Raw genomic sequence first — 144179 nt, forward strand, 5'->3', positions numbered from 1 at the left:
TACCCAGAGTGGTTTGTGTAGTCACGGACTGTTTTACTGATACACAATATACCTGTACCCAGGGTGGTTTGTGTAGTCACGGACTGTTTTACTGATACACAATATACCTGTACCCAGGGTGGTTTGTGTAGTCACGGACTGTTTTACTGATACACAATATACCTGGACCCAGAGTGGTTTGTGTAGTCACGGACACATTATTATAAGAGCTTTTGAAAGCTACATCAGTCATCGGGAAAATGCTGGAATCCATTGTTAAGGAAGTGGTATCAAGTCACTTAGAAAATCATAACATGATTAGGCAGAGTCAACATGGTTTTATGAAAAGGAAATAGAGTTTGACAAATTTATTAGAGTTTTTTGAGAATGTAACTAGCAGGGTAGATAGAAGGGAACCAGTGGATGTAGTATATTTGGATTTCCAAAAGGCTTTCGATAAGGTGCCACATAAAAGGTTATTACACGAGATTAGGGCTCATGGGGTTGGGGGTAATATAGTAGCATAGATAGAGGATTGGTTAATGGACTGAAAACAGAGAGCAGGGATAAACAGATCTTTTTCAGGTTGGCAGGCTGTATCTAGTGGGGTGCCGCGTGGATCAGTGTTGTGGCCTCAGCTATTTACAATCTATATTAATCACCTGGATGAAGGGACCGAGTGTAATGTATCCAAGTTTGCTGATGATACAAAGCTAGGTGGGACAGTAAGCTGTGAGGAGCCTTTGGACCTTCTGACAATCACCTTAATCCTGTGTCCTCTGGTTCTCGAGCCTTCCGCCAATGGGAACAGTTTCTCTCTCTCTACTCTGTCCAGAGCACCTCACGATTTTGAACACCTCCATCAAATCTCCTCTCAACCTTCTCTGCTCTAAGGAGAACAACCCCAGCTTCTCCAGTCTCTCCACATAACATAGAAGATAGGAGCAGGAGTAGGCCATTCGGTCCCTCGAGCCTGCTCCGCCATTCAATGAGATAACTGAAGTCCCTCATCCCTGGTACCATTCTGGTCAATCTCCCCTTAACCTTCTCTGCTCTAAGGAGAACAATTCCAGCTTCTCCAGTCTCTCCACATAACTGAAGTCCCTCATCCCTGGTACCATTCTGGTAAATCTTTTCTGCAGCCTCTCTAAGGCCTTCACATCCTTCCTAAAGAGCGGTGCCCAGAATTGGACACAATAAGAAAGAAAGATAGACTTGCATTTATAAGAACATAAGAAATAGGAGCAGGAGTCGGCCATTCGAACCTCCTCCGCCATTCAATGAGATCATGGCTGATCTTCTGCCTCAACTCCATTCACCGGCCCTATCGCCATATCCCTTGATGCCCTTACTAGTCAGAAATCTATCGATTTCTGTTTTGAATATACCCAATGACTGAGCCTCCACAGCCCTCTGGGGTAGAGAATTCCAAAGAGTCACCACCCTCTGAGTGAAGAAATTTCTCCTCACCTCAGTCCTGAATGGCCGACCCTTTATCCTGAGGCTGTGGCCCCTGGTTCTAGACTCCCCAGCCAGGGGAAACATTCTTTGAGCATCCACCCTATCAAGCCCTGTAATAATTGTGTATGCTTCAATGAGATCCCCTCTCAGTCTTCTGAATTCAAGAGAATACAGGTCTAGCTTACTCAAATATAATAGCAAAATACTGCCTATGCTGGAAATCTGAAATAACAACAGAAAATGCTGGAAATACTCAGCAGGCCATGCAGCATCCATGGAGAGAGAAACAGAGTTAACGTTTCAGGTCTGGGACCCTTCATCAGAACTGGAAAAAGCTGGAGATGTAACTTTGCAGCCTGCCGGACTCAACATTGAGTTCAACAATTTCAGATAATAATCCCTGCCCCCATTTTTCATGCAGTATGATTTTTGCCAATCCCATTTGCAACATTTTATCTTTCCTGCCTCTTACAAAAGTACAGGATGTTCTTTCTATTCCTTCCTCCCCTCAAATGCCCCCCCCTCCCCCCGTGTCTCTGCACCTGCTTAATATCTGTTACATCTCCAGCTTTTTCCAGTTCTGATGAAGGGTCCCAGACCTGAAACGTTAACTCTGTTTCTCTCTCCACGGATGCTGCCTGGCCTGCTGAGTATTTCCAGCATTTTCTGTTGTTATTTCTAATTTAGTCAATCTCTTCTCATATAACAGTCCCGCCATCCCAGGAATCAATCTCGTGAACCTTCATTGCACTCCCTCTATGGCAAGTATATCCTTCCTTAGGTAAGGAGACCATAATTGTACACAGTACTCCAGGTGTGGTCTCACCAAGGCCCTATATAATTGGAGCCAGTGTTGGTGGTACCTCTCCAGTGATTTGAGTTGCACTGGAGAGGTACCACCAACGCTGCCTCCACAAGATCCTGCAAATTCATTGGCAGGATAGACGCACCAACATCAGCGTTCTCGCTCAGGCCAACATCCCCAGCATCGAAGCTTTGACAACGCTCAATCAGCTCCGATGGATGGGTCACATCGTCCGCATGCCCAATACGAGACTCCCGAAACAAGCGCTCTACTCGGAGCTCCGGCATGGCAAGAGAGCCCCAGGTGGGCAGAGGAAATGCTTCGAGGACACCCTCAAAGCCTCCTTGAAAAAGTGTAACATCCCCACTGACACCTGGAAATCCCTGGCCCAAGACCGCACAAAGTGGAGGAGAAGCATCCGAGAAGGTGCCGAACACCTCGAGTCTCCGGGAGCAAGCGGAAGCCAAGCGCAGGCAGCGCAAGGAGCGCACGTCAACCCAAGCACCCCACCCACCCGCCCCTTCAACCACCATCTGCCCCACCTGTGACAGAGACTGTAGGTCCCGCATTGGACTCATCAGTCACCTGCGAACTCATTTTTAATGTGGAAGGAAGTCATCCGCGGTTCCGAGGGACTGCCTAAGAAGAAAGAAGATATAATTGGAATAAGACTTCTTTACTACTGTACTCAAATCCTCGTCATGAAGGCCAGCATACCATTTGCCTTCTTACCCGCCTTTCACGACCACCGGACGTCCCAAAGCACTTTACAGCCAATGAAGTACTTTTGAAGTGTAATCACTGTTGTAATGTGGGAAACGCGGCAGCCAAATTGCGCACAGCAAGCTCCCACAAACAGCAATGTGATAATGACCAGATAATCTGTTTTTTCGTCATGTTGATTGAGGGATAAATATTGGGCTCAAAACACCGGGGATAACTTCTTCAAAATAGCACCACGGGAACTTTTACGTCCACCTGAGGGGGCAGACGGGGGCCTCGGTTTAACGTCTCGTCCGTAGGACGGCACCTCCGACACTGCAGCGCTCCTTCATTACTGCCCCTCTGACAATACGGCGCTCCCGCAGCATTGCTTCCCCCGACAGTGCGGCGCTCCCTTGGTACTGCCCCCCCGACATTGCGGCGCTCCCTCGGTACTGTCCCTCTGACAGTGCGGCACTCCCTCAGTACTGCCCCTCCAACATTGCAGCGCTCCCTCACTACTGCCCCTCTGACAGTGCGGCACTCCCTCAGCACTGCCCCTCCGACAGTGCGGCCCTCCCTCAGCACTGCCCCTCTGACAGTGCGGCGCTCCCTCAGCACTGCCCCTCCGACAGTGTGGCGCTCCCTCAGTACTGCCCCTCCAACAGTGCGGCGCTCCCTCAGTACTGCCCCTCCGACAGTGCGGTGCTCCCTCAGTACTGCCCCTCCGACGGTGCAGCGCTGGCTCAGTACTGTCCCTCCGACAGTGCGGCGCTCCCTCAGCACTGCCCCTCCGACAGTGCGGTGCTCCCTCAGTACTGCTCCTCCAACAGTGTGGCGCTCCCTTAGTACTGACCCTCTGACAGTGCGGCACTCCCTCAGTATTGCCCCTCCGACAGTGCGGCGCTCCCTCAGTACTGCCCCTCCGACAGTGCGGCGCTCTCTCCGTACTGCCCCTTCGACCGTGCAGCACTCCCTCAGCACTGCCCCTCCAACAGTGCGGCGCTCCCTCAGTATTGCCCCTCCGACAGTGCGGCGCTCCCTCAGCACTGCACTGGAGTGTCAGCCTTGCTTTATGTGCTCAAGTCCCTGGCGCGGGATTTGAACCCACGTCCCTGAAGGGGACTTCAACCCACAACCTTCTGACTCTGCTATCCACTGAGCCACAGCTGACTCCAGTCTTTTACACAGTTTCAATATAACTTCCTTGCTTTTGCACTCTACGCATCTCCAAAAGCAAGGGAGTTCTGATGAATTGTCAAACAGTTTTTTTGCAGAGTGACCAAGGCTGTCTGTCGGAAACAATTTTGCATTTCAAAGAAGCTTGTATTGTAAAGCTTGGATTTATAAATAGGGCATAGTGCGCAGAGCAAAGAGGCATTGATAAACTTGTAATAACAGAAAATGATAGAAACACTCAGGTAACATTTAATCTAATATAAGCTAATAGAATGTTATTGTTTATTGCGAGGGTAATTGAATACAAAAGTAGTGAGGTTATGCTTCAGTTATACAGGGCATTGGTGAGACCACATCTGGAGCACTGTGTACAGTATTGGTCTCCTTATTTAAGGAAGGATGTAAATGTGTTGGAAGCAGTTCAGAGAAGGTTTACTGGACTAATACCAGGAATGGGCGGGTTGTCTTATGAGGAAAGGTTGGACAGGCTAGGCTTGTATCCGCTGGAGTTTAGAAGAGTAAGAGGTGACTTGATTGAAACATATAAGATCCTGAGGGGTCTGGACAGGGTGGATGTGGCGAGGATGTTTCCTCTTGTGGGAGAATCTAGAACTAGGGGTCACGGTTTAAAAATAAGGGGTCGCCCATTTAAGACAGAGATGAGGAGAAATTTTTTCTCACAGAGGGTCGTGAGTCTTTGGAACTCTCTTCCTCAGAGGCCGGTGGAAGCAGAGTCTTTGAATATTTTTAAGGCAGAGGTAGATAGATTCTTGGTAAGCAAGGGGGTGAAAGGTTATCGGGGGTAGGCGGGAATGTGGAGTAATCAGATCAGCCATGATCTTATTGAATGGTGGAGCAGGCTCGAGGGGCCGAGTGGCCGACTCCTGCTGCTAATTCGTATGTGACCTATGCCCATTAACTCCCAGATCCCTCTGTCCCTGCACACTCTTTAAAACTGTGCCATTAAGTGTATATTACCTCTCCCTGTCCCTTCTGCCAAAATGCATCACCACACACTTCGATTGGGTCGATTGGGCTTATGCTCGCTGGAGTTTAGAAGAATGAGAGGGGATCTCATTGAAACTTATAAAATTCTAACAGGACTGGACAGACTAGATGCAGGAAGGATGTTCCCGATGGTCAGGAAGTCCAGAACCAGGGGTCACAGTCTAAGGATAAGGGGTAAGACATTTAGGACAGAGATGAGGAGGAATTTCTTCACCCAGAGAGTGGTGAACCTGTGGCATTCTCGACCACAAAAGGCAGTTGAGGCCAATTCATTAAATATATTCAAGAAAGAGTTGGATATATTTCTTAAGGCTAAAGGGATATGGGGAGAAGGCTGGGACAGGGTACTGAGTTTGGATGATCAGCCATCATCTCATTAAATGGCAGAGCAGGCTCGAGGGGCCGAATGTCCTACTCCTGCTCCTATCTTCTATGTTTCTATGTAAAAGATTTTAAGCAGGGGCAGGGGCAGGGAAAGGGGAGGAGGGGAGGAAAGAACAAAAGGGAGGGTCTGTGATAGGGTGGACGGCAGGAGAGATTAAATGACAAAAAGGGACGATGGTGCAAGGCGAAAGGCGATGGTAATGGGACAGGTAAAGGAACAAGATATGGTCGTGGAGGAGATGTAAATGGGAATGGCAGAATCATCAACAGTTGCCGTCTGCAACAATAGGTGACTAATCCAGTAACATCACCACTATGTTACTGTACCCCGTTAAAGGTGTGGGAGGTTCCCTTCTCTGAAGGATGCTGGCGACGACAATTGGGTTTCCGTAATAGTCGGGAAGATAAAATGCAACATAGAAATATAGACGATAGGAGCAGGAGTAGGCCATTCGGCCCCTCGAGCCTGCTCCGCAATTGAATGCGATCATGGCTGATCATCCAAATTCAGTACCCAGTCCCTGCCTTCTCTCCATATCCCTTTAGCCTTAAGAAATATATCCAACTCCTTCTTGAATATATTTAATGAAGCTTGTATTGTGAAGCTTGTGCCCCTTTGCCAGGCCCGTTGCCTGCAGCCCCTCTCCCAGATTCCAGCCCCAGCTCTGTGCTGCCTGCGGCCCCTCTCCCAGATTCCAGCCCCAGCTCTGTGCTGACTGCGGCCCCTCTCCCAGATTCCAGCCCCAGCTCTGTGCTGCCTGCGGCCCCTCTCCCAGATTCCAGCCCCAGCTCTGTGCTGCCTGCGGCCCCTCTCCCAGATTCCAGCCCCAGCTCTGTGCTGCCTGAGCTGCTCTCACCTGGGCACAGCGCGTCACAATCGGCCCCAGCGCACCTGAGCTGGAGAGAAGGTCCCGCCCCCTTGCCGTGCCGCTATTGGTGTGAGGACCAGGCCGCCCAGTTCAGTCCTCCCAGCTCAGCCCTCTTCCTATTGGTCAGCGCTCCCGTCAGTCAGAATCATATTGCTCCGGCTCACTCCGCCCCCCCCGCGCCGCTCAATCCGCTCCGTTCGGCATCCGCGGAGGTCCCGCCCACCCGACTCTCAGGTTTGGTTTTTCTCATCTTTTACTTTATAATCTCGCTCTCCGCTCCCCCCCTCACCTCGATTTAAATCGATTCCCCAACACTTTACTTTACCCCGGCCGCTGATTCCGCCTCTTCCCTGGGCCCGGCCTTCCGTCTGCTCCACGAAGGTCCCGCGCATTATAAGAACATAAGAACATAAGAAATAGGAGCAGGAGTAGGCCAATCGGCCCCTCGAGCCTGCTCCGCCATTCAATAAGAACATGGCTGATCTGATCCTAACCGCCAATCCACTATCACAGAACCATCTCCTGAATCTAACAGAATTAGACACACGAAACAGGAGCAGGATCAGGCTACACGGCCCCTGGGCCCGCTCCGCTACCCACAGGGCCATGACCGATCCGAACCTAGACTCATGTCCAAATTCCTGCCCGCTCCCCGTAACCCTTAATTCCCTTTACTTCTAGGAAACTGTCTATTTCTGTTTTAAATTTATGTAATGATGTCGCTTCTACAGCTTTTTGGGGCAGCATATTCCATGGACCTACCACCCTCTGAGTGAAGTAGTTCCTCCTCATCTCAGTTTTGAAAGAGCAGCCCCTTATTCTAAGACTATGCCCCCTAGTTCTAGTTTCACCCATCATCGGGAACATCCTCCCCACATCCACCCGATCCAACCCCTTCACAATCTTATATGTTTCAATAAGATCGCCTCTCATTCTTCTGAACTCCAATGAGTAGAGTCCCAATCTACTCAGCCTCTCCTCATATGTCCATCCCCTCATCCCCGGGATTAACCGAGTGAACCTTCTTTGTACTGACTCGAGAGCAAGTATGTCCTTTCTTAAGTATGGACACCAAAACTGTATGCAGTATTCCAGGTGCGGTCTCACCAATACCTTGTACAACTGAAGCAATACCTCCCTATTTTTATATTCTATCCCCCTAGCAATGAAAGCCAACATTCCATTGGCCTTCTTAATCACTTGCTGCACCTGCATACTAATCTTTTGAGTTTCGTGCACCAGGACCCCCAGATCCCTTTGTACTTCAGTACTTTCCAGTTTCATGCCATTAAGATAATAACTTGCTCTACGATTTTTCCTGCCAAAGTGCATAACCTCACACTTTCCAGTATTGTGTTCCATCTGCCAAATCTCTGCCCACTTACTTAGCCTGTCTATGTCCCCTTGCAGGTTTTTTATGTCTTCATCACTCACTACTTTCCCTCCCATCTTAGTATCATCTGCAAACTTGGATATGTTACACTCGGTCCCCTCCTCCAAATCGTTAATATAGATTGTAAAGAGTTGGGGACCCAGCACGGACCCCTGCGGAACACCACTAGTTACTGATTGCCAGTCTGAGAATGAACCATTTATCCCAACTCTCTGCCTTCTGTTAGATAACCAATCCTCTATCCATGCCAGAATATTACCCCCAATCCCGTGATTTTTTATCTTAAGCAATAATCTTCTGTGTGGCACCTTGTCAAATGCCTTTTGGAAGTCTAAATACACTACATCCACTGGTTCCCCTTTATCCACCCTATGTGTTACTTCCTCAAAGAACTCCAGCAAATTTGTCAAACATGACTTCCCCGTCATAAAACCATGCTGACTGTGTCCTATTAAATTATGATTATCCAAATGTCCTGTTACTGTCTCCTTAATAATGGACTCCAAAATTTTACCTACCACAGATGTTAGGCTAACCGGTCTATAGTTTCCAGCCTTCTGTCTACTGCCCTTTTTAAATAAGGGTGTTACATTAGCAGTTTTCCAGTCTGCCGGGACCTTTGCCGAGTCCAGGGAGTTTTGGAAAATTATTACCAATGCATCCACAATCCCTACCGCCACTTCCCTCAAGACCCTAGGATGTAAGCCATCAGGTCCAGGTGATTTATCCGCCTTGAGTCCCATTATTTTACCGAGTACCACTTCCTCAGTGATTTTGATTGTCTTTAGCTCCTCCCCCCCTTTAGCCCCCTGTTTGTCCAGTGTTGGGATATTCTTCGTGTCTTCTAATGTAAAGACTGATACAAAATATTCATTCAGTGTTTTTGCCATCTCCATATTTCCCACCATTAATTTCCCAGTCTCATCCTCTAAGGGACCAACATTTACTTTAGCCACCCTTTTTCTTTTGATATAACTATAAAAACTCTTACTATCTGTTTTTATATTTTTTGCGAATTTACTTTCATAATCTATCTTCCCTTTCTTAATCAATCTTTTTGTTCTTTTTTGCTGTCTTTTAAAGTTTTCCCAATCCTCTATCCTCCCACTAGATTTGGCTACCTTATATGCCCTTGTTTTTAGTCTAATACTATCCTTAATTTCTTTACTTAGCCACGGATGGCTGTCTTTTCTTTTACACCCTTTTCTTCTCAGTGGAAAATATTTTTTTTGGATGTTGTAAAATAACTCCTTAAATGTACACCACTGATCATGTATCGTCTTACCCTTTAATCTATTTTCCCAATCCACTCTACTCAATTCCGCTCTCATACCTTCATAGTCTCCTTTATACAAGCTTAGCACGCTTGTTTGAGATCCAACCTTCTCACCCTCTAATTGAATATGGAATTCAACCATGTTATGGTCACTCATTCCAAGGGGATCCTTTACTAGGATATTTTTAATTAATCCTGTCTCGTTACACAGGACCAGATCTAAGGTTGCTTGCTCCCTGGTCGGCTCAGTTACATACTACTCAAGAAACCCATCCCTAATACACTCAATGAACTCATCCTCAAGGCAGCCCTGCCCAATTTGATTTGTCCAATTAATATGATAGTTAAAATCCCCCATAATTATAGATGTTCCCTTATTACAAGCCTCAACTATTTCCTGATTGATACTCCGTCCAACAGAGTTGCCACTGTTTGGAGGCCTATAGACTACGCCCACTAGTGTTTTTTCCCCCTTATTATTCCTTACCTCTACCCAAACTGTTTCATTATCCTGATCTTTTGACCCAATATCATTTCTCTGTATTACAGTGATTCCTTCCTTTATTAACACCGCCACCCCACCTCCCCTTCCTTCCTGCCTGTCCTTCCTGATCGTTAAATAACCTGGTATGTTTAATTCCCAGGCATTGTCACCCTGCAGCCATGTTTCTGTAATGGTGAGTGGCCCGAATGAGCATGCGCGGCCCCGCCTCTCTACTTTTAAAGGGACACCCACCCTCTCTACATTTAAAGGGACACCCACCCCCTCCATATTTAAAGGGGCACCCACCCCCTCCACATTTAAAGGGACACCCACCCCCTCTATATTTAAAGGGACACCCACCACCTCCATATTTAAAGGTACTCCCTCCCCCCTCCACATTTATAAGAACATAAGATAAGTAGGAGCAGGAGTAGGCCATATGGTCCCTCGGGCCTGCTCTGCCATTCAATAGGATCATGGCTGATCCGAACCTAGACTCACGTCCACTTCCCTGCCTGCTCCCCGTAACCCCTAATTCCCTTATCTGCTAGTTTCTATAGTTATATAAAAAGAAAAAGGGTGGCTAAAGTAAATGTTGGTCCCTTAGAGGATGAGACCGGCAAATTAATGGTGGGAAACATGGAGATAGCAAAAAGACTGAACAAATATTTTGTTTCAGTCTTTACGGTAGAGGACACTAAGAATATCCCAACACTGGACAAACAGGGGGCTCTAGGGGGGGAGAAGCTAAATACGATTAAAATCACTAAGGAAGTGGTACTCGGTAAAATAATGGGACTCAAGGCGGATAAATCACCTGGATCTGATGGCTTACATCCTAGGGTCTTGAGGGAAGTGGCAGTAGGGATTGTGGGTGCATTGGTAATAATTTTCCAAAACTCCCTGGACTCAGCAAAGGTCCCGGCAGATTGGAAAACTGCTAATGTAACACCCTTATTTAAAAAGGGTAGTAGGCAGAAGGCTGGAAACTATAGACCGTTTAGCCTAACATCAGTGGCTGGTAAAATGTTAGAGTCCATTATTAAGGAGACAGTAACAGGACATTTGGATAAACATAATTTAATAGGACAAACTCAGCATGGTTTCATGAAGGGGAAGTCATGTTTGACAAATTTGCTTGAGTTCTTTGAGGAAGTAACATACAGGGTGGATATAGGGAAACCAGTGGACGTAATGTATTTAGACTTCCAAAAGGCATTTGACAAGGTGCCACACAAAAGATTATTGCTCAAGATAAAAAATCACGGGATTGGGGGTAATATTCTGGCATGGGTGGAGGATTGGTTATCTAACAGAAAGCAGAGAGTTGGGATAAATGGTTCATTCTCAGACTGGCAAACAGTAACTAGTGGTGTTCCGCAGGGGTCAGTGCTGGGACCCCAACTCTTTACAATCTATATTAACGATTTGGAGGAAGGGACCGAGTGCAACATATCCAAGTTTGTCGACGATACAAAGATGGGAGGGAAAGTAGTGAGTGAGGAGGACATAAAAAACCTGCAAAGGGAAATAGACAGGCTAAGTAAATGGGCAGAGATTTGGCAGATGGAATACAATACTGGAAAGTGAGGTTATGCACTTTGGCAGGAAAAATCATAGAGCAAGTTATTATCTTAATGGCAAGAAACTGGAAAATACTGCAGTACAAAGGGATCTGGGGGTCCTGGTGTGCGAAACTCAAAAAGTTAGTATGCAGGTGCAGCAGGTGATCAAGAAGGTGAATGGAATGTTGGCTTTTATTGCTAGGGGGATAGAATATAAAAACAGGGAGGTATTGCTGCAGTTATGCAAGGTATTGGTGAGACCGCACCTGGAATACTGCATACAGTTTTGGTGTCCATACTTAAGAAAAGCCATACTTGCTCTCGAGGCAGTACAAAGAAGGTTCACTCAGTTAATCCTGGGGATGAGGGGGTGGACATATGAGGAGAGGTTGAGTAGATTGGGACTCTACTCATTGGAGTTCAGAAGAATGAGAGGCGATCTTATTGAAATATATAAAATTGTGAAGGGGCTTGATCGGGTGGATGCGGTGAGGATGTTCCCAATGATGGGTGAAACTAGAAGTAGGGGGCATAATCTTAGAATAAGGGGCTGCTCATTCAAAACTGAGATGAGGAGAAACTTCTTCACTCAGAGGGTAGTAGGTCTGTGGAATTTGCTGCCCCAGAAAGCTGTGGAAGCTACATCATTAAATAAATTTAAAACAGAAATAGACAGTTTCCTAGAAGTAAAGGGAATTAGGGGTTACGGGGAGCGGGCAGGAAATTGGACATGAGTTCGGATTGGTCATGGCCCTGTGGTTGGCGGAGTGGGCCCAGGGGCCGTGTAGCCTGGTCCTGCTCCTACTTCTTGTGTTCTAATTCTGTGTTAGATTTCAGGAGATGGTTCTATTCACAGGGATTAGTGGAGACCTCGGGAACAGGCTGCCAGCTAGGAGTCCTTCAAGAGTAAATTGGGCCTGTTCCTGGCTGCGGTGGAGATCACCTTTTACAGAAGGTAAGTACTGCAGGAAATACAGGGACAGAGTGATCTCCTGGACGAGTTTCGATCGCCGAGATGGGTCGGAGAGGAATTTCCCAGATTTTTTTCACCCAAATTGGCCATTGGGTTTTTTAGCTGGTTTTTCGCCTCTCCCAGGAGATCACATGGTTCGGGTGGGATGGAGAGTGGAAGTAGATTTCAGGTTAGGATCAGATCAGCCATGATCTTATTGAATGGCGGAGCAGGCTCGAGGGGCCGATTGGCCTACTCCTGCTCCTATTTCTTATGTTCTGATGTAAACTGTCTATCTCCGTTTTAAATTTATTTAATGTTGCAGCTTCCACAGCTCGCTGGGGTAGCAAATTCCATAGATTTACCACCCCCTGAGTGAAGAAGTTTCTCCTCATCTCAGTTTTGAAACGGCAGCCCCTTATTCTAAGATTATGCCCCCTAGTTCTAGTCTCACCCATCAGTGGAAACATCCTCACCGCATCCACCCGATCAATCCCTCTCACAATCTTATATGTTTTGAGAAGATCGCCTCTCATTCTTCTGAACTCCAATGAGTAGAGGCCCAACCTACTCAACGTTTCCTCATACGTCAACCCCCTCATCTCTGGAATCAACCGAGTGAACCTTCTCTGAACCACCTCGAGAGAAAGTATATCTATTCTTAAATATGGAAACCAAAACTGCACGCAGTATTCCAGGTGTGGCCTCACCAATACCCTGTATAACTGCAGCAAGACTTCCCTGTTTTTATACTCCATTTAAAGGGACACCCACCCCCTCCACATTTAAAGGGATACCCACCCCCTCCACATTTAAAGGGACACCCACCGCCTCAACATTTAAATGGACTACCTCCCCCGCTCTCATGTCCTCTACTGTGGAGGAGGAATTCCTGGAGTGTTTACGGGATGGTTAGACTGGGTATTATGTAACGAGAAAGGATTAATTAGCAATCTTGTTGTACGAGGCCCCTTGGGTCGGAGTGATCATAATATGATCGAATTCTTCATTAAGGTGGAGAATGAAGTTGTTGACTCAGAGACTAGGGTCCTAAATTTAAATAAAGGAAACTACGATGGTCTGAGGAGCGAGTTGGGTAGGATTGATTGGGGAATGTCACTCAAAGGGTTGATGCTGGATAGGCAATGGCAAACATTCAAAGACCGCATGGATGAACTACAGAATTTGTTCATCCCAGTTTGGCATAAAAATAAAACAAAAAAGGTGACTCAACCGTGGCTAACAAGGGAAATTAGGGATAGCATAAGATCCAAGGAGAGGACATGTAAATTGGCCAGAAAAGCAGTAAACCTGAGGATTGGGAGCAGTTTAGGATTCAACAAAGGACGACAAAGGGATTAATTAAGAAAGGGAAAATAGAATATGAAAGTAAGCTTGCAGGGAACATAAAAACTGACTGTAAAAGCTTTTATAGATATGTGAAGAGAAAAAGATTGCTGAAGTCAAGCGTAGGTCCCTTGCAGTCAGAATCAGGGGAATTTATAATGGGGAACAAAGAAATGGCAGAATAATTAAATACATATTTTGGTTCTGTCTTCACAAAGGAGGACACAAATAACCTCCCAGAGATGTCGGGGAACATAGGGGCTGATGAAAGGGAGGAACTGAAAGAAATCAGTATTTGTAGGGAAATGGTGTTAGGGAAATTGATGGGATTGAAGGCCGATAAATCCCCAGGGCCTGATAATCTACATCCTAGGGTACTTAAGGAAGTGGCCCTAGAAATAGTAGATGCATTGCTAATCATCTTCCAACATTCGATGGAATCTGGAACAGTACCCATGGATTGGAGGGTAGCTAATGTTACCCGACAATTCAAAAAAGGTGGTAGAGAGAAAACGGGGAATGACATCGGTAGTGGGGAAAATGCTAGAGTCCATTATAAATGATGTAATAGCAGAGCACTTGGAAAACAGTAACAGGATCGGACAAAGTCAACATGGATTTACAAAAGGTAAATCGTGCTTGACTAATCTACTGGAATTTTTTGAGGATGTAACTAGTAAAATAGATAAGGGAGAACCACTGGATGTGGTGTATTTGGACTTTCAGAAGGCTTTCGATAAGGTCCCACATAAGAGATTAGTGTGTAAAGTTAAGGCACATGGGATTGGGGGCAAGGTATTGACTTGGATAGAGAACTGGTTGGCAGATAGAAAGCAAAGAGTTGGAATAAACGGCTCTTTTTCCGAGTGGCAGGCAGTGACTAGTGGGGTACCGCAGGGATCGGTCCTTGGACCCCAGCTATTCACAATATATATTAATGATCTAGACAAGGGAACTAGATGTAATATCTCCAAATTTGCAGACGACACAAAGCTGGGTGGGCATGTGTGCTGTGAGGAGGATGCTGAGAAACTACAGGATGATTTGGACAGGTTGGGTGATTGGGCAGAAGCATGGCAGATGCAATATAACGTGGATAAATGTGAGGTTATCCACTTTGGTGGCAAAAACAGGAAAGCAGATTATTATCTGAATGGCAATAGATTGGGAGAAGGGGAAGTGCAACGTGACCTGGGTGTCCTTGTGCACCAGTCGCTGAAGGTAAGCATGCAGGTGCAGCAGACGGTTAAGGCGGCAAATGGTATGTTGGCCTTCGTAGCGAGATGGTTTGAGTACAGGAACAAGGGTGTCTTGCTGCAGTTGTACACGGCCTTGGTGAGACCACATCTTGAGTATTGTGTGCAGTTTTGGTCGCCTTATCTGAGGAAGGATATTCTTGCCATGGAAGGAGTTCAGCGAAGATGCACCAGGCTGATACCTGGGATGGCAGGAATGACGTATGAGGAGAGATTGGGATGATTGGGCTTGTACTCGCTGGAGTTTAGAAGAATGAGAGGGGATCTCATTGAAACTTATAAAATTCTGGCAAGACTGGACAGACTGGATGCAGGGAGGATGTTCCCGATGGTTGGGGAGTCCAGAACTAGGGGTCACAGTCAAAGGATAAGGGGTAGGCCTTTTAGGACAGAAATGAGGAGGAATTTCTTCACCCAGAGAGTGGTGAACCTATGGAATTCTCTACCACAGAAGGCAGTAGAGGCCAATACATTAAATATATTCAAGAAGGAGTTGGATATATTTCTTAAGGCTAAAGGGATCAAGGGATATGGGGAGAAGGCAGGGACCGGGTACTGAACTTGGATGATCAGCCATGATCGCATTGAATGGCAGAGCAGGCTCAAGGGGCTGAATGGCCTACTCCTGCTCCTATCTTCTATGTTTCTAAGTTTCTATGTAATTTTACATTAAGTTTGAGAGTGATGTAGTCCAATCCGAAACTAAGGCCTTCAATCTAAACAGAGGAAACTACAAGGGTATGAGGGACAAGTTGGCCATGGTAGATTGGGAGACTACGCTAAAAGGTATGAAGGTGGACATACAATGGCTAACATCCAAGGAAACAATGCATAATTTGCAACAAACATATATTCCTCTAGGGCATAAAAACTCAAAAGGAAAAGTGATCCAACCATGGCTAAAAGAAATTAAAGTGAGTATTAAGTCAAAGCAGGAAGCTTATAAAGTTGCCAGAAAAAGCAGTCAGCCTGAGGATTGGGATCTTTTTAGAAATCAGCAAAGGGGGACCAAGAAATTGATAAAAGGGAAAATGGATTATGAGCACAAACTAGCGAAAATATAAAAACGGATTGTAAAAGCTTCTATAGGTATGTGAAAAGGAAAAGACTGGCGAAGGTAAATGTAGGTCCTTTACAGTCAGAGACGGGAGAATTTATAATGGGGAATGAGGAAATGGCAGAGAAATTAAATAAATACTTTGTTTCTGTCTTCATGGAGGAAGACACAAAAAACCTCCCAGAAATACGAGAAAACCAAGGGTGTGGCGAGAATGAGGAACTTAAAGAAATTATTATTTGTAATAAAACAGTCCTAGCAAAATTAATGGGACTAAAAGTCGATAAATCCCAAGGACCGGATGACCTACATCCTAGGGTTTTGAAAGAGGTGGCCATTGGGATAGTGGATGCATTGGTTGTCATCTTCCAAAATTCTATAGCTTCTGGAACGGTTCCTGCAGATTGGAGGATAGTAAATGTAACCCCGCTATTTAGGAAAGGAGGGAGCGGGGGAACTACAGACCTGTTAGCCTCACATCAGTAGTTGGGAAAATGCTGGAATCTATTGTAAAGGATGCAATAACTGGGCACTTAGAAACTAATAGTAAGATTGGGCAGAGTCAACCTGGATTTATGAAAGGGAAACCCTGTTTGACAACCCATTGGAGTTCTTTGAGGATGCAACTAGTGGAATAGACAAAGGGGAACCAGCAGATGTGGTATATCTGGATTTTCTGAAGGCCTTCGATAAGGTCCCACACAAGAGGTTGGTGAACAAAATTAGGGCACATGGAATTGGGGGTAATATACCAGCATGGATTGAGAACTGGTTAACAGACAGAAAACAAAGAGTAGGGATAAACAGATCTTTTTCAGGATGCCAGGCTGTGACTAGTGGGGTACCACAAGGATCGGTACTTGGGCCCCAGCTATTCACAATCTATATCAATGATTTGGTTGAGGGGACTAAATGTAACATTTCCAAATTTGCTGATGATACAAAGCTAGGTGGCAGTTTCAGTTGTGAAGAGGATGTGAAGAGGCTTCAAGGGGATCTCGACAGGCTCAGTGAGTGGGCAAGAACATGGCAGATGGAATATAATGTGGATAAATGTGAAGTTATCCACTTTGGTAGAAAAAACAGAAAGGCAGAATATTTCCTAAATGGTGAAAGATTGAGGAATGCAGATGCTCGAAGGGACCTGGGTGTCCTCATACATGAGTCACTGAAAGTGAATGTGCAGGTGCAGCAAGCCATTAGGAAGGCAAATGGTATGCTGGCCTTCATTACAAGAGGATTTGAGTACAGGAGTAAAGAAGTCTTACTCCAATTATATAGGGCTTTGGTGAGACCACACCTGGAGTACTGTGTACAATTTTGGTCTCCTTACCTAAGGAAGGATATACTTGCCATAGAGGGTGTGCAACGAAGGTTCACGAGATTGATTCCTGGGATAGCGGGACTGTCGCATGAGAAGAGATTGAGTAAACTAGGCCTGTATTCTCTTGAATTCAGAAGAATGAGAGGTGATCTCATTGAAGCATACAAAATTATTACAGGGCTTGATAGGGTGGATGCTGGGAGAATGTTTCCCTTGGCTGGGGAGTGTAGAACCAGGGGCCACAGCCTGAGGGTAAAGGGTCGGCCATTCAGGACTGAAATGAGAAGAAATTTCTTCACAGAGGGCGGTGAATCTTTGGAATTCTCTACCCCAGAGGGCTGTGGAGGCTCAGTCATTGGGTATATTCAAAACAGAAGTTGATAGATTTCTGACTAGTAAGGGCATCAAGGGATATGGCAATAGGGCCGGTGAATGGAGTTGAGGCAGAAGATCAGCCATGATCTCATTGAATGGCGGAGCAGGCTCGAAGGGTGTGGTAAACCACTTTTATCGTTACACTATAGTTATCACTGTTGTATTGTTATCACCGTTATCACTGTTGTATCACGATACGAGGTCGCCTCTTGTCGCGCTGTTATACCTGGGCTGACCACCTCCGACTCCGCCCATGGGTCCACCTACCTGCCCAGGTATAAAGGTAGTCGAATGGCTGGTATTCCTCCTTGTTGGACCCGATCACCCACGAGGGTGGGCTCTGTTATTTAGTCAATAAAAACCTTTAGTTACGTTCCTAACTCGTCGCTTTTTATTGGACGAATTGATAGGTATATCAAAGGGCCGAGTGGCCGACTCCTGCTCCTGTTTCTTATGTTCTTAAACCTTTATAAATCACTGGCTAGGCACCAGCTGGAGTATTGTGTCCAATTCTGGGAACCACACTTTAGGAAGGATGTCAAGGCCTTGGAGAGGGTGCAGAGGAGGTTTACCAGGATGGTTCCAGGGATGAGGGACTTCAGTTATGTGGAAAAACTGAAGAAGCTGGGATTGTTATCCTTAGAGCAGAAGGTTAAGGAGAGATTTAATAGAGGCGTTCAAAATCATGAATGGTTTTGATAGAGTAAATAAGGAGAAACTGTTTCCAGCGGCAGGAGGGTCGGTAACCAGAGGACACAGATTGAAGATAATCGGTATAAGAACCAGAAGTGACATGAGGAAACATTTTTTTACACAGCAAGTTGTTGTGATCTGGAATGCACTGCCTGAAAGGGCGGTGGAAGCAGATTCAATAGTAACTTTCAAAAGAGAATTGGATCGATACTTTAAGGGGAAAAATTTGCAGGGATATGAGGGGAGTGGGATTAATTGGAGAGCTCTTTCAAAGACTCCAAGGGTTAAGTTATGAGGAGAGATTACACAAACTGGGGTTGTATTCCCTAGAATTTAGAAGGTTAAGGGGCGATCTGATGGAAGTTTTCAAGATATTGAGGGGAAATAGAGAGGGGCGATAGAGAGAAACTATTTCCGCTGGTTGGGGATTCTAGGACTGGGGGCAGAGTCTAAAAATTAGAGCCAGACCTTTCAGGAGTGAAATTAGGAAACATTTCTACACACAAAGGGTGGTAGAAGTTTCGAACTCTCTTCCGCAAACGGCAATTGATGCGAGATCAATTGTTAATTTTAAATCGGAGACTGATAGATTTTTGTTAAACAAAGATATTAAGGGATATGGGCCAAAGGCGGGTGTATGGAGTGAGGCTGCAGACCAGCCATGATCTCATTGAATGGCAGAACAGGCTCGAGGGACTGAATGGCCTCATACATAAGAACATAAGAAATAGGAGCAGGAGTAGGCCAATCGGCCACTCGAGCCTCCTCCGCCATTCAATAAGATCATGGCTGATCTGATCCTAACCGCCAATCCACTATCACAGGAATATCTCCTGAATCTAACAGAATTAGACACACGAAACAGGAGCAGGATCAGGCTACATGGCCGCTGGGCCCGCTCCGCTACCCACAGGGCCATGACCGATCCGACCTAGACTCATGTCCAAATTCCTGCCCGCTCCCCGTAACCCTTAATTTCCTTTTCTTCTAGGAAACTGTCTATTTCTGTTTTAAATTTATGTAATGATGTAGCTTCGACAGCTTTTTGGGGCAGCATATTCCATGGACCTACCACCCTCTGAGTGAAGTAGTTCCTCCTCATCTCAGTTTTGAAAGAGCAGCTCCTTTCTAAGACTATGCCCCCTAGTTCTAGTTTCACCCATCATCGGGAACATCCTCCCCGCATCCACCCGATCCAACCCCTTCACAATCTTATATGTTTCAATAAGATCGCCTCTCATTCTTCTGAACTCCAATGAGTAGAGTCACAATCTACTCAACCTCTCCTCATATGTCCATCCCCTCATCCCCAGGATTAACCAAGTGAACCTTCTTTGTACTGACTCGAGAGCAAGTATGTCTTTTCTTAAGTATGGACACCAAAACTGTATGCAGTATTCCAGGTGTGGTCTCACCAATACCTTGTACAACTGAAGCAATACCTCCCTATTTTTATATTCTATCCCCCTAGCAATGAAAGCCAACATTCCATTGGCCTTCATAATCACTTGCTGCACCTGCATACTAACCTTTTGAGTTTCGTGCACCAGGACCCCCAGATCCCTTTGTACTTCAGTACTTTCCAGTTTCTTGCCATTAAGATAATAACTTGCTCTACGACTTTTCCTGCCAAAGTGCATAACCTCACACTTTCCAGTATTGTATTCCATCTGCCAAATCTCTGCCCACTTACTTAGCCTGTCTATGTCCCTTTGCAGGTTTTTTATGTCCTCCTCACTCACTACTTTCCCTCCCATCTTAGTATCATCTGCAAACTTTGATATGTTACACTCGGTCCCCTCCTCCAAATCATTAATATAGATTGTAAAGAGTTGGGGACCCAGCACTGACCCGTGTGGAACACCACTAGTTACTGATTGCCAACCCGAGAATGAACCATTTATCCCAACTCTCTGTTTTCTGTTAGGTAGCCAACCTTCCACCCATGCCAGTATATTACCCCCAATCCCATGATTTTTTATCTTGTGCAGTGATCTTTTGTGTGGCACCTTGTAAAATGCCTTTTGGAAGTCCAAATACACCACATCCACTGGTTCCCCTTTATCCACCCTGTTTGTTACATCCTCAAAGAATTCGAGCAAATTTGTCAAACATGACTTCCCCTTTATCAAACCATGCTGACTCTGTCCGATTAAATTATACTTATCCAAATGTCCTGTTACTGCTTCCTTAAGAATGGACTCCAACATTTTACCAACCACAGATGTTAGGCTAACTGGTCAATAGTTTCCAGCCTTTTGTCTACCTCCCTTTTTAAATAAGGGCACTACATTAGCAGTTTTCCAATCTGCTGGGACCTTTCCTGAATCCAGGGAGTTTTGGAAAATTACCACCAATGCATCCGCAATCCCCACCGCTACCTCTCTCAAGACCCTAGGATGTAAGCCATCAGGTCCAGGGGATTTATTCGCCTTAAGTCCCATTATCTTACCGAGTAGCATCTCCTTAATGACTTTAATCATGTTTAGCTCCTCCCCCCCCCCATAGCCCCCTGTTTGTCCAGTGTTGGGATATTTTTAGTGTCCTCTACTGTAAAGACTGATACAAAATATTAGTTCAGCGTTTTTGCCATCTCCATGTTCCCCACTACTAATTTCCTGGTCTCGTCCTCTAAGGGACCAACGTTCACTTTAGCCACCCTTTTTCTTTTTATATAACTGTAGAAACTCTTGCTATCTGTTTTTATATTTTTTGCTAGTTTACTTTCATAATCTATCTTCCCTTTCTTAATTAATCGTTTAGTTAATCTTTGCTGGCTTTTAAATGCTTCCCAATCTTCTATCCTCCCACTAGATTTGGCTACTTTACATGCCCTTGTTTTCAGTTGGATACTATCCTTTATTACTTTACTTAGCCACGGATGGCTGTCTTTTCTTTTACGCCCCTTTTTCCTCACTGGAATATATTTTTCTTGAAAGTTGTGAAATATCTCCTTGAATGTACACCAGTGCTCATGTGCCGTCTTACACCTTAATCTATTTTCCCAGTCCACTTTAGTCAACTCTGCTCTCATACCTTCATAGTCTCCTTTATTTAAGCTTAGTACGCTGGTTTGAGATCAAACTCTCTCACCCTCCAACTGAATTTGGAATTCAACCATGTTATGGTCACTCATTGCAAGGGGATCCTTTACTAGGACATTTTTTATTAATCCTGTCTCATTACACAGGACCAGATCTAAGATTGCCTGCCCCCTGGTTGGTTCTGTAACATGCTACTCAAGGAACCCGTCCCTAATGCACTCTATGAACTCTTCCTCAAGGCTGCCCTGCCCAAATTGATTTGTCCAGTCAATATGAAAGTTAAAATCTCTAATGATTATAGCTGTTCCCTTATTACAAGCCCCAACTATTTCCTGATTTATACTCCGACCAATAGAGTTGCAACTGTTAGGAGGCCTATAGACTACGCCCACTAGTGACTTTTTCCCCTTATTATTCCTTATTTACACAAACCGTTTCACTATCCTGATCCTTTGACCCAATATCATTTCTCACTATTGCTGTGATGCCATCCTTTATGAACACAGCCACCCCACCTCCTTTTCTTTCCTGTCTGTCCTTCCTAATAGTCAAATACCCCTGGATGTTTAATTCCCAGTCATGGTCACCCTGCAGCCATGTCTCCGTAATGGCCACCAGATCATACGCATGTGTAGTTATTTGTACCGTCAACTCGTCTATTTTGTTACGAATGCTGCGTGCATTCAGATAAAGAACTTTTAAATATGCTTTGTGACAATTTATTCCTGCTTTTACCCCCTTTACTACTTTACCTTTATCTTTATATATTCTGTCCCTTCCTGACATGCTCTGATTTTTAATTCCCCCACTGCTACCTTGCTCTATTGCCTTCTCCGCTGACATTTTTATTTTTCGCTCTCTTGAAACCTCCCCCCCCCACTAATTAGTTTAAAGCCCTCTCTACAGCCCTAGTTATTCGATTCACCAGGATTTTAGTCCCAGCACTGGACAAGTGAACTCCATCCCAACGGAACAGCTCTATCCTGTCCCAGTACTGGTGCCAGTGCCCCAAGAAGCAAAACCCATTTCTCCCACACCAGTCTTTGAGCCACGCATTTAACTCTCTGATTTTATTTACCCTAGCCAAATTTGCTCGTGAGGGCAGGTACAGCGCGGGTTAGATACAGAGTAAAGCTGCCTCTACACTGTCCCATCAAACACTCCCAGGGCAGGTACAGCACGGGTTAGATACAGAGTAAAGCTCCCTCTACACTGTCCCATCCAGCACGCCCAGGGCAGGTATAGCACAGGTTAGATACAGAGTACAGCTTCCTCTACACTGTCCCATCAAACACTCCCAGGGCAGGTACAGCACGGGTTAGATACAGAGTAAAGCTTCCTGTACACTGTCCCATCAAACACTCCCATGACAGGTACAGCACGGGTTAGATACAGAGTAAATCTCCCTCTACACTGTCCCATCAAACACTCCCAGGGCAGGTACAGCACGGGTTAGATACAGAGTAATGCTCCCTCTACAGTGTCCCATCAAACGCTCCCAGGGCAGGTACAGCACAGGTTAGATACAGAGTAAAGCTCCCTCTACACTGTCCATCAAACACTCCCAGGGCAGGTACAGCATGGGTTAGTTACAAAGTAAAGCTTCCTGTACGCTGTCCCATCAAACACTCCCAGGGCAGGTACAGCACGGGTTAGGCACAGAGTACATCTCCCTCTACACTGTCCCGTCAAACACTCCCAGGGCAGGTACAGCACGGGTTCGATACAGAGTAAAGCTCCCTCTGCACTGTCCCATCCAGCACTCCCAGGGCAGGTACAGCACGGGTTAGATACAGAGTAAAGCTCCCTCTACAGTGTCCCATCAAATGCTCCAAGGGCAGGTACAGCATGGGTTAGATACAGAGTAAAGCTCCCTCTACAGTGTCCATCAAACACTCCCAGGGCAGGTACAGCACGGGTTAGATACAGAGTAAAGCTTCCTCTTCACTGTCCCATCAAACACTCCCAGGGCAGGTACAACATGGGTCAGATACAGAGTAAAGCTCCCTCTACACTGTCCCATCAAACACTCCCAGGGCAGGTACAGCACGGGTTAGATACAGAGTAAATCTCCCTCTACACTGTCCCATCAAACACTCCCAGGGCAGGTACAGCACAGGTTAGATACAGAGTAAAGCTCCCTCTACACTGTCCAAACAAACACTCCCAGGGCAGGTACAGCATGGTGTTAGATACAGAGTAATGCTCCCTCTACACTGTCCCATCAAACACTCCCAGGGCAGGTACAGCACGGGTTAGATACAGAGTAAAGCTCCCTCTACACTGTCCAAACAAACACTCCCAGGGCAGGTACAGCATGGGGTTAGATACAGAGTAAAGCTCCCTCTACACTGTCCCATCAAACACTCCCAGGGCAGGTACAGCACGGGCTAGAGACAGAGTAAAGCTCCCTCTACACTGTCCCATCAAACACTCCCAGGGCAGGTACAGCACGTGTTAGAATCAGAGTAAAGCTGCACCTGCACTGCCCCATCAAACACTCCCAGGGCAGGTACAGCACGGGTTCGTTAGCGAGTAAAGCTCCCTCTACACTGTCCCATCAAACACTCCCAGGGTAGGTACAGCACGGGTTAGATACAGAGTAAAGCTCCCTCTACACTGTCCCTTCAAACACTCCCAGGGCAGGTACAGCATGGGTTAGATACAGAGTAAAGCTCCCTCTACACTGTCCCATCAAACACTCCCAGGGCAGGTACAGCACGGGTTAGATACAGAGTAAATCTCCCTCTACACTGTCCCATCAAACACTCCCAGGGCAGGTACAGCACGGGTTAGATACAGAGTAAAGCTCCCTCTACACTGTCCAAACAAACACTCCCAGGGCAGGTACAGCATGGGGTTAGATACAGAGTAAAGCTCCCTCTACACTGTCCCATCAAACACTCCCAGGGCAGGTACAGCACGGGTTAGATGCAGAGTAAAGCTCCCTCTACAGTGTCCCATCAAATGCTCCAAGGGCAGGTACAGCATGGGTTAGATACAGAGTAAAGCTCCCTCTACAGTGTCCATCAAACACTCCCAGGGCAGGTACAGCATGGGTTAGATACAGAGTAGAGCTTCCTCTTCACTGTCCCATCAAAAACTCCCAGGGCAGGTACAGCATGGGTCAGATACAGAGTAAAGCTCCCTCTACACTGTCCCATCAAACAGTCCCAGGGCAGGTACAGCACGGGTTAGATACAGAGTAAATCTCCCTCTACACTGTCCCATCAAACACTCCCAGAGCAGGTACAGCACGGGTTAGATACAGAGTAAAGCTCCCTCTACACTGTCCAAACAAACACTCCCAGGGCAGGTACAGCATGGGGTTAGACACAGAGTAAAGCTCCGTCTACACTGTCCCATCAAACACTCCCAGGGCAGGTACAGCACGGGTTAGATACAGAGTAAATCTCCCTCTGCACTGTCCCATCAAACACTCCCAGGGCAGGTACAGCACGGGTTAGATGCAGAGTAAAGCTCCCTCTACACTGTCCAAACAAACACTCCCAGGGCGGGTACAGCACGTGTTAGGATCAGAGTAAAGCTGCATCTGCACTGCCCCATCAAACACTCCCAGGGCAGGTACAGCACGGGTTAGATAGCGAGTGAAGCTCCCTCTACACTGTCCAAACAAACACTCCCAGGGCAGGTACAGCATGGGGTTAGATACAGAGTAATGCTCCCTCTACACTGTCCCATCAAACACTCACAGGGCAGGTACAGCACGGGTTAGATACAGAGTAAAGCTCCCTCTACACTGTCCTAACAAACACTCCCAGGGCAGGTACAGCATGGGGTTAGATACAGAGTAAAGCTCCCTCTACACTGCCCCATCAAACACACCCAGGGCAGGTACAGCACAGGTTAGATAGCGAGTGAAGCTCCCTCTACACTGTCCCTTCAAACACTCCCAGGGCAGGTACAGCACGGGTTAGATACAGAGTAAAGCTCCCTCTACACTGTCCCATCAAACACTCCCAGGGCAGGTACAGCACGGGTTAGATACAGAGTAATGCTCCCTCTGCACTGTCCCATCAAACACTCCCAGGGCAGGTACAGCACAGGTTAGAGACAGAGTAAACCTCCCTCCACACTGTCCCATCAAACACTCCCAGGGCAGGTACAGCACGGGGTTAGATACAGAGTAAAGCTCCCCCTACTCTGTCCCATCAAACACTCCCAGGGTAGGTACAGCACGTGTTAGAATCAGACTATAGCTCCATCTACACTGCCCCATCAAACACTCCCAGGGCAGGTACAGCACGGGTTAGATAGCGAATAAAGCTCCCTCTACACTGTCCCTTCAAACACTCCCAGGGCAGGTACAGCACGGCTTAGATACAGAGTAATGCTTCCTGTACACTGTCCCATCAAACACTCCCAGGGCAGGTACAGCATGTGTTAGAATTAGAGTAAAGCTGCATCTGCACTGCCCCATCAAACACTCCCAGGGCAGGTACAGCACGGGTTAGATAGCGAGTGAAGCTCCCTCTACACTGTCCAAACAAACACTCCCAGGGCAGGTGCAGCACAGGTTAGATACAGAGTAAAGCTCCCTCTACACTGTCCCATCAAACACTCCCAGGGCAGGTACAGCATGGGGTTAGATACAGAGTAAAACTCCCTCTACACTGTCCCATCAAACACTCCCAGGGCAGGTACAGCACGGGCTAGATACAGAGTAAAGCTCCCTCTACACTGTCCCATCAAACACTCCCAGGGCAGGTACAGCACGTGTTAGAATCAGAGTAAAGCTGCATCTACACTGCCCCATCAAACACACCCAGGGCAGGTACAGCACGGGTTAGATAGCGAGTGAAGCTCCCTCTACACTGTCCCTTCAAACACTCCCAGGGCAGGTACAGAACGGGTTAGATACAGAGTAAAGCTCCCTCTACACTGTCCCATCAAACACTCCCAGGGCAGGTACAGCACGGGTTAGATACAGAGTAATGCTCCCTCTGCACTATCCCATCAAACACTCCCAGGGCAGGTACAGCACAGGTTAGAGACAGAGTAAACCTCCCTCCACACTGTCCCATCAAACACTCCCAGGGCAGGTACAGCACGGGGTTAGATACAGAGTAAAGCTCCCCCAACTCTGTCCCATCAAACGCTCCCAGGGTAGGTACAGCACGTGTTAGAATCAGACTAAAGCTCCATCTACACTGCCCCATCAAACACTCCCAGGGCAGGTACAGCACGGGTTAGATAGCGAATAAAGCTCCCTCTACACTGTCCCTTCAAACACTCCCAGGGCAGGTACAGCACGGGTTAGATACAGAGTAATGCTTCCTGTACACTGTCCCATCAAACACTCCCAGGGCAGGTACAGCACAAGTTAGATACAGAGTAAACCTCCCTCTGCACTGTCCCATCAAACACTCCCAGGGCAGGTGCAGCACGTGTTAGAATCAGAGTAAAGCTCCATCTACACTGCCCCATCAAACACTCCCAGGGTAGGTACAGCATGGGTTAGATAGCGAGTAAAGCTCCCTCTGCACTGTCCCTTCAAACACTCTGTAGTGTATGTGCCTTTCAGAGCCCCATGTGCACTGTAATGCCGGTAATGGCCACTCGGCTATATAAGCCTGAGTATTCTGTTGTATCCCTTAGTTCCCCTCCAGACTTTGTTTAATAAACACCTATCAAACCAACTCCTGTCTTCAGTGTCTCTATCAACACACAGACACAACACACTCCCAGGGCAGGTACAGCACGGGTTAGATACAGAGTAAAGCTTCCTGCACACTGTCCCAGCAAACACTCCCAGGGCAGGAACAGCACGGCTTAGATACAGAGTAAATCTCCCTCTACACTGTCCCATCAAACACTCACAGGGCAGGTACAGCACGGGTTAGATACAGAGTAAAGCTCCCTCTACACTGTCCCATCAAACACTCCCAGGGCAGGTACTGCACAGGTTAGATACAGAGTAAAGCTCCCTCTACACTGTCCCATCAAACACTCCCAGGGCAGGTACAGCACGGGTTAGATACAGAGTAAATCTCCCTCTACACTATCCCATCAAACAGTCCCAGGGCAGGTACAGCACGGGTTAGATACAGAGTAAAGCTCCCTCTGCACTGTCCCATCAAACACTCCCAGGGCAGGTACAGCACAGGTTAGATACAGAGTAAAGCTCCCTGTACACTTTCCCATCAAACACTCCCAGGGCAGGTACAGCATGGGTTTAGATACAGAGTAAAGCTCCCTCTACACTGTCTCATCAAACGCTCGCAGGGCAGGTACAGCACGGGTTAGATACAGAGTAAAGCTCCCTCTACACTGTCCCATCAAACACTCCCAGGGCAGGTACAGCACGGGTTAGATACAAAGTAAAGCTCCCTCTACACTGTCCCATCAAACACTCCCAAGGCAGGTACAGCACGAGTTAGACACAGAGTAAAGTTCCCCCTACACTGTCCCATCAAACACTCCCAGGGTAGGTACAGCACGGGTTAGATACAGAGTGTCAGCCGTGGCTCAGGCGGCAGCACTCTCTCCTCTGAGTCAGAAGGTTGTGGGTTGAAGTCCCACTCCAGAGACTGGAGTCTGAAACTCAGTGCTGAGGGAGTAAAGCCCAGTGCAGAGTAAAGCACTGCTCCACTAACAGGCCTGAGCCCCAAACCCAGAAGAGCGCCCTCTGCTGCATTCCACTTGTCTCAGCAGCGGGAGAAGCAGGTGGCGGAAGTCCCGCCCCTCGGACACCCCGATTGGTTGGATGACCCGCCGCCACGTCAGTCCTCCAAGCTCCGCCCGCTCTCTCCCTATTGGTTGGAGCTCCCGTCAGTCACCGCCGTGGAGTTGATGACGTGCCCCAGTCCGGCTCCCTGCAGAAGACAAGGGGCTGCGGCCGCTCAATCCGCTCTGCTCGGTGCCGGGAGGGCGCTGGGACGGTGCGGTTTGTATTTTGTTTTTATTTATCTCCAAGCCCGCGCTTCTCTCCGCTATATATAAAAAACCCTGATAAAACTCAATTTCCACCGGTGATCCGGACTCTCGCGGTTGCCCAGGCCGACCCACAATGTGAGGCCCTGCGCAGGCGCGGTCGCGGCTCATCCTCGGGAGCGGGGCCCGGCGGCGCATGCGGAGTAGGGAGAGGGGGCGGGGCCTGTTCAGCACCCGCGCTCACCTTGGAGCGGCGCGTGTGGAGTAGGGGGAAGGGGTGCGGCCTGTACAGAGCCCGCGCTCACCTCGGAGCGGCGCATGCGGAGTAGGGGGAGGGGGCGGGGCTGTTCAGAGCCCATGCTCCCCTTGAAGCGGCGCATGTGGAGTAGGGGGAGGGGGCGGGGCCTGTTCAGAGCCCGCGCTCACCTTGAAGCGGCGCGTGCGGAGTAGGGGGTGGGGGCAGGGCCTGTTCAGGGCCCGCGCTCACCTTGGAGCGGCGCGTGCGGAGTAGGGGGAGGGGGCGGGGCCTGTTCACAGCCCGAGCTCACTTTTGAGCGGCGCGAGCGCAGTAGGGGGAAGGGGCGGGGCCTGTTCAGAGCCCGCGCTCACCTTGAAGCGGCGCGTGCGGAGTAGGGGGTGGGGGCAGGGCCTGGTCAGAGCCTGCGCTCACCTTGGAGCGGCGCATGCGGAGTACGGGGAGGGGCGGAGCCTGTTCAGAGCCCGCGCTCCCCTTGGAGCGGCGCTTGCGGAGCAGGGGGAGGGGGCGGGGCCTGTTCAGAGCCTGCGCTCACCTTGGAGCGGCGCATGCAGAGTAGGGGAGGGGGCGGGGCCTGTTCAGAGCCCGCGCTCACCTTGGAGCGGCGCATGAGGAGTTGGGGGCGGGGCCTGTTCAGAGCCCGAGCTCACCTCGGAGCGGGGCATGCGGATTAGGGCGAGGGGGCTTGGCCTGTTCAGAGCCCATGCTCACCTTGGAGCGGTGCATGCGGAGTAGTGGGAGGGGGCGGGGCCTATTCAGAGCCTGCGCTCACCTTGGAGCAGCGCATGCGGAGTTGGGGCGGGGCCTGTTCAGAGCCCGCGCTCACCTTGCAGCGGCGCATGCGGAGTTGGGGGCGGGGCCTGTTCAGAGCCCGCGCTCACCTCGGAGCGGTGCATGTGGATTAGGGGGAGGGGGCTTGGCCTGTTCAGAGCCCACGCTCACCTTGGAGCGGTGCATGCGGAGTAGTGGGATGGGGCGGGGCCTGTTCAGAGCCAGCGCTCGCCTTGTAGCGGCACGTGTGGAGTAGTGAGAGGGGGCGGGGCCTATTCAGAGCCAGCGCTCACCTTGCAGCGGCGCATGCGGAGTTGGGGGCGGGGCCTGTTCAGAGCCCGCGCTCACCTCGGAGCGGTGCATGCGGAGTAGTGGGATGGGGCGGGGCCTGTTCAGAGCCAGCGCTCGCCTCGGAGCGGCACGTGTGGAGTAGTGGGAGGGGGCGGGGCCTGTTCAGAGCTCACCTCCAACAATGAGAACAACAACAACTTGTATTTCTATAGCGCCTTTAATGTAGGAAAACCTCCCAAGGCGCTGCACGGGAGTATTGTAAGACATTGAAAAATGTGACCCCGAGCCACAGAAGGAGAAATTCGGGCAGATGGCCAAAAGCTTGGTCACAGAGGTGGGTTTTGATCAGCCATGATCTCATTGAATGGCGGAGCAGGCTCGAGGGGCCGAATGGCCGACTCCTGCTCCTGTTTTCTATGAAAGAAAGGCGGAGAGGTTCAGAGAGGGAATTCCAGAGCTTAGGGCCGAGGCAACAGAAGACACGGCCACTGATGGTGCAGCGATTATAATCAGGGATGCTCAAGAGGGCAAAATTGGAGGAACGCAGATGTCTCGGGGTGGGGGGGGAGGAGGTTGTTTTCTTTGGAACCGAGGAGGCTGAGGGGAGACCTCATTGGGGTGTATAAAAGTATGAGGGGCCGAGATAGGAAGGACTTATTTCCCTCGGCAGAGGGGTCCACAACCAGGGGGCATAGATTTAAAGTAATTGGTCGGAGCTTTAGAGGGGAGTTGAGGAGAAATGTTTTCACCCAGAGGGTGGTGGGGGCCTGGAACTCACTGCCTGACAGGGAGCCAATGTAGGTCAGCGAGCACAGGGGTGATGGGTGAACGGGACCCGGCGTTGAGTTACGACATGGGTAGTTTTGGATGACCTCAAGTTTACGTGGGGTGGAACGTGGGAAGCCTGCCAGGAGTGCATTGGAATAGTCGAGTCTAGAGGTAACAAAGGCCCGGGTGAGGGTTTCAGCAGTGGATGAGCTGAGGCAAGGGTGGAGACAGGCGATGTTACCGAGGTGGAAATAGGCGGTCTTTGTTATGCTGCGGATATGTGTTCGGAAGCTCATTTCAGGGTCAAATATGACACCAAGGTTGCGAACAGTGTGGTTCAGCCTCAGACAGATGTTAGGGGGAGGGATGGAGTCAGTGGCTAGGGAACAGAGTTTGTGGCAGGGACTGAAAACAATTGCTTTAGTCGTCCTAATATTTAATTGGAGAAAATTTCTGCTCACCCAGAACCGGATTAGAGATCGTGGAGGGGTCGAGAGAAGTGATGGTGAGGTCGACCTGGGTGTCGTCAGCGTACATGTGGAAACTGACGCTGTGTTTTCAGATGATGTCGCCAAGGGGCAGCATTTAGATGAGAAATAGGAGGGGCCCAGGGATAGATCCTTGGGGGACACCAGAGGTAACGATGCGGGAGCGGGAAGAGAAGCCGTTGCAGGTGATTCTGTGGCTACGATTAGATAGATAAGAATGGAACCAGGCGAGTGCAGTCCCACCCAGCTGGACGACGGTGGAGAGGCGTTGGGAGAAGGATGGAGTGGTCAACCATGTCAAAGGCTGCAGACAAGTCAGGAAGGATGAGGAGGGATAGTTTACCTTTGTCACAGTCACAAAGGATGTCATTTGATGAGACTTGATTTGACTTCAGGGCCAAGTCAATAAGATGGATTGGGCTGTTTCTGGCCCGCTGGTTATTGTGGGCACGGCTGGACACCAGTGGGACCGGCACTACCCTGTTTGTTCTTTGAGGCAAAATAAGCCAAAAAAGTTCCTGCTGCCCCCTTACCCTTTCTACATTCCTTTTACAGGGTTATAGAAGTGGAGCATTTACAGACAGGAAGCTCAAACCAAACATCACCTCAAGATCTGAGAGTTACGCGATTCCTCAGGACCTGATTCAATCGCTCCTCCAATCTGCTGGCACCCCCGTGAGTTCACACTGGGGAGAGAACTTTTAAATGTTCTGAAAGAGCTTCAAAATCTACAAATAACTGAATCAACACCAGTGGCCACACACTGGGGGAAATCCGGGCCCCGTGTCTGGGAAGGGGTTCACTCAGCCATCCGCTCCAATGATACACCAGCAAATTCACACTAGAGAGAGACCTTTAACCCGCTCCATGTGTGGGAAGGGATTAATTGCACCATCCGTGCTGCTGAGACACCAGCTTGTCCACGCCGATGAGAGACCGTTGACCTTCTCCGTGTTTTTGAAGTGATTCTCTCATTCTGCCACCCTCCTGAGACACCAGCTTGTTCACATTAAATGTTCTGACTGTGGGAAGAGATTTAAAACCTCTGGGGATCTGAAGGTACACCAGCGAGTTCACACTGGGGAGAGACCATTTACATGTTCTGTCTGTGGGAAGAGCTTTAAAAGGTCCGGGGAGCTGAAGGTACACCAGCAAGTTCACACTGGGGAGAGGCGGTTCACCTGCTCCGTGTGTGGGAAGGGATTCACTCAGTCATCCCACCTGCTGACACACCAGCGAGTTCACACTGGGGAGAGGCCATTCACCTGCTCTGTGTGTGGGAAGGGATTCACTCAGTCATCCACCCTGTTGACACACCAGCGATATCACACTGATGAGAGACCATTTAAATGTTCTGACTGTGCGAAGAGCTTTAAAACCTCTGGGGATCTGAAGGTACACCAGCGAATTCACACTGATGAAAGACCATTTACATGTTCTGTCTGTGGGAAGAGCTTTAAAAGGTCCAAGGAGCTGAAGAGACACCAGCAATTTCACACTGGGGAGAAGCCGTTCACCTGCTCCGTGTGTGGGAAGGGATTCACCCAGTCCTCGACTCTGCTCGAACACCAACGAGTTCACAGTGATGAGAGACCATTTAAATGTTCTGACTGTGGGAAGCGCTTTAAAACCTCTGGGGATCTGAAGCAACACCAGCGAGTTCACTCCGATCAGAGACCGTTTACATGTTCTGACTGCGGGAAGAGCTTTAAAAGCTCCAGGAATCTGAAGGTACACCAGCGAGTTCACACTGGGGAGAAGTTGTTCACCTGCTCCGTGTGTGAGAAGGGATTCGCTCAGTTCTCCAACCTGCTGAGACACCAGCGAGTTCACACCGTTATAGTCATAGAGTCATAACGGCACAGAAGGAGGCCATTCGGCCCATCGAGTCCGTGCCAGCTCTCTGTAGAGCAATCCAGTCATTCCCATTCCCCCGCTCTATCCCCGTAGCCCTGCGAGTTTATTTCCCTCAAGTATCTATCCAGTCTCCCCTTGAAAACATTGAGTGTCTCCGCTTCCACCACTTCCGTCGGCAGCGAGTTCCAGGTCCTTGCCACTCGCTGCGTAAAAAAGTTTTTCCTCATGTCCCCCCTTTATCTCTTGCCCAAAACCTTAAATCTGTGTCCCCTAGTCCTTGTACCATCAACTAGTGGAAACAGCCTTTCCCCATCTAGCCTATTCAAACCCGTCATAATCTTGTACACCTCTATCAAATCACCCCTCAACCGCCTTTGCTCTAAGGAAAACAAATCCAGCTTCTTCAACCTGTCCTTGTAGCTAAGATCCCCCATCCCCAGACCATTCTGGTAAATCTCCTCTGCACCCTCTCAATGGCCTTCACATCCTTCCTAAAGTGTGGTGACAAGAACTGGACGCAAGACTCCAGTTGTGGCCTAACCAGCGCTTTATAAAGGTTCAGCATAACTTCTGAGGTGCGAGTTGGGTAGGATTGATTGGGGAATGTCACTCAAAGGGTTGACGGTGGATAGGCAATGGCAAACATTCAAAGACCGCATGGATGTTCTACAGAATTTGTTCATCCCAGTTTGGCATAAAAATAAAACAAAAAAGGTGACTCAACCGTGGCTAACAAGGGAAATTAGGGATAGCATAAGATCAAAGGAGAGGACATATAAATTGGCCAGAAAAAGCAGTAAACCCGAGGATTGGGAGCAGTTTAGGATTCAACAAAGGAGGACAAAGGGATTAATTAAGGGGAAAATTGAATATGAGAATTACGCTTGCAGGGAACATAAAAACTGACTGTAAAAGCTTTTCACAGATATGTGAAGAGAAAAAGATTGCTGAAGTCAAGCGTAGGTCCCTTGCAGTCAGAATCAGGGGAATTTAGAACATAAGAACATAAGAAGTAGGAGCAGGAGTAGGCCATACGGCCCCTCGGGCCTGCTCCGCCATTCAATAGGATCATGGCTGATCCGAACCTAGACTCACGTCCACTTCCCTGCCCACTCCCCATAACCCCTAATTCCCTTATCAGCTAGGAAACTGTCTATCTCCATTTTAAATTTATTTAATGTCGCAGCTTCCACAGCTCTCTGAGGTAGCAAATTCCATAGATTTACTACCCTCTGAGTGAAGAAGTTTCTCCTCAGCTCAGTTTTGAAACGGCAGCCCCTTATTCTAAGATTATGCCCCCTAGTTCTAGTCTCACCCATCAGTGGAAACATCCTCCCCGCATCCACCCGATCAAGCCCCCTCACAATCTTATATGTTTCGATAAGATCGCCTCTCATTCTTCTGAATTCCAATGAGTCGAGGCCCAACCTACTCAACCTTTCCTCATAAGTCAACCCCCTCATCTCCGGAATCAACCGAGTGAACCTTCTCTGAACTGCCTCAAGAGCAAGTATATCTTTTCTTAAATATGGAAACCAAAACTGTATGCAGTATTCCAGGTGTGACCTCACCAGTACCCTGTATAACTGAAGCAAGACTTCCCTGCTTTTATACTCCATCCCCCTTGCAATAAAAGCCAAGATTCCATTGGCCTTCCTGATCACCTGCTGTACCTGCATACTAACCTTCTGTGTTTCATGCACCAGGACCCCCAGATCCCTTTTGTTAGATCAAGGTAATTTCAGTGGACCACACTGATCTGAGGTCAACACACTAAAATAAAAGTTTGCGAGTCCGGTGGTAAGTTTTAAATAGTCGATTTATTGCATCACTTGATTTACACTGTTTGACTTCCTTCATCCGACTAACATCATATTCAAAATGGCTGTTTTTTATACAGCAGCAGATGTACCCGCCCCCTTTATTACAATTGGCTCAGCAGCATGCATGCAGAGCTATGGTTGGTTCAACTACATCACACTGATTGGATCTCTGTTATATCATTCCTTTGTTCTCTAGTTAAGCAGAATCATCACTTTCAGTTTTAAGCTAAGATCAGCACTTTCACAGTTTAAGCTAAATCAGCATTTTCATTGTTCTCAGTTTTTAAGTTAGCCGATGTGACGTTACCAGCTGTGATTGGATCTGATACATCACACCATCCTTTGGCACGCGGTCAACTTAAGCATAATCAGATTTCTTTAAATCATTAGTTTAATCATATTAAAACCTATTATTAAAATGTATTCCCTAACAAGTACCCATGGATTGGAGGGTAGCTAATGTTACCCCACTATTCAAAAAAGGTGGTAGAGAAAAAGCAGGGAATTATAGACCGGTAAGCCTGACAATCGGTAGTGGGGAAAATGCTAGAGTCCATTATAAAAGATGTAATATCAGAGCACTTGGAAAGCAGTGACAGGATCGGACAAAGTCAACATGGATTTACAAAAAGTAAATCATGCTTGACTAATCTACTGGAATTTTTTGAGGATGTAACTGGTAAAATAGATAAGGGACAACCAGTGGATGTGGTGTATTTGGACTTTCAGAAGGCTTTCGATAAGGTCCTGCATAAGAGATTAGCGTGCAAAATTAAGGCACATGGGATTGGGGGCAAGGTATTGACTTGGATAGAGAACTGGTTGGCGGACAGAAAGCAAAGAGTTGGATTAAACGGGTCGTTTTCCGAGTGGCAGGCAGTGACTAGTGGGGTACCACAAGGATCGGTCCTAGGACCCCAGCTGTTCACAATATATATTAATGATCTGGACGAGGGAATTGGATGTAATATCTCCAAATTTGCAGATGACACAAAGCTGTGTGGGAGGGTATGCTGTGAGGAGGATGTCGTGAAACTCCAGTACGATTTGGACAGGTTGGGTGATTGGGCAGAAACATGGCAAATGCACTATAATGTGGATAAATGCGAGGTTATCCACTTGGTGGCAAAAACAGGAAGGCAGATTATTTTTTCAATGGCAATAGATTGGGAGAAAGGGAAGTGCAAAGAGACCTGGGTGTTCTTGTGCACCAGTCGCTGAAGGTAAGCATGCAGGTGCAGCAGGCGGTTAAGAAGGCAAATGGTATGTTGGCCTTCGTAGCAAGAGGGTTTGAGTACAGGAACAAGGAAGTCTTGCTGCAGTTGTACAGGGCCTTGGTGAGACCGCACCTTGAGTATTGCGTGCAGTTTTGGTCGCCTTATCCGAGGAAGGACATTCTTGCCACGGAAGGAGTGCAGCGAAGATTCACCAGGCTGATACCTGGGATGGCAGGAATGACGTATGAGGAGAGATTGTGTCAATTGGGCTTATACACACTGGAGTTTAGAAGACTGAGAGGGGATCTCATCGAAACCTATAAAATTCTGTCAGGCCTGGACAGGCGATGCAGGAAGGATGTTTCTGATGGCCGGGGAGTCCAGAACCAGGGGTCATAGTCTACGGATAAGGGGTAAGCCATTTAGGACTGAAATGAGGAGGAATTTCTTCACCCAGAGAGTGGTGAACCTGTGGAATTCTCTGCCACAGAGGGCGGTGGAGGCCAATTCATTAAATATATTCAAGAAATAATTGGATATATTTCTTGAGGCTAAAGGGATCAAGGGATATGGGGAGAAGGCAGGGACAGGGTACTGAATTTGGATGATCAGCAATGATCTCATTGAATGGTGGAGCAGGCTCGAAGGGCCAAATGGCCTACTCCTGCTCCTATCTTCTATGTTTCTAAGGGTAAGGGGTAAGCCATTTAGGACAGATATGAGGAGGAATTTCTTCACCCAGAGAGTGGTGAACCTGTAGAATTCTCTACCACAGAAGGCAGTTGAGGCCAATTCATTAAATATATTCAAGAAGGAGTTGGATATATTGCTTAAGGCTAAAGGAATCAAGGGATATGGGGAGAAGGCAGGGACAGGGTACTGAATTTGGATGATCAGCCATGATCCCATTGAATGGTGGAGCAGGCTCGAAGGGCTGAATGGCCTACTCCTATCTTCTATGTTTCTATGTTAACCCTTGAAGTCCAGGTATCATTCTGGTAAACCTACGCTGCACTCCCTCCAAGGCCAATATATCCTTCCTAAGGTGTGATGCCCAGAACTGCTCACAGTGCTCCAGGTGTGGTCTAACCAGGGTTTTGTACAGCTGCAGGGTTTTGGCCTCAGCTGGAGTCTTGTGTACAGTTCTGGGCACCACACTTGAGGAAGGATGTCAAGGCCTTGGAGAGGGTGCAGAGGAGGTTGACCAGGATGGTACCAGGGATGAGGGACTTCAGTTATGTGGAGAGACTGGAGAAGCTGGGATTGTTCCCCTTAGAGCAGAGAAGGTTAAGAGGAGACCTAATGGAGGTGTTCAAAATGATGAGGGGTTTTGATCGAGCAATTAGGGAGAAACTGTTCACTCTGGCAAGTGGGTCGATAACCAAAGCTCACAGATTTAAAATAGTTGCTAAAAGAACTAGAGGGGAAATGAGGAGAATTGTTTTCACACAGGGTTGTTCAGATCTGGAACGCACCATCTGAAAGGATGCTGGAATCAGGTTCCACAGGAACTTTCAAACGGTAATTGGACATGTACTTGAGGAGGATGAGTTTTCAGAGTTCTGAGGATAAAGCTGGGGTTTGGGACTAAATTGGACAGCTCTTTCAAAGACACAGCAGGCAAAGACATGATGGGCCGAATCACCTCCTTCTGTGCTGTGTGTGAAGTCGCTGGTGTTCCTTAAGGATGTTAGAGCTTTTAAAGCTCTTCCCACAGTCAGAACATTTAAGGGGCCTCTCGTCAGTGTGAACAAGCTGGTGTGTCAGCAGGTTGGATGACTGAGTGAATCGCTTCCCACACACGGAGCAAGTGAACGGTCTCTCCCCAGTGTGAACAAGCTGGTGTGTCAGCAGGTTGGATGACTGAGTGAATCGCTTCCCACACACAGAGCAGGTGAACGGTCTCTCCCCAGTGTGAACTCGCTGATGTATCAGCAGGTGGGATGACTGAGTGAATCCCTTCCCACACACGGAGCAGGTGAACGGCCTCTCCCCAGTGTGTAGGTGTTGATGTTGCTTGAGCTCCCCGGAGCTTTTAAATCTCTTCCCACACTTAGAACATTGAAAGGGCCTCTCGTCAGTGTGAACTCGCTGATGTACCAGCAGGTCCCCAGAGCTTTTAAAGCTCTTCCCACAGTCAGTACATTGAAAGGGCCTCTCGTCAGTGTGAACTCGCTGATGTACCAGCAGGTGGGATGACTGAATGAATCCCTTCCCACACACAGAGCAGGTGAACGGCCTCTCCCCAGTGTGTAGGAGCCAGTGTCCCTTCAGCTCCTGGGGGCTTTTAAAGCTCTTCCCACAGTCAGAACATTTAAAGGGTCTCTCGTCAGTGTGAACAAGTTGGTGTTGCTTTAGTTCCCTGGGGCTTTTAAAGCTCTTCCCACAGTCAGAACATTGAAATGGTCTCTCATCAGTGTGGACAAGCTGGTGTGCCTTCAGATACTGAATGCTTTTAAAGCTCTTCCCACAGTCAGAACATTGAAATGGTCTCTCATCAGTGTGGAGAAGTTGGTGTTGCTTTAGTTCCCTGGGGCTTTTAAAGCTCTTCCCACAGTCAGAACATTGAAATGGTCTCTCATCAGTGTGAACAAGCTGGTGTCCCTTCAGATACTGAGCGCTTTTAAAGCTCTTCCCACAGTCAGGACACTGAAATGGTCTCTCCCCAGTGTGAACAAGCTGGTGTTGCACCAGATGTCCGGGGCTTTTAAAGCTCTTCCCACAGTCAGAACATTGAAATGGTCTCTCCCCAGTGTGAACTCCCTGGTGTGTTTGCAGGTGGGATGAACAAACAAATCCCTTTCCACACATGGACCAGGTGAACGGACTGTCCCTGGTGTGACTGCGCCGTTGAACTTCCAATACAGACGGGGAACTGAATCCCTTTCCGCCGTCCCCACCTTTACCCGGTTTCTCCCCGGTGTGACGGTGCACGTGTCTCACCAGGTCAGGTGATCGGCTGAATCCGTGTCCACACACTGAACACGTGTGCGGTTTGTCTGCGTTGCGATCCCTGCTCTCTCCTTCCATGTGCAAAGGCCGATGATATTCAGGTCCTGATGAATCCAGCGACTCTGTCAGATCTTGACATGATGTTTGGTCTGAGCTTCCCGCCTGTAACTGCTCCACTTCTATAACCCTGTAAATTGAGATCAGAAAAGGATCAGAGGCAAACTGTTGTTTAATTTTCCCCTTTCCGAACCTAGGGGCAGTGAAGCTGATTTTCAGGCCCCAGCTGCTGCACAGGTTGGTTGAAAAGATCAGCAGTAATGGCGGCTGTAATACCCACAAGCCCCCGCACTCCAGAAAGCACTCTGTTGACTCTGAGTCCCACGCATATGCTCATGGCCCCCGCGCTCTCCCTCCTGCTCTACAATCGCCCGTCCCGATCGGTCCGCAACACGCATGCTCAGCACACAAAACCCCGCGGTTGGAACATCGGGCGTGCATGCGGAGCCGCAACATCTGGTACGCGTGAGCGGCTCAGGTGGGGGCGAGTCGGTGTTCCGCCTCAGCCGCCAGGGAGGTGCGCATGCGCAGGACGACCCAACATTCTTCCAGTCAGCAATCACTCCCTCATTTCTTTAATAAAAACAGAAAATGCTGGAAATACTCAGCAGGCCAGGCAGCATCTGTGGAGAGAGAAACAGAGTTAACGTTTCAGGTCAATGACCATTCGTCAGAACTGCTTGTTCTTTAGTGTCAGCCAGTGGCTCAGTGGGTAGCACTCTCGCCTCTGAGTCAGAAAGTTGTGGGTTCATAGTCCCACTCCAGAGACTTGAGCACAAAAATCCAGCTGACACTCCAGTGCAGTGCTGAGGGAGTGCGGCACTGTCGGAGGTCCCGTCTTTCGGATGAGATGTTAAATTGAGGCCCTGTTTGCTCTCTCAGGTGGATGTAAAAGATCCCATGGCATTATTTCAGGAAAGAAAGACTTGCATTTATATAGTGCCACCAGATATCCTAAAGTGCTTTACAGCCAATGAAGTACTACAATGAAGTAGTCACTGTTGTAATGTGGGAAAGAGCAGGGGAATTATCCCCAGTGTCCTAGCCAATGTTTATCCCTCAATCAACATAAAAAAAATGATAGATTATCTGGTCATTATCACATTGCTGTTTGTGGGAGCTTGCTGTGCGCTAATTGACTGCGGCATTTCCTACATTACAACAGTGACTACACTTCAAAAGTACTTCAGTGGCTGTAAAGTACTTTGGGACGTCCGGTGGTGGTGAAAGGCGCTATAGAAATGCAAATCTTTCTTCCTTCTCTGGTCTCACCAGCGACCTCTTACAGCGGTTGATTGACAGCCGAGAGTCCGCGCATGCGCACACGGAACGGCGGTTTGGGCCGAGTCCGGCACAGCGACCCCTCCCGGTCACCAAGGGCAACAACGGCGCATGCCCAGAGGAGCTCAACCCCCCTCCCCACTCGGAGCTGCGCCTGCGCACTCGGATCCTGTCGGACGGAGTCGGCGCGGGGCCATTCCGGGGAAATGCCTTGGTGTCGGTTCCAGAGTCGCGATCGGTGACGCGAAGTGAGTTTTCTCCGCTCCGATTGGGTGGAGAATCGCGCGGGGTGGATCGGGAGAGAAATAGAAAAACCTCAAAGTCCGCGAGGCCCCGGACCGAGCGGCGGCAGTTGGATGGTGCACGTGATCTCCTCGGGGACACGTCACCCGGTCCCGCGGCCTGATCGACGGGATCTTCCGACCAATAGTGAGCGAGTGGGGCGGGACTGGAGGAGCGAGACGGCGGCGGGTCCTCCAACCAATCGGGGAGCCCGAGGGGCGAGACTAGCGGCACCCAGTGGGCGGGCCTGGAGGAGCGAGCCGGCGGCGGGTCCTCCAACCAATCGGGGCGGGGCTTGCGGCACCCAGTGGGCGGGGCTGGAAGAGCGAGCCGGCGGCGGGTCCTCCAACCAATCGGGGAGCCCGAGGGGCGGGACTAGCCCCGGCTGATTGTCTGATCCGCAGGGCAGCGAGTTTCTCCAGTCCCTTATAACAACAGAAAATGCTGGAAAAACTCAGCAGGTCAGGCAACATCCGTGGAGAGAAATTTGAGTTGACGTTTCGGGTTTGACCCTTCTTCAAAACTGGAGAGAAAAGGAACTAGATCGAAGGCAGGGCTGCGATCGGACAAAAGAATAAAAGAACCAAAAGAAGTAAAAGAGATTAGAAGCTAGACGAGATGGTAATATGCTGGGATTAGGTGTAAATTGTACTGGCAGGGCAAAAGATAGCTGCCAGGTGTGAGAGAGAAACAAAAGGAAAGCGGGGGGGGAGGAAAGGAGTGGAAAAATATAAGTGAAAATGAAATAGGGGCCGAGGTTATGATCTGAAATTGTTGAACTCGATATTGAGACCGGAAGGCTGCAGAGTGCCTAATCGGAAGATGAGGTGCTGTTCCTCGAGTTTACGTTGAGCTTCCGTGGAACAGTACAAGAGGCCAAGGACGGTGAGGTCCGAGTGGGAATGGAGCGGTGAATTGAAATGACAGGCGACCGGAAGCTCGGGGTCACCCTTACGGACTGAACGGAGGTGTTCCGCAAAGCGGTCACCCAATCTGCGTTTGGTCTCCCCAATGTCCCTTGTTCAGGGCCCGGGGCCAGGGGAGGCTGTGGGCTTTTATTCCCCGCATTGGACACAAGGCTCTTTGTCTGAGGCATAGGGTGACGTCGCACTGAAACTTTCCGCCCTCCTTTACAAAGATGGCTGCCGTTAACCTGGGCCTGTAAGGGGAAGAAATCCCCGCAACTGCAAACTCGGGATCTTCAGGTTATTATTCGGGGCTTGCCTCCTGCATGAGTTGTTTATGAAGCCTCCCCACCCACCCACCTACCGGTCCATTACTCCCGCCGTCGCGATTTTTACCCGCTGCACCATCGCCCTCCCGGCTTCAGCCCCTCTCCATCCCCAGTAACGCACTGCGCATGTTCAATATACCGGCTCCTCCCGCGCCTGCGCGCTGGGCGCTTGTAGTCTGTGTGCGGCACGTGGTCCACCGTGGGGAGTGCTGGGTAAAAGACCAGATTAGTGAATGGAACATGATTTACTGTGATCAGATTGAGGACTGAACCATGTTCATTCTAGTAGTCATGGTTTGTTTCTGCTGATCTTAATAACTCCTGTATCTACGCTGGAGATTAATATTCTGTTTAAATAGTGACTAAATAAAGCTCGAGGAACAGCACCTCATCTTTCAATTAGGCACTTTACAGCCTTCTGGACTCAACATTGAGTTCAACAATTTCAGACTTTAACCCGTACTCCCATTTTTCATGCTGTATGATTTTGCCATTCCCATTTGCAACATTTTCCAAGACTCGGTTTCACAGCCACATCTCTTTCCTCAGCAACTGTCTCCAGTTCCAACTTATTCCACGTGGATTCCAACTGAACTTCCACCCTTCGTGTTTCAGATCCACCCAGGATAACTTTCCTGCCTCTTACCTTAGTAATATCTGTTACATCTCCAGCTTTTTCCAGTTCTGATGAAGGGTCCCAGACCTGAAATGTTAACTCTGTTTCTCTCTCCATGGATGCTGCCTGGCCTGCTGAGTATTTCCAGCATTTTCTCTTGTTATTTCAGTGAATAAATAAGCTTTGTTTCAAACACACAGTGTGTCAAATATTTGATTTCTCCATGATAAGATTGATGTCCTGTTCCAGACTGTTTAATTTTTGGGCCTTTTCTTACACTAGATTATTTCCGTTCTCATCTCGTTTGCCTTCTACCACATCAAACCCCAAGCTTGCTCCGTTTGAATACACGACTTGTGGGTGTCATAGACTGAACTGTAGTGTCTCACTTACACTCAACTGCCATCAACTGGTCCAGGCAGCGGGCGGTCGAGGGGGTCGTTCGGCCCGACTGCCTGCCTCTCTTCCGGTGGCCCTGGAGATGGAGCACATGGTGTCCGCCGGCAGGCTCGAGGCCTTCCGCGACCGGTGGGCGCTGCGGGGACTGGAGTGCATCATCACCCCGGCCAACGAAATTTTAATTTAAGTTGTTAAGTTTCATTTAATGGTTTTTTAAGTTACAGTTTATTTGTTTATGGTCCCTACAAAAGAGTAAACTCATCTACACACCGCAGGGACTGGAGTGCTTATCACCACAGGTAATGAAATGTTAATTTAATTATTAAGTTTCCTTTAATGTTTCAAGTTAAGCTACAGTTTATTTGTTAACACAAAAGAGCACACTCAGCTGCAATTCCTTTGAACCATAGCTTTATAGAACTATCTTGCATAAGTTTTGAAATCTATTATCTGTATCATTTAACCCTTTGTGGATTCGTTTTAGTAAAACTCCTCCACACAGACTGCACGTGATAACCTTTGAAAGGTTCTGATCTTTGTAGTAGTAATTTCTGAGCTTGATGGTCCAGTTGATTTAATCTCTTGTTACTAACATACCTTGCACTATTTCTTTCATCGAGATAATTATTTCAAATACTTCCATTATCAGGTCTTTAGCTCCTCCATTGATCCCTGTCAATGATCCTTTGTTAGGGGCTGGGGTTAGGGTGTAGGCTTAGGGGTTAGTGGTTGTGGTTAGTGGTTATTGGTTAGGATTGGGGTTCGTGGTTGGGGCTAGTGGTTATTGGTTAGGATTGGGGTTAGTGGTTATTGGTTAGGATTGGGGTTAGTGGTTGGGGCCAGTGGTTATTGGTTAGGATTGGGGTTAGTGTTGGGGTTAGTGGATATTGGTTACGATTGGGGTTAGTGGTTGGGGCCAGTGGTTATCGGTTAGGATTGGGGTTAGTGTTGGGGTTAGTGGATATTGGTTACGATTGGGGTTAGTGGTAAGGGTTAGTGGTTATTGGTTAGGATTGGGGTTAGTGGTTATTTGTTAGGAATGGGGTTAGTGGTTGGGGTTAGTTGTTATTGGTTAGGATTAGGGTTAGTGGTTGGGGTTAGTTGTTATTGGTTAGGATTGGGGTTAGTGGTTGGGGCCAGTGGTTATTGGTTAGGATTGGGGTTAGTGGTTGGGGTTAGTGGTTATTGGTTAGGATTGGGGTTAGTGGTTGGGGCCAGTGGTTATTGGTTAGGATTAGGGTTAGTGGTTGGGGCCAGTGGTTATTGGTTAGGATTGGGGTTAGTGGTTGGGGCCTGTGGTTAATGGTTAGGATTGGGGTTAGTGGTTGGGGGGTAGTGGTTATTGGTTAGGATTGGGGCCAGTGGTTATTGGTTAGGATTGTGGTTAGTGGTTGGGGTCAGTGGTTATTGGTTAGGATTGGGGTTAGTGCTTGGGGCCAATGGTTATTGGTTAGGATTGTGGTTAGTGGTTGGGGTTAGTGGTTATTGGTTAGGATTCGGGTTAGTGGTTGGGGCTACTGGTTATTGGTTAGGATTGGGGTTAGTGGTTGGGGCCAGTGGTTATTGGTTAGGATTGGGGTTAGTGGTTGGGGTTAGTGGTTATTGGTTAGGATTGGGGTTAGTGGTTGGGGTTAGTGGTTATTGGTTAGGATTGGGGCTACTGGTTGGGGTTAGTGGTTATTGGTTACGATTGGGGTTAGTGGTTGGGGCTAGTGGTTATTGGTTAGGATTGGGGTCAGTGGTTGGGGTTAGTGGTTATTGGTTAGGATTTGGGTTAGTGGTTGGGGTTAGTGGTTATTGGTTAGGATTTGGGTTAGTGGTTGGGGCTAGTGGTTATTGGTTAGGATTGGGGTCAGTGGTTGGGGCCAGTGGTTATTGGTTAGGATTGTGGTTAGTGGTTGGGGTTAGTGGTTATTGGTTAGGATTGGGGTTTGTGGTTGGGGCTAGTGGTTATTGGTTACGATTGGGGTTGGGGCCAGTGGTAATTGGTTAGGATTGGGGTTAGTGGTTGGGGTTAGTGGTTATTGGTTAGGATTGGGGTTAGTGGTTGGGGTTAGTGGTTATTGGTTAGGATTGGGGCTACTGGTTGGGGTTAGTGGTTATTGGTTACGATTGGGGTTAGTGGTTGGGGCTAGTGGTTATTGGTTAGGATTGGGGTCAGTGGTTGGGGTTAGTGGTTATTGGTTAGGATTTGGGTTAGTGGTTGGGGTTAGTGGTTATTGGTTAGGATTTGGGTTAGTGGTTGGGGCTAGTGGTTATTGGTTAGGATTGGGGTCAGTGGTTGGGGCCAGTGGTTATTGGTTAGGATTGTGGTTAGTGGTTGGGGTTAGTGGTTATTGGTTAGGATTGGGGTTTGTGGTTGGGGCTAGTGGTTATTGGTTACGATTGGGGTTGGGGCCAGTGGTTATTGGTTAGGATTGGGGTTAGTGGTTGGGGCCAGTGGTTATTGGTTAGGATTGTGGTTAGTGGTTGGGGTTAGTGGTTATTGGTTAGGATTGGGGTTTGTGGTTGGGGCTAGTGGTTATTGGTTACGATTTGGGTTAGTGGTTGGGGCCAGTGGTTATTGGTTAGAATTGGGGTTAGTGGTTGGGGCCAGTGGTTATTGGTTAGGATTGGGGTTAGTGGTTGGGGCATTGGTTATTGGTTAGGATTGGGGTTAGTGGTTGGGGTCAGTCGTTATTGGTTAGGATTGGGATTAGTGGTTGGGGCCAGTGGTTATTGGTTAGGATTGGGGTTAGTGGTTGGGGTCAGTGGCTATTGGTTAGGATTGGGGTTAGTGCTTGGGGCCAGTGGTTATTGGTTATTGGTTAGGATTGGGGTTGGTGGTTGGGGCCAGTGGTTATTGGTTAGGATTGCGGTTAGTGGTTGGGGCTAGTGGTTATTGGTTAGGATTGGGGTTAGTGGGTATTGGTTAGGATTGGGGTTAGTGTTTATTGGTTAGGATTGTGGGTAGTGGTTGGGGCCAGTGGTTATTGGTTAGGATTGGGGTTAGTGGTTGGGGCTAGTGGTTATTGGTTAGGATTGGGGTTAGTGGTTGGGGCCAGTGGTTATTGGTTAGGATTGGGGTTAGTGGTTGGGGTTAGTGGTTATTGGTTAGGATTGGGGTTAGTGGTTGGGGTCAGTGGTTATTGGTTAGGATTGGGGTTAGTGGTTGGGGCCAGTGGCTATTGGTTAGGATTGGGGTTAGTGGTTGGGGTTAGTGGTTATTGGTTTGGATTGGGGTTAGTGGTTGGGGCCAGTGGTTATTGGTTAGGATTGGGGTTAGTGGTTGGGGTTAGTGGTTATTGGTTAGGATTGGGGTTAGTGGTTGGGGTTAGTGGTTAGTGGTTATTGGTTACGATTGGGGTTAGTGGTTGGGGCCAGTGGTTATTGGTTAGGATTGGGGTCAGTGGTTGGGGTTAGTGGTTATTGGTTAGGATTTGGGTTAGTGGTTGGGGCCAGTGGTTAGTGGTTGGGATTGTGGTTAGTGGTTGGGGTTAGTGGTTATTGGTTAGGATTGGGGTTTGTGGTTGGGGCTAGTGGTTATTGGTTACGATTGGGGTTGGGGCCAGTGGTTATTGGTTAGGATTGGGGTTAGTGGTTGGGGCCAGTGGTTATTGGTTAGGATTGTGGTTAGTGGTTGGGGTTAGTGGTTATTGGTTAGGATTGGGGTTTGTGGTTGGGGCTAGTGGTTATTGGTTACGATTGGGGTTAGTGGTTGGGGCCAGTGGTTATTGGTTAGAATTGGGGTTAGTGGTTGGGGCCAGTGGTTATTGGTTAGGATTGTGGTTAGTGGTTGGGGGGTAGTGATTATTGGCTAGAATTGGGGACAGTGGTTATTGGTTAGGATTGGGGTTAGTGGTTGGGGCATTGGTTATTGGTTAGGATTGGGGTTAGTGGTTGGGGTCAGTCGTTATTGGTTAGGCTTGGGATTGGTGGTTGGGGCCAGTGGTTATTGGTTAGGATTGGGGTTAGTGGTTGGGGTCAGTGGTTATTGGTTAGGATTGGGGTTAGTGCTTGGGGCCAGTGGTTATTGGTTATTGGTTAGGATTGGGGTTGGTGGTTGGGGCCAGTGGTTATTGGTTAGGATTGCGGTTAGTGGTTGGGGCTCGTGGTTATTGGTTAGGATTGGGGTTAGTGGGTATTGGTTAGGATTGCGGTTAGTGTTTATTGGTTAGGATTGTGGGTAGTGGTTGGGGCCAGTGGTTATTGGTTAGGATTGGGGTTAGTGGTTGGGGCTAGTGGTTATTGGTTAGGATTGGGGTTAGTGGTTGGGGCCAGTGGTTATTGGTTAGGATTGGGGTTAGTGGTTGGGGTTAGTGGTTATTGGTTAGGATTGGGGTTAGCGGTTGGGGCCAGTGGTTATTGGTTAGGATTGGGGTTAGTGGTTGGGGCCAGTGGCTATTGGTTAGGATTGGGGTTAGTGGTTGGGGTTAGTGGTTATTGGTTTGGATTGGGGTTAGTGGTTGGGGCCAGTGGTTATGGGTTAGGATTGGGGTTAGTGGTTATTGGTTAGGATTGGGGTTAGTGGTTGGTGTTAGTGATTATTGGTTGGGACTGGGGTTAGTGGTTGGGGTTAGTGGTTATTGGTTAGGATTGGGGTTAGTGGTTGGGGTTAGTGGTTATTGGTTAGGATTGGGGTTAGTGGTTGGGGTTAGTGGTTATTGGTTACAATTGGGGTTAGTGGTTGGGGCCAGTGGTTATTGGTTAGGATTGTGGTTACTGGTTGGGGTTCGTGGTTATTGGTTAGGATTGTGGTTAGTGGTTGTGGCCTGTGGTTATTGGTTAGGATTGGGGCTAGTGGTTGGGGCCAGTGGTTTTTGATTAGGATTGGGGTCAGTGGTTGGAGTTAGTGGTTATTGGTTAGGTTTGGGGTTAGTGGTTATTGGTTAGGATTGGGGTTAGTGGTTGCTGGTTAGGATTGGGGTTAGTGGTTGGGGTTAGTGGTTATTGGTTAGGATTGGGGTTAGTGGCTGGGCCAGTGGTTATTGGTTAGGATTGGGGTTAGTGGTTGGGGTTACTGATTATTGCTTAGGATTGGGGTTAGTGGTTGTGGCTAGTGGTTATTGGTTACGATTGGGGTTGGGGCCAGTGGTTATTGGTTAGGATTGGGGTTAGTGGTTGGGGCCAGTGGTTATTGGTTAGGATTGTGGTTAGTGGTTGGGGTTAGTGGTTATTGGTTAGGATTGGGGTTTGTGGTTGGGGCTAGTGGTTATTGGTTAGGATTGGGGTTGGGGCCAGTGGTTATTGGTTAGGATTGGGGTTAGTGGTTGGGGCCAGTGGTTATTGGTTAGGATTGTGGTTAGTGGTTGGGGTTAGTGGTTATTGGTTAGGATTGGGGTTTGTGGTTGGGGCTAGTGGTTATTGGTTACGATTGGGGTTGGGGCCAGTGGTTATTGGTTAGGATTGGGGTTAGTGGTTGGGGCCAGTGGTTATTGGTTAGAATTGGGGTTAGTGGTTGGGGCCAGTGGTTATTGGTTAGGATTGGGGTTAGTGGTTGGGGCATTGGTTATTGGTTAGGATTGGGGTTAGTGGTTGGGGTCAGTCGTTATTGGTTAGGATTGGGATTAGTGGTTGGGGCCAGTGGTTATTGGTTAGGATTGGGGTTAGTGGTTGGGGTCAGTGGCTATTGGTTAGGATTGGGGTTAGTGCTTGGGGCCAGTGGTTATTGGTTATTGGTTAGGATTGGGGTTGGTGGTTGGGGCCAGTGGTTATTGGTTAGGATTGCGGTTAGTGGTTGGGGCTAGTGGTTATTGGTTAGGATTGGGGTTAGTGGGTATTGGTTAGGATTGGGGTTAGTGTTTATTGGTTAGGATTGTGGGTAGTGGTTGGGGCCAGTGGTTATTGGTTAGGATTGGGGTTAGTGGTTGGGGCTAGTGGTTATTGGTTAGGATTGGGGTTAGTGGTTGGGGCCAGTGGTTATTGGTTAGGATTGGGGTTAGTGGTTGGGGTTAGTGGTTATTGGTTAGGATTGGGGTTAGTGGTTGGGGCCAGTGGTTATTGGTTAGGATTGGGGTTAGTGGTTGGGGCCAGTGGCTATTGGTTAGGATTGGGGTTAGTGGTTGGGGTTAGTGGTTATTGGTTTGGATTGGGGTTAGTGGTTGGGGTTAGTGGTTATTGGTTAGGATTGGGGTTAGTGGTTGGGGCCAGTGGTTATTGGTTAGGATTGGGGTTAGTGGTTGGGGTTAGTGGTTATTGGTTAGGATTGGGGTTAGTGGTTGGGGTTAGTGGTTATTGGTTAGGATTGGGGTTAGTGGTTGGGGTTAGTGGTTAGTGGTTATTGGTTACGATTGGGGTTAGTGGTTGGGGCCAGTGGTTATTGGTTAGGATTGGGGTCAGTGGTTGGGGTTAGTGGTTATTGGTTAGGATTTGGGTTAGTGGTTGGGGCCAGTGGTTAGTGGTTGGGATTGTGGTTAGTGGTTGGGGTTAGTGGTTATTGGTTAGGATTGGGGTTTGTGGTTGGGGCTAGTGGTTATTGGTTACGATTGGGGTTGGGGCCAGTGGTTATTGGTTAGGATTGGGGTTAGTGGTTGGGGCCAGTGGTTATTGGTTAGGATTGTGGTTAGTGGTTGGGGTTAGTGGTTATTGGTTAGGATTGGGGTTTGTGGTTGGGGCTAGTGGTTATTGGTTACGATTGGGGTTAGTGGTTGGGGCCAGTGGTTATTGGTTAGAATTGGGGTTAGTGGTTGGGGCCAGTGGTTATTGGTTAGGATTGTGGTTAGTGGTTGGGGGGTAGTGATTATTGGCTAGAATTGGGGACAGTGGTTATTGGTTAGGATTGGGATTAGTGGTTGGGGTCAGTCGTTATTGGTTAGGCTTGGGATTAGTGGTTGGGGCCAGTGGTTATTGGTTAGGATTGGGGTTAGTGGTTGGGGTCAGTGGTTATTGGTTAGGATTGGGGTTAGTGCTTGGGGCCAGTGGTTATTGGTTATTGGTTAGGATTGGGGTTGGTGGTTGGGGCCAGTGGTTATTGGTTAGGATTGCGGTTAGTGGTTGGGGCTCGTGGTTATTGGTTAGGATTGGGGTTAGTGGGTATTGGTTAGGATTGGGGTTAGTGTTTATTGGTTAGGATTGTGGGTAGTGGTTGGGGCCAGTGGTTATTGGTTAGGATTGGGGTTAGTGGTTGGGGCTAGTGGTTTTTGGTTAGGATTGGGGTTAGTGGTTGGGGCCAGTGGTTATTGGTTAGGATTGGGGTTAGTGGTTGGGGTTAGTGGTTATTGGTTAGGATTGGGGTTAGCGGTTGGGGCCAGTGGTTATTGGTTAGGATTGGGGTTAGTGGTTGGGGCCAGTGGCTATTGGTTAGGATTGGGGTTAGTGGTTGGGGTTAGTGGTTATTGGTTTGGATTGGGGTTAGTGGTTGGGCCCAGTGGTTATGGGTTAGGATTGGGGTTAGTGGTTATTGGTTAGGATTGGGGTTAGTGGTTGGTGTTAGTGATTATTGGTTGGGACTGGGGTTAGTGGTTGGGGTTAGTGGTTATTGGTTAGGATTGGGGTTAGTGGTTGGGGTTAGTGGTTATTGGTTAGGATTGGGGTTAGTGGTTGGGGTTAGTGGTTATTGGTTACGATTGGGGTTAGTGGTTGGGGCCAGTGGTTATTGGTTAGGATTGTGGTTACTGGTTGGGGTTCGTGGTTATTGGTTAGGATTGTGGTTAGTGGTTGTGGCCTGTGGTTATTGGTTAGGATTGGGGCTAGTGGTTGGGGCCAGTGGTTTTTGATTAGGATTGGGGTCAGTGGTTGGAGTTAGTGGTTATTGGTTAGGTTTGGGGTTAGTGGTTATTGGTTAGGATTGGGGTTAGTGGTTGCTGGTTAGGATTGGGGTTAGTGGTTGGGGTTAGTGGTTATTGGTTAGGATTGGGGTTAGTGGCTGGGCCAGTGGTTATTGGTTAGGATTGGGGTTAGTGGTTGGGGTTACTGATTATTGCTTAGGATTGGGGTTAGTGGTTGTGGCCAGTGGTTATTGGTTAGGATTGAGGTTAGTGGTTGCTGGTTAGGATTGGGGTTAGTGGTTGGTGTTAGTGGTTATTGGTTAGGATTGGGGTTAGTGGTTATTGGTTAGGATTGGGGTTAGTGGTTTGGCTTAGTGGACATAGGTTAGGATTGGGGTTAGTAGTTGGGGGTTAGTGGTTATTGGTTAGGGTTGGGGATAGTGGTTGTGGCCAGTGGTTATTGGTTAGGATTGGAGTTAGTGGTTGGGGCCAGTGGTTATTGGTTAGGATTGGGGCTAGTGGTTGTGGTTAGTGGCTATTGGTTAGGATTAGGGTTAGTGGTTGGGGCCTGTCGCTATTGGTTAGGATTGGGGTTAGTGGTTGGGGCCAGTGGTTATTGGTTAGGATTGGGGTTAGTGGTTGGGGCTAGTGGTTATTGGTTAGGATTGGGGTTAGTGGTTACTGGTTAGGATTGGGGTTAATGGTCATTGGTTAGGATTGGGGTTAGTTGTTATTGGTTAGGATTGGTGTTAGTGGTTGGGGCCAGTGGTTATTGGTTAGGATTGGGTTTAGTGGTTACTGGTTAGTGGTTGGGGCCAGTGGTTATTGGTTAGGATTGGGGTCAGTGGTTGGGGTTAGTGGCTATTGGTTAGGATTGCGGTTAGTGGTTGGGGCCAGTGGTTATTGGTTAGGATTGGGGTTAGTGGTTACATAAGAACATAAGAACATAAGAAATAGGAGCAGGAGTAGGCCAATCAGCCCCTCGAGTCTGCTCCGCCATTCAATAAGATCAAGGCTGATCTGATCCTAACCGCCAATCCACTATCACAGAACCATCTCCTGAATCTCCACGAAATAGGAGCAGGATCAGGCTACACGGCCCCTGGGCCCTCTCTGCTACCCACAGGGCCATGACCGATCCGAACCTAGACTCATGTCCAAATTTCTGCCCGCTCCCCATAACCCTTAATTCCCTTTAGTTCTAGGAAACTGTCTATTTCTGTTTTAAATTTATGTAATGATGTAGCTTCTACAGCTTTTCGGGGCAGCATATCTCATGGACCTACCACCCTCTGAGTGAAGTAGTTCCTCCTCATCTCAGTTTTGAAAGAGCAGCCCCTTATTCTAAGACTATGCCCCCTAGTTCTAGTTTCACCCATCATCGGGAACATCCTCCCCACATCCACCCAATCCAACCCCTTCACAATCTTATATGTTTCAATAAGATCGCCTCTCATTCTTCTGAACTCCAATGAGTAGAGTCCCAATCTACTCAACCTCTCCTCATATGTCCATCTCCTCATCCCCGGGATTAACCGAGTGAACCTTCTTTGTACTGGCTCGAGAGCAAGTATGTCCTTTCTTAAGTATGGACACCAAAACTGGACGCAGTATTCCAGGTGTGGTCTCACCAATACCTTGTACAACTGGAGCAATACCTCCCTATTTTTATATTCTATCCCCCTAGCAATGAAAGCCAACATTCCATTGGCCTTCTTAATCACTTGCTGCACCTGCATACTAACCTTTTGAATTTCGTGCACCAGGACCTCCAGATCCCTTTGTACTTCAGTACTTTCCAGTTTCTTGCCATTAAGATAATAACTTGCTCTATGATTTTTCCTGCCAAAGTGCATAACCTCACACTTTCCAGTATTGTATTCCATCTGCCAAATCTCTGCCCACTTACTTAGCCTGTCTATGTCCCCTTGCAGGTTTTTTATGTCCTTCTCACTCACTACTTTCCCTCCCATCTTAGTATCATCTGCAAACTTTGATATGTTACACTCGGTCCCCTCCTCCAAATCGTTAATATTGATTGTAAAGAGTTGGGGACCCAGCACTGACCCCTGCGGAACACCACTAGTTACTGATTGCCAGTCTGAGAATGAACCATTTATCCCAACTCTCTGCCTTCTGTTAGATAGCCAATCCTCTATCCATGCCAGAATATTACCCCCAATCCCGTGACTTTTTATCTTAAGCAATAATCTTTTGTGTGGCACCTTGTCAAATGCCTTTTGGAAGTCTAAATACACTACGTCCACTGGTTCCCCTTTATCCACCCTATATGTTACTTCCTCAAAGAACTCCAGCAAATTTGTCAAACATGACTGCCCCTTCATAAAACCATGCTGACTTTGTCCTATTAAATTATGATTATCCAAATGTCCTGTTACTGTCTCCTTAATAATGGACTCCAAAATTTTACCTACCACAGATGTTAGGCTAACCGGTCTATAGTTTCCAGCCTTCTGTCTACTGCCCTTTTTAAATAAGGGTGTTACATAAGCAGTTTTCCAGTCTGCCGGGACATTTGCCGAGTCCAGGGAGTTTTGGAAAATTATTACCAATGCATCCACAATCCCTACCGCCACTTCCCTCAAGACCCTAGGATGTAAGCCATGAGGTCCAGGTGATTTATCCGCCTTGAGTCCCATTATTTTACCGAGTACCACTTCCTTAGTGATTTTGATCGTGTTTAGCTCCTCCTCCCCTTTAGCCCCCTGTTTGTCCAATGTTGGGATATTCTTAGTGTCTTCTACTGTAATGACTGATATAAAATATTCATTCAGTGTTTTTGCCATCACCATATTTCCCAGCATTAATTTCCCGGTCTCATCCTCTAAGGGACCAACATTTACTTTAGCCACCCTTTTTCTTTTTATATAAATATAAAAACTCTTACTATCTGTTTTTATATTTTATGCTAATTTACTTTCATTGGCTAGGATTGGGGTTAGTGGTTGGGGCCAGTGGTTATTGGTTAGGATTGGGGTTAGTGGTTGGGGCCAGTGGTTAGCGGTTAGGATTGGGGTTAATGTTGGGGTTAGTGGGTATTGGTTACGATTGGGGTTAGTGGTTGGGGTTTGTGGTTATTGGTTAGGATTGGGGTTAGTGGTTGGGGCCAGTGGTTATTGGTTAGGATTGGGGTTTGTGGTTATTGGTTAGGATTGGGGTTAGTGGTTATTGGTTAGGATTGGGGTTAGTGGTTGGGGCCCGTGGTTATTGGTTAGGATTGGGGTTAGTGGTTGGGGCAAGTGGTTATTGGTTAGGATTGGGGTTAGTGGTTGGGGTTAGTGGTTATTGGTTAGGATTGGGTTACTGGTTGGTGTTAGTGGTTATTGGTTAGGATTGGGGTTAGTGGTTGGGGTTAGTGGTTATTGGTTAGGATTGGGGCTAGTGGTTGTGGCAGTGGTTATTGGTTCGGATTGGGGTTAGTGGTTGGGATTGGGGTTAGTGGTTGGGGTTAGTGGTTATTGGTTAGGATTGGGGTTAGTGGTTGGGGTTAGTGGTTATTGATTACGATTGGGGTTAGTGGTTGGGGCCAGTGGTTATTGGTTAGGATTGGGGTTAGTGGTTGGGGTTAGTGGTTATTGATTACGATTGGGGTTAGTGGTTGAGGCCAGTGGTTATTGATTAGGATTGGGGTAAGTGGTTATTGGTTAGGATTGGTGTTAGTGGCTGGGGCCAGTGGTTATTGGTTAGGATTGGGGTTAGTGGTTATTGGGTAATGGTTGGGGCCAGTGGTTATTGGTTAGGATTGGGGTCAGTGGTTGGGGTTAGTGGTTATTGGTTAGGATTGCAGTTAGTGGTTGGGGCCAGTGGTTATTGGTTAGGATTGGGGTTAGTGGTTACATAAGAACATAAGAACATAAGAAATAGGAGCAGGAGTAGGCCAATCAGCCCCTCGAGCCTGCTCCGCCATTCAATAAGATCATGGCTGATCTGATCCTAACCGCAAATCCACTATCACAGAACCATCTCCTGAATCTCCACGAAATAGGAGCAGGATCAGGCTACACGGCCCCTGGGCCCTCTCCGCTACCCACAGGGCCATGACCGATCCGAACCTAGACTCATGTCCAAATTCCTGCCCACACCCCATAACCCTTAATTCCCTTTACTTCTAGGAAACTGTCTATTTCTGTTTTAAATTTATGTAATGATGTAGCTTCTACAGCTTTTTGGGGCAGCATATTCCATGGACCTACCACCCTCTGAGTGAAGTAGTTCCTCCTCATCTCAGTTTTGAAAGAGCAGCCCCTTATTCTAAGACTATGCCCCCTAGTTCTAGTTTCACCCATCATCGGGAACATCCTCCCCACATCCACCCGATCCAACCCCTTCACAATCTTATATGTTTCAATAAGATCGCCTCTCATTCTTCTGAACTCCAATGAGTAGAGTCCCAACCTACTCAACCTCTCCTCATATGTCCATCCCCTCATCCCCGGGATTAACCGAGTGAACCTTCTTTGTACTGACTCGAGAGGAAGTATGTCCTTTCTTAAGTATGGACACCAAAGCTGGACGCAGTATTCCAGGTGCGGTCTCACCAATACCTTGTACAACTGAAGCAATACCTCCCTATTTTTATATTCTATCCCCCTAGCAATGAAAGCTAACATTCCATTGGCCTTCTTAATCACTTGCTGCACCTGCATACTAACCTTTTGAATTTCGTGCACTAGGACCTCCAGATCCCTTTGTACTTCAGTACTTTCCAGTTTCTTGCCATTAAGATAATAACTTGCTCTATGATTTTTCCTGCCAAAGTGCATAACCTCACACTTTCCAGTATTGTATTCCATCTGCCAAATCTCTGCCCACTTACTTAGCCTGTCTATGTCCCCTTGCAGGTTTTTTATGTCCTCCTCACTCACGACTTTCCCTCCCATCTTAGTATCATCTGCAAACTTTGATATGTTACACTCGGCCCCCTCCTCCAAATCGTTAATATTGATTGTAAAGAGTTGGGGACCCAGCACTGACCCCTGCGGAACACCACTAGTTACTGATTGCCAGTCTGAGAATGAACCATTTATCCCAACTCTCTGCCTTCTGTTAGATAGCCAATCCTCTATCCATGCCAGAATATTACCCCCAATCCCGTGATTTTTTATCTTAAGCAATAATCTTTTGTGTGGCACCTTGTCAAATGCCTTTTGGAAGTCTAAATACACTATGTCCACTGGGTCCCCTTTATCCACCCTATATGTTACTTCCTCAAAGAACTCCAGCAAATTTGTCAAACATGACTTCCCCTTCATAAAACCATGCTGACTTTGTCCTATTAAATTATGATTATCCAAATGTCCTGTTACTGTCTCCTTAATAATGGACTCCAAAATTTTACCTACCACAGATGTTAGGCTAACCGGTCTATAGTTTACAGGCTTCTGTCTACTGCCCTTTTTAAATAAGGGTGTTACATTAGCAGTTTTCCAGTCTGCCGGGACCTTTGCCGAGTCCAGGGAGTTTTGGAAAATTATTACCAATGCATCCACAATCCCTACCGCCACTTCCCTCAAGACCCTAGGATGTAAGCCATCAGGTCCAGGTGATTTATCCGCCTTGAGTCCCATTATTTTACCGAGTACCATATCCTTAGTGATATTGATCATGTTTAGCTCCTCCTCCCCTTTAGCCCCCTGTTTGTCCAGTGTTGGGATATTCTTAGTGTCTTCTACTGTAAAGACTGATATAAAATATTCATTCAGTGTTTTTGCCATCACCATATTTCCCACCATTAATTTCCCGGTCTCATCCTCTAAGGGACCAACATTTACTTTAGCCACACTTTTTCTTTTTATATAACTATAAAAACTCTTACTATCTGTTTTTATATTTTTTGCTAATTTACTTTCATTGGTTAGGATTGGGGTTAGTGGTTGGGGCCAGTGGTTATTGGTTGTGGTTGGGGGCAGTGGTTATCAGTTAGGATTGGGGTTGGTGTTGGGGTCAGTGGATATTGGTTACGATTGGGGTTAGTGGTTGGGGTTTGTGGTTATTGGTTAGGATTGGGGTTAGTGGTTGGAGCCAGTGGTTATTGGTTAGGATTGGGGTTAGTGGTTGGGGCTAGTGGTTATTGGTTAGGATTGGGGTTAGTGGTTGGGGCCAGTGGTTATTGGTTAGGATTGGGGTTAGTGTTTATTGGATAAGATTGGGGTTAGTGGTTGGGGTTACTGGTTATTGGTTAGGATTGGGGTTAGTGGTTGGGGCCAGTGGTTATTGGTTAGGATTGGGGTTAGTGGTTGGGGTTAGTGGTTATTGGTTAGGATTGGGGTTAGTGGTTGGGGCCAGTGGTTATTGGTTAGGATTGGGGTTAGTGGTTATTGGTTAGGATTGGGGTTAGTGGTTGGGGCCAGTGGTTATTGGTTAGGATTGGGGTTAGTGGTTGGGGCTAGTGGTTATTGGTTAGGATTGGGGTTAGTGGTTGGGGCCAGTGGTTATTGGTTAGGATTGGGGTTAGTTTTTATTGGTTAAGATTGGAGTTAGTGGTTGGGGTTACTGGTTATTGGTTAGGATTGGGGTTAGTGGTTGGGGCCAGTGGTTATTGGTTAGGATTGGGGTTAGTGGTTGGGGTTAGTGGTTATTGGTTAGGATTGGGGTTAGTGGTTGGGGCCAGTGGTTATTGGTTAGGATTGGGGTTAGTGTTTATTGGTTAAGATTGGAGTTAGTGTTTGGGGTTACTGGTTATTGGTTAGGATTGGGGTTAGTGGTTGGGGTTTGTGGTTATTGGTTAGGATTGGGGTTAGTGGTTGGGGCCAGTGGTTATTGGTTAGGATTGGGGTTAGTGGTTATTGGTTAGGATTGGGGTTAGTGGTTATTGTTTAGGATTGTGGTTAGTGGTTGGGGCCAGTGGTTATTGGTTAGGATTGGGGTTAGTGGTTGGGGTTAGTGGTTATTGGTTAGGATTGGGGTTAGTGGTTGGGGCCAGTGGTTATTGATTAGGATTGGGGTTAGTGGCTGGGGCTAGTGGTTATTGGTTAGGATTGGGGTTAGTGGTTGGGGCCAGTGGTTATTGGTTAGGATTGGGGTTAGTGTTTATTGGTTAAGATTGGGGTTAGTGGTTGGGGTTACTGGTTATTGGTTAGGATTGGGGTTAGTGGTTGGGGCCAGTGGTTATTGGTTAGGATTGGGGTTAGTGGTTGTGGTTAGTGGTTATTGGTTAGGATTGGGGTTAATGGTTGGGGCCAGTGGTTATTGGTTAGGATTGGGGTTAGTGGTTATTGGTTAGGATTGGGGTTAGTGGTTGGGGCCAGTGGTTATTGGTTAGGATTGGGGTTAGTGGTTGGGGCTAGTGGTTATTGGTTAGGATTGGGGTTAGTGGTTGGGGCCAGTGGTTATCGGTTAGGATTGGGGTTAGTGTTTATTGGTTAAGATTGGAGTTAGTGGTTGGGGTTACTGGTTATTGGTTAGGATTGGGGTTAGTGGTTGGGGCCAGTGGTTATTAGTTAGGATTGGGGTTAGTGGTTGGGGTTAGTGGTTGGGGTTAGTGGTTATTGGTTAGGATTGGGGTTAGTGGTTGGGGCCAGTGGTTATTGGTTAGGATTGGGGTTAGTGGTTATTGGTTAGGATTGGGGGTAGTGGCTGGGGCCAGTGGTTATTGGTTAGGATTGGGGTTAGTGGTTGAGGGTAGTGGTTATTGGTTAGGATTGGGGTTAGTGGTTGGGGCCAGTGGTTATTGTTTAGGATTGGGGTTAGTGGTTGGGGCCAGTGGTTATTGGTTAGGATTGGGGTTAGTGGTTGAGGGTAGTGGTTATTGGTTAGGATTGGGGTTAGTGGTTGGGGCCAGTCGTTATGGGATAGGATTGGAGTTAGTGGTTGGGGTCAATGGTTATTGGTTAGGATTGGGGTTAGTGGTTGTGGTTAGTGGTTAGGATTAGGGTTAGTGGTTGGGGCCTGTCGTTATTGGTTAGGATTGGGGTTAGTAGTTGGGGCCAGTGGTTATTGGTTAGGATTGGGGTTAGTGGTTGGAGCCAGTGGTTATTGGTTAGGATTGGGGTTAGTGGTTGGGGCCAGTGGTTATTGGTTAGGATTGGGGTTAGTGGTTATTGGTTAGGATTGGGGTTAGTGGTTGGGGCCAGTGGTTATTGGTTAGATTTGGGGTTAGTGGTTGGGGTTAGTGATTATTGGTTAGGATTGGGGTTAGTGGTTGGGGCCAGTGGTTTTTGGTTAGGATTGGGGTTAGTGGTTGCTGGTTTGGATTGGGTTTCGTGGTTATTGGTTAGGATTGGGGATACTGGTTGGGGCCAGTGCTTATTGGTTAGGATTGGTGTTAGTGGATGGGGCCAGTGGTTATTGGTTGGGATTGGTGTTCGTGGTTGGGGTTAGTGCTTATTGGTTAGGATTAGTGGTTGGGGCCAGTCATTATTGGTTAGGATTGGGGTTAGTGGTTGGGGCCAGTGGTTATTGGTTAGGATTGGGGTTAGTGGTTACTGGTTAGGATTGGGGTTAGTGGTTATTGGTTAGGATTGGGGTTAGTGGTTGGGGCCTGTGGTTATTGGTTAGGATTGGGGTTAGTGGTTGGGGCCAGTGGTTATTGGTTAGGATTGGGGTTAGTGGTTGGTGTTAGTGGTTATTGCTTAGGATTGGGGTTAGTGGTTGGGGTTAGTGGTTATTGGTTAGGATTGGGGCTCGTGGTTGTCGCAGTGGTTATTGGATAGGATTGGGGTTAGTGGTTGGGGTTAGTGGTTATTGGTTAGGATTGGGGTTAGTGGTTGGGGTTAGTGGTTATTGGTTAGGATTGGGGTTAGTGGTTGGGGTTAGTGGTTATTGGTTACGATTGGGGTTTGTGTTTATTGGTTAAGATTGGGGTTAGTGGTTGGGGCCAGTGGTTATTGGTTAGGATTGGGGTCAGTGGTTGGGGTTAGTGGTTATTGGTTAGGATTTGGGTTAGTGGTTGGGGCCAGTGGTTATTGGTTAGGATTGGGGTTAGTGGTTGGGGCTAGTGGTTATTGGTTAGGATTGGGGTTCGTGGTTGGGGCCAGTGGTTATTGGTTAGGATTGGGGTTTGTGTTTATTGGTTAAGATTGGGGTTAGTGGTTGGGGTTACTGGCTATTGGTTAGGATTGGGGTTAGTGGTTGTTGGTTAGGATTGGGGTTAGTGGTTGGGGTTAGTGGTTATTGGTTAGGATTGGGGTTAGTGGTTGGGGCCAGTGGTTATTGTTTAGGATTGGGGTTAATGGTTATTGGTTAGGATTGGGGTTAGTGTTTATTGGTTAGGATTGGGGTTAGTGGTTGGGGCCAGTGGTTATTGGTTAGGATTGGGGTTAGTGGTTGAGGGTTGTGGTTATTGGTTAGGATAGGTGTTAGTGGTTGGGGCCAGTGGTTATTGGTTAGGATTGGGGTTAGTGGTTGGGGCCAGTGGTTATTGGTTAGGGTTGGGGTTAATGGTTGGGGCCAGTGGTTATTGGTTAGGGTTGGGGTTAGTGGTTATTGATTAGGATTGGGGTTAGTGGTTGGGGCCAGTGGTTATTGGTTAGGTTTGGGGTTAGTGGTTGGTGTTAGTGATTATTGGTTAGGATTGGGGTTAGTGGTTGGGGCCAGTGGTTATTGGTTAGGATTGGGGTAAGTGGTTGCTGGTTAGGATTGGGGTTCGTGGTTGGGTTTTGTGGTTATTGGTTAGGATTGGGGTTAATGGTTGGGGCCAGTGGTTATTGGTTGGGATTTGGGTTAGTGGTTGGGGTTATTTGTTATTGGTTAGTGGTTGGGGCCAGTGGTTATTGGTTAGGATTGGGGTTAGTGGTTAGGGCCAGTGGTTATTGGTTAGGAGTGGGGTTAGTGGTTGGGGCCAGTGGTTATTGGTTAGGATTGCAGTTGGTGGTTGGGGTTAGTGGTTACTGGTTAGGATTGGGGTTAGTGGTTGGGGTTAGCGGTTATTGGTTAGGTTTGGGGTTAGTGGTTGGGGCCCGTGGTTTTTGGTTAGGATTGGGGTTAGTGGTTGGGGCCAGTGGTTATTGGTTAGTGTTGGGGTTAGTGGTTGGTGTTAGTGGTTATTGGTTAGGATTGGGGTTAGTGGTTTGGGTTAGTGGTTATTGGTTAGGATTGGGGCTAGTGCTTGGGGCAGTGGTTATTGGTTAGGATTGGGGTTAATGGTTATTGGTTACGATTGGGGTTAGTGGTTGGGGCCAGTGGCTATTGGGTAGGATTGTGGTTACTGGTTGGGGTTAGTGGTTATTGGTTAGGATTGAGGTTAGTGGTTATTGGTTAGGATTGGGGCTAGTGGTTATTGATTAGGATTGGGGTAAGTGGTTATTGGTTAGGATTGGGGTTAGTGGTTGGGGCCAGTGGTTATTGGTTAGGATTGGGGTCAGTGGTTGGAGTTAGTGGTTATTGGTTAGGATTGGGGTTAGTGGTTGGGGCCTGTGGTTATTGGTTAGGATTGGGGATAGTGGTCGGGGCCAGTGCTTATTGGTTAGGATTGGGGTTAGTGGTTGCTGGTTAGGATTGGGGTTAGTGGTTGGGGTTAGTGGTTATTGGTTAGGATTGGGATTAGTGGTTGGGGCCAGTGGTTATTGGTTAGGATTGGGGTTAGTGGTTGGGGTTAGTGATTATTGGTTAGGATTGGGATTAGTGGTTGGGGCCAGTGGTTATTGGTTAGGATTGGGGTTAGTGGTTGCTGGTTAGGATCTGGGCTAGTGGTTGGGGTTACTGGTTATTGGTTAGGATTGGGGTTAGTTGTTGGGGTTAGTGGTTATTGGTTAGGATTGGGGATAGTGGTTGGGGCCAGTGCTTATTGGTTAGGATTGGAGTTAGTGGTTATTGGTTAGGATTGGGGTTAGTGGTTATTGGTTAGGATTGGGTTTAGTGGTTGGGGCCAGTGGTTATTGGTTAGGATTGGGGTTCGTGGTTGGGGTTTGTGGTTATTGGTTAGGATTACTGGTTGGGGCCAGTCATTATTGGTTAGGATTGGGGTTAGTGGTTGGGGCCAATGGTTATTGGTTAGGATTGGGGTTAGTGGTTGGGGCCAGGGGTTATTGATTAGGATTGGGGTTAGTGGTTACTGGTTAGGATTGGGGTTAGTGGTTGGGGTTTGTGGTTATTGGTTAGGATTGGGGTTAGTGGTTGGGGCCCATGGTTATTGGTTAGGATTGGAGTTAGTGGTTGGTGTTCGTGGTTATTGCTTAGGATTGGGGTTAGTGGTTGGGGTTAGTGATTATTGGTTCGGATTGCGGTTAGTGGTTGGAGTTAGTGGTTATTGGTTAGGATCGGGTTTAGTGGTTGGGGTTAGTGGTTATTGGTTACGATTGGGGTTCGTGGTTGGGGCCAGTGGTTATTGGTTAGGTGTGGGGTTAGTGGTTATTGGTTAGGATTGGGGTTAGTGGTTGGAGTTAGTGGTTATTGGTTAGGATTGGGTTTAGTGGTTGGGGTTAGTGGTTATTGGTTAGGATTGGGGCTAGTGTTTGTGGCAGTGGTTATTGGTTAGGATTGGGGTTAGTGGTTGGGGTTAGTGGTTATTGGTTAGGATTGGGGTTAGTGGTTGGAGTTAGTGGTTATTGGTTAGGATTGGGTTTAGTGGTTGGGGTTAGTGGTTATTGGTTACGATTGGGGTTAGAGGTTGGGGCCAGTGGTTATTGGTTAGGATTGGGGTCAGTGGTTGGGGTTATTGGTTATTGGTTAGGATTGGGGTTAGTGGTTGGGGCCAGTGGTTATTGGTTCGGATTGTGGCTAGTGGTTATAGGTTAAGATTGGGGTTAGTGGTTGGGGCCAGTGGTTATTGGTTAGGATTGGGGTTAGTGGTTGGGGCTAGTGGTTATTGGCTAGGATTGGGTTTCGTGGTTGGGGCCAGTGGTTATTGGTTAGGATTGGGGTTAGTGGTTGGGGCTAGTGGTTATTGGTTAGGATTGGAGTTAGTGGTTGGGGCCAGTGGTTATTGGTTAGGATTGGGGTTAGTGTTTATTGGTTAAGATTGGGGTTAGTGGTTGGGGTTACTGGTTATTGGTTAGGATTGGGGTTAGTGGTTGGGGCCAGTGGCTTTTGGTTAGGATTGGGGTTTGTGGTTGGTGTTAGTGGTTATTGCTTAGGATTGGGGCTAGTGGTTGTGGCAGTGGTTATTGGTTAGGATTGGGGTTCGTGGTTATTGGTTAGGATTGGGGTTAGTGGTTATTGGTTAGGATTGGGTTTAGTGGTTGGGGTTAGTGGTTATTGGTTACGATTGGGGTTAGTGGTTGGGGCCAGTGGTTATTGGTTAGGAGTGGGGTTAGTGGTTATTGGTTAGGATTGGGGTTAGTGGTTGGGGCCAGTGGTTATTGGTTAGGATTGGGGTTAGTGGTTGGGGCTAGTGGTTATAGGTTAAGATTGGGGTTAGTGGTTGTGGCCAGTGGTTATTGATTACGATTGGGGTTAGTGGTTGGGGCCAGTGGTTATTGTTTAGGATTGGGGTTAGTGGTTGGGGCTAGTGGTTATTGGTTAGCGTTGGGGTTAGTGGTTGGGGCCAGTTGTTATTGGTTAGGATTGGGGTTAGTGATTGGGGCCAGTGGTTAATGGTTAGGATTCGGGTTACTGGTTGGGGTTAGTGGTTATTGGTTAGGATTGGGTTTTGTGGTTATTGGTTAGGATTGGGGTTAGTGGTTGGGGCCAGTGGTTATTGGTTAGGATTGGGGTTAGTGGTTGGGGTTAGTGGTTATTGGTTAGGATTGGGTTTAGTGGTTGGGGTTAGTGGTTATTGTTTAGGATTGGGGTTAGTGGTTGGGGCCAGTGGTTATTGGTTAGGATTGAGGTTAGTGGTTATTGGTTAGGATTGGGTTAGTGGTTGGGGCCAGTGGTTATTGGTTAGGATTGGGGTTAGTGGTTGGGGCCAGTGGTTATTGGTTAGGATTGGGGTTAGTGGTTATTGGTTAGGATTGGGGTTAGTGGTTGGGGTTAGTGGTTACTGGTTAGGATTGGGTTTAGTGGTTGGGGCCAGTGGTTATTGATTAGGATTGGGGTCAGTGGTTGGAGTTAGTGGTTATTGGTTAGGATTGGGGTTAGTGGTTATTGGTTAGGATTGGGGTTAGTGGTTGGGGCCAGTGGTTATTGGTTAGGATTGGTGTTAGTGATTGGGGCCAGTGGTTATTGGTTAGGATTGGGGTTAGTGGTTGGGTTAGTGGTTATTGGTTAGGATTCGGGTTAGTGGTTGGGGCAGTGGTTATTGGTTAGGATTGCGGTTAGTGGTTGGGCTTCGTGGTTATTGGTTAGGATTGGGGTTGGTGCTTGGGACCAGTGGTTATTGGTTAGGATTGGGTTTAGTGGTTATTGGTTAGGATTGGTGTTAGTGGTTACATAAGAGCATAAGAAATAGGAGCAGGAGTAGGCCAATCGGCCCCTCGAGCCTGCTCCGCCATTCAATAAGATCATGGCTGAACTGATCCTAACCGCCAATCCACTATCACAGAACCATATTCTGAATCTCCACGAAATAGGAGCAGGATCAGGCTACACCGCCCCTGGGCCCTCTCCGCTACCCACAGGGCCATGACTGATCCGAACCTAGACTCATGTCCAAATTCTTGCCCGCTCCCCATAACCCTTAATTCCCTTTACTTCTAGGAAACTGTCTATTTCTGTCTTAAATTTATGTAATGATGTAGCTTCTACAGCTTTTTGGGGCAGCATATTCCATGGACCTACCACCCTCTGAGTGAAGTAGTTCCTCCTCATCTCAGTTTTGAAAGAGCAGCCCCTTATTCTAAGACTATGCCCCCTAGTTCTAGTTTCACCCATCATCGGGAACATCCTCCCCACATCCACCCGATCCAACCCCTTCACAATCTTATATGTTTCAATAAGATCGCCTCTCATTCTTCTGAACTCCAATGAGTAGAGTCCCAATCTACTCAACCTCTCCTCATATGTCCATCCCCTCATCCCCGGGATTAACCGAGTGAACCTTCTTTGTACTGACTCGAGAGCAAGTATGTCCTTTGTTAAGTATGGACACCAAAACTGGACGCAATATTCCAGGTGCGGTCTCACCAATACCTTGTACAACTGAAGCAATACCTCCCTATTTTTATATTCTATCCCCCTAGCAATGAAAGCCAACATTCCATTGGCCTTCTTAATCACTTGCTGCACCTGCATACTAACCTTTTGAATTTCGTGCTCCAGGACCTCCAGATCCCTTTGTACTTCAGTACTTTCCAGTTTCTTGCCATTAAGATAATAACTTGCTCTACGATTTTTCCTGCCAAAGTGCATAACCTCACACTTTCCAGTATTGTATTCCATCTGCCAAATCTCTGCCCACTTACTTAGCCTGTCTATGTCCCCTTGCAGGTTTTTTATGTCCTCCTCACTCACTACTTTCCCTCCCATCTTAGTATCATCTGCAAACTTTGATATGTTACACTCGGTCCCCTCCTCCAAATTGTTAATATTGATTGTAAAGAGTTGGGGACCCAGCACTGACCCCTGCGGAACACCACTAGTTACTGATTGCCAGTCTGAGAATGAACCATTTATCCCAACTCTCTGCCTTCTGTTAGATAGCCAATCCTCTATCCATGCCAGAATATTACCCCCAATCCCGTGATTTTTTATCTTAAGCAGTAATCTTTTGTGTGGCACCTTGTCAAATGCCTTTTGGAAGTCTAAATACACTACGTCCACTGGTTCCCCTTTATCCACCCTATATGTTACTTCCTCAAAGAACTCCAGCAAATTTGTCAAACATGACTTCCCCTTCATAAAGCCATGCTGACTTTGTCCTATTAAATTATGATTATCCAAATGTCCGGTTACTGTCTCCTTAATAAGGGACTCCAAAATTTTACCTACCACAGATGTTAGGCTAACTGGTCTATAGTTTCCAGCCTTCTGTCTATTGCCCTTTTTAAATAAGGGTGTTACATTAGCAGTTTTCCAGTCTGCCGGGACCTTTGCCGAGTCCAGGGAGTTTTGGAAAATTATTACCAATGCATCCACAATCCCTACCGCCACTTCCCTCAAGACCCTAGGATGTAAGCCATCAGGTCCAGGTGATTTATCCGCCTTGAGTCCCATTATTTTACCGAGCACCGTTTCCTTAGTGATTTTGATCGTGTTTAGCTCCTCCTCCCCTTTAGCCCCCTGTTTGCCCAGTGTTGGGATATTCTTAGTGTCTTCTACTGTAAAGACTGATATAAAATATTCATTCAGTGTTTTTGCCATCACCATATTTCCCACCATTAATTTCCCGGTCTCATCCTCTAAGGGACCAACATTTACTTTCGCCACCCTTCCTCTTTTTATATAACTATAAAAACTCTTACTATCTGTTTTTATATTTTTTGCTAATTTACTTTCATTGGTTAGGATTGGGGTTAGTGGTTGGGGCCAGTGGTTATTGGTTAGGATTGGGGTTAGTGGTTGAGGGTAGTGGTTATTGGTTAGGATTGGGGTTAGTGTTTGGGGCCAGTGGTTATTGGTTAGGATTGGGGTTAGTGGTTGGGGCCAGTGGTTATCGGTTAGGATTGGGGTTAGTGTTGGGGTTAGTGGATATTGGTTACGATTGGGGTTAGTGGTTGGGGTTAGTGGTTATTGGTTAGGATTGGGGTTAGTGGTTGGGGCCAGTGGTTATTGGTTAGGATTGGGGTTAGTGGTTGGGGCCAGTGGTTATTGGTTAGGATTGGGGTTAGTGGTTGGGGTTAGTGGTTATTGGTTAGGATTGGGATTACTGGTTGGGGCCAGTGGTTATTGGTTATGATTGTGGTTAGTGGTCGGGGCCAGTGGTTATTGGTTAGGATTGGGGTCAGTGGTTGGGGCAAGTGGTTATTGGTTAGGATTAGGGTTAGTGATTGGGGTTAATGGTTATTGGTTAGGATTGGGGTTAGTGGTTGGGGCCAGTGGTTATTGGTTAGGATTGGGGTTTGTGGTTGGGGTTAGTGGTTATTGGTTAGGATTGGGGTTAGTGGTTTGGGTTAGTGTTTATTGGTTAGGATTGGGGTTAGTGGTTGGGGCTAGTGGTTATTGGTTAGGTTTGGGGTTAGTGGTTGGGGCCAGTGGTTATTGGTTAGGATTGGGGTTAGTGGTTGGGGCCAGTGGTTATTGTTTAGGATTGGGGTTAGTGGTTGGGGGGTAGTGATTATTGGTTATGATTGGGGCCGGTGGTTATTGGTTATGATTGGGGTTAGTGATTGGGGCCATCGGTTATTGGTTAGGATTGGGGTTATTGGTTGGGGCCAGTGGTTATTGGATAGGATTGGGGTTGTGGTTGGGGTTAGTGGTTATTGGTTAGGATTGGGGCCAGTGGTTATTGGTTAGGGTTGGGGTTACTGCTTGGGTCCAGTGGTTATTGGTTAGGATTGGGGTTAGTGGTTGGGGCCAGTGGTTATTGTTTAGGATTTGGGTTAGTGGTTGGGGCCAGTAGTTATTGGTTAGGATTGGGGTTACTGGTTGGTGTTAGTGGTTTCTGGTTAGGATTGGGGTTAGTGGTTATTGGTTAGGATTGTGGTTAGTGGTTGGGGCCAGTGGTTATTGGTTAGGATTGGGGTTAGTGGTTGGGGCCAGTGGTTATTGGTTAGGATTGGGGTTAGTGGTTGGGGCCAGTGGTTTTTGTTTAGGGTTGGGGTTAGTGGTTATTAGTTAGGATTGGGGTTAGTGGTTGGGGCCAGTGGTTATTGGTTAGGATTGGGGTTAGTGGTTATTGGTTCGGATTGGGGTTAGTGGTTATTGGTTAGGATTGGGGTTAGTGGTTGGGGCCAGTGGTTATTGGTTAGGATTGGGGTTAGTGGTTGAGGGTAGTGGTTATTGGTTTGGATTGTGGTTAGTGGTTGGGGCCAGTGGTTATTGGTTAAGATTGGGGTTAGTGTTTGGGGACAGTGGTTATTGGTTAGGATTGGGGTTAGAGGTTGGGGCCAGTGGTTATTGGCTAGGATTGGGGTTAGTGGTTATTGGTTAGGATTGAGGTTAGTGGTTGGGGTTAGTGGTTATTGGTTAGGATTGGGGTTAGTGGTTATTGGTTAGGATTTGGGTTCGTGGTTGGTGTTAAGTCTGTGTGTTCTAGTTATTGTTAATAAGAATCACTGCACACAGACCACAAGAATAAATTCAACAGGTCTTTACTAGTCGAAGGTCAGGCTGAACTGCCCAATAAATCATTACACAGCACTTATATACCAGTGTGGTCACCACCGGTATTACAGTATACAGCAACCAAGATAAAGTAGTGCATCACTTAAAATAGTTCTCTTAAAGGTGGAACGGTTACATACACCACAATCCTCCCTTTTTAGCTTAACAGTATATATTCCCCATTTAACATAACTTAATAACATATATACACAACTTCATGTGAAAACAGTTCACAGATTCAGTCTCTGAGGAGGCCTCCTGATCCGAGATGGATAACGCCTTTCAGGGGTCTCTGGTTCTCGTTGCTGGGGTGACTCATCTAGTTGATCCCCTATGGATAGGACATCATCATCAGGTATATTCACTTCTGAGGTAGATGCTTCAGGTTCACTAACTTCCTCCACGGTTGTCTCTGTCGTAACCATGGGCTCGACCCTTGTTCTCGATCCCACCAGTTGGTCAGCATGACGTCGCATTACGTTTTCACCAACATCTACCGTGTACATCAGGGGTCCTTGTCTGGCCTGAATTGTTCCAGATTGCCATTTCTCGTTTTTATAGTCCCTGGCTAACACCGGTTGTCCTATTTCAAAACTCTGAGTGGGCTTGTTATTGATATGCTGGAACTGTTTGTTTTCGACTTCCCTCCGCATATTTGGTTTTAACAAGTCCATCCTGGACCGCAACCTCCTGTTATAGAACATCATGGCAGGACTTTGGTTTGTTGTTGCATGGGTGGCGTTTCGATATGCCAGTAGGAAATTGTCCACCTTGTGTTGCAGTGGAATCTGATCTTCGCTCATGGCCTTTATTGCCTTTTTGAACATCTGTACAAACCTCTCGGCCAGCCCATTCGTAGCTGGATGATATGGGGCAGAGGTATAATGTTTCACCCCATTCTTCTTCAGGAATTTCTGGAATTCCTTTGACACGAACTGTGGTCCGTTGTCTGAACATATTTGCTCTGGCAATCCATCAATCCATTTCTTGCAAATATCGTTCTTAGCACCGCGATCGTCTTCTCCGAGGTAGTGGTAGTCATTTTAATCACTTCTGGCCATTTAGAATGTGCGTCCACCGCAATTAAAAACATGGAGTCCATGAATGGACCAGCAAAGTCAATATGTACACGTTGCCATGGGGTTGAAGGCCATTCCCATGGATGCAGCGGTGCAATTGGAGGTGCATTTTGGACTTTTTGGCACCCTGAGCAGCTTTTCGTCAGATCCTCTATCTGTTGGTCGATACCCGGCCACCACACATAAGCCCTAGCAAGGCTTTTCATCTTGACTCCCCCCAGATGACCTTCATGTAGTTCTTTTAGAACTCTCTCTCTTAACTTAGGAGGGATAATAACCCTTGTTCCATACATCAATGTTCCCTGACAGATGGACAGCTGTTCTCGTCTTGCTGAGAATGCCGGTAACAGTGGATCACCATGGGCTGGCCATCCCTTTACTGTCAATTCGTAGACCCGGGACAGTGTCGGGTCATTCCTAGTCTCCCTTTCAATATTTGCATTGGTGACAGGTAAACATTCGATGATGGTCGAGTGAAATAACTCCACCGGGTCAACCGTCAGTGCCTCCTCCTCAGTAGGTAGTGGCAGGCGCGACAGCCCATCAGCATTACCATGCTGCTTTGTACCTTTGAATTCTATCTGATATTGATGTGCCCCTAGGAAAAGGGACCATCTCTGGAGCCTCTGTGCTGTCATCACCGAAACACCCTTCTTAGGGTTAAAAATGGATACCAACGGCTGGTGGTCTGTCAGCAGTGTAAACTTCTGGCCCTGCAGGTAATGATTAAACTTCTTTACTCCCCACACAAGGCTGAGAGCCTCCCTATCTGAGCATAGTTGCGCTCAGCGGAGGTCAATGATCTGGATGCAAATGTGACTGGCCTTTCCAAGCCATTTGGCAACTTGTGTGAGAGTACTGCTCCAATACCATAAGGAGAAGCATCACAAGCTAAACGAATAGGTAGCGTTGGGTTGAAGTGAGCCAACACTTCCTCTGAGGTGATCAATGCTTTGCTTTTGCGAAAGGCCTTCTTACAGTCCTCGCTCCACTTCCATGGTACTTCCTTCTGCAAAAGAGCGTTCAGCGGGTGCAGCACCGTGGATAGATTTGGCAGAAACTTATGGTAATAGTTAATCAACCCGAGGAGTGACCTCAACTGGGATACATTTTCTGGAGCGGGAGCCTTCACAACAGCTTCGATCTTGTCAGGTGACTTGTGCAGCCCCTCCTGGTCAATGACATGACCACAGTACGAGATCCGTTTCTGAAAGAACTCACATTTCTGGCGATTAACTCGAAGTCCATATTCCTTCAATCTGGTGAGCACCAGTTTCAAATTTGCAAGGTGTTCCTCATCGTCATCTCCTGTAATCAGGATATCATCCAAGTAACATTGAGTGCTTGGAATTCCCTGTAATACCTGCTCCATGGCCCTCTGCCAAATTGCTGGAGCCGAAGCCACTCCAAAAACCAGTCTATTATATCGATACAAGCCTCTGTGCGTGTTGATTGTGAGATACTGGCGCGACTCTTCCTCAACTTCCATCTGTAAGTACGCTTGCGCCAGGTCTATCTTGGTGAAGTGTTTCCCGCCAGACAATGAAGCAAAGATATCCTCAATCCGCGGAAGCGGATATTGCACCGTGTGAAGCACCGGATTAACCGTGATCTTGAAGTCTCCACAGATGCGGACCTTCCCCGGTTCCCCGGCTTGTTACTCGATGAACGCTTCATGATGGGAACAATGGGCGTGGCCCACTCACTCCAGTCCACCTTAGACAGTACTCCTGAACATTCTAGCCCTTCCAGCTCAGCTTCCACAGCAGGTCGTATCGCATAAGGTACCGGTCTGGCTTTGAAAAATTTTGGGTTTGCATGTTCTGCAATCTTGATTTTTGCTGTAATTCCTCTCAGTGTTCCCAGTCCCTGTTGGAACACCTCTTTAGCATCATCCAATATTCTGGACAATCGTTCAGGTTTGTCTTCTTTTTTTCCGGAATCTACCGTTATTGCTTTTAGGGAGTGCCAGTCCATATTTTTTTTCCTGATCCACTCCCGTCCCAGAAGTGGTGGACCTTCCTCAGGTAGTACATATAAGTCCATTCCTTGGTGTTCTTTGCCCTTGTGTACCACCTTGACTTTTATCTTTCCGATGGGGTATACTCTTTGCCCCGTGTATGTCTGCAATACTATCTCCATATCCCGTAGGGGAATATGTGTGAATAACCTTTTGTAATCTTGCTTATTCATGACCGTCAATGCCGATCCGGTGTCCAATTCCATCTTCCCTTGGACTCCTGCTATCTGAAGTGTGACCCAGATAGTTTGTAGGTCAGCTTCCTTACTCACATTGTGAATTCTCAGACTACCCAGTTCCTTGCTGTTGGAGTCTGAATCCGAATTCTGTTCATCCGAACTCTTCTCAGCCACCTTATGTACCTTTCTGCACTTTTCCTGCGGTGACTTTTTGTTGCTGGTCTTCTTTCCTTACCGGCATACTTTAGCTATGTGACCAAGCTTGCCACATTGTCTACATTCCTGATTTTTAAACCAGCATTGGTTCTGATCATGTGTTGTCTTTCCACAACGATAACATTTCGCTGTACCCAAAGCCATTTGATCTACGCTGAGTACCGCTGCCTTCAGCTGCATTTCCGCAGTGCCTCTCGCTGCGGCTTCGTTCGATGCTGCAATAGTGACAGCCTTATCAAGTGTAAGATCATTCTCTTCAAGCAGCCACTTTTGTGTTCCTTCTTTCGACAATCCACAAACGAATTTGTCTCTCAGTGCCTCTGTCAGTCTTTCCCCAAACTGACAGTATTTTGCTAGCTTACGCAGTTCAATTAAATACTCCGCATTGCTTTCCTGTTTCAGTTGCGTTCTCGCATAAAATTTAAATCGTTCCGCTAACATCAGCGGTGTGGGGTTCAAATGATTTCTCAGGACAGCAACAATATTAGCGAAAGCGTGATCCGCCGGTTTAGCTGGTGATAGAAGATGCTTCAATAGCCCGTATGTCTTCGCACCCATTGAGTTTAGTAAGGTTAGTGCTTTATCTTCATCTGATATTTTATTTGCCTTACAATAAATCTCTATGCGTTCTACATACGTGGCCCAATCTTCAACATCGGCATCGAAATCATTGATGTTACCACGCTTAGGCATCCTTGCAATCTTCTTGAGAAACAAAAAGAAATTTTTTTTTTTTTTTTTTTTTTTTCAAAATGGCGGTTTCCTGCGCTTGTCTTCTTCCCCCGCCTATGAAAATGGTGGCTTCCTGCGTTTGCCTTTCTCCCCCGCTGGCTGTAATGGCGATTGCCGTATTGCTGCATTCGCCCTCCCCAGCGGTTCTCAAATCGTGCCTCCCAGCCCCTCTTGCAGTCCGGTCCTTTCCACCGGCTGCGGCTGAGTTCTCCGCGTTTTTTTTTTAATTTTAATTTTTTCTCTCGCGGCCGCGGTAGCATCCCGGCCTTTTTCCCTGGTCGCGGTCGAGCTCTCTCTCGACGCTGTTGCGTCTCCCAGCCCGCTTGCAGCCCGGTCTTTTACACTGGCTGCGTTTGCATTCACCGCGGCTCCCGTGCCTTACGCTGCCCCAGTCTCAGCGCCTCTGGCCCCGACTTCTGTCCGGCTCTTTTCCCCGGCCGTGGTCGAGTTCTCCGCCCTTATATCCTCCGTTTTTCCCTCCCCTACTTCACAGCCAACGTGGCCGACTTGCTGCTCGTCGCTGATCAGCTTACCCACCACCGTGGTAGAAGGGATGATCACTGCCTGTTGCTGATGGAAGGCTTCGTGTCAGGATTCTTCCTTGCTCTTCAGACCCGAGTCTTTTCTCAGCAGGATGATGAGGGCGGATGCCTTTTCTCGACGCCCGTTAAACTGCCTTGGATATATCTCTGCCGCAGGGTAAGATCGTCTTCATCGCCACTGTTAAGTCTGTGTGTTCCAGTTATTGTTAATAAGAATCACTGCACACAGACCACAAGAATAAATTCAACAGGTCTTTACTAGTCGAAGGTCAGGCTGAACTGCCCAATAAATCATTACACAGCACTTATATACCGGTGTGGTCACCACCGGTATTACAGTATACAGCAGCCAAGACAAAGTAGTGCATCACTTAAAATAGTTCTCTTAAAGGTGGAACGGGGCTAGTGGTTATTGGTTAGGATTGGGGTTAGTGGTTGGGGTTAGGATTGGGGTTAGTGGTTGGGGCCAGTGGTTATTGGTTAGGATTGGGGTTAGTGGTTCGGGTTAGTGGTTATTGGTTAGGATTGGGGTTAGTGGTTGGGGTTAGTGGTTATTGGTTAGAATTGGGGTTAGTGGTTGGGGCGAGTGGTTATTGGTTAGGATTGGGGTTAGTGGTTGGGGCCAGTGGTTATTGGTTAGGATTGGGGTTAGTGGTTGGGGCCAGTGATTATTGGTTAGGATTGGGGTTAGTGGTTGGGGCCTGTGGTTATTGGTTAGGATTGGGGTTAGTGGTTGGGGTTAGTGGTTATTGGTTAGGATTGGGGTTATTGGTTAGGATTGGGGTTAGTGGTTGGGGTTAGTGGTTATTGGTTAGGATTGGGGTTAGTGGTTATTGGTTAGGATTGGGGTTAGTGGTTGAGGCTAGTGGTTATTGGTTAGGATTGGGGTTAGTGGTTGGGGTTAGTGGTTATTGGTTAGGATTGGGATTAGTGGTTGGGGCCAGTGGTTATTGGTTAGGATTGGGGTGAGTGGTTATTGGTTAGGATTGGGGTTAGTGGTTGGGGTTAGTGGTTATTGGTTAGGATTGGGGTTAGTGGTTGGGGCGAGTGGTTATTGGTTAGGATTGGGGTTAGTGGTTGGGGCTAGTGGTTATTGGTTAAGATTGGGGTTAGTGGTTGGGGTTAGTGGTTATTGGTTGGGATTGGGGTTAGTTGTTCGGGTTTGTGGCTATTGGTTATGATTGGGGTTAGTGGTTGGGGTTAGTGGTTATTGGTTAGGATTGGGGTTAGTGGTTGGGGGTAGTCAATTGGAAGTTAGACTTAGGCGTTAGTGATTAGGGTTCGAAACCACTATTAACAACACAGGTGTCACTGGACGCATCTTTTTTCATTTCATGTTTTTTAACCTCACACAGACGAGTCACAAAACAGCCTCATGAATTGTTCATTCAAGGAACATTCTTTCTGGCTGGAGCCTGGTTTTTTCCCTTTTCACATCTCTACATTTCTCACAGAAAAATACATCAGGGACATTAGACTTTGGGATTTGGGGACAAGAACAGGCGGATCCAGGTGTTGGGTTGGTTACATCCAATCATCAGCCTGCCTGAAAAGGGCTTCTGAAAATAACCTGTCACCATCTGATTCCACCGTCATATCTTCATCTATTACCCGCCTTTCACCCTCACTAGAGCACTTTTCACCACCATGACCATTCTCCATACTGAGGCTCTCTGATTTCCATTTATAGTCTCAGTGTAAGTGGTCCCTGGATTTGGTGTCACAATGTAAGTGGTCCCTGGATTTGGTGTCCAGATTCATTTCCAGCCATTTTGAGATGTCCCTTACCCTGACAACAGAAAGGCAATACACCCTTCGGGATGCTCGATCCTGACTGTAAAGACTACTATCTATCCTTCTAACTATAGAATCCCCTAGACGACAATGTTTCCACTCTGCTCCTCCTCCTTCTTCTTAGGCAGTCTCTCGGAACCTACGATGACTTGCTTCCACATTAAAAATGAGTTCTCAGGTGACTGATGAGTCCAGTGCGGGACCTACAGTCTCTGTCACAGGTGGGGCAGACGGTGGTTGAAGGGGCGGGTGGGTGGGGTGCTTGGGTTGATGTGCGCTCCTTGTGCTGCCTGCGCTTGGCTTCCGCTTGCACCCGGCGAAGAGACTCGAGGTGTTCGGCGCCTTCCCGGATGCTTCTCCTCCACTTTGTGCGGTCTTGGGCCAAGGATTCCCAGGTGTTGGTGGGGATGTTACACTTTTTAAAGGAGGCTTTGAGGGTGCCTTTGAAGCATTTCCTCTGCCCACCTGGGGCTCTCTTGCTGAACTGGAGCTCCGAGTAGAGCGCTTGTTTTGGGAGTCTCGAATCGGGCATGCGGACAATGTGACCCATCCATTGGAGCTGGTCGAGCGTGGTCAAAGCTTCGATGCTGGGGATGTTGCCTGAGCAAGAAAGTAAGCATGCAGGTGCAGCAGGCAGTTAAGAAGGCAAATGGTATGTTGGCCTTTGTAGCAAGTGGGTTTGAGTACAGGAACAAGGATGTCTTGCTGCAGTTGTACAGGGCCTTGGTGAGACCACATCTTGAGTATTGTGTGCAGTTTTGGTCGCCTTATCTGAGGAAGGATGTTCTTGCCATGGAAGGAGTGCAGCGAAGATTCACCAGGCTGATAGTTGGGATGGCAGGAATGATGTATGAGGAGAGATTGTGTCGATTGGGCTTATACTCGCTGGAGTTTAGAAGAATGAGAGGGGATCTCATTGAAACTTATAAAATTCTAACAGAACTGGACAGACTAGATGCAGGGGAGGATGTTTCCACTGATGGGTGAGACTAGAACTAGGGGGCATAATCTTACAATAAGGGGCTGCCCTTTCAAAACTGAGATGAGGAGAAACTTCTTCACTCAGAGGGTAGTAAATCTATGGAATTTGCTGCCTCAGAGAGCTGTGGAAGCTGCGACATTAAATAAATTTCAAACAGAGATAGACAGTTTCCTAACTGATAAGGGAATTAGGGGTGACGGGGAGTGGGCAGGGAAGTGGATGTGAGTCTAGGTTCAGATCAGCCATGATCCTATTGAATGGCGGAGCAGGCCCGAGGGGCCGTATGGCCTACTCCTGCTCCTACTTCTTATGTTCTTATGTTCTTATTAATCAGTCACTTCTCTCTGTCTCCGTGGAGCCTGTGAGAAGGGCTTGGCCAATAATCTGTCATTCGGTAACCGTGCAGTGAGCGATCTGATACTCGGCACATTTTAGATTGCTGAATGGAGAGTTATTGGCGCCGGTTACAGATAAGAGGCTGACAAATTAAACCTGTTCCTATAGAACAGCGCCAGGAATTACTGACGGTGAATGCAGATTATCAGAACAAAAGGACCGAGATTTTAAAATCGTTCCCTTGAAATGAGACTTTAGATTAATTCACTTCTTTCCGGCACTGGAATTGGCGGGCTTTTCCAAAAACAACAAAATTCAAACATTTCTCCTGGTCGACAATTTCAACCAATGATGTGCTTACTTTCTAATCTGTGGCTCTGTGATTGGTTAAGAAATGGGATTGTGAAGCGGGCCCCCAATCAGAAGTAAGGTCGGGTTAGAGCGACTCAAACTGCGGTAATTTCAGGTCCCCGAATGACTGAACTGAAATGTCACCATTTCACAAACCCTGTCAGTATCAGTGCCGGACACCACCGTCTGGCTGCAAATAATTCACAAGTTGGACTCTTTTCAGTAACCCATTCAACGGCTTATGTCCGACCAGACAGCTAATTATTAAAATTATAATCATTACAGGATAACTGCACAATGAACAAATGTGTAGACGCGATGTGGCTTTACACTGAGAGAGGGAATGTTCCGTCTGAGGAAATAGCTCTCGGCGTAAACCTGGTGCAACCGAAAGTGAAATTCAAAGATTACAGAACACATCACATATCTGTTAATAATATTTCTGACCACAATCTATTTTGAGAACAATCTACCCCAGCTCCCGTTCCCAGGTCACTGCTCTCTCTGTGAGGCAGTGGGTGCCTCTTAGAAGAGCCTTTGTGTTGTGTTTGGTAGAAAGAGTCGAGTTGTTCAGCCGCCGAATCCATAGAGAGTGCAGCCCTGCCGTTTCAGAGCGTACACCACATCCCTGGCAGTGACCGTCTTGCGCTTGGCGTGCTCGGTGTAGGTGACCGCATCCCTGATCACATTCTCCAGGAAAACCTTCAGCACCCCGCGGGTCTCCTCGTAGATCAGACCCGAGATCCGCTTGACACCGCCACGGCGAGCCAGGCGGTGGGTGGCTGGTTTGGTGATGCCCTGGATGTTGTCACGGAGCACTTTATGGTGGTGCTTGGCTCCGCCTTTGCCCAGTCCTTTGCCTCCTTTACCTCGTCCAGTTATGATGATTCTTCAGTCAAAATTCTGCTGAATGAAAAGCCAACTGCTTCTGGTTGCTCTTATATACAGCCGACTCCAACCTGACTGAGAGAGCACAGAGTGAGAGAGGCGGGGAGGGGAGGAGACAGAGTGAGAGATTAAACAGAGAGCGCAGGAGGGGTGGAGACAATTTCAAGAGTGACAGACAGAGCAGAGAGCGGCCTCTGATCTTCCACCTCCAGCTTTCTGCAGCCGCCAATTTCAAACCGTTTATCGACAGTAGAACCGAAACCCATTGCTCCACACAAACCCTTACAGACTCGGGCTTCATATTCAAGGGTTTCCTGAAACCAGAATCTTTTCAATAAGGTCCTGTTACAATTCACAATCAGTAATATTCTCGCCTGTATACAGTCCCTTCGATCACAAGTCGACCCGTCTCCTTCCATGTCAATCTCTGACTTTATTCCATCTCCCCACACTTCCCTTCACAGACGGGTTCAGCAGTTTACAAACACCTTATTCCAGCTGATTTGGAGAATCTCATGTGTTGGGGTTCGAGTTGTGACGCGGGGGATCTCCGCCAGTGTCAGTGTCTCACAGAAACTCTCACCCTGAACCTGTGAACTGAAAATGACCCTGAACTGAGACTGGAGCCGAACACCCCCCCCCCCCCAGTTAGAGTGAGGCCCGGCCTGGACACCCCATTCTCTCTGTGTTTTATTGCAGACACTGGGGGAGGGGTGGGTGCAGCGAATGTCAGCGAGTCACCAGGGAGCCGGGGTTCATTTCAAATGATTTCAATCTGGAATCTGAGTGTGGCCCCGAGACATGGATCATCTGCTTCCGCGATCAGCTCTTTTTGGAAAGACGTGGGTGGCTCTGAAAAGAGCCTTTGGGTTCAGATGTTTACAAGTTGTCCTTTTTACTTTCTTTTGCTCGCTGCTTTCTGAGACTTTGCTGATTTGGGCTTGGCCTTGGGTTTTTCCACCTCCTTGGCCACCTTCACCTTTCCGCCTGTGGCCTTCTTGGGGCTCTTGGGCTTCTTCACCGCCGCCTTCTTCATGACCATTTTGTTGGCTGCTGGTTTCTTGGCTGGAGATTTCTTGGCTGGAGATTTCTTGGCTGCTGGTTTCTTGGCTGGAGATTTCTTGGCTGCTGGTTTCTTCACCTTCTTTCCCTCTTTCCGCTGGGATTCCTTCTTAGCGAGCCTGAAGGAGCCCGCGGTGCCCGTGCCCTTGGTCTGCTCCAGGGAGGCGTTTCCCACTTTCCTCTTGATACTTAACCTGATCTGTGAACTTAACTTCAGCACATCAATGCCGTTGGCAGCCAGAGCCTTCTTTATCGTGGCCAGGGACATCCCCTTGCGACCGCTGCCACTCGCCACAATCTTGAGGATCTGTTCACCCAACGTGGGACCGGCTGGCTTGGAGTGGGGAGCCGCCTTCTTCTTCTTGCTGGGAGACTTGGTTTGAGTGGCGGCGGCAGGAGGAGCCGTTTCGGCGGCTGCAGTCTCAGTCATGTCCGTGACTCTGTAGAAAATCTCTCTGACAGTCAGAGCTGGGTCAGAAATGAAACGAGAGACGGCGACACAGAGCAACTTAAAGGCAGTGAGTGGACGGGGCGGAGACATCCTGCTGTCAGCTCCCGGCCCCTCCAGCCTCTCTGTGTTTCTCTCTCCTCATTAACTCTCCGATTCCAAGTAAACTCGGGCACTCCACATTCCCAGACTGGCCTCTTTCTGTCTCGAAGACCGGGATGTTTTCTGTGGAGAAAGTTTGATCAGAATTAGAGGCAGCAATTTCGATTTAAAGCCGATTCATTGCTGCACTGATCGCGCTCTCTCACCCCATCGCCGATTTGTTCTCTGTGTTTCGACTGAAATTTGAAATCAAATAAATCTTCACGTTTAATTCCCACTTCAGGGGTGCAGGGCGATCCTATGACAGGGAAATAATTGAATTTTACACAAGAGGGTCCCTGAAATCCGGCGATGAGAGCGGACACACAAACACAGTGACATTAGTCTAACCCGCCCGCCCCTTTAACACTCTCGCTGACACAATGTTCACTCTGCTCATTCACAGCACAATCTGTTCCCAGATTTACAGTTCCCAGGACAGGTTTTCTACTCCGCTCGGCCTGTGCTGCCGATTCTCGGGGTTAGTTGGAGTTTCCCAGCTCAGTCAGTGTTAAACACTCTGAGGCCGGCGCTCCTCACAGTGTCTGTTCCCCAGATTCAGGGGCAAGAGCCAATCACAGCTCTGGCTGTGTTCACCCATATCTGGTTTTATTCGCAGGCAGAAATATGTTTGATTTATATGAAAATAGAAATGATGATCTCACCGCCCCTCTAGCCTCTCTCTGTCTCTCTCCTCTGAAACTGAGGAACAGAACAGAGCAACTGTGCATTCCATTCTCAACACCCGGAGACAGCAACCAGAGGGAGAGAGACAGAGAGACTGTATCAGTCTGAATGTTCATACTCTGAGCCAGGCGGTCCACACACTCTCTGTTACCGAGATTTAGGGAGAAATGTGTCACAGTTTGTCTGTGTTGATCCTAGCCTGCTTTTAGATGATAGTATTATTCACAGAAATAGTGAGACATTCTGTTCACCACACATGCCCTGAACTCGGTTTCAATAGACCGAAAACTGAGAGGTTCAGCATCGATCCTGATATAACAGGCAGGGCTGGGGGATAGAGGGACTGGGGATTGATCCTGTACACAAGGCACGGAGACAGACACAGGGGGTGACAGTCACACAGGCCCGGGAACTTGTCTGGTATCTGTCGGCGACTCACCCAGCAGAGACAGGCAGAGACTGATTAAACTCCCCACTCAGCAGCAGTTCAGTGTCAGAGATTGACAGAGCCTGTTCTCTCCATCCTTCCATACAGTATTGGGGAAAAAATCTCTCTAAGGGACAGGATTCGCATCGCTCTCACGCTCACCGGCAGCAACTGACATGTGTCCAGAGTCACTTTCCCCTCTCCTAATATCTCCTTATCTGTCTCGGTGACAATGTTTCTTTGATAATGCTCATTTCAAGCTCATTGGGATGATTTATTCATTTAAATGTGCTATGTAAGTTCAAAGTTGTTTTTTTTGCTGTTGCTTCTTTTAATTTGCATCAGGAGAGAGGTCTGAGCATGCATGATAAACACTTGCCTGCTCCTCCCCCTCTCCCCACACAGTGTTTAAACCGACAGGAAGGGCCCCTGCGAGCTCCCCTCCCCCAGCTCTGCCAGCGGGGGCTGTTTCCTCTGTGCTCGGCTGATGATCGCTGAACACATCGGGGAGCGGAGATATCACGGGCCCGAGTAAGGGAGCAAACAGCAGCCTCCTCACAGCAGCTCATCGCACTGGGACTGTGTCGGGGTAAGTTCAGCGGCAGTCGGGGCTGTTTGTACGAGACAAATTGAAGCAGGAAATATTTCCGGAACATGGAGTGAGTGGGGGAAGGGAGAGGCCATTCTCGGGTTGTGTGTGTACAGTGTAAGGTAACATAGAAAGTAAATCACCTCGCTGCAGTCATCCCCATTTCTGGCCTCATGTTGGAGGGAAGGTCGTTGATGAAGCAACTGAAGATGGTTGGGCCTAGGACACTGCCCTGAGGAACTCCTGCAGCGATGTCTTGGGGCTGAGATGATTGACCTTCAATCACCACAGCCATCTTCCTTTGTGCGAGGTATGACTCCAGCCAGTGGAGTGTTTTCCCCCCGATTCCCATTGACTTCAGTTTTACTGGGGCTCCTTGATGCCACAGTTGGTCAAATGCAGCCTTGATGCCGAGGGCAGTCACTCTCACTCTCACCTCCCCTCACCTCTGGTATTCAGCTCCTTTGTCCATGTTTGGACCAAGGCTGTAATGAGGTTGGGAGCCGAATGGTCTTGGCGGAATCCAAACTGGGCATCATTGAGCAGGTTCACAGAATCACAGAAACCCCACAGTGCAGATAGAGGCCATTTCGGCCCATCGAGCCTGCACCGACACATATCCCACCCGATCCCCGTAACCCCACGTATTTAACCCCCCTAACACTAAGGGTCAATTTAACATAGCCAATCATCCTAACCCGCACATCTTCGGACTGTGGGAGGAAAGCGGAGCACCCGGAGAAAACCCACGCAAACACGGGGAGAATGTGCAAACTCCACACAGACAGTCACCCGAGGCCGGATTCGAACCTGGGTCCCTGGCGCTGTGAGGCAACAGTGCTAACCACTATGCCACCGTGCTGCCCATTGGTTATTGGTGAGTAATTGCCACTTGATAGCACTGTCGATGAGACCGTCCATCACTTTGCTGATGATTGAGGGTAGACTGATGGGGCGGTAATTGGCCGGGTTGGCTTTGTCCTGCATTTTGTGGACAGGACATACCTGGGCAGTTTTCCACATTGTCGGGTAGATGCCAGTGTTGAAGCTGCACTGGAACAGCTTGGCTAGAGGCACGGCTAGTCCGGGGTGTTGTCAGGTGTTTGCTGTATCCAGTATGCTCAACCCTTTCTTGAAATCAGGTGGAGTGAATGGAATTGGCTGGTGGAACAGGCTGGAGGGGCTGAATGGCCACCTCCTGACAATATGTTGCGATGTAGTCCTCCCACCACTGGGAGCGACAGTGATGCGTTCGTGCGACATCGCTCTCCCACGCAGGCGCAGTGCCGCTCCCGTATTCTCCCTCCGGCGCAGGCGCAGTGCCACACCCTTATTCTCTCCCGCGCAGGCGCAGTGCCGCTCCCCTGCCCTCCGGCGCAGGCGCAGTGCCGCTCCCCTGCTGTGTGTTGGGCCGGGCGGCGCCGGCCGCTCAGAAATAGGCTGGTTGCCTGTGTTACAGGGCCCGCTCTGTGACTGAGGGAACTCGGCCCGACAGCGGCTGCTCAGCCCCGAGTTTAGATCACAGCGAGGGAGGGTCACCGCTCCGGGCAGTAACTCCGCACAGAAAATGGCGCATTTCTGCCCAAAGCAGTGAGAATGGGGGAGTCTCAGGAGGCCGGAAATTTACTGTGAGCAAAATCTCCAAACTAAACACACAGCCCCGCAACTGGGGATCTGAGGAAAATCTCCAAACTAAACACACAGCCCCGCAACTGGGGATCTGAGGAAAATCCCCAAACTAAACACACAGCCCCGCAACTGGGGATCTGAGGAAAATCTCCAAATTAAACACACAGCCCCACTACTGGGGATCTGAGGAAAATCTCCAAGCTAAACACACAGCCCCACAACTGGGGATCTGAGGAAAGGGACAAAATCAAACCAATACTCGGCCTTCACACTGGATTATTAGTAAGCAGATTAAAAGTCTACATTACATTATTTCACGCTTTCAATATTGTTCTTATTTTCTGCTCTGCCACAATTAGATCTCCCGGTGAATGATGGTGTGATTGATGAAGGTGCTCAGCTTGAAGTAAACAGGGATTGTAGACTGAGGAACGACAGCAGGTGAACCAGCACAGGATTGTGAGCACCAACCAGAGAGAACCCTCCGATTCAAAGAGCTTCCAGAGATCGACTGGGGAACAAGGTAAGAGAGAGTCCCATTGACTCAGATACACACTGGTCCTGGAGATGGACTGGGGCGAAAGGTCAGAGAAAGTCCCATTGACTCAGATACACACTGGTCCTGGAGATAGACTGGGGAGAAAGGTCAGAGAGTCCCATTGACTCAGATACACACTGGTCCTGGAGATGGACTGGGGAGAAAGGTCAGAGAGTCCCATTGACTCAGATACACATTGTCCTGGAGATGGACCAGGGAGAAAGGTCAGAGAGAGTCCCATTGACTCAGATACACACTGGTCCTGGAGATGGACTGAGGAGAAAGGTCAGAGAGAGTCCCATTGACTCAGATACACACTGGTCCTGGAGATGGACTGGGGAGAAAGGTCAGAGAGAGCCCATTGACTCAGATACACACTGGTCCTGGAGATGGACTGGGGAGAAAGGTCAGAGAGTCCCATTGACTCAGATACACACTGGTCCTGGAGATGGACTGGGGGGGAAAGGTCATAGAGAGTCCCATTGACTCAGATACACACTGGTCCTGGAGATGGACTGGGGAGAAAGGTCAGGGAGAGTCCCATTGACTCAGATACACACTGGTCATAGAGATGGACCGGGGAGAAAGGTCAGAGAGAGTCCCATTGACTCAGATACACACTGGTCATAGAGATGGACCGGGGAGAAAGGTCAGAGAGAGTCCCATTGACTCAGATACACACTGGTCATAGAGATGGACCGGGGAGAAAGGTCAGAGAGTCCCATTGACTCAGATACACACTGGTCCTGGAGATGGACTGGGGGGGAAAGGTCAGAGAGTCCCATTGACTCAGATACACACTGGTCATAGAGATGGACTGGGGAGAAAGGTCAGAGAGAGTCCCATTGACTCAGATACACACTGGTCCTGGAGATGGACTGGGGAGAAAGGTCAGAGAGAGTCCCATTGACTCAGATACACACTGGTCATAGAGATGGACCAGGGAGAAAGGTCAGAGAGAGTCCCATTGACTCAGATACACACTGGTCCTGGAGATGGACTGGGGAGAAAGGTCAGAGAGTCCCATTGATTCAGATACACTATACAGGAAACTTTGGTTTATGCGGAGGTTAACTGTCCGGAATGCTCGAGCCACCGGCAAAAATCAGGAGCCATTTCATTAGGTTTATTTTCTTTTTGTTGCTTTTTTTTCCCACCAGTCAGGCTCTGCAAGGTCTCACTGAAGCAGTTGCTAAGCTACAGAGACGCTTGCAAGGTACGGCCAACTGTTTAGAAGCTGCAGGGTTTGTTGCCAGATATGGAGCTCAAAATCTCCGTATGTTTCAACATTTGCGCGGGTCTGTCCGGCAATTTTGATGGGATGGCAACAACTCGGTCCCGTCGGTGCTGGATAGCACAAAGTTTCCTGTACTAGTGACAGACAGCTACAGGGTAAAATTCGGACTAAAATACCAGAAACTCACAGGTTCAGTATTAAAACCACACTCACATACAAGGAACGGATAGATACAGGACAAAACCTCACTCACCGACCAGAAAGTGTCAGGTGTAGGATAAAACCCCACTCACATCCCAGAAAGTGACAGGTACAGGACAAAACCCCACTCACTGACCAGAAACTGACGGGGACAGATTAAACCCCAGAACCAATTACTAGTGACAGACAGCTACAGGGTAAAATTCAGACTAAAATGCCAGAAACTCACAGGTTCAGTATTTAAACCACACTCTCATACAAGGAACGGATAGATACAGGACAAAACCCCACTCACATACCAGAAACTGTGGTGTGGAGATGCCGGAGTTGGACTGGGGTGGACAAATGTAAGAAGTCACACAACACCAGGTTATAGTCCAACAGCTTTATTTGAAATCACAAGCTTTCGGAGCATTGCTCCTTCGTCAGGTGAAGTGGAGAGATGCATAAAAAGTTTGTGATTTCAAATATATATAAGCTGTGTCTTTATGCATTTCTCCACTTCACCTGACGAAGGAGCAGCGCTCTGAAAGCTTGTGATTTCAAATAAAGCTGTTGGACTATAACCTGGTGTTGTGTGACTTCTTACGTTATACCAGAAACTGACAGGTACAGGACAAAACCCCACTCACATACCAGAAACATAGAAACATAGAAGATAGGAGCAGGAGTAGGCCATTCAGCCCTTCGAGCCTGCTCCGCCATTCAATGAGATCATGGCTGATCATTCAAATTCAGTACCCTGTCCCTGCCTTCTCCCCATATCCCTTGATCCCTTCAGCCTCAAGAAATGTATCCAACTCTTTCTTGAATATATTTAATGAACTGGCCTCCACCGCCCTCTGTGACAGAGAATTCCACAGGTTCACCACTCTCTGGGTGAAGAAATTCCTCCTCATTTCAGTCCTAAATGTCCTACCCCTTATCCTTAGACTATGACCCCTGGTTCTGGACTCCCCTTCCATCGGGAACATCCTTCCAGCATTTAGTCTGTCCAGGACTGACAGAATTTTATAGGTTTCAATGAGATCCCCTCTCAATCTTCTAAACTCCAGTGAGTATAAGCCCAATCGACACAATCTCTCCTCATACGTCATTCCTGTCATCCCAGGTATCAGCCTGGTGAATATTCGCTGCACTCCTTCCATGGCAAGAACGTCCTTCCTCAGATAAGGACTGAAAGAGACAGGATAAAACCCCACTCACATACCAGAAACTGATAGGTACAGATGTAAGAAATCACACAACACCAGGTTATAGTCCAACAGCTTTATTTGAAATCACAAGCTTTCTGAGCACTGCTGCTTCATCAGGTGAAGTGGAGAGATGCATTAAAACACAGCTTATATAGTCAGAGAATAATGTCAGATGTTTACAGGTAATCTTTCTAACTGCCATTTATCACACCTCGGCAGAGAGATAATCACAGCAATCAAAGGTGTAAATGGTGTCCAAACAGGTCAGTCAGGAAAACATTACATCAAAGAACAATGAGGTGGGGTCACAAAGGGTCAAATGTTGCAGATGCTGGGGTCTGTATGAAAAACAAAAAACATTTTTTTTGGCTGGAAATCACAGCAGGTCCAGCCGCATCTGCGTGGAGATAACAAGCCAACGACGACTCGAGTCTGGATGTCCTTACATCAGGTGGGGTTACATGTAGCGTGACATGAACCCAAGATCCCGATTGAGGCCATCCTCATGGGTGCGGAACTTGGCTATCAGTTTCTGCTCGACGATTTTGCGTTGTCGTGTGTCTCGAAGGCTGCCTTGAAGAATGCTTACCCGAAGATCGGAGGCTGAATGTCCTTGACTGCTGAAGTGTTCCCCGACTGGGAGGGAACACTCCTGCCTGGCGATTGTTGCGCGGTGTCCGTTCATCTGTTGTCGCAGGGTCTGCATGGTCTCGCCGATGTACCATGCTACGGGGCATCCTTTCCTGCAATGTATGAGGTAGACAACGTTGGCCGAGTCACATGAGTATGTACCATGTACCTGGTGGGTGGTGTCCTCACATGTGATGATGGTATCTGTGCTGATGATCTGGCATGTCTTGCAGAGGTCTTCGCAGCCTTCAACATGTCATCGATGACAACGAACACCTCGCTAAGGCCATCCCCACGCCTCCACTACTCACCTTCAAACAGCCGCCTAACCTCAACCAGACCATCGTTCGCAGCAAATTACCCAGCTCTCAGGAGAACAGCGACCATGACACCACACAACCCTGCCACAGCAACCTCTGCAAGACATGCCAGATCATCAACAGAGATACCATCATCACACGTGAGGACACCACCCACCAGGTACATACTCATGTGAATCGGCCAACGTTGTCTACCTCATACATTGCAGGAAAGGATGCCCTGGAGCATGGTACATCAGCGAGACCATGCAGACACTGCGACAACGGATGAACGGACACCACACAACAATCGCCAGGCAGGAGTGTTCCCTCCCAGTCGGAGAACACTTCAGCAGTCAAGGACATTCAGCCTCCCATCTTCGGGTAAGCATTCTCCAAGGCGGCCTTCGAGACACACGACAAGGCAAAATCGTCGAGCAGAAACTGATAGCCAAGTTCCGCACCCATGAGGACGGCCTCAATCGGGATCTTGGGTTCATGTCACGCTACATGTAACCCCACCTGATGTACGGTCATCCAGACTCAAGTCGTCGTTGGCTTGTTCTCTCCAGACAGATGCGGCCGGACCTGCTATGATTTCCAGCCAAAAAAAATGCTTTTTGTCTGTTTTTTTGCTTTTCATACAGACCCCAGCATCTGCAACATTTGACCCCTTGTGACCCCACCTCATTGTTCTTTGATGTAATGTTTTCCTGACTGACCTGTTTGGACACCATTCACACCTTTGATCGCTGTGATTATCTCTCTGCTGAGGTGTGATAAATGGCAGTTAGAAAGATTACCTGTAAACATCTGACATTATTTTCTGACTATATAAGCTGTGTTTTAATGCATCTCTCCACTTCACCTGACGAAGGAGCAGCGCTCCGAAAGCTTGTGATTTCAAATAAAGCTGTTGGACTATAACCTGGTATTGTGTGATTTCTTACATTTGTCCACCCCAGTCCAACACCGGCATCACCACACCATGATAGGTACAGGGCAAAGCTACACTCACATACCAGAAACTGACAGGTACAGGACAAAACCCCACTCACATAACAGAAACTGATGGGTACAGGGCAAAACCCCTCTCACATACCAGAAACTGACAGGTACAGGACAAAACCTCACTCACATACCAGAAACTGCCAGGTACAGGACAGATAGCAAAATACTGCGGATGTTGGAAATCCGAAATAACAACAGAAAATGCTGGAAAAACTCAGCAGGTCAGGCAACATCCGTGGACAGAAACTTGAGTTGACGTTTCGGGTCGAACCCTTCTTCAAAACTGGAAAGAAAAGATAGATCGGAGGCAGGGCTGCGATCGGACAAAAGAATAAAAGAAACAAAAGAAGTAAAAAAGAGACAATAAAAGGTGTTAGAAGCTAGACGAGATGGTAATAGGCTGAGATTGGGTGTAAAGTGTACTGGCAGGGCAAGGGATAGCTGCCAGGTGTGAGAGCGAAACAAAAGGAAAGGGGGGGGTGGGGGGGGAAAAAGAGTGGAAAAATTACAAGCAAAAATGAAATAGGGGCCGAGGTTATGATCTGAAATTGTTGAACTCGATATTGAGTCCGGAAGGCTGCAGAGTGCCTAATTGGAAGATGAGGTGCTGTTCCTCGAGTTTACGTTGAGCTTCCGTGGAACAATGCAAGAGGCCAAGGACGGTGAGGTCCGAGTGGGAATGGAGCATTGAATTAAAATGACAGGCGACCGGAAGCTCGGGGTCACCCTTACGGACTGAATGGAGGTGTTCCGCAAAGCGGTCACCCAATCTGCGTTTGGTCTCCCCAATGTAGAGGAGACCGCATCGTGAGCAGCGAATACAGTATACTAGATTGTGAGAAGGACAAGTAAATCGCTGTTTCACCTGGAAGGGGTGTTTGGGGCCCTGGACAGTGGGAAGGGGGGAGGTATAGGGGCAGGTGTTACATCTCCTCCGCTTGCACGGGAAGGTGCCAGGCGAAGGGTGTCTCGGAGGGAGCGGTCCCTGTGGAATGCTGAAAGGGGAGGGGAGGGGAAGATACGTTTGGTGGTGGGATCACTTTGGAGGTAGCGGAAATGCCGGAGGATGATCCGTTGAATGTGGAGGCTGGTGGGGTGAAAGGTGAGGACAAGGGGAACCCTATTGTGGTTCCGGCAGGGGTGAGGGCAGAAGTGCGGGAGATAGAACTGACACGGTCGAGGGCAGTGTCAATCACGGTAGAGGGGAATCCTCGGTTGCGGAAAAAGGAAGACATGTCTGAAGCACTGGTGTGGAAGGTGGCATCATCGGAGCAGATACGGCAGAGACGGAGAAACTGGGAGAATGGAATAGAGTCCTAACAGGAAGCGGGGTGGGAGGAAGTGTACTCCAGGTAGCTGTGGGAGTCAGTGGGCTTTTAGTGAATATTGGTTGATAACCTATCCCCAGAGCTGGAGACGGAGAAGTCGAGGAAGGGAAGGGAAGAGTCCTACTCGGGTCCCCTCCCTCACCTCTTTTTCTGATACATTGATGACTGTATCGGTGCTGTTTCCTGCTCTCGTCCTGAACTTGACAATTTCATTCACTTTGCCACCAATTTCCACCCTTCCCTCACCTTCACATGGTCCATCTCTCACTCTTCCCTTCCCTTCCTCGACTTCTCCGTCTCCATCTCTGGGGATAGGTTATCGACCAATATTCACTACAAGCCCACTGACTCCCACAGCTACCTGGACTACACTTCCTCCCACCCCGCCTCCTGTAAGGACTCTATTCCATTCTCCCAGTTTCTCCGTCTCCGCCGTATCTGCTCCGACGATGCCACCTTCCACACCAGTGCTTCAGACATGTCTTCCTTTTTCCGCAACCGAGGATTCCCCTCTACCATGATTGACACTGCCCTCGACCGTGTCAGTTCTATCTCCCGCACTTCTGCCCTCACCCCTGCCCCGCCCTCCCAGAACCACGATAGGGTTCCCCTTGTTCTCACCTTTCACCCGACCAGCCTCCACATTCAACGGATCATCCTCCGGCATTTCCGCTACCTCCAAAGTGATCCCACCACCAAAGGTATCTTCCCCTCCCCTCCCCTTTCAGCATTCCGCAGGGACCGCTCCCTCCGAGACACCCTAATCCACTCCTCTATCACCCCAAACAGCCCTTCACCTTCGCCTGGCACCTTCCCGTGCAAGCGGAGGAGATGTAACACCTGCCCCTATACCTCCCCCCTTCCCACTGTCCAGGGCCCCAAACACCCATTCCAGGTGAAACAGCGATTTACTTGTACTTCTCGCAATCTAGTATACTGTATTCGCTGCTCACGATGCGGTCTCCTCTACATTGGGGAGACCAAACGCAGATTGGGTGACCGCTTTGCGGAACACCTCCGTTCAGTCTGTAAGGGTGACCCCGAGCTTCCGGTCGCCTGTCATTTTAATTCAATGCTCCATTCCCACTTGGACCTCACCGTCCTTGGCCTCTTGTATTGTTCCACGGAAGCTCAATGTAAACTCGAGGAACAGCACCTCATCTTCCGATTAGGCACTCTGCAGCCTTCCGGACTCAATATCAAGTTCAACAATTTCAGATCATAACCTCGGCCCCTATTTCATTTTTTATTGTAATTTTTCCACTCCTTTTCCCCCCCCCACCTCCCCTTTCCTTTTGTTTCGCTCTCACACCTGGCAGCTATCCCTTGCCCTGCCAGTACACTTTACACCCAATCTCAGCCTATTACCATCTCGTCTAGCTTCTAACACCTTTTATTGTCTCTTTTTTACTTCTTTTGTTTCTTTTATTCTTTTGTCCGATCGCAGCCCTGCCTCTGATCTATCTTTTCTTTCCAGTTTTGAAGGGTTCGACCTGAAACATCAACTCAAATTTCTGTCACGGATGTTGCCTGACCTGCTGAGTTTTTCCAGCATTTTCTGCTGTTATTTAGGTACAAGACAGAACCCCACTCACATACTAGAAACTGACGGGTACAGGACAAAACATCACTCACATAACAGAAACGGACAGGTACAGGACAAAACCCCACATTCATACCAGAAGCTGACAGGTACAGGACAAAACACCACTCACATACCGGAAACTGTCAGGTACAGGACAAAGCCCAACTCACATACCAGAAAGAGAGAGATACAGGACAAAACCGAACTCACATATCTGTCACGGTTGGGAGTCCCGGGGCCGTGTAGATACGGGGCCGTGCTGTCCGGGCGAGGCTGGTTCTGGACCCAAGTGCAGACAGACGAGGCAAGAAGCAGGTATACAGTCTTAAATAACAGTACACTACTAGATTCACACATTACTAGATTCACACAAGGAAAACAGTTACAAACATAAGAGCTCAAGACAAGCTACCAAACAGCTAGTCAAGATAGGAACTCAGGACAAGCTTCCATGAGGCAACCCACTTGCCCAGACTGAGCTCGAGACAAGCTACCACATAGGCAACCGGCTTGCCGAGGTAAGACTCAAGACAAGCTACCACAGGGGTAATCGGCTTATCAATACAGAGCTCAAGACAAGCTACCACAGGGCAACATGCTTGTCCAAACTGAGCACCTTATCAAGACTAAGCAACTTGTCAGCACCTTGTCAAGACCGAGATCAAAAGGAAGAACCACAGACTTAAATACAAGCAACAACCATGACAACCATCTTGTCAAGGCAAGCTGCCACAGAGCAAAAGACAAGTCGAGACTGAGCACCTAGTCAAGACAGAGAACCTTGTCAGGACTGAGCACAGAGGGAAGAAACCACAGAACTTAAATACCAACAAAACCAGGTGAAACCAATGAACAGATAAAAGGCAGTTAACTAATAAACACAAGAGACTAGAAACAATTAACAAAGGGAAACCAAGTGAAGGTGCCATTTGGAGGTTACTGAAGGAACTGACCGGCACCCTCACAATATCAGAAACTGACAGGTACAGGACAAAACCCCACTCACATACCAGAAACTGACAGGTACAGGACAAAACCCCACTCACATAACAGAAACTGACAGGTACAGGACAAAACCCCACTCACATAACAGAAACTGAAAGGTACAGGACAAAAACCCACTCACATACCAGAAACTGACAGGTACAGAACACAACCCCACTCATATACCAGAAACTGACAGGTACAGGACAAAACTCCACTCACATACCAGAAACTGACAGGTACAGGACAAAACATCACTCACATACCAGAAACTGACAGGTACAGGACAAAACCCCACTCACATACCAGAAACTGACAGGTAGAGGACAAAACCCCACTCACATGCCAGGTATTGACAGGTACAGGACAAAACTCCACTCACATACCAGAAACTGACAGGTACAGGACAAAAACCCACTCACATAACAGAAACTGACCGATGCAGGATAAATCCCATTTCACATCTCAGAAACTGACAGGTACAGGACAAAACCCCACTCACACACCAGAAACTGACAGGTACAGGACAAAACCCCACTCACATACCAGAAACTGACAGGTACAGGACAAAACCCCACTCACATACCAGAAACTGACAGGTACAGGACAAAGCCCAACTCACATTTCAGAAACTGAGAGGTACAGGACAAAACCCCACTCACATACCAGAAACTGACAGGTACAGGACAAAACCCCACTCACATACCAGAAACTGACAGGTACAGGACAAAACCCCACTCACATACCAGAAACTGACAGGTACAGGACAAAGACCCACTCACATATCAGAAACTGACGGGTACAGGACAAACCATCACTCAAATAACAGAAACTGACAGGTACAGAACAAAACCCCACTCACATACCAGAAACTGACAGGTACAGGATAAAACCCCACTCACATACCAGAAACTGACAGGTACAGGACAAAACCCCACTCACATACCAGAAACTGACAGGTAGAGGACAAAACCCCACTCACATGCCAGGTATTGACAGGTACAGGACAAAACTCCACTCACATACCAGAAACTGACAGGTACAGGACAAAAACCCACTCACATAACAGAAACTGACCGATGCAGGATAAATCCCATTTCACATCTCAGAAACTGACAGGTACAGGACAAAACCCCACTCACACACCAGAAACTGACAGGTACAGGACAAAACCCCACTCACATACCAGAAACTGACAGGTACAGGACAAAACCCCACTCACATACCAGAAACTGACAGGTACAGGACAAAGCCCAACTCACATTTCAGAAACTGAGAGGTACAGGACAAAACCCCACTCACATACCAGAAACTGACAGGTACAGGACAAAACCCCACTCACATACCAGAAACTGACAGGTACAGGACAAAACCCCACTCACATACCAGAAACTGACAGGTACAGGACAAAGACCCACTCACATATCAGAAACTGACGGGTACAGGACAAACCATCACTCAAATAACAGAAACTGACAGGTACAGAACAAAACCCCACTCACATACCAGAAACTGACAGGTACAGGATAAAACCCCACTCACATACCAGAAACTGACAGGTACAGGACAAAACCCCACCCACATACCAGAAACTGACAGGCACAGTACAAAACACCACTCACATACGAGAAACTGTCAGGTGCAGGACAAAACCCCACTCGCATACCAGAAACTGACAGGTACAGGACAAAACACCACTCACATACCAGAAACTGACAGGCACAGGACAAAACACCACTCACATACCAGAAAGTGAGAGATACAGGCCAAAACCCCACTCACATTCCAGAAACTGACAGGTACAGGACAAAACCCCACTCACATACCAGAAACTGACAGGTGCAGGACAAAACCCCACTGACATACCAGAAACTGACAGGTACAGGACAAATCCCCACTCACATACCAGAAACTGACAGGTAAAGAACAAAACCCCACTCACATACCAGAAACTGACAGAAACAGGACAAAACCCCACTCACATAACAGAGACTGTCAGGTACAGGACAAAACCCCACTCACATACCAGAAACTGACAGGTACAGGACAAAACCCCACTCACATACCAGAAACTGACAGGTAAAGGACAAAACCCCACTCACATACCAGAAACTGACAGAAACAGGACAAAGACCCACTCACATAACAGAAACTGACGGGTACAGGACAAACCATCACTCAAATAACAGAAACTAACAGGTACAGGACAAAACCCCACTCACATACCAGAAACTGACAGGTACAGGATAAAACCCCACTCACATTCCAGAAACTGACAGGTACAGGACAAAACCCCACTCACATACCAGAAACTGACAGGTGCAGGACAAAACCCCACTGACATACCAGAAACTGACAGGTACAGGACAAATCCCCACTCACATACCAGAAACTGACAGGTAAAGGACAAAACCACACTCACACACCAGAAACTGACAGATACAGCACAAAACCCCACTCACATACCAGAAACTGACAGGTACAGGACAAAACACCACTCACATACCAGAAACTGACAGGTACAGGATAAAACCCCACTCACGTACCAGAAACTGATAGGTACAAGACAAAACACCACTCATATACCAGAAACTGACAGGTACAGGACAAAACTCCACTCACATATCAGAAACTGAAAGGTAGAGGATAAAACCCCACTCACATACCAAAAAGTTACCGATGCAGCATAAATCCCCTTTCACATCTCAGAAACTGACAGGTACAGGACAAAACCCCACTCCCATACCAGAAAGTGACAGGTACAGGACAAAACCCCACTCCCATACCAGAAAGTGACAGGTACAGGACAAAACCCCACTCCCATACCAGAAAGTGACAGGTACAGGACAAAACCCCACTCACATACCAGAATGTGACAGGTACAGTATAAAACCCCACTCACATACCAGAAAGTGACAGGTACAGGACAAAACCCCACTCACATACCAGAAAGTGACAGGTACAGGACAAAACCCCACTCACATACCAGAAACTGACAGGTACAGGACAAAACATAGAAACATAGAAGATAGGAGCAGGAGTAGACCACTCAGCCCCTCGAGCCTGCTCCGCCATTCAACATGATCATTTCTGATCATGCAATTTCAGTACCCGGTCCCTGCTTTCTCCCCTTACCCCTGGATCCCTTTAGCCTTAAGAAATATATCCAAATCCTTCTTGAATATATTTAATGAATTGGCTTCTACTGTCATCTGTGGTAGAGAATTCCACAGGTTCACCACTCTCTGGGTGAAGAAATTCCTCCTCATTTCTGTCCTAAATGGCCTACCCTTTATCCTTAGACTGTGACCCCTGGTTCTGGACTCCCCGACCATCGGGAACATCCTTCCTGCATCTAGTCTGTCCAGTCCTGTCAGAATTTTATAAGTTTCAATGAGATCACCTCTCATTCTTCTAAACTCCAGCGAGTACAAGCAAAATCGTTCCAATCTCTCCTCATACATCATTTCTCCCATCTCAGGTATCAGCCTGGTGAATCTTCCCTGAACTCCTTCCATGGCAAGATCATCCTTCCTCAGATAACGCGACCAAAACTGCACACAATACTCAAGATGTGGTCTCACCAAGGCCCTGTACAACTGCAGGAAGACATCCTTGTTCCTGTACTCAAACCCTCTCGCTACAAAGGCCAACAAACCATTTGCCTTCTCAACCACCTGCTGCACCTGCATGCTTACCTTCAGTGACTGGTGCACAAGGACACCCAGGTCTTCACAGAATCACAGAAACCCCACAGTGCAGATAGAGGCCATTTCGGCCCATCGAGCCTGCACCGACACATATCCCACCCGATCCCCGTAACCCCTACACCAACACATGTCCCACCCTATCCCCATAACCCCACGTATTTAATCCCCCTAACACTAAGGGTCAATTTATCATAGCCAATCAACCTAACCCGCACATCTTTGGACTGTGGGAGGAAACCGGAGCACCCGGAGGAAACCCATGCAAACACGGGGAGAATGTGCAAACTCCACACAGACAGTCACCCGAGGCCGGATTCGAACCCGGGTCCCTGGCGCTGTGAGGCAACAGTGCTAACCACTATGCCACCGTGTTGCACTTCTCCTTCTCCCAATCTATTGCCATTCAGATAATAATCTGCCTTCCTGTTTTTGCACCCACAGTGGATAACCTCACATTTATGAACGTTTTATTGCATCTGCCATGCTTTTGTCCAATCACCCAACCTGTCCAAATCATCCTGTAGTTTCTCAGCATCCTCCTCACAGCACACACGCCCACCCAGCTTTGTGTCGTCTGCAAATTTGGAGATATTACATCTAGTTCCCTTGTCTAGATCATTATTATATATTGTGAATAGCTGGGGTCCAAGGACTGATCCATGCGACACCCCACTAGTCACTGCCTGCCACTTGGAAAAAGACCCGTTTATTCCAACTCTTTGCTTTCTGTCTGCCAACCAGTTCTCTATCCAATTCAATACCTTGCCCCCAATCCCATGTGCCTTAACTTTACACGCTAATCTCTTATGCGGGACCTTATCAAAAGCCTTCTGAAAGTCCAAATACACCACATCCACTGGTTCTCCCTTATCTATTTTACCAGTTACATCCTCAAAAAATTCCAGTAGATTACTCAAGCATGATTTACCTTTTGTAAATCCATGTTGACTTTGTCCGATCCTGTCACTGTTTTCCAAGTGCTCTGCTATTACATCTTTTATAATGGACTCTAGCATTTTCCCCACTACCGATGTCAGGCTTACCGGTCTGTAATTCCCCGTTTTTTCTCTACCACCTTTTTTGAATAGTGGGGTAACATTGGCTACCCTCGAATCCATGGGTACTGTTCCAGATTTCATTGAATGTTGGAAGATGATCAACAATGCATCTACCAGTTCTAGGGCCACTTCCTTAAGTACCCTAGGATGTAGATTATCAGGCCCTGGGGATTTATCAGCCTTCAATCCCATCAATTTCCCTAACACCATTTCCCATACAAATACTGATTTCTATCAGTTCCTCCCTTTCATTAGACCCTATGTTCCCCGACATCTCTGGGATGTTATTTGTGTCCTCCTTTGTGAAGACAGAACCAACATATGTATTTAATTGGTCCACCATGTCTTTGTTCCCCATTATAAATTCCCCTGATTCTGACTGCAAGGGACCTATGCTTGACTTCACCAATCTTTTTCTCTTCACATGTCTATAAAAGCTTTTTAATCAGCTTTCATGTTCCCTGAAAGCTTACTCTCATATTCTATTTTCTCTTTCTTAATTAATCCCTTTGTCCTCCTTTGTTGAATCCTAAACTGCTCCCAATCCTCAGGTTTACTGCTTTTTCTGGCTAATTTATATGTCCTCTCCTTGGATCTTCTGCTATCCCTAATTTCCCTCGTTAGCCACGGTTGAGTCACCTTTTTTGTTTTATTTTTATGCCACACTGGGATGAACAATTTCTGTAGTTCATCCAAGCGGTCTTTGACTGTTTGCCATTGCCTATCCACCGTCAACCCTTTGATTGACATTCCCCTATCAACCCTACCCAACATTGAGGAGGAATTGCTTCACCCAGAGAGTGGTGAACCTGTGGAATTCTTTACCACAGAAGGCAGCCGAGGCCAATACATTAAATATATTCAACAAGGAGTTGGATATATTTCTTAAAGCTAAAGGGATCAAGGGGTATTGGGCGAAAGCAGGGACCGGGTACTGAATTTGGATGATCAGTCATGATCACATTGAATGGCAGAGCAGGCTCGAGGGGCTGAATGGCCTACCCCTGCTCCTATCTTCTACGTTTCTATGTTTGTATGTTTCTATGTTTCAGTTTGAGCTGGAGTCGAGATGGAGGAGAAGCTGCTGGGTTTAACCCCCAGTACTTCTGAGCCCAGGAGGACCCAACAATTTCCAATGTGAGACTGTCAAGGGAGGTGGATTCTAGGGGAGTTTAGGCTGTTACACAGACACTGTCCGTACAATGTAAAAGAGTATTGTTTTAGGAACAAGTATTTCTGTACAGGCTTTTAATCCAGTTTACATCTACAGATTTGTTTTAATTCATTTTTGGGATGTGGGCGTAGCTCGCAAGAGCAGCAAATACAGGAAACTTTCTGGTATCCGGCACTGACGGGACCGAGCTGGTGCCAGTCGATCAACACTGCCGGAGAAACGAGCGCTATAGTTAAAAGATACGGAGCTTGTGAGCTCCGTCTGAAGCAACAAATCCTGTTGCTTAGCAACAGCTTCAAAACTGTCGGCGCAGCTTGCAAGCATCTCTGTAGCTAAGCAACAGCTTCAGCTAGATGCTTGCAGAGCCACAAATGGAGAAAAAAAGCAGCTAAAAGTAAAAAAGTTAACTGAACCAACTCCTGAATTTTGCCGGTGGATAGAGCAATCCGGATATTTAACCTCCATTTAAACAAAAGTTTCCTGTATTGCCAATCCCCAGTTGCCCATTGAGAAGGGGGTGGTGAGTCACATTCTTGAACTCATGCAGTCTGTGATAAAAATGCTAACTTCCGGGAAGTTATGTCATCACTTCCTGTGAACTATGAACTGTGAACTATGAACTGTGTACATACCTCACTTCCTGTCATATGTCACTTCCTGTTGGACTGGTATAAATACTGGTCTGTTCAGTATTGTAAGAGGCTTCTACCAGAGGCATGGTAAAGACCTCTCTTGTATATAGTGTGTTTATAAGTTACTTAAAGCTTACTTTAAAGTTACTTGATGGTAAGTCTCCTTTTTCTTACATCAATTTAAGTAACTTAGTATTTACACTGACAAATACTAGACCTTCAGACAAACTCGGAAGTTAAGGATCCAGGGAACCACCCATCATGGAGAAAATCCTTAGACCTATTCATCTGGACTTGGACCCGAATACACCAGCAGCTGGCAGGGTATGGAAGCATTGGTATCGTACTTTTGAGAATTTTCTGGATGAATGTAAAGTGGATGCTCCTGCTAAATTGAAGATACTTGTCAATTATGTGACCCCAAAAGTGTTCGAATATGTTGATGACTGGGATAATTACGAAGAGGTGATTCGGGCACTTAAGAAACTGTATGCAAAGACCCCAAATGAGGTCTATGCTAGACATCTACTGGCCACAGCCCGACAAGGGCCAGGGGAATCAATTGACGAATTTCTGCAAGAACTTCGCAGGCTCAGCGTAGATTGTAACTTTCAGGCAGCCTCAGCTGAGCTGTACCGCCAAGAAATGATTCGTGATGCTTTCATCTGCGGGATTGCCTCTCCATTTATACGCCAGCGTCTACTAGAAAGTAAAACACTTGAGCTACAAAAAGCTTTTGACCTAGCTTGTTCACTGGATTTGGCAAAGAGAAATGCAGACCTCTATCAGCTGCCCAGATCTCGATCTGCTGCTGTAGCTGCAACCAGACAATTCAAGCGGTCTCAGGTGAACCCTATCATGGGGGAATCTAATTCTGATAATTCTGATGAAGAAGAGGAGGATGACCCCACTTTAGCAGCCTCTTGGCAATCTAGGAAGGAATGCTTCTTTTGTGGAGATGCTTTTCACCCTAGGAAAACCTGCCCTGCTCGCAATGCAATCTGCAGTTATTGCGGGGAAAAAGGACACTTTGCTAAAGTTTGCCTATCAAGGGCCTCTACGAGGGCCAATCCAGCTAAGACCTACCGAACTGCCCCAATTAGGGCCTATCAAGATGCTCCAGCTAGGACCTATCAAGCTTCCTCTCGAGCTCTCTCCCGAAGAAGCACACCGAGAGTTTTAGCCACTCTCTGTGCAATGACACCAATTACAGCTGCTTGCCCACAGAACCTGTCTCAGGCAGCCACAAAAATTTCAATTAAAGGGCATACCTTAGATGCCTTAATTGACTCAGGAAGTACTGATAGTTTCATTAAGGAACAGATTGTTGCGAAATTGAAACTACATGTCTTCCCATCGGACCAGGCAATTGCGATGGCCCAGTCATCACTTAATACCAGAATCTCCGGCTTTTGTGTTGTTGATATGACACTTCATGGTCGTATGTATCCCTCCACCCGACTTTCGGTGCTCAAAGACTTATGTAGTGATCTCCTCTTAGGGCTGGACTTCCAAAAACAGCATAAGAAACTCACCATTGAGTTTGGTGGATCCAAACCCGGACTTACTATTTCTAATATACCATCTAAATTACCTTTTTGTGCATTATCAGCAGCTTCACTTGATGAACCCTCATTATTTGCCAGTATTCCGCCTCAATGCCAACCGATAATAACGAAATCGCGGCGCTTTAATCAGGAAGACCAATCTTTTATTGCGGCTGAAATCTCTCGACTTCTAGCAGAGGATATCATTGAACCATGTTCGTCGCCCTGGCGGGCTCAAGTCGTCATTGTCAAGAACCCTCTAAAACCTCACAAACAGCGACTATGCATCGATTATTCGCAAACCATCAATCAATATACCGACTTGGACGCCTACCCATTGCCACGCATTGATGATATGGTTAATAAACTGGCCGAATACAAAGTGTTCTCAACTTACGATTTAAAAAGTGCCTATCATCAGTTACCCTTGAAGGTCTCAGATAAGCAGTACACAGCCTTTGAGGCTAATGGACGGCTGTACCAATTTCGTCGCCTCCCATTCGGGGTTACTAATGGAGTGGCTGTCTTTCAACGGGCAATGGATGGCCTGGTTAAGCAGGAAAACCTAAGGGACACTTTTCCCTATCTTGATAACATTACCATTGCAGGTCACGATCAACAGGAACACGACTCCAACCTCCAAAAATTTCGGGATGCCCTCCATCGCCGTAATTTGACCCTGAATGAATCCAAATCTGTTGAGTCGCAACCGACCATCAACATCCTTGGCTACTGCGTAGGCAATGGTATCATTAAGCCAGACCCAGAAAGACTTCGCCCGCTCCAAGAGCTCCCGTCACCTAAGAATCCGGCTTCTTTACGTCGGGCTCTCGGTCTGTTTGCATACTACGCTAAATGGATTCCTCATTTTTCGGACAAAATCCAACCCTTGCTGCATGCTAGATCATTTCCACTGGGAACAGCGGCTGTTGCAGCCTTTAACCTTCTCAAAAAACAGTTGGAGAAAGCGGCTCTTCACTCCATCGATGAGAATCTCCCTTTCGTGGTTGAATGTGATGCCTCGGAGGTGGCGATCTCGGCTACTCTGAATCAGGAAGGTCGTCCTGTAGCATTTATGTCCAGGACCTTACAAGGTGCCGAGCTACATTATCCTCCGGTTGAGAAAGAAGCCACAGCCATCATAGAGGCAGTACGGAAGTGGAACCATTTTCTAGCTCGCCAGCACTTTACATTGATCACGGACCAACAATCAGTCGCCTTCATGCTCGATAATCGAAAACGAACCAAAATTAAGAATAATAAAATACAACTTTGGAGGATGGAACTGGCCTCTTTTGGTTATACCATTCTCTATCGGCCTGGCAAGGAGAATGTGGCCCCGGACACCCTCACACGGGCATTCTGCTCCACTATGTCATCCTCCACTCTCATGGATGTCCACAATGGTTTGTGTCATCCTGGCGTTACGCGCATGCTACATTTCGTACGATCACGGAATCTCCCTTTTTCCACTGGAGATGTAAAGAAAATATGCTCAGAATGCCGGCTTTGTGCGGAATTAAAACCTCAGTTCTTCCGCCCCTCAGCTGGTATACTCATACATGCAACCCAACCGATGCAACGACTTAGCATCGATTTTAAGGGCCCAGTGCCCTCTTCAACTCGGAACACATATTTGCTCACCATGATCGACGAATATTCACGTTTTCCGTTTGCCTTCCCCTGCTCCAATATGCTGGCGTCCACAGTAATCTGCTGCCTTGAGCAGGTATTTTCTCTCTGTGGCATGCCGGCTTATATTCACTCAGATCGGGGTCCATCCTTTATGTCGAGGGAACTCAAGGACTACCTCTCAGAACGGGGAATTGCTACAAGCAAAACAACACCATACCATCCCATCGGAAATGGGCAGGTAGAGAGGTATAACGGTATCATCTGGAATTCCGTACGTCTCGCTTTAAGATCTCGGGGCCTACCAGACCAGCAATGGGAAACAGTGCTTCCGGATGCATTGCACTCTATACGGTCCCTGCTTTCTACAGCCACAAATACTACACCTCATGAGCGGTTCTTTGGATTCCAGCGTCGCTCATCTCATGGGACATCACTCCCGTCATGGCTAACTACTCCTGGACCTGTATTACTCCGAAGATACGTTCGGACGTCTAAAAATGACCCTCTCGTAGACGAGGTTGAACTAACCGATGCCAACCCCACCTATGCAAACATACGATATTCCGACGGCCGAGAATCTACCGTATCATTACGGGATCTGGCTCCCTGCCCACCAGGACCTAGTGGGACATCGGGTGATGGCATTTCACCAGGAAACTCTTGGGACCTATCGGGTACCCCTCTCCAGGATCCTGATCGGACACCAACTAGCTTGGTGCCGGTAGAACCCCGTGCTCAAGGTTGCGACCCTCCCAGTACCGCGCATGAAAGTACTGATCCGCCACAGACCAGCTCTGCACCTCCCTCTGAACAGAGGCAGTCCGACTTTGAACCTATTGGGGCTCGTACTCGAAGCCATGATCTCCCCGACCCTTCACAGGGCAATCCAGGCCACACAGACTCTGACCAATGGCCAACCGCATGTAAGCGGACCAGCGACCCTCTACGACGGGAATCCAAACGGGTGCGACTCTTCCTTGTTCGGCGGCTGCGGACCAAAAGGTAGACCACAGCCTCCTAATCCTGCAGGAGGGAAGAATGTGATAAAAATGCTAACTTCCGGGAAGTTATGTCATCACTTCCTGTGAACTATGAACTGTGAACTATGAACTGTGTACATACCTCACTTCCTGTCATATGTCACTTCCTGTTGGACTGGTATAAATACTGGTCTGTTCAGTATTGTAAGAGGCTTCTACCAGAGGCATGGTAAAGACCTCTCTTGTATATAGTGTGTTTATAAGTTACTTAAAGCTTACTTTAAAGTTACTTGATGGTAAGTCTCCTTTTTCTTACATCACTGTCCGTGTGGTGAAGGTATTCCCACAATGTTGTTCGGTAAGGAGTTCCAAGATTATGACCCAGCAACGATGAATATATCTGAGTCAGGATGGTGTGTGACTTGGAGGGGAACTTGGAGGTGATGGTGCTCCCATACAACAGCTGCCCTTGTCCTTCTAGCTGGTGGAGGTTGTGGGTTTTGGAGGTTCTATCAAAGTTCTGGCCGAGTTGCAGATGTATAAAGTTCCTTTCCTTCGCCCCCTCCCCCTCCCACCTCTCTCTCTCCTCCCATAGAGGCCAGAGTCTTGTGCAGGCCCAGACCAGGTGGCGGATTCCCTTCCCTGAAGGACATCAGTGAACCAGTTGGGTTTTTATGACAATCCGGCAGCTTTCATGGTCACTTTTTTCTAGTGCCGGCCCCACAATTGACCAGATTCATTGAGCTCAATTTCACAACCTGCCTTTGTTTTCTTGTGGATTGTCTCTCACGCTCCCTGTTTTATATTAATTTTACAGGGCACTAGAAGGGGAGGATTTACAGACAGGAAACTCAAACCAAACATCACGTCAAGATCTGACAGAGTCACTCGACTCATCGGATCTGAATATCATCGGCCTCTGAACATGGAAGCAAAAAGCACCGTTCACAGCAGGGAGAAACCGTACATGTGTTCTGTGTGTGGACAAGGCTTCAGCCAACCCTCTGGCCTATCGAGACACAAGCGCATTCACACCGGGGAGAGACCATTCAACTGCTCTGAGTGTGGGAAGGGATTCGCTCGGTCATCTGACCTGCTGAAACACCAGCGAGTTCACACTGAGGAGAGGCCGTTCACCTGCTCTGAGTGGGGGAAGGGATTCACTCGGTCATCTGACCTGCTGAAACACCAGCGAGTTCACACTGGGGAGAGGCCGTTCACCTGCTCTGAGTGTGGGAAGGGATTCACTCGGTCATCTGACCTGCTGAAACACCACCAGCCAGGGACCCGGGTTCGAATCCGGCCTCGGGCGACTGTCTGTGTGGAGTTTGCACATTCTCCCCGTGTTTGCGTGGGTTTCCTCCGGGTGCTCCGGTTTCCTCCCACAGTCCAAAGATGTGCGGGTTAGGTTGATTGGCTATGATAAATTGACCCTTAGTGTTAGGGGGATTAAATACGGGGGGTTACGGGGATAGGGTGGGATATGTGTTGGTGCAGGGGTTACGGGGATTGGGTGGGATATGTGTCGGTGCAGGCTCGATGGGCTGAAATGGCCTCTATCTGCACTGTGGGGTTTCTGTGATTCTGTGATTCTGTGAGTTCACACTGGGGAGAGGCCGTTCACCTGCTCTGAGTGTGGGAAGGGATTCACTCAGTCATCCAACCTGCTGACACACCAGCGAGTTCACACTGGGGAGAGGCCGTTCATCTGCTCTGTGTGTGGGAAGGGATGCACTAATTCTTCTGACCTGCTGAAACACCAGCGTGTTCACACCGGGGAGAGGCCGTTCACATGCTCTGAGTGTGGGAAGGGATTCACTCAGTTATCCAAACTGCTGATACACCAGCGAGTTCACTCTGGGGAGAGACCGTTCACCTGCTCTGAGTGTGGGAAGGGATTCACTCAGTCATCCAGCCTGCTGATACACCAGCGGGTTCACACCGGGGAGAGGCCGTTCACCTGCTCTGAGTGTGGGAAGGGATTCACTCAGTCATCTGACCTGCTGAAACACCAGCGTGTTCACACCGGGGAGAGGCCGTTCACCTGCTCTGAGCGTGGGAAGGGATTCACTCGGTCGTCCCACCTCACTGATCATCAACTTGTTCACACTGATGAGAGACCTATTAAATGTTCTGACTGTGAGAAGAGTTTTAAAAGCGAAAGGAAGCTGATACAACATGAATGCACTCACACTGGGGAGAGGCCGTTCACCTGCTCCGTGTGTGGGAAGGGATTCACTCGCTCATCCCACCTGCTGACACACCAGCGAGTTCACAAGTGACTGCAGGGCTGGATTCTGTTGTTGCTGCTGTTAATCACATCCAGGACTGAACCATGTTCATTCTGACAGTTGGGGATTGTTTCTGCTGATGTTAATAACTCCGGGAACTGGGCTGGAGTTTAATATTCTGAATGTATGTCAAATAAATCAACTTTGTTTTAAACACATTGGCCTAGAAATTCACTGGCCTTAGCGCCGCTTTTGAGGCGCTAGAGGGCCTAGCGGCGAAGTTATGGCCAGTTTTGAAATTGACAGGGGCCCTAAATCGGCGTTAGGCCGGTAGCGCTGCGCCGGCACCGATGACGTCATCGGTGTGCGCAGCGTCCCGGTTGCCATGGTAACCCGCCCGAACTTGGAAATTGAGTTGCGGCCGCCTCGCCCGTGGCAGCCGTAAGCAACGTTCTGGCAGAGGTGCCTTACAGAACGTTGCGCCGGCGCATTAAAGGCCCCGCGGCGGCCGGCCGCTTTCCCGCCGCCCGCCTGGCCACAGCTCCCTCCCCGGACTTCCCCCCCACCCCCCCCCCGGAACAGAAGCAAGCCTGGCACTTGTCCGAGGTGCTGGGCTCATTTTTAAAAAGATTATCGCGGGCCGCGGCCGGGTGCAGGCAGCTCCTCCTTAAGGGAAGGAGGAGGCCTGCACTTCCCGAACCTGCCGCACCGCAGCGGGCGCTGCAGCGCTGGAATAGCGCCGAAATTCAGCACATAGCGCCAGTTTTCAGGCGCTAACAGCTTTCAGCAGCGCCGGCAGCCGTTTGGGCGCAGAAGTAGTGAATTTTTGGCCCGCCCAGCGCGACTTAGCTCCGGCACTAACTTCCGGCGCTAAAGCCGTCGCTGCGCCAAAACCCAATTTCTAGGCCATTGGCCTAGAAATTCACTGGCCTTAGCGCCGCTTTTGAGGCGCTAGAGGGCCTAGCGGCGAAGTTATGGCCAGTTTTGAAATTGACAGGGGCCCTAAATCGGCGTTAGGCCGGTAGTGCTGCGCCGGCACTGATGACGTCATCGGTGTGCGCAGCGTCCCGGTTGCCATGGTAACCCGCCCGAACTCGGAAATTGAGTTGCGGCCGCCTCGCCCGTGGCAGCCGCAAGCAACGTTCTGGCAGAGGTGCCTTACAGAACGTTGCGCCGGCGCATTAAAGGCCCCGCGGCGGCCGGCCGCTTGCCCGCCGCCCGCCTGGCCGCAGCTCCCTCCCCGGACTTCCCCCCCCCCCCCGGAACAGAAGCAAGCCCGGCACTTGTCCGAGGTGCCGGGCTCATTTTTAAAAAGATTATCGCGGGCCGCGGCCGGGTGCAGGCAGCTCCTCCTTAAGGGAAGGAGGAGGCCTGCACTTCCCGAACCTGCCGCACCGCAGCGGGCGCCGCAGCGCTGGAATAGCGCCGAAATTCAGCACATAGCGCCAGTTTTCAGGCGCTAACAGCTTTCAGCAGCGCCGGCAGCCGTTTGGGCGCAGAAGTAGTGAATTTTTGGCCCGCCCAGCGCGACTTAGCTCCGGCACTAACTTCCGGCGCTAAAGCCGTCGCTGCGCCAAAACCCAATTTCTAGGCCATTGGCCTAGAAATTCACTGGCCTTAGCGCCGCTTTTGAGGCGCTAGAGGGCCTAGCGGCGAAGTTATGGCCAGTTTTGAAATTGACAGGGGCCCTAAATCGGCGTTAGGCCGGTAGTGCTGCGCCGGCACCGATGACGTCATCGGTGTGCGCAGCGTCCCGGTTGCCATGGTAACCCGCCCGAACTCGGAAATTGAGTTGCGGCCGCCTCGCCCGTGGCAGCCGCAAGCAACGTTCTGGCAGAGGTGCCTTACAGAACGTTGCGCCGGCGCATTAATGGCCCCGCGGCGGCCGGCCGCTTTCCCGCCGCCCGCCTGGCCGCAGCTCCCTCCCCGGACTTCCCCCCCCCCCCCCGGAACAGAAGCAAGCCCGGCACTTGTCCGAGGTGCCGGGCTCATTTTTAAAAAGATTATCGCGGGCCGCGGCCGGGTGCAGGCAGCTCCTTCTTAAGGGAAGGAGGAGGCCTGCACTTCCCGAACCTGCCGCACCACAGCGGGCGCCGCAGCGCCGGAATAGCGCCGAAATTCAGCGCATAGCGCCAGTTTTCAGGCGCTAACAGCTTTCAGCAGCGCCGGCAGCCATTTGGGCGCAGAAGTAGTGAATTTTTGGCCCGCCCAGCGCGACTTAGCTCCGGCACTAACTTCCGGCGCTAAAGCCGTCGCTGCGCCAAAACCCAATTTCTAGGCCATTGTTGTAGATTTTTGTTTTTCCCACCTGAGTGTTTAGCATCACCTGGCTGGAGCTCAGAAAGGACAATTGGGGGGAGGATCGTACGGCAGGAACAGAACTCCAGCCTGGACACAGTCCTTCAGGGCCACACTGAGAGGGGCAAACGGCACTTTGGTCTTTCTTGTCTCTCTTCAGTGACAGCAAAGTTGCTGTGCGGGTTAACCTTGAGGCGTGTGAGAAATGTGTCCTAGCCGCTCTCTGCCATGGTTCAGAGCTCCTAGGCACGGAACAGAAGGCTCCTTTAGGAATGTACCCCAGTGCTTTTTTTTCAATGGCCTTATTAACGTGTGTCGCTACTTTTGGTGATTTGTGTATCTGTATCCCTGGATCCCTCTGTTCCTCCAGCCCATTTAGACTCTTAGGGGGAAATTCAGTGGCGCCCCCTTTGGGTCGCTAATGTCACCGGGGCTAATTTTAGCACCCCGAAAAAGTTAGCACCCCTGTGCATTAAATTCAGTGGTAGCGCCCCAGGCAGGAGGCAGGGTGCTACTGAAAGCGCTCCCCTCCCTCTTGAGGCGCTACCAGTGAATTTCATGGTGCTTCGTGTAACAGCGCAACGCCCGTCGGCACATAGCACCATGTCATAGCAGACCTCCCCCCCTGATTAAAGGGGAGGGGCCTAGCACTGCGCACACCGGGGCCCTGCTGGACCACCGGGGAGTGGGGTGTTGGATCAAGAGGAGCGCCGGGCTGTGCGATCACGGCCGACACACCAAACAAGAAAGGGGAAGGGGGCAGGTGCTGGCAGTCGGACAAAATAAAAAGTTGCTGCCCGACACCTGCCCTTTAAGTGGCGTCGCCGCGGTTGCAGAAACGACCCCTGACCCTGTCGGACATATCATCCGGTGATAGGTCAGGGGTCGCAACCCAAGGTTGCAGCCGGGCTGCTGCGCGTGCCGATGACATCATTTCCGGCGGTGCAGTGCCGCGGGGAGCTACCGACTACCTCCGCCGCTAACCTCCCGCTGAATATCGTGGGAGGCGCTGAATATCGTGGGAGGCACAAAGCAACCCAATTTCACCCTCTTGTCCAAGTAGTGACTGGCCTCCTTATTCTTCCCACCAAAACACCCCCCTCACACTGACCTATAGTGAAATTCATTAACACACCACCTCACACTGATCTACAGTGAAATTCATTAACACACCGCCTCACACTGATCTATAGTGAAATTCATTAACACACCAGCTCACACTGACCTACAGTGAAATTCATTAACACACCACCTCACACTGATCTATAGTGAAATTCATTAACACACCACCTCACACTGATCTACAGTGAAATTCATTAACACACCACCTCACACTGATCTATAGTGACATTCATTAACACACTATGACACACTGACCTATTGTGAAATTCATTAACACCCCACCTCACACTGATCTATAGTGAAATTCATTAACACACCACCTCACACTGATCTACAGTTAAATTCATTAACACACCACCTCACACTGATCTACAGTGAAATTCATTACCACACCACCTCACACTGATCTACAGTGAAATTAATTAACACACCCCTCACACTGATCTACTGTGAAATTCATTAACACACCACCTCACACTGATCTATAGTGACATTCATTAACACACTGGCTCACACTGATCCATAGTGAAATTCATTAACACACCACCTCACACTGATCTATAGTGACATTCGTTAACACACCACCTCACACTGATCTACAGTGAAATTCATTGACACACCGCCTCACACTGATCTATAGTGACATTCATTAACACACCACCTCACACTGATCTACAGTGAAATTCCTTAACGCACCACCTCACACTGATCTATAGTGAAATTCATTAACACACCACCTCACACTGATCTACAGTGAAATTCATTTGCCATTTACACGCCCATTCTGAAATTTATTAATGTCTTCTTGCATTTTGTCTTCCTCAGTATTACCTCTGCCTCCCAATTTGGTGCTATTGACAAACTTTCAAATTATTCTTCTAATTCACGAGTCCAAATTTTTTATGTAAATGGTGAACAATAGTGATCCCAGCGCCGATCCCTGTGGAACACCACATCCCACCTTTTGCCAGTCTGAGTAGCTACTCTTAACCCCTACTCTCTGTTTTCTGTTTTGTGACCAGCTTGCTATCCATAACAGTATGTAAGATCGACAAGATGACCAAGGTCAGGCCGTGTGGAGTGAAGGGCCAGGCAGCAGAATGGATGGAAAGATGGCTACAAAACAGAAATCAGAGGGTTGGAGTTAAGGGTAGTTTGTTGTGATCTTTCCATTCATTCTGTTGCCTGGCCCTTGACTCCACACGGCCTGACCATGGTCATCTTGTAGACCATACATACTGCAGACACAGTGCACCAGTGGTGGAAGGGGTGGATATTGAGCCCTGTGGCAGGGGCGCTGATGAAGTGGATTTCTCTGTCTGTGAGTTTTGAGGCATCGCTAGTTGCGTTTGTCACCTCTTTCCACCTTTAAATAAAACCTTGCTGCCAGTTTATTAAAGCCATTAACAGCCGCTCGGGTGGGACACACCAATAAATGAGGCCTTGTTTCCCTCAGAATGACAGGCCTGAAACCTGAGTTAGAAAACATTTAGTAATTAAACCAGACTGGGCGGGGCCTGAGGTGCGAGTTTGTAATGGAAAATTGGTGGCCAGTGCACTTCACACCAGGGCTGAGGACCTGGGGACTCAGGTTCCTGTGTCATTTATTGATTCATTTGTTTATTGCCCAATCTCAATCAGACTGGCGGGTCATCTTGCTGTCTGACGGAGGCGAGGGTCCCCAATGGAGGGCTCTCGATGCAGGAGTCCTTCCCAGCACCATTGGGGATCTGGGGTGGAGACTGTTGCAGGGAGCTGTTGTGTGCAACAGTTTAAGCTCCTTTCCGGACTCCAAGGTCAGATGTGTTTTCTGTGGCCTAGAGGAGTCCACGGGCTGTGTATATATTCAGTGTGAGAGGTTACAGCACCTGTATAGTTCCCTGAAGGGGCTGCTCCTCAACTCTTGGTTACACTTTAGCCCCACGCTCCTAAACTTTGACCGCCCGGTGCGGAGTGGGGGTGGGTAAGTGGGAGGATCTTCTCCTGGACCTGCTCTTGGGCCTGGTGAAAACAGCAATTTGTAGGCCCAGGATGGGTGGGGCCCATGGGGGGTCACTCTAGCTGCCTGCCTCTCTCCCATGGTCTTGTTCCTGCCCGGGTGGCCCTGGAGAGGGGGCAGGCGGTGTCCACCGGTTCACTTGATACCTTCCTCGACTGGTGGACATGGAAGGTATTAAGAGGTGATAATCGATCCTCACCATCACATTGTGCTTTAATTATTAATTGTGTGTGTGTCACAAATACATTTCTTCTATTTTGATACAAAAGTTCTACTAGACATGTTAAACTACTAGTTATTTAATCAGGGCTGCAGCTGCTGAAATGTTGACTGTACTGGGGTTTGTGGCCAGAGCTGGCAGACGTGTTGTTCTGAAGTCTGATGTCTCATACCTGAAGAGTCTGTTTATGTCGTGTTGTAATGACCTTTTTCTGTTGCCTGGTGCCAGAAATAGAAATCAAAGGAAGATGATGCCCCACTCTGTTAATCAACTCTTTGACACATTTCCATTTCTTAAATTACAAAGATCACAACTCCATTAGTGAACAATGGATTGCCAGTCTGCCACTTTTTAGTGAGGTTTGAAAGGATTCGCTGTGAAGCTACACCTGCCCATCTATCTGCGTGTCACTGTGTTTGGATTGTGTTAGACAACAGTCCTAATATCTCGCCTACATCCATTACTGTTTTTGAAAAGTTAGATTGTACTTGGAAGAAGTTGAGTTTGAAACTGACAATTCTGAAATTGGGAGCTGTTAATAATTTCTGTTTTTCACATAACTATATAGTGATGTGATCAGTCAAAGCAAATTAAAAGATGGTGCTACTTACTGAGCACAACTGAATAATTCTACAAGGATGCTATCGCAGTCTTCCTCAGTATTAACCACACCCCCCAATTTAGTGTCATCAGCAAATTTTGAAATTGTGCTTCTGATTTCCAAGTCCAAATCATTCATGTAAATGGTGAACAACAGTGGTCCCAGTACCAATCCCCGTGGAATACCACTTCCCACCTTCCGCCCATCTGAGTAAATATCTTTAACTCATCCCGTCACTATTACTGGACTTGTCTCCATTCCCGTGCCGAGGTGATTGCTGTACCAGATGGAAGGGGCAACATTTGGGGACTCTCGATTCTCCACCAATTCCCATTCCCCTTCTTTCTGGTGGATAATGGAGGTGTCACTGTGTGTAATGTGTAAGTCAGTAAGAGTTGTCAGCGAGGATTAATCAGCACTTTCTAATTGGAGATGATAATCAATGGAATCTTTCAGACAATGAATTGTAGATTTTATAGCAAAGATTAATATACAATTGAAGTAAAAGTTCATAATTTTATTGTAAAATATTTCAGGGACACTCATCAGAAATTAAGGGGAAAGATCAGACAGCAGTACTTAAAGGGACTCTGCAGCCCCGACAACTCAATCAGCTATATATCCAGAAATATTAAAATCCAGCCCAGTTAACATCAGCAGAAACAAACCCCAACTGTCAGAATGATGTGATTAACAGCAGCAATAACAGCAGAATCAAACCTCTGCAGTCAGTTGTGAACTTGCTGGTGTCTCAGCAGGTTGGATGACTGATTGAATCCCTTCTCTCACACTGAGCAGGTGAACGATCTCTCCCCGGTGTGAACTCACTGGTGTGTCAGCAGGTTGGATGACTGAGTGAATCTCTTCCCACACACGGAGTAGGTGAACGGCCTCACCCCAGTGTGAGCTCGCTGGTGTGTCAGCAGGTTGGATGACTGATTGAATCCCTTCCCACACACAGAGCAGGTGAATGGCCTCTCCCCAGTGTGAATGCGCTGGTGTCTCAGAAGGTCAGAGGAATTAGTGAATCCCTTCTCACACACGGGACAGGTGAATGGCCTCTCTGCAGTGTGAATGTGCTGGTGTATCAGCAGGGTGGATGAATTAGTGAATCCCTTCTCACACACAGGGCAGGTGAATGGTCTCTCCCCAGTGTGAATGCACTGGTGCTCAATGACGTGAGATGATTGCCTGAACCCACATTGAGAGCAACTGAATGGTCTCTCCTCAGTGTGAAGTCGCTGGTGTGTCAGAAGGTGAGATGACTGACTAAATCCCTTCCCACACTCGGAGCAGGTAAACGGCCTCTCCCCGGTGTGACTGCACAATGAGTTTCCAGCTGGGACGGGGAGCTAAATCACTTCCCACAGTCCCCACATTCCCACAGTTTCTCCGTGGTGTGGGTGTCCTTGTGTCTCTCCAGGTTGGACATTCGGTTGAAGCCTCATCCACACACACAACACGTGTACGGTTTCTCCCCACTGTGAACGGTGCGATGTTTTATCAGACTGTGTAACTGGTTAAAGCTCTTTCCACAGTCAGTACACTGGAACACTCTCACTCGGGTGTGTGTGTCTCAGTGCTTTTCCAGTCACACCGATCTTTGAAATCTTTTCCCACAGACAGAACAGGCAAACATTTCTCCTTCCACATTCAAAGGCCGATGATATTCCCTGTAAAAGCAGTTTACAAAAGACATCACTGTAAGTTCAGGATTAAAATTCAGAACAGATAATTCTAGTTTCTATGGAACATTCTCTCCTCTCTTATTACATAGAATTACACAGATTGTACAGCACAGAAACAGGCCATTTGGCCCAACTGGTCCATGTGGTGTTTATGCTCCACACGAGCCTCCTCCCATCTCTCTTCATCTCACCCTATCAGCATCTCCTTCTATTCCTTTCTCCCATGTGTTTATCCAGCTTCCCCTTAAATACATCCATGCTCTTCACCTCAACTACTCCCTGTGGCAGCAAATTCCACATTCTCAGCACCCTCTGGGTGAAGGGGTTTAATCTAAATAGGACTTTCCTGGGCAGCCAATGAGCACTGCTGCCTCTTTTGTGCATTTCCTGGTGAGGCAAAACAGTTGATATTTTCTGATCAAAAAGAGCTGAGCTCGGCAGCATTAGTCCTGTTTTGTCTCCTTTGGAGACCAGGTGTACGAGCAGAGTGAGCGCAGTTTTCACAGCAACCGCAATAAAATTGTTACAGTTGTGAAGGAACTTTGTGTTTTGGATCACTGGATCACAAACAAAATATGTGTGTCGATTGTTGTCTTATTACCCTACTGTAAAGTGCCTTGAGATGTTTTAAAAGCTCTATATAAAGGTAAATTGTTGTTGGTGTATACAGAACTCTGTTGAAATTTAGTGAAATGATCAATAACCAAGGAAGATCATTTCTTTGTTTGGTTCTGTTAGTTTTCATAGAATCATGGAAACGTACAGCATGAAGGAGGTCATTCGGCCCATCGTGCCTGTGCTGGCTCTTAGAAAGAGCACTCGTGCTTAGTCCCACATCCCTGCTTGTTGTCCGTAACCCTGTAAGATCCTCATCCTCAAGTACCCGCCCAACTCCCTTTTAAAACCATTGATGGAATCAGCTCATGACCTTTTCAGGTCGAGCGTTCCAGCTTCTGACAACTCTCTGAGTTTTATTCAATTCTTACCACAGTTGCCTTCTGTGAAGGTTTAATAATAAATGCATTTTGCTATGAAAGCAATTAAAACATTCCTAGTATATAAATAGACAGATGCATCAAAATATTAAAATTGTGGGAGGGAGGGCAGTGCTCGCCCAGGGCCCAATAAACAATGGAATTCTTCTTTCCCAACCCAATGCTCAGAAGATGAAGTCCCAGAGCTGCCTCTGGCTCGGTTCCACCTGCCCTATTCTGACAAGCTGAGGTGTTGGTCAGTGCACTGTGATTGCCCTGTGGGCAGAAAATGGCAAATATAGAAAAATGACCAAAATAACACATTTTAACCCCAAAGCTGTAAATCCCCATCCCACACACTCTCCCTCCTCCCTGTGCTGATGTCCAAACCCATCGCACCATCTCCAACATTTCTTTCCTCCACTCCCACTTTTCTCCCTCCCTCTCCTCTGGTTGGGTTCAGTTCTACACCCGCTGTGTGCAGAGTGAGAATAAAATCAATGAGTCAATGATTGTCTCTCCTGGTCACTGGGACCCTGAAACATTCAGTTCTCCACCCGCTGTGTGCAGAGTGAGTATAAAATCAATGATTCAATGATTGTCTCTCCTGGTCACTGGGGCCCTGAAACCTTCAGTTCTCCACCCGCTGTGTGCAGAGTGAGAATAAAATCAATGAGTCAATGGTTGTCTCTCCTGGTCACTGGGACCCTGAAACCTTCAGTTCTCCACCTGCTGTGTGCAGAGTGAGAATAAAATCAATGAGTCAATGATTGTCTCTCCTGGTCACTGGGATGCTGAAGCCCCACCCACTCTCTGCTCCTGTACCAAGATGGCCGCACATGCGCCATGCTGCAGGTGGAACCAGTCTGTCTTTCCTCCACCAAGATGGCGGCACCTAACCCGGGCCTATCACCGAGTAAAAACCTCACCGCTGCCGTCCGGCTGATTGTCTGATCCACAGGGCAGCGAGTTTCTCCAGTCCCTTGTTCAGGGCCCGGGGCCAGGGGAGGCTGTGGGCCTTTATTCCCCGCATTGGACACAAGGCTCTTTGGCTCACAACACACTGGCTCAGGTTTTAATAGAGACTTTTTAAATTCATCAATAAAAGCAGACAAACCCCGTGCTTCTGTGGAACAAACTTTTTAATATTTGGGAGTAAAAGTACAAGTTTTTTTCCCTCTGCGGAATTTATTATTAATTTCAGGAAACAACAACGCCTTTAATGTAGTAAAACATCCAAAGGCTCTTCACAGGAGCATTAGAAAACAAAATTTGACACTGAGCCACATAAGGAGATATTCGGGCAGATGACCAAAAGCTTGGTCAGAGAAATAGGTTTTAAGGAGCATCTTAAAGAAGGAGAGAGAGATGGAGAGGTTTAGGGAAGGAATTCCAGAGCTCAGGGCCCAGGCAACTGAAGGCACGGCCGCCAATGGTGGAGCGATTAAAATCGGGGATGCTCAAGAGGCCGGAATTAGAGGAGCGCAAATATCTCAGGGGAGTTGTAGAGGCTGGAAGAGATTACAGAGATAGGGAGGGGCGAGGCCACAGAGGGATTTGAAAAAAAGGCTGAGAATTTTAAGGATCAGACACTTGAGGAAAAGCAGGGAGTGGGGGAGGGTCAAACCCTTATGGGACAGGGTCGTTAATTCTGTTCTGCGACAGTTACTGGGACAGACTGTATCTCCCCTCGCCTCCACACAGGGATTTGTGGTAGTTAATGGGACAGTGATTCTTCTGGTTCCGCGAGATTGTAATTAAAGGGACACTACTCTGAGATGGCTATGAATCTTTAGTGTCGCCAGCCTTTCTAAAACATTTTCCTTTTTTTGAAGATCTTTGTGAACTCGCTGGTGACTCAGCAGGTTGGATGAACTCTGAAACCTCTTTGCACAGTCAGAACATTTAAAGGGTCTCTCATCGGTTCTGGGACAGGAGGGATCTGGTTAACAGTGATCACAATATCATTAGGTTTAAAGTAGTTATGGAAAGGGACAAAGAAGAATCAATGGTGGAAATACCCAACTGGAAGAGAGCCAATTTCAGTGATTTGAGAAGGGATCGAGCACAGGTGGACTGGAAACAAAGATTGTCCAGGAAAACAGTGAATGACCAATGGCAGGTCTTCAAGGCTGAGATAGTTCGGGTACAAACCAAGCATATTCCCATAAGGAGGAAAGATGGGCCATCCAAAGCTAGAGCTCCCGATGACAAAGGACATCAAGGTTAGAATAAAACAGAAAAAGGAGGTTTATGACAAATGTCAGGTACAGAATAGAGTCAAAAACCAGGAGAATACAGAGAGTGAGGGGGATATTGAAACAGGATATAAGGGCAAAGAGAGAATATGAGAAAAGATTAGTGGGTAACATAAAAGAGAACCCAAAAATCTTTTATAAACATATGAAAAGTAAAAGGATAGTTAAAGGAATGGTAGGGCCGATTCGGGACCAAATAGGAGCTCATCATACAGAGGCAGAGGGCGTGGCTGAGGTACTGAATGAGTACTTAGCATCTGTCTTCACAAAAGAAGAGGATGAAGTTCATGTCGCAGTAGAGGAGGGGGGAGTAGAGAAATTGGATAAAAATGGATAGAAAGGAGGTGCTAAATAGCTTGTCATCACTCAAAGTTAACAAGTCACCCGGTCCAGATGTAATGCATCCTAGATTGCTGAGGGAAGCTAGGGTGGAGACAGCAGAAGCACCGACCACAATCTTTCAATCTCCCTCAGATATATGGGAGTGGTGACAAAGGACTGGAGAATTGCAAATGTTACACCCTGTTTAAAAAAGGGGGAGAGGGTTAAACCTGGTAACTACAGGCCAGTCAGTCTAATGTCAGTGGTGGGTGAACGACTGGAGACCATCGTCAAGGACAAAATTAATTCTCACTTGGAGAAGCATGGGTTAATAAGGGGCAGCCAGTATGGCTTTGTTAAAGGTAAATCCTGTCTGACTAACCTGATTGAGTTATTTGATGAAGTAACAGAGGGTTGATGAAGGTAGTGCAGTAGATGTTATATATATGGACTTTCAAAAGGCATTTGATAAAGTACCACATAAGAGACTTACTCGGAAAATAGAAGCAGAGGGAATTAAAGGGCTGATGGTAATTTGGGTATATAATTAGCTAAGGGAGAGGAGGCAGTGAGCAGTGCTGAGGGATGTTTTTCTGACTGGAGGGAAGTATGCAGTGGGTTCCCCCAGGGGTCGGGATTAGGACCATTGCTTTTCTTGTTATATATAAATGACCTGGACTTTGGTATAGGTGTAAAATTTTAAGTTTACGATGATACAAAATTTGGCAACGTAGTAAATAGTGAGCATAATAGTAGCAGACTTCAGAAGGACAGAGACAGGCTGTGAAATGAGCAGACACAAGGCAGATAAAATTAAATGAGGATAAGTGTGAAGTGATGCAGTTTGGGAGAAACAATAGGGAGAGGCCGTATAATCTAAATGGGACTATTTTGAGGGGGTGCAAGAGCAGAGGGACCTGGGGGTCCATATTCACAAATCTTTAAAAGTGCCACGGCAAGTTGGTGAGGCAGTTCAGAAAGCATATGGGATACTTGGCTTTGTAAATAGGGCCATTGAATACAAAAACAAGGAAGTTACACTAAACCTTTACAAATCACTAGTTAGGAACATAGGAACAGGAGCAGGCCATTCAGCCCCTCGAGCCTATTCCACCATTCAATGAGATCATGGCTGATCTGCGATCTAACTCCATACACCCGCCTTTGGCCCATATCCCTTAATACCTTTGGTTAACAAAAACCTATCAATCTCAGATTGAAAATTAACAATTGATCTCCCATCAATTGCCTTTTGTGGAAGTGAGTTCCAAACCTCTACCACCCTTTGTGTGTAGAAGTGTTTCCTAATTTCACTCCTGAAAGGTCTGGCTCTAAGTTTTAGACTATGTCCCCAGTCCTAGAATCCCCAACCAGCGGAAATAGTTTCTCTCTGTCTAGCCTATCTGTTCCCCTTAATACCCTGAAAACTTCAATCAGATTACCCCTTAATCTTCTAAATTCTAGTGAATACAACCCTAGTTTGTGTAATCTCTCCTCGTAAGTTAACCCTTGAAGTCTGGGTATCATTCTGGTAAACCTACGCTGCACTCCCTTCAAGGCCAATATATCCTTCGTAAGGTGTGATGCCTCGAACTGCTCACAGTGCTCCAGGTGTGGTCTAACCAGGGTTTTGTACAGCTGCAGGGTTTTGGCCTCAGCTGGAGTCTTGTTTACAGTTCTGGGCACCACACTTTAGGAAGGATGTCAAGGCCTTGGAGAGGGTGCAGAGGAGGTTGACCAGGATGGTACCAGGAATGAGGGACTTCAGTTATGTGGAGAGATTGGAGAAGCTGGGATTGTTCCCCTTAGAGCAGAGAAGGTTAAGAGGAGACCTAATAGAGGTGTTCAAAATGATGAGGGGTTTTGATCGAGCAAGTAGAGAGAAACTGTTCACTCTGGCAAGTGGGTCGGTAACCAAAGGTCACAGATTTAAAATGGTTGCTAAAAGAACTAGAGGGAAATGAGGAGAATTGTTTTCACACAGAGGGTTGTTAAGATCTGGAACGCACCATCTGAAAGGATGCTGGAGTCAAGTTTCACAGGAACTTTCAAATGGTAATTGGACATGTCCTTGAAGAGGACTAGTTTGCAGAGTTCTGGGGATAAAGCTGGGGTTTGGGACTAAATTGGACAGCTCTTTCAAAGAGCCAGCACGGACACGATGGGCCGAATCACCTCCTTCTGTGCTGTTAGATTCTATGATCAGTGTGAAGACGCTGATGTCCCTTAAGGTTCTTAGAGCTTTTAAAACTCTTCCCACAGTCAGAACATTTAAAGGGTCTCTCGTCAGTGTGAACAAGCTGGTGTGACAGGAGGGTGGATGACTGAGTGAATCCCTTCCCACACATGGAGCAGGTGGACAGCCTCTCACCAGTGTGGAGGAGCCGATGTCTCTTCAGCTCTCTGGAGCTTTAAAGATCTTTCCACAGTCAGAACATTTAAAGGGTCTCTCGTCAGTGTGAACTTGCTGATGTGCCAGCAGTTTGGATGACTGAGTGAATCCCTTCCCACACACAGAGCAGGTGAACGGCCTCTCCCCAGTGTGTAGGTGTTGGTGTCTCTTCAGCTCCCCGGAGCTTTTAAAGATCTTCCCACAGTCAGAACGTTTAAAGGGGTTCTCTCCAGTGTAAACTCGCTGATGTTCCAGCAGGTGGGATGACTCAGTGAATCCCTTCCCACACACGGAGCAGGTGATCGTCCTCTCATCAGTGTGAACTCGCTGGTGTCTCTTCAGCTCCCCGGAGCTTTTAAAGCTCTTCCCACAGTCGGAACAGTTAAATGGTCTCTCATCAGTGTGAACAAGCTGGTGTCTCAGCAGGATGGAGGACTTCAGGAATCCCTTCCCACATACGGAGCATGTGAACAAACTTTCCGCAGTGTGAACAAGCTGGTGTCCCTTCAGATCCCCAGAGCTTTTAAAGCTCTTCCCACAATCAGGACAGTTAAACGGCCTCTCATCAGTGTGAACAAGTTGCTGTCTCTTCAGCTCCCCGGAGCTTTTAAAGCTCTTCCCACAGTCAGAACATTTAAAGGGTCTCTCGTCAGTGTGAACAAGCTGGTGTGTCTGCAGGTTGGATGACTGAGTGAATCCCTTCCCACACACGGAGCAAGTGAATGGCCTCTCCCCAGTGTGTAGGTGTTGGTGTCTCTTCAGCTCCCCGGAGCTTTTAAAGATCTTCCCACAGTCAGAACATTTAAAGGGGTTCTCTCCAGTGTAAACTCGCTGATGTTCCAGCAGGTGGGATGACTCAGTGAATCCCTTCCCACACACGGAGCAGGTGATCATCCTCTCATCAGTGTGAACTTGCTGGTGTCTCTTCAGCTCCCCGGAGCTTTTAAAGCTCTTCCCACAGTCAGAACAGTTAAATGGTCTCTCATTAGTGTGAACAAGCTGGTGTCTCAGCAGGATGGAGGACTTCAGGAATCCCTTCCCACATACGGAGCATGTGAACAAACTTTCCGCAGTGTGAACAAGCTGGTGTCCCTTCAGATCCCCAGAGCTTTTAAAGCTCTTCCCACAATCAGGACAGTTAAACGGCCTCTCATCAGTGTGAACAAGTTGCTGTCTCTTCAGCTCCCTGGAGCTTTTAAAGCTCTTCCCACAGTCAGAACATTTAAAGGGTCTCTCGTCAGTGTGAACAAGTTGGTGTGTCTGCAGGTTGGATGACTGAGTGAATCCCTTCCCACACACAGAGCAGATGAATATCCTCTCCCCAGTGTGGAGGCGCTGGTGTTGCTTGAGCTCCCGGCGGCTTTTGAAACTCTTCCCGCACTCAGAACATTTAAAGGGTCTTTCGTTTGTGTGAGCTCGCTGGTGTTGCTTCAGATACTGGGGGCTTTTAAAGCTCTTTCCACAGTTAGGACACTGAAATGGCCTCTCATCAGTGTGAACAAGCTGGTGGTGTCTCTTCAGTTCCCCGGGGCTTTTAAAGCTCTTCCCACAGTCAGAATATTTAAACGACCTCTCCCCAGTGTGAACAAGCTGGTGTCCCTTCTGTTCCCCGGAGCTTTTAAAGCTCTTCCCACAGTCAGGACAGTTAAACGGCTTCTCATCAGTGTGAACTCGCTGGTGTCGCACCAGATCCCCGGGGCTTTTAAAGCTCTTACCACAGTCAGGACAGTTAAACGGCCTCTCATCTGTGTGAGCTCGCTTGTGTCCCTTCAGATCCTGGGGGCTTTTAAAGCTCTTTCCACAGTTAGGACACTGAAATGGTCTCTCATCAGTGTGAACTCGCTGGTGTCCCTTCAGTTCCCCGGGGCTTTTAAAGCTCTTCCCACAGTTAGGACACTGAAATGGTCTCTCGTCAGTGTGAACTTGCTGGTGTCCCTTCAGATCCCCGGGGCTTTTAAAGCTCTTCCCACAGTCATAACACTGAAATGGTCTCTCCCCAGTGTGAACTCCCTGGTGTGTTTGCAGGTGGGATGAACAAACAAATCCCTTTCCACACACGGAGCAGGTGAACGGACTGTCCCTGGTGTGACTGCGCCGTTCAACTTCCAATGCAGATGGGGAACTGAAGCCCTTCCCACCGTCCCCACCTTTACCCGGTTTCTCTCCGGTGTGACGGTGCATGTGTCTCACCAGGTCAGGCGATCGGCTGAATCCGCGTCCACACACCGAACACGTGTGCAGTTTGTCTGCGTTGTGATCCCTGCTCCCTCCTTCCATGTGCAAAGGCCGATGATATTCAGGTCCTGATGAATCCAGTGACTCTGTCAGATCCTGACGTGATGTTTGGTCTGAGCTTCCCGCCTGTAACTGCTCCACTTCTATAACCCTGTCAATTGAGATCAGAAAAGGATCAGAGGCAAACTGTTGTTTAATTTTCCCCTTTCCGAACCTAGGGGCTGTGAAGCTGATTTTCAGGCTCCAGCTGCTGCACAGGTTGGTTGAAAGGATCAGCAGTAATGGTGGCTGTAACACCCACAAGCCCCGGCGCTGCAGAAAGCGCTCTGTTGACTGGCGAGCTTTTTGAGCCAGCATGTAGAAAGTCCTACAAGAGAGGGGGCGGTACTGGACCTAACTCTAGGGAATGTGGCCGGGCAAGTGGTAGAAGTGTTAGTAGGTGAGCACTTTGGTGACAGTGACCATAATTCGGTGAGATTTAAGGTAGTCATGGAAAAGGACAAGGATGGACCAGAAATAAAGGTTCTAAATTGGGGGAAGGCCGATTTTAATATGATAAGGCAGGATCTGGCCAATTTGGAATGGGATCAGCTACTTGAAGGAAAATCCACATCGGAGCAATGGGAGTCTTTCAGAAAGGAAATTGAGAGAGTACAATGGCAACATGTTCCCATAAAGGTCAAGGGTGGGACCAACAAGCCCAGGGAACCTTGGATGTCAAGGGATATACGAGAATGGATTAGGAAAAAAAGGGGGGCTTTTGGCAGATACAAAGGACTAAAGGCAGAGGAAGCCCTAGAGGAGTATAAAAAGTGCAGGGGGATATTTAAAAAAGAAATTAGGAGAGCGAGGAGGGGCCATGAAATAACACTGGCGAGCAAAATAAAGGAAAATACTAAGGTGTTTTATAAGTATATTAAGGGCAAGAGGATAACTAGGGAAAGAGTACTGCCCATTAGGGACCAAAGTGGCAATCTGTGTGTGGAGCCAGAAGATGTAGGTGGGGTTTTAAATGCATTTTTTGCATCTGTGTTCACTATGGAGAAGGACGATGTAGACATAGAAATCGGGCAGGGGGACTGTGATATACTTGAACATATTAGCATCGAGAGGGAGGAGGTACTAGCAGTTTTAGCAGGCTTAAAAGTGGATAAATCCCCAGGCCCGGACGAAATGTATCCCAGGCTGCTGTGTGAGGCAAAGGAGGAGATTGCAGGGGCTCTGACACAAATTTTCAGAAACTCTCTGGCCACAGGGGATATGCCAGAGGACTGGAGAACAGCTAACGTAGTACCATTATTCAAGAAGGGTAGTAGGGATAAACCAGGGAACTACAGGCCAGTGAGCCTAACATCAGTGGTAGGGAAATTATTGGATAAAATTCTAAGGGACAGAATTAGTCTCCATTTGAAGAGGCAAGGATTAATTAGGGATAACCAGCATGGCTTTGTCAAGGGAAGATCATGTCTGACCAATTTGATTGAATTTTTCGAGGGGGTGACTAGGTGTGTGGATGAGGGTAGTGCAGTGGATGTGGTTTACATGGATTTCAGTAAGGCTTTTGAGAAAGTCCCGCATAGGAGACTGGTCAGGAAGGTAAGAGCCCATGGGATCCAGGGTGCCTTGGCACATTGGATCCAAAACTGGCTTAGTGGCAGAAGGCAGAGGGTGATGGTGGAAGGTTGTTTTTGTGGCTGGAAGCCTGTGTCCAGTGGGGTACCGCAGGGATCGGTGCTGGGTCCCTTGCTGTTTGTGGTCTACATTAATGATTTGGATGTGAATGTAAAAGGTATGATCAGTAAGTTCGCAGATGACACGAAAATTGGTGGGGTGGTAAATAGCGAGGAGGGACGCCTCAGCCTACAGGACAATATAGATGGGTTGGTCAGATGGGCAGAACTGTGGCAAATGGAATTTAACCCTGAAAAGTGTGAGGTGATGCATTTTGGATGGACTAACAAGGCAAGGGAATACACAATGAATGGCAAGACCCTAGGAAAGACAGAGGATCAGAGGGACCTTGGTGTGTATGTACATGGATCCCTGAAGGCAGCGGATCAGGTAGATAAGGTGGTTAAAAAGGCATATGGGATACTTGCCTTCATTAGCCGAGGCATAGAATATAAGAGCAGGGAGGTTATGATGGAGCTGTACAAAACGCTGGTAAGGCCACAGCTGGAGTACTGTGTGCAGTTCTGGTCGCCACACTATAGGAAGGATGTGATTGCTTTGGAGAGGGTGCAGAGGAGATTTACCAGGATGTTACCTGGGCTGGAGCGCTTCAGCTATGAAGAAAGACTGGACAGGCTGGGGTTGTTTTCCTTGGAGCAGAGAAGGCTGAGGGGGGACCTGATTGAGGTGTACAAAATTATGAGGGACATAGATAGGGTAGATAGAAAGGAACATTTCCCCTTAGTAGAGGGGCCAATAACAACGGGGCATAGATTCAAGGTAAGGGGCAGGAGGTTTAGAAGGGATTTGAGGAAAAACTTTTTCACTCAGAGGGTGGTTGGAATCTGGAACTCACTGCCTGAAAGGGTGATAGAGGCAGGAACCCTCACAACATTCAAGAAGCATTTGGATGAGCACTTGAAATGCCATAGCATACAAGGCTACGGACCAAATGCTGGAAAATGGGATTAGATCAGACAGGACTTGATGGCCGGCATGGACGTGATAGGCCGAAGGGCCTCTTTCTGTGCTGTTTAACTCTATGACTGTATGACTCTATGACCCCAGGCGGGAGGCCCAGCACGGAGGACCCCAGGCGGGGCGGGCCCAGCACGGAGGACCCCAGGCGGGGGGCCCAGGGCAGAGCGGCTGGTCGACAGATGTGGAGTCGGGAGATGCTGTGGGTGAGCATGCTGCACGATTTCTAAAGTTGAAGAATGGTCTCCGGCCCGAATGAGTTCCAGCGGCCCCGCCTGTGCTTCATCTGGTGGCAGCTGTGAGGCTTTGTTTCGGTGATGGGATCGGGTTTGTGCGCTGCCATTTCGGTGGAGGAAAGACAGACTGTTCCTATCTATAGTATGGTGCTTGAACAGCCATAAGATAGGAAAAGAGAACGGGATAAAAGTGAAAAAGGAATAAAGGGAAATAAAAGACAAAACAAGGTATATCGGCAAGGAATAACCAATGTCTTGATGGCTGGGTCCTGTAAGTGATAACAGCAAGAAGAAGGAAATTTGAGTAGTCGTTTTCCTCTTTTACGGGATTTGAGAAAGTTGTTGGCTTCTTTTCTGTGGAAAGGTTGAAGATTGTGGATAAGGATTATGACATTATATGGTTGGATAACATCAAGTGAAGATGAGGAGTTATTAGAGTGCCAATAGGACTGGCGTTGAACTGGTATTACTTGTTTTTTGAAGAAGTTTTGGGTTCTGGTTAAAAGTAGTTTACTTGAAGTCTTAAGTAATTTTTTGATATGGTTGCAGGACTTTCATAGAAGATAGGAGCAGGAGTGGGCCATTCGGCCCCTCGAGCCTGCTCCACCATTCAATGTGATCATGGCTGATCATCCAAACTCGGTACCCTGTCCCTGCCTTCTCCCCATATCCCTTGATCCCTTCAGCCTCAAGAAATGTATCCAACTCTTTCTTGAATATATTTAATGAACTGGCCTCCACCGCCCTCTGTGACAGAGAATTCCACAGGTTCACCACTCTCTGGGTGAAGAAATTCCTCCTCATTTCAGTCCTAAATGACTTACGCCTTATCCTTAGACCATGACCCCTGGTTCTGGACTCCCCGGCCATCAGAAACATCCTTCCTGCATCTAGTCTGTCCAGACCTGCCAGAATTTTATAGGATTCGATGAGATCCCCTCTCAATCTTCTAAACTCCAGTGAGTATTGTTGTGTCGGTACCTTTCTACCGAGACACAATTTAGGACTCAGAACTCCGAGATTCAAACATGAAGTGCTTTATTGGAAGGAAAGGAAGTTCTGGAAAGTTCCGAACAAAGAGAGCTAAACTTAACAGAGAACACCCAACCATTTATCTCCTGTGACAGCGCCACCACAGGTGGGAGGAGAACACACAATAGAACACACAATACATAACATTTCCTCCCCTCTTAAATGGAAGGTCCACATTATTCCTCAACAGGTAAGTTACTTTCAATGCACTCAACGAACCTAGGGTAGAGGTAGACTGCCTCAAACCCTGACTTTACCCTGGGGTTTATTCTGCCCCAGTCTTGTGGGTAAGTCACTAAGCCTACAGATCCAAGCGTCTTGGAGGCCGCCGCTCTCTGACAGGATAAGAACATAAGAAATAGGAGCAGGAGCAGGCCAATCGGCCCCTCGAGCCTGCTCCGCCATTTAATAAGATCATGGCTGATCTGATCCTAACCGCCAATCTACTATCACAGAACCATCTCCTGAATCTAACAGAATTAGACACACAAAATAGGAGCAGGATCAGGCTACACGGCCCCTGGGCCCACTCCGCTACCCACAGGGCCATATCCGATCCGAACCTAGACTCATCGCTGGCTTCCACAGCAGTAGGCATTGACACAGGCCTGGATGGAGAAGGTGCCTGTGTCAGTCGAAAGTCAGGAGTTTGCAGAGGTGGAACAGTCTCTTTGACTTCCTGTGTTGGAGAAGAGCACTGTGGCAAAGGATGCTGGTTTGCGGTATCATCCGGAAACAGTTCAGGCCAACCAGTCGTTGGAGCCTCTGTGGCTGTCTCTTCTCCTAGCAACAGTTGATCTGTGTGTCTTCTCCAGATGACGTCCTCAGCAGTCTCAACCATGTAAGACACAGGGCCCGTCTGCGCGATCACCGTAGCAGGAACCCATTTCGGTCCAGTGTTGTCGTTTCGAGCTAGGACGTGCTCTCCAGGGTGAAACCATCTCTCCTTGGCTCTTTTCTCTCTCTTTTCAACTTGAGCTTGTTGTTGAAAATGGACAACCTGTTCTGCCCTTGGAGGTTTGAGTAAGTCAAAACTTGTCCGCAACTGCCTCTTCATCATGAGCGAAGTGGGGGACATTTTGGTTGTGGCATGCGGCTCGTTCCTGTAGGACAACAAGAAGCTGTTCAGACGTTGATGGATTGAGCCCTGACCTTGCGATGCCTTCAAGGCGTGCTTCAAAGTTTGCACAAACCTTTCTGCCTGGCCATTAGTAGAGGGATGATAGGGCGCAGACCTGATGTGTTGGACACCATTCACATGCAAGAAGGTTGCAAACTCCTGTGATACAAATTGTGGACCGTTGTCACTTATGAGTTGTTCCGGTGAGCCATAATGGCTGAACATCTCACCAAGTTTCTCAATTGTTTTCTCTGCCATGGTAGACCTCATCACAGCGACCTCCGGCCACTTGCTATGAGCGTCCACAACCACCATAAACATCTTCTCTTCGAAAGGACCGGCGAAGTCCACATGTACTCGCTGCCACACTTCTGCAGGTCAATCCCAGGGGTGTAGGGTTGCCAGCTGTGGAACATTCCGGACCCTTTGACATGGGGAACATGTTTTGGCTTTCTCCTCAATATTCCCATCGAGACCTGGCCACCAGAAGTAGCTTCTTGCCATTTCCTTCATCCGAACCATCCCACTGTGGCCTGTATGAAGTTGTTGCAGTATAGGTTCCCTCAGAGGTGGCGGAATGATGACACGGCGTCCCCAAAGAAGACAACCTGCCTGGACGGAGAGCTCATTTCTTTTTGAAACATAAAGTTTCAAACTAGGAGAATCTCCTATAGCTCTCCCTCGAATGACATCGTCCATTACCTCAGACAGGACTGGATCGTTGCGGGTGTACTTTCGCACCTGAACTGCAGTGACAGGTGCTCCCTCCACTTGTCTAAAGTAGAAGATGTCTATCTGACGAGGCTCTGGGGGAGTAACAGGCAAGGGTAGCCTCGAGAGACCGTCTGCGTTGCCGTGCAAGTCTGATTTGCGATATTTGATGTCGTATGTGTGTCCTGACAACAGTAAAGCCCATCTTTGCATCCTGCTTGTAGCGAGAGACGGAATTCCGGTGTGGGGCCCGAAGATTGAAGTCAATGGTCGGTGGTCCATCAGGAGTGTGAACCTTCTCCCAAACAGGTACTGATGAAATTTTCGAATTCCGAAAACGATTCCCAAGGCTCGATCTGCGCATAGTTACTCTCGGCCTTGTTCAAGGTGTGTGATGCGAAGGCGATAGATTTCTCTTCACCCGAAGGCATGATGTGGGATATGACTGCTCCCACACCATATGGTGATGCATCACATGCTAGCTGCATGGGTAGCTTTGGGTCGAAGTGTGTCAGGACCTCCGACTTCAGCAATGCTTTCTTTGCTTGGGCGAAAGCTTTGTTGCACAGTTCAGTCCATTTCCATATTTTGCCTTGACATAGCAACTGATGTAACGGCTTCAGCAATGTTGCTAAGTCTGGAATAAACTTCCCATAGTAGTTAAGTAGCCCCAGAAATGAACGTAACTGGCTCACATTCTGGGGTGCTGGGGCCTCCATGATCGCCTTGACCTTTGATGGCGCCTTATGCAGGCCAGTAGCATCAATCACATGCCCTAGGTACTCAACTGAAGACTGAAAGAATTCACATTTGTCTTTACGAACTCTGAGTCCGTACTCTTTCAGTCATTGTAGTGTCGCATCCAAGTTCAGAAGATGATCCTCCTCATTTGTCCCAGTGACAAGGATGTCGTCCAGGTAGCACTGGACTCCTGGCAGTCCACTCAAAATCTGATCCATTGCCCTTTGGAATAGAGCAGGGGCCGAAGTAATTCCAAACGGAAGGCGGCAGTACCTGTATAGCCCCTTGTGTGTCACAATTGTCAGCAGCTCCTTTGATTTGTCATCGACATGCATTTGTAGATAAGCCTGGCATAAATCTATTTTGCTGAACTTTTGCCCTCTGGCCAGGCCCGTAAAAAGATCATCAATGAGGGGAAGAGGGTACTGTTCCGCAGACAGCACCGGGTTAATAGTCACTTTAAAACCCCCGCAGATTCGAACAGATCCATCCTTTTTCAGGACAGGAACAATGGATGTGGCCCATTTGCTCACACTCACAGGCGCCAGGACTCCATTCTCGACTAAGGCCTCCAAGTTAGTCTCAACTTTTGGCCCAATTGCATAGGGTACAGGTCGGGCTTTGTGAAACTTCGGCTTGCTGTCAGGTTTAATGTCCAGTCTCATGCTGATCTTTTTCATGCTCCCAAGTTCCCCATTGAAGAGTTCTGCATGTTTGTTTAACACTGCAGTCAAACCTGACTCCCCTTTTGACATCATGCGGACTGCAGGCCAGTCCAGCATGATTTTCTCTAGCCACGCACGTCCCAGTAGCGATGGGTAATTTCCCTTTACCACATATAGTGGCAGTTTTGCAGTCTGTCCGTTCAATTTAACTGTCATCTCAATGACGCCTCTCATGGCCACAGGTTCGCCGGTATACGTCTTTAGCACAATGTTTGTTGGCTGAAGGGTAAGATGCTTTAGCATTTTGTTGTAGACAGTGTCTGAAACAAGGGACACAGCCGCGCCTGTGTCCACCTCCATCCGCACTGATTGTCCCTCCACCAGTGGTGACACCCAGTAGCCATTTAAATCACCTGCAACCGTCAGTATGTGCACCTCTTCCTCCTCAGAGGTGTCGCTCCCCTCTGTTTTGCTTGTTCCATCATACTGCACTGAATGAACACTCTTTTTCCTCTCTTGTCCAAATACAGACATTTTGCTTCCATGCTTCCCAGCTCTGTCTGTTCTTTTTTTACCTTTACAGGCGCGTTCAATGTGACCCTTTTTGCCACAATTTCGGCATTCCAGCTCTGTACACCAGCAGTCATTAGCGTGATGGCCCATTTTCCCACAGCGGTAACATGTGCCGTTCCGTGCACCTTTAGGCTCAGACGACACCTTGTGAACTCTCCCTGTTGAACTCAACTGGTGAGCCTCCTTTTCCGCCATCTCCATGGAGACACTAACTTCAATGGCCTTTTCAAGAGTAAGGTTGTCCTTAGTAAGAAGGCGCTTCTGTGTGGCTGCATTTTGCAGACCACACACAAGTCTGTCTCTAATGGCGTCATTCAGCACCTCCTTGAACTGGCAGTGTTCCGACAACCTTTTTAAAGCAGCAATAAACATCATCACTGATTCCCCCTCCTCTTGATTCCGTTTATGAAATCTAAATCTCTCAGCAATAACCAGAGGTTTTGGTGAAAAATGTGCTCCAAGAATTTCCACTAGTTGCTTATATGTTTTAGTTCCTGGCTTATCTGGTTGCATGAGGCTGCGAAGTAAATTGAATGTCTTCGGCCCGATTACACTCAAAATGGTAGGCACGACCTTTTCATTTGCCACCGCATTCGCCAATACAAAATAGTCAAAATGTTCTGTATATGCGCTCCATTGCTCCACATTTTCATCAAAATCACTGATGTTTCCTAATATAGTAGCCATCTCACGTTTCAAATTAAATTTTCTGTTTACTCACTGCACCCGTAACGTACGCAGATTCGTCCGCTCCTCGTTGCCACTTGTTGTGACGGTACCTTTCTACCTAGACACAATTTAGGACTCAGAACTCAGAGATTCAAACATGAAGTGCTTTATTGGAAGGAAAGGAAGTTCTGGAAAGTTCCGAACAAAGAGAGCTAAACTTAACAGAGAACACCCAACCATTTATCTCCTGTGACAGCGCCACCACATGTGGGAGGAGAACACACAATAGAACACACAATACATAACAAGTATAAGCCCAATCGACACAATCTCTCCTCATACGTCATTCCTCCCATCCCAGGTATCAGCCTGGTGAATCTTCGCTGCACTCCCTCCATGGCAAGAACGTCAGGTAAGGTGACCAAAACTGCACACAATACTCAAGGTGCAGTCTCACCAAGGCCCTGTACAACTGTAGCAAGACATCCTTGTTCCTGTACTCGAACCCTCTTGCTACGAAGGCCAACATACCATTCACCTTCTTAACCGCCTGCTGTACCTGCATGCTTACCTTCAGCGACTGGTGCACAATAACACCCAGGTCTCTTTGCACTTCCCCTTCTCTCAATCTATTGCCATTCAAATAATAATCTGCCTTCCTGTCTTTACCACCAAAGTGGATAACCTCACATTTATCCACATTATAGTGCATTTGCCATGTTTCTGCCCAATCACTGAACCTGTCCAAATCGTACTGGAGTTTCACGACATCCTCCTCACAGCTTACCCTCCCACCCAGCTTTGTGTCATCTGCAAATTTGGAGATATTACATCCAATTCCCTCGTCCAGATCATTAATATATATTGTGAACAGCTGGGATCCTAGGACCGATCCTTGCAGTACCCCACTAGTCACTGCCTGCCACTCGGAAAATGACCTGTTTATTCCAACTCTTTGCTTTCTGTCCGACAACCAGTTCTCTATCCAAGTTAATACCTTGCCCCCAATCCCATGTGCCTTAATTTTGCACGCTAATCTATTATGTGGGACCTTATCGAAAGCCTTCTGAAAGTCCAAATACACCACATCCACTGGTTCTCCCTTATCTCTTTTACCAGTTACATCGTCAAAAAATTCCACTACATAAAAACATAAGAACATAAGAAATAGGAGCAGGAGTAGGCCAATCGGCCCCTCAAGCCCGCTCCACCATTCAATAAGATCATGGCTGATCTGATCCTAACCTCAAATCTTCTGTCACTCTCCATCCACCCGAACCCATGTGATCTCCCGGGAGAGGCGAAAAAGCAGATAAAAGACCAAATGGCCAATTTGGGAGAAAAAAATCTGGGAAATTCCTCTCTGACCCATCTAGGCGATCGAAATTCTTCCAGGAGAGCACTTTGTCCCTATATTTTCTACAGTACTTACCTTCTTTAAAGGCGATCTCCACCCCAGCCAGGAACAGGAATAAAACCATCTCCTGAAATCTAACACAGAATTAGAACACAGTAAGAGCAGAACCAGGCAACACGGCCCCTGGGCCCACTCCACTACCCACAGGGCCATGACCATTCTGAACCTAGACTCATGTCCAATTTCCTGCCTGCTCCCCGTAACCCTTAATTCCCTTTACTTCTAGGAAACTATCTATTTGTGTTTTAAATTTATTTAATGATGTAGCCTCCACAGCTTTCTGGGGCAGCAAATTCCACAAACCCACCACCCTCTGAGTGAAGAAGTTTCTCCTCATCTCAGTTTTGAAAGAGCAGCCCCTTATTCTAAGATTATGCCCCCTAGTTCTAGACTCACCCATCATTGGGAACATCCTCACCGCATCCAGCCGATCAAGCCCCTTCACAATCTTATATGTTTCAATAAGATCGCCTCTCATTCTTCTGAACTCCAATGAGTAGAGTCCCAATCTACTCAACCTCTCATCATATGACCACCCCCTCATCCCCGGGATTAACCGAGTGAACCTTCTTTGTACTGACTCGAGAGCAAGTATGTCTTTTCTTAAGTATGGACACCAAAATTTTATGCAGTATTCCAGGTGCGGTCTCACCAATACCTTGTACAACTGCAGCAATACCTCCCTGTTTTTATATTCCATCAACCTAGCAATAAAAGTCAACATTCCATTGGCCTTCTTAATCACTTGCTGCACCTGCATACTAACTTTTTGAGTTTTGTGCACCAGGACCCCCAGATCCCCTTGTACTACAGTACTTTCCAGTTTCTTGCCATTAAGATAATAACTTGCTCTATGATTTTTCCTGCCAAAGTGCATAACCTCACACTTTCCAGTATTGTATTCCATCTGCCAAATCTCTGCCCACTTACTTAGCCTGTCTATGTCCCTTTGCAGATTTTTTATGTCATCCTCACTCACTACTTTCCGTCCCATCTTTGTATCATCTGCAGACTTTGATATGTTACACTCGGTCCCCTCCTCCAAATCATTAATATAGATTGTAAAGAGTTGGGGACCCAGCACTGACCCCTGCGGAACACCACTAGTTACTGGTTGCCAATCTGAGAATGAACCATTTATCCCAACTCTCTGCTTTCTGTTAGAGAGCCAATCCTCCAACCATGCCAGAATATTACCCCCAATCCCATGATTTTTTATCTTGAGCAATAATCTTTTGTGTGGCACCTTGTCAAATGCCTTTTGGAAGTCTAAATACACTATGTCCACTGGCTCCCCTTTATCCACCCTGTATGTTACTTCCTCAAAAAACTCAAGCAAATTTGTCAAACATGACTTCCCCTTCATGAAACCATGCTGAGTTTGTCCTATTAAATTATGTTTATCCAAATGTCCCGTTACTGTCTCCTTAATAATGGACTCTAACATTTTACCAACCACAGATGTTAGGCTAACAGGTCTATAGTTTCCAGCCTTCTGCCTACTACCCTTTTTAAATAAGGGTGTTACATTAGCAGTTTTCCAATCTGCCGGGACCTTTGCTGAGTCCAGGGGGTTTTGGAAAATTATTACCAATGCATCCACAATCCCTACCGCCACTTCCCTCAAGACCCTTGGATGCAAGCCATCAGGTCCAGGGGATTTATCCACCTTGAGTCCCACTATTTTACTAAGTACCACTTCCTTAGTGATTTTAATCGTATTTAGTTCCTCCCGCCCTAGAGCCCCCTGTTTGTCCAGTGTTGGGATATTCTTAGTGTCCTCTACTGTAAAGACTGATACAAGATAATTGTTCAGCGTTTTTGCCATCTCCATGTTTCCCACCATTAATTTCCCGGTCTCATCCTCTAAGGGACCAACATTTACTTTAGCCACCCTTTTTCTTTTTATATAACTATAGAAACTTTTGCTGTCTGTTTTTATATTTTTTGCTAATTTACTTTCATAATCTATCTTCCCTTTCTTAATCAATCTTTTAGTTATTTTTTGCTGTCTTTTAAAGACTTCCCAATCTTCCATCCTCCCACTAGATTTGGCTACCTTATATGCCCTTGTTTTTAGTCGGATACTAGCCTTAATTACTTTACTTAGCCACGGATAGCTATCTTTTCATTTACACCCTTTTTTCCTCAGTGGAATATATATTTTTTGGAAGTTGTAAAATAACTCCTTAAATGTACACCACTGATCATGTGCCGTCTTACCCTTTAATCTATTTTCCCAGTCCACTCTAATCAATTCCGCTCTCATACCTTCATAGTCTCCTTTATTCAAGCTCAGCACGCTTGTTTGAGATCCAACCTTCTCACTCTCTAATTGAATATGGAATTCAACCATGTTATGGTCACTCATTCCAAGGGGATCCTTTACTAGGACATTTTTAATTAATCCTTTCTCATTACACAGGACCAAATCTAAGCTTGCTTGCCCCCTGGTCGGTTCAGTTACATACTGCTCAAGAAACCCATCACGAATACACTCAATGAACTCATCCTCAAGGCTGCTCTGCCCAATTTGATTTGTCCAGTTAATATGATAATTAAAATCCCCCATAATTATAGCTGTTCCCTTATTACAAGCCTCAACTATTTCCTGATTAATACTCCGTCCAACAGAGTTGCAACTGTTTGGAGGCCGATAGACTACACCCACTAGTGTTTTTTTCCCCTTATTATTCCTTATCTCCACCCAAACTGTTTCACTATCCTGCTCCTTTGACCCAATATCATTTCTCTGTATTATAGTGATTCCTTCCTTTATTAACATAGCCACCCCACCTCCTCTCCCTTCCTGCCTGTCCTTCCTGATTGTTAAATAACCTGGTATGTTTAATTCCCAGTCATGGTCACCCTGCAGCCATGTTTCTGTAATGGCCACAAGATTATACACATATGTCATTATTTGTGCCGTTAACTCATTCATTTTGTTACGAATGCTACGTGCATTCAGATAACGAACTTTCAAATATGTTTTGTAACACTTAGTTCCTCTTTTTTCTCTTTTTAGTACTTTACTTTTTACTCCATACCTTCTGTCCCTTCCTGACACGTTCTGTTTTTTAATTCCCCTACTGCTACCTAAGTCTATGACCTTCTCTGTTGTCATTTCTATTATTTGCTCTCTGGAAACCTCCCCCCCACTAATTAGTTTAAAGCCCTCTCTACAGCCCTAGTTATATGATTCACCAGGACTCTAGTCCCAGCAGTGGCCAAGTGGAGTCCGTCCCAACAGAACAGCTCCCTCCTGTCCCAGTACTGCTGCCAGTGTCCCAAGAAGCAAAACCCATTTCTCCCACATCAGTCTTTGAGCCACGCATTTAACTCTTTAATTTTATTTATCCTAGCCAAATTCGCTCGTGGCTCAGGTAATAACCCAGAGATTATAACCCTTGAGGTTCTGTTTTTTAATTTGACCCCTAGCTGCTCATACTCCTTTAACAGAACCGTCATTAGTAGATTAGTCAAGCATGATTTACCTTTTGTAAATCCATGTTGACTTTGTCCGATCCTGTCACTGCTTTCCAAGTGCTCTGCTATTACATCTTTTATAATAGACTCTAGCATTTTCTCCACTACCGATGTCAGGCTTACCGGTCTATAATTCCCCGCTTTTTCTCTACCACCTTTTTTGAATAGTGGGGTAACATTAGCTACCCTCCAATCCATGGGTACCGTTCCAGAATCTATAGAGTTCTGGAAGATGACCAGCAATGCATCTACTATCTCTAGGGCCACTTCCTTAAGTACCCTGGGATGTACACCATCAGGCCCTGGGGATCTATCGGCCTTCAGTCCCATCAATTTTCCTAACACCATTTCCCTACAAATACTGATTTCTTTCAGTTCCTCCCTTTCATCAGACCCTATGTTCCCCGGCATCTCTGGGAGGTTATTTGTGTCCTCCTTTTTGGTATATTTTGGTGTTATTTAGTGTTAAAGCCTTCTTTAACTGAATGAGTGAATGCTCTAGTGAACGCACGCATGCGGATAAAAATATATGCACGCATGCACGCATACTCAATGGAACTTACGTTCGACCGAATGAAGGGCCCACTCCCCAGGATGGGGGACACTCGGTGAGTGTGAGGCCCGCTGGATGGATGAACGAACGCATGCATGCACACAGGTAGACAAATGATACACACGCATACACAATGGAACTTACGTTCGACCGATTGAAGGGCCCTCACTCCCCAGGTGAAGGCCCGCTTGGTGAGTGTGAAGCCTGCCGGACAGATGAACGAATGCACGCATGCACGCAGATAGAAATGGCACCCATTGATGCACAATGGAACTTATGCTTGAGCGAACGAACGGACGAATGGAGGAATGAATGTGTGGTGTATGTGCCTTTAAGAGCCCCTGTGTACTGTAGTGCCAGCAATGGCCACTCAGGCTATATAAGCCTGTATAGTGTCTTGTATCTGTTAGTTTACCTCCAGACATTGTTCAGTAAACACCTGTAAACCAACTCCTGCATTCCGTGTCTTCATTAACACACGGATACAACAGTGGCGACGAATTGGAAACAGACTTACCTGCAATTCGGCAGCACCTCAAGGAGATCGATTCCTCAGACGAAAGTCGAAGAAAAACAAGAAAGAAAGGGAAAAGCTGTGGTTTCACCAGCTAGCCGAGCTGGTGGCAGGTATTGCAATAATCCTTCCTGGGTGGTGGGCTGGGGCTCGATCGGCTGGCTCTGCAGCGGGGCCGAGCAGCGAAGGCGGAGGCAAACAGAGACGGAGGGTGGAGCACTCGGGAGATGGCCGGCGCTGCAAAGCAGGTCGGCATTCGGACCAAGCAGAGGGAGGGAAAAGTCCCAGAGAGTCCGGCGGGAACGAGTCTCCACCTATTAAAAATACCTGTGTAAAAAAAAACAGAGCGGAGAACAGCGTTGTCAGCAGCGGCAGCGGCGGGAAAGCGCGGGAGGTGCCATTTTTTTTTCTGCGGGGAAGAAAGGAAAGCGCGGGAGGCGCCATTTTTTTTTCAGGTTGCCTAAGACTGGCAATATTACTGCTTTCGATAGTAATGTAGAGAATTGGACCACGTATGTGGAAAGAGTGGGGAAATATTGCACAGCGAATGAAATAAAAGATGATAAAAAGGCATCGGTACTTCTAAATCTAATGGGCACAAGGACATACGGGCTGTTAGGAAACTTAATCACTCCAGCCAAACCAATGGACAAGAATTTTAAGGAGATTGTTGATACCCTACACTGCCAATTCTGGACAGGACTGGTAGATTCGCTACGAGACAAATTCGTCTGCGGTCTCCTAAGTGAAGGAACACAAAAAAAGCTACTTTCTGAGAAAGATTTGACACTGGACAAGGCTTTCAGTGTGACTGTATCATACGAAGCAGCAGCAAGAGGAGCTGCAGAGATACAGCAAAAGCACAGGACTTCGGCACCCATGAAATGACACGGGGTTTCGAGAGATGTTATTGCTGTGGCAGATCCACCCATGACCAGAGGGACTTCTGGTTCAAGGACAAAGCATGCAGGCAATGCGGAAAGATGGGACACATTACACGTGTATGCCAATCTGGAAACAAAAAATCCACTGACAGAAAAAAAATCAATAAGGAAAAGTACAGAAAGGTACAAATGATGATGGACAGTAGCTCCAAAGACCAGAAGAGCAATAGCGACTCCGGAAACAAGAGATTAAGCTCTCTCAAATTACATAATGTAATTGCCAAAGAAGATTACCAGACCATTTGGGTTACCCTCACGATAGCGGGGTCCCCAGTTAAAATGGAGCTAGATACAGGATCAGCCCTAACCATCATAAGTTGACGTGACTCCGAGTGGCTATTTCCGCATATACCTTTGAAAGACACATCCATTATCTTGAAAACATATACGGGGCAGAAAGTATACCCAAAAGGGAAAATAAAGGTGCCTGTTGTATACAACGGCAAGGAAATACAGAAGTTGTATTTATACGTTCTGCAAGATGGTGGTCCACCGCTGTTGGGACGTGAATGGATCAGGAAGATACGTTTAGACTGGCACTCCATTCAGGCACTGACGGTGACCAGTAAGAAAAAAAATGATGATGAAGTCATACCTGACCGATTAAAAGACATCTTGGCCAACACCAAGGAAGTGTTTCAACAGGAACTAGGAACCTTGAAAGGCATCACCGCCTCAATAAAAGTGGATGATGCGGCAATTCCCAAGTTTTTTAAGGCAAGGCCGGTGCCATACGCAATTCGCCCAGCAGTCGAGGTAGAGCTGGAGAATTTGGAAAAGGCAGGCGTATTATCCAAGATAGATTGGAGTGAGTGGGCAACACCCATCATCCCGGTCATGAAGAAAACATTGAATAATGATAAATCTGAAGAACAGAGAAAAATTCGCATCTGTGGGGACTTCAAGGTGACTGTAAACCCGGTCCTTCACAATTGACTGGTTTTTGGAGTAGCATCAGCTCCAGCTATCTGGCAAAGAGCTATGGAGCAAGTCCTCCAAGGGATTCCGGGGACTCAATGCTACCTAGACAACATCCTTGTAACAGGAGAAAACGACAACGAGCACCTTGCCAATTTGGAGCAGGTGCTCACTAGGCTGAGAGAACGGGGCCTACGAGCAAATCACCCCAAGTGCGAATTTTTCCAGAAACAAATATCATATTGTGGCCACATAATTAATGAGGAAGGGTTGCATAAGTCACCTGAAAAAATTGAAGCGGTCATAAAAGCCCCAGCACCTGAAAATGTCTCACAATTAAGGTCGTTCCTGGGATTGATAAATTACTATCATAAATTTTTACCGGACTTATCAACTGTTCTGCACCCTCTTAACGAACTGCTACAAATGGGAGTAATTTGGAAATGGAGCGAAGACTGTAAACGTGCCTTCCATAAATGCAAAAGCTTGATCACGTCCAAGGAAGCTTTGACTCATTACAACCCATCACTGCCAATCAGACTGGCGTGCGATGCATCCCCTTATGGCGTAGGAGCGGTATTATCGTATAGATTCCCTGATGGCTCGGAGCGGCCGATAGCTTTTGCATCATGCTCATTGAACTCAGCTGAGCGTAACTATGCCCAGATCGACAGGGAAGCAATCATCCTGGTATGGGGAGTGAAGAAATTCAACCATTACCTACACGGACAAAAATTTACCTTGTTGACTGACCATTAACCCCTCATCTCCATATTCAGCCCTAAAAAGGGCGTTCCCATTATGACAGCACAAAGGCTACAGAGGTGGTCCCTTTTCCCAGGGGCACACCAATATGACATAGAATACAAAGGATCAAAACAGCATGGGAATTCTGACGGGTTATCACGTCTACCGTTGCCAATGGTAGAAGAGGCACCTACAGTGGACCCAGTGGAGATGTTCCACTCAACCATAGTGGAATGTCTACCAGTAACAAATTCTGCCATTGAAAAGGAAACGAGAAATGACCCAACTCTCTCACAAGTCTACGATTTAACGGTGAAGGGATGGCCAGCACATGGCAAATGACTGTTGCCAGCATTCTCGCAAAGTAGAGAACAGCTGTCGGTGTGCCGAGGAATCTTGATGTGTGGATCCAGAGTGGTGATTCCACCCAAACTCCAGGATAAAGTGCTAAAGGAGCTTCACGAGGGGCATCTGGGTGGAGTGAAAATGAAGAACCTAGCCAGAGCGTTTGTGTGGTGGCCAGGTATCGATGGAGACATCGAAGAAATGACCAAGAGCTGCCTAGGATGCCAGAAGGTCCAAAACGCCCCACCACAAGCCCCTCTACATCCATGGGAGTGGCCCTCATCTCCATGGCAAAGGGTACACATCGACTTTGCTGGTCCATTTATGGACTCAATGTTCTTAATCGCGGTTGATGCACACTCCAAGTGGCCGGAGGTAATAAAGATGTCCTCCACCACCACGGAAAAAACCATCACAGTATTTAGGACCATATTTGCCAGGAATGGGCTGCCTGAACGATCTGTTCTGATAATGGACCGCAATTTGTGTCCGAAGGATTCAAGAAGTTCTTAAAAAACAATGGGGTTAAGCACTACACGTCCGCCCCATACCATCCCGCCACCAATGGATTGGCTGAAAGGTTTGTCCAGACCTTCAAGAAGGCCATAAAGGCCATGGGTAATGAAGACATAAATCTACAGCATAAGGTAGATAACTTCTTGTTTGCATACAGGAATGCAACACATGTGGTTACAAACCAAACTCCCGCCATGATGTTCTTCAATAGAAGCCTAAGATGTCAGCTGGATTTGATCAAGCCAAACATCAGAAGGGATGTGGAGAACCGGCAATTTCAAGGCATGAATGAAAGGCCAAGTAGAACCTTCCAGATAGGTCAACGAGTTTTGGCCCGGGACTACCGTACCGAGAAATAGCAGCCTGGAACTATTTGCACACGACTAGGACTGCTGATGTATACTGTGGACATTGGAGAAAGCATAATAAGGCGCCATGCTGACCAGATCATAGAGTCATCCGAAAAGGGACACCCTACACCACAACTCTATATGCCTAATGATGAAGCAGAGATACCCATAGTATCTACCTCTGATCCGGTGATACTGGAACCAGATGAACCCAACACTGGCATTCAAGGCGAATCGACCTTGCCAAAAGAACCTACTACACCACCAAAAACTACTACACCACTGAGGCATTATCCAGACCGAGTCAGGAAGCCTCCAGAGAGACTGACTTATACGTGATTAACTGCCGCAAATGTGTAGATTCTTGTTCTTGTATCATGTTAATTAATGATTACTTAAAATGTTATGTATTGGTTGTCTAAAAGGGGAGGAATTGTGGTGTATGTGCCTTTAAGAGCCCCTGTGTACTGTAGTGCCGGTAATGGCCACTCGGGCTATATAAGCCTGTATAGTGTCTTGTATCTGTTAGTTCACCTCCAGACTTTGTTCAGTAAACACCTGTAAACCAACTCCTGCATTCCGTGTCTTCATTAACACACGGATACAACAGAATGATTGAACGATGCCAGTTGGACTGGTGTGTACGGATTCTTGGTTTATTAAATAGTTGCAGTTTGTACTGTAAATATTATTGATTCACCTGTAAAATTTATTGTTGTATTTATATTGTTGACCATAATTGGTCAATGAATGTAATGGATTTACTATGTAACTGATGAGTTGTATAAGTACTGTTGTACTTGAATGTTAAAATTTTCAAAAGGACAACAGGTTATACCAAGCAAAAATGAAGAGTTCCTAGATTGCCAGTAGGACTGGTATGTATTGTTTTTTACTATGGGTACCTGTATTGTTGACATTGTTTTTGTCAGGAAAAATTTATTATTGTATTTGTACTGTTAATCTTAAAGCTGTTTTTTTTTAAGGCTTAGCCTTATTGTGGTTAATGAATGTAATGGATTTATCATGTAATTGATGAGTTGTAACAAGTACTACCAGATTTAAATAAAAGAGAAAAAATAAACCCCGGGATCCCTGATAGCCAGCCAGGAATCTTGTGCTGCTGCCAGAAGAGAGGAGAGGAGAGGACAGGACAGGTGAGGTCTCTCTCTCTGTGTCCAGGAGGAGAGACCACATCTGTTGCTGCTGCAGCTACTATTGGGGTGCCAGAGGAGAGGAGAGGAGAGACCAGGAGACCAGACCAGAGCTAACAACAAAGGGAAGCCATTCCATCACTGTTTCCCCAACTGGTCTCCATTACAGGATAGGGAGAGAGGTGAGAAAAACGAACATCCTACATCTGTTCAGAAGGAGGGAGAGCTGTTGGAAAACTTCTACAGGTGGGTGTATCATGGTGCACTCTCATAAAGACTTTGTATTTAAGTGGGGGGGTAGAAAGAAGAAGGAGAAGAAAACATCTAGGGGTGTGTGTGAGTGTGTGTGGCTCTTGTAAAAACTAGGCCACACACACCACTAGCAAACACCCCTCCCTATTGCTTGACCCGAGACAGCTGGAGCTGCCCAGGCGAAGTCATTTAATTATCACATCGTTAAGACCTGGTGGTGGACTGAGCCTGGGCATCTCCAGCTTTATTTTCCCAGGTGAAGACATCTTCTCCCCCCGCAAGAAGACCATCAACAGGGACTTATTTTTCAGAGAGTGCACCCCTGCGAGCACCCACCCACCATCTTGAGTGGAGACCCAGCCCCTGCGGCCTCCCTCCTTCCCACCCCCCCTTTCTCTCTCTCTTTGCCTCTCTCTTTGTCTCTCTCTAAAGAGGCACCTCATACCCATTAATTGCCCATTGAGCAACAAGGGGAGAGGTGTGCCTTCACTTTTAAAGCTCCTTCTGCTCAGGGAAAACAACCACTGAGGCCATTAACATCACCAGGCCTGTGACTTGGGTGGGTGTAGCCCTTTATAATAAGCGCCCCACGATGGTGACGACATCATCGCTGGTGACGGGGCCAGCAAGGTCATATGCAAGTGTGGCAGCCACAGCCACAGCTGCTCCCGCTGCTTCTGCTGCCCCGTCACCATTCCGCCTCATCACTAAAAAACACGGGGTGAAGAGCTACACTCACCCCAACATGACTATCGAGGCATGCATGAAGGCCATGGCTGGGGTTGTCGGCCCTTCAGCCATCGTCGCCACCTCGAAAATATACGGCAAGGCAGTGTTCTTCCTGGCATTGGAGCGGGCGGTGTCCCTGGCTGTAACCAAGGGGCTCACCGTGGGCGGGACCTTCCTGCCGGTGGATCCTCTCGAGGCCACCGCGCAAAGGATCCTCTTGTCAAACGTCCTGCCCTTTGTTTTGGCTGAGCTCCTCCTCCCCCCACCTACGTCAACTGGGGGAGGTGAGGTCGGGATCACACCCATCCCGCTCGGATGCAGGGAGGCCAGCCTCCGGCACGTCTTCTCCTTCCAGCACCAGCTTTTTGTTCAGCTGGCCTGGGAGGAGGACACCGAGGGCGCTTTTATCGTGTGTCACGAGGGGGCTGCCCACCACATCTTTTGAACGTCGGACGGTGTGCAGTGCCACGCCTGTAAGGAGGTGGGACACGTACGAAAGAACTGCCCTGCCTCCAAGGCCCTAGACAGGTGGTCGGATCTGGTGCTGCTCGTCGGCTCTGTACATGCCGCTGTCAAATCCATTGGCACGGACGAGGGCACGGGGCCATGGGAGCAGCGTCGGATCAACAAGTTCCTCACTGGGCTGCTGAGGGAGTGGCAGTCGAATAGCGGCCACTCTCCCTCCTCCCGTTAGGTTAAGTAGAGGTTGCACTATGCTCTTGTCATGAAGATAACCATAGCCAGCCTCAACATCAACGGCAGCAGAGATGCGCGCCGTAGATTTAATAACTTCTTGGTCCTCCGGGACGGGAGGTATGCGGTGTGCTTCCTGCAACAAACCCACATCGTTCCGGAGGACGAGGCCACGTGGCTCCTGGAGTGGCAAGGAGGGGTCAGCATGAGTCACCTCTCCAACTATTCCAGCAGGGTGGCTATCTTGCTGGCCCTGCATTTTAGGCCGGTTATCTTGTGGGTCAAGGAGCACGTGCTGGGCCATTTGCTTCAGGTCACTGTGGCCGTTGCGCAGCAAGTGTGCTTCTTTGAAGAAGTGTCCGCTCTTCTGGGCTCCATCGACATCGGCGAGTGCGTCATCCTTGGGGGAGATTTTAATTCCACCCTCGAGGCGAGGGACCGTTTGGGTCCCCCACGCAGCCTGGCATTGGTGGAGAAGTTGAGGGATCTGGTCAGGTCCTTCGACTTGGTAGACATCTGGCGAAATCTCCATTCTGACTCCAGCGCCTTCACTTCCGTGAGGTATGGAGGAGGAAGGTCCAGAATCAACCGCCTTTACATTTCCCAGGCGTACGTCTCCTGCATCCCGGCGGCTTCTATGTGGCCGGTGCCGTGCACGGACCACCACCTGGTGTGGGCGGAGCTCACTCCATTGCACATGCCGGGGTGGTCTGCGTACTGGCATTTTAACAACCTGCTGCTGGAGGACAAGCAGTTCTGGGATTTGTTTCGTCGGTTCTGGGCTGACTGGAGAAGGAAGCGAGGGGGCTTCCCCTCCTTGAGGCTATGGTGGGACATGGGCAAGGCTCACGTCCATCTCTTCTGTCAGGAGTACACAAGGGGGTCGACCAAGAGGCGGGAGGCCTGGGTCAGGCGGTTGGAGAGGGAGGTGCTCGACCTGGAGTCCCATCTCGGTCAAGTCGACGATGACCCGGCCCTGCGGAAGGTGTACGAAGAGAAGAACGGCACAATGAAGGACCTGCAGCTCATACGTGAGGTCGCGGATCCAGATCCTGCGGGACCTGGACCGCGACTCCCCCTTCTTCTACTCGCTGGAAAAAATGGGGGGTCCGTAAGGAGCTCTTGGGGCTGCTGGCCGACGACGGATCTCTGGTCTCGGATCCGGAGGGGATCAGCGCGGAGACCCAGGCCTATTATGGGGCTCTGTTCTCTCCGGATCCGTCCAGTGAGGATGCGCACAGAGTATTGTGGGAGGACTTGTTGAAGGTCGACCCGGAGGGCGCCGAAAAATTGGACACTCCGCTAAGCTTGGCGGAGCTGACCGGCACCCTTGGCCAGCTCTCGAAGGGACAGTCCCCGGGGCTGGACGGGCTGAACATAGAGTTCCACAGGGCGTTCTGGGATGTCCTGGGGGGTGACTACGTGCGGGTCCTGTGGGAAAGCTTGGTGACCGGGGAGATGCCCCTCTCTTGGCGCAGGGCGGTCATTATCCTGCTGCCTAAGAGGGGCGATCTCCGCCTATTAAAAAACTGGCACCTGGTCTCCCACCTCAGTACGGATTATAAAATTATTGCCAGGGCCATGTCTGCCCGCCTTGGCACCGTGCTGGCCCACATGATCCACCCGACCAGTCCTACACGGTCCTGGGCCAGACTATCGACGATAACATCCTTCTGGTCCGGGACCTGGTCCACCATCCCCAGCGATCTGGTATGTCAGTCGCCTTCCTTTCCCTGGATCAGGAGAAGGCATTCGACAGGGTGGATCATGAGTATCTCTTTGGAACTCTGCGCGCATTCGGGTTCGGGACGCATTTTGTCGCCCGGATCCGAGTTCTGTACGCTGCCGCGGAGTGTCTGATTAAAGTTAACGGGTCTTTGACGGCGCCGCTTCGCTTCGGGAGGAGGCTGCGTCAGGGATGCCCCATGTCCGGTCAGTTATATGCCATCTGTGTGGAGCCTTTCCTGCGCCTCTTGTGGAAGAGGTTGACGGGACTGGCTCTGCAAGGGCCAGGTGTGGAGGTGGTCCTCTCGGCTTACGCCGATGACGTGCTCCTCACGGTCACGCATCCCGCTGACTTGCGGATGATGCGAAAATGCCAGCAGATTTACTCAGATGCATCCTCCACCAGGATCAACTGGGAGAAATGTTCTGGAGTCCTGGTGGGCCAGTGGTGGGTGGACTCCCTGCCGGAGGAGTTCAGGCCCTTCGCCTGGAGCACCACGCACCTCCTCTACTTGGGAGTCTACCTCAGCCCCGCCGAGGACGCCTGGCCGGTGAACTGGCAAGAGCTGGAGGCCAAAGTTAGCACTCGCCTAGGACGCTGGACAGGACTGCTCCGAGTGTTGTCCTACAGGGGTCGAGCGCTGGTCATAATCCAGCTGGTGGCCGCCATGTTGTGGTACCGGTTGGTCACTTTGATCCCGCCCCCTGCGTTTGTCGCCAAGATGCAGAAGAAGCTCATCGACTTCTTCTGGGACAAAGGGAAGCACTGGGTCTCTGCAACGGTTCGGAGTCTCCCGCTTAGGGAGGGCGGTCAGGTGCTGGTGTGCCTTCGCACCCAGGCAGCGACTTTCCATCTTCGGACCCTGCAGAGATACCTGTACGTCGAGAATCCTCCTCGATGGTGTGCGCTGGCGATGTATTTCTTCCGCCAGCTGCACAGCCTCAACTATGACACGCAGCTCCTGTTTGTGGAATTGGGCTGTATGCATGCCTACCTGCAGGAGCTGCCTGTCTACTACCAGGAAATGCTATGGGTCTGGAACAGCGTCACCTCCAGGTGGAGTTCTCCTCCTTCAGGTGTGGCGGCTTTCCTTCGGGAGCCGCTGCTCAGGAATCCACACTTCCGTGACTGCTGGAGGAGGGCAGGGCTGTGCCTGGTAAGGTGACCAGGGTCAGGGACCTGTTCAATGGCAGAGGAGCGGGCTGGATGGTGCCAGAGGATCTGATGCAGCGCCTGTCCTGGGCCAATATCCGGCTCACGGCCAAAGCCATCGAGACGCTGAAAGTGGCACTGGGCCCTGACTCCACTAGGTGTATCAAGGATGCTCAAACACATGGGGCGATCCCGTCCAAACTGACCCCCGTTCAGACAGAATTCCTCATTGGCGCCCGGCCCCGAAACCCCTCTTGGGAACCGGTGCCTCACAACTTGAGCCATCTCAAGGAAATGCCCTCCATGCCGTTTAGTTCTGCACGGAGGTGTATTCTGTACGGGCTGCTCCTGCACACTCTCCACTTTGCCACCTTTGTCTGCCGTCCAGACACGCCTTGGCGTGCTATCTTGCTGTCCAGTGGAGGCGGAGGTCCCCAATGGAGTGCTCTCTACACGGGAGTCCTCCCTTGTTCTATCGGCGGATTGGCCTGGAGGGTGTTGCACGGAGCAGTCCCGTGCAATATGGTTTTAAGTAGGTTCACAGACTCCCAGGCCACCTGCCTTTTCTGCAGCCTGGAGGAGCCCATGTTCCACGTTTATACCGAATGCGAAAGGTTGCAGCACCTCTTTCACTATTTGAAGAGGCTGCTCCTCGATTTTTGGCTGCACTTCAGTCCCACGCTCCTGATCTTTGGTCACCCAGTGCGAAGGGAAGAGGGCAGGTCAGAGGACCTCCTCATGGGACTGCTCCTGGGCCTGGCCAAAGTGGCCATAAACAGGTCCAGGCAGTGGGTGGTCGAGGGGGTCGTTCGGGCCGATTGCCTGCCTCTCTACCGCGGCCATGTTCGTGCCCGGGTGGCCCTGGAGATGGAGCACACGGTGTCCGCTGGCACACTTAAGGCCTTCTGAGACCGCTGGGCACCGTGGGGACTGGAGTGCATCATCACCCCGGCCAATGTAATTTTAATTTAATTTGTTAAGTTTCTTTTATAAAGTTTTATTAAGTTACAGTCCATTTGTTTAAACACCCAGCCAGA

General features: G+C 48.1%; 1 protein-coding gene and 1 long non-coding RNA gene across 2 annotated transcripts; both read left to right on the top strand.

Annotated features, from left to right (window-relative positions):
- Positions 1-4351: 4351 nt before the first annotated feature.
- On the top strand, positions 4352-103440 carry LOC147093414 (uncharacterized). The gene is made up of 4 exons (XM_085974207.1): positions 4352-4368; positions 31614-32469; positions 101735-102191; positions 102508-103440. The coding sequence occupies exons 1-4, from the start codon at positions 4352-4354 to the stop codon at positions 103191-103193; spliced, it is 2016 nt and encodes a 671-aa protein (XP_085830333.1). The 3' UTR covers positions 103194-103440.
- LOC147093415 (uncharacterized) lies at positions 79361-86174 on the top strand. Its single transcript, XR_015074705.1, has 3 exons — positions 79361-79537; positions 81526-81689; positions 85202-86174. It is a non-coding gene; the product is annotated as an uncharacterized LOC147093415 (long non-coding RNA).
- Positions 103441-144179: the final 40739 nt, after the last annotated feature.

Source organism: Somniosus microcephalus, unplaced genomic scaffold, assembly GCF_052327205.1.
Source record: "Somniosus microcephalus isolate GS21.2 unplaced genomic scaffold, FLI_Smic_1.0 unresolved_chr1, whole genome shotgun sequence".
In the NCBI taxonomy this organism is placed as follows: Eukaryota; Metazoa; Chordata; class Chondrichthyes; order Squaliformes; family Somniosidae; genus Somniosus; species Somniosus microcephalus.

Coding starts and splice junctions, on each gene's coding strand:
- LOC147093414 (XM_085974207.1), top strand. Junction 32,470..101,734: donor TTCACACCGTTATAGTCATA/GAGTCATAACGG, acceptor TTACAGGGCACT/AGAAGGGGAGGATTTACAGA. Junction 102,192..102,507: donor CCTGCTGAAACACCACCAGC/CAGGGACCCGGG, acceptor CTGTGATTCTGT/GAGTTCACACTGGGGAGAGG.